At 39.7% G+C, this 132,648-nt stretch overlaps 7 protein-coding genes, 1 long non-coding RNA gene and 1 other non-coding gene across 23 annotated transcripts; 6 read left to right on the forward strand and 3 right to left on the reverse strand.

Annotated features, from left to right (window-relative positions):
* The first annotated feature begins 4,556 nt into the window (after positions 1–4,556).
* Positions 4,557–18,387, forward strand: LOC117268710 (interferon-induced very large GTPase 1-like). Of its 2 annotated transcripts, XM_078161245.1 has the most exons (14): positions 4,557–4,685; positions 5,875–5,909; positions 6,334–6,442; positions 6,687–7,283; positions 8,108–8,142; positions 8,249–8,357; positions 8,492–8,623; positions 8,869–8,909; positions 9,242–9,350; positions 9,483–9,614; positions 9,856–9,896; positions 10,182–10,293; positions 12,044–12,081; positions 12,191–18,387. In XM_078161245.1, the coding sequence occupies exons 1-14, from the start codon at positions 4,601–4,603 to the stop codon at positions 17,024–17,026; spliced, it is 6,411 nt and encodes a 2,136-aa protein (XP_078017371.1). In that variant the 5' UTR covers positions 4,557–4,600; the 3' UTR covers positions 17,027–18,387. The 2 variants fall into 2 exon arrangements, with proteins under 2 accessions (XP_078017371.1, XP_078017372.1); XM_078161246.1 differs by lacking the exon at positions 6,687–7,283.
* On the forward strand, positions 4,578–36,918 carry LOC117268493 (interferon-induced very large GTPase 1-like). Of its 12 annotated transcripts, none has more exons than XM_078161250.1 (5): positions 4,582–4,599; positions 28,706–28,788; positions 28,993–29,589; positions 30,715–30,752; positions 30,858–36,918. In XM_078161250.1, exons 2-5 carry the CDS (start codon positions 28,707–28,709, stop codon positions 35,655–35,657), a joined length of 5,517 nt encoding a protein of 1,838 aa, XP_078017376.1. In that variant the 5' UTR covers positions 4,582–4,599; position 28,706; the 3' UTR covers positions 35,658–36,918. The 12 variants fall into 12 exon arrangements, with proteins under 12 accessions (XP_078017380.1, XP_078017383.1, XP_078017376.1 ...); XM_078161247.1 differs by lacking the exon at positions 4,582–4,599 and adding an exon at positions 24,216–24,351 and having other exon boundaries at positions 28,681–28,788; XM_078161249.1 differs by lacking the exon at positions 4,582–4,599 and adding an exon at positions 24,216–24,351 and having other exon boundaries at positions 28,681–28,788; positions 30,861–36,918.
* A 7,069-nt stretch (positions 36,919–43,987) lies between these two features.
* Positions 43,988–49,927, reverse strand: LOC117268760 (galectin-2-like). 2 transcript variants are annotated; one of them, XM_033645428.2, is made up of 5 exons: positions 49,787–49,927; positions 44,963–45,050; positions 44,725–44,804; positions 44,408–44,579; positions 43,988–44,311 (listed from the first exon to the last, which is right to left on the reverse strand). In XM_033645428.2, the coding sequence occupies exons 2-5, from the start codon at positions 44,969–44,971 to the stop codon at positions 44,165–44,167; spliced, it is 408 nt and encodes a 135-aa protein (XP_033501319.1). In that variant the 5' UTR covers positions 44,972–45,050; positions 49,787–49,927; the 3' UTR covers positions 43,988–44,164. The 2 variants fall into 2 exon arrangements, with proteins under 2 accessions (XP_033501319.1, XP_033501320.1); XM_033645429.2 differs by lacking the exon at positions 49,787–49,927 and adding an exon at positions 47,689–47,826.
* pick1 (protein interacting with prkca 1) lies at positions 47,273–58,697 on the forward strand. The gene is made up of 13 exons (XM_033645427.2): positions 47,273–47,432; positions 47,974–48,047; positions 49,574–49,685; positions 49,817–49,945; positions 50,801–50,867; positions 51,020–51,109; positions 53,620–53,673; positions 53,984–54,046; positions 54,212–54,345; positions 55,405–55,497; positions 55,611–55,661; positions 55,786–55,930; positions 56,392–58,697. The coding sequence occupies exons 2-13, from the start codon at positions 48,007–48,009 to the stop codon at positions 56,652–56,654; spliced, it is 1,242 nt and encodes a 413-aa protein (XP_033501318.1). The 5' UTR covers positions 47,273–47,432; positions 47,974–48,006; the 3' UTR covers positions 56,655–58,697.
* Positions 56,327–61,638, reverse strand: LOC144458586 (uncharacterized). The gene is made up of 3 exons (XR_013487971.1): positions 61,470–61,638; positions 59,489–60,930; positions 56,327–56,547 (listed from the first exon to the last, which is right to left on the reverse strand). It is a non-coding gene; the product is annotated as an uncharacterized LOC144458586 (long non-coding RNA).
* A 416-nt stretch (positions 61,639–62,054) lies between these two features.
* On the forward strand, positions 62,055–62,127 carry trnar-ccu (transfer RNA arginine (anticodon CCU)). The gene has a single exon. It is a non-coding gene; the product is annotated as a tRNA-Arg (tRNA).
* A 177-nt stretch (positions 62,128–62,304) lies between these two features.
* On the forward strand, positions 62,305–74,536 carry plbd1a (phospholipase B domain containing 1a). Of its 2 annotated transcripts, none has more exons than XM_033643825.2 (11): positions 62,305–62,492; positions 64,268–64,490; positions 64,831–64,914; positions 65,334–65,475; positions 66,114–66,254; positions 68,898–69,042; positions 69,444–69,644; positions 70,253–70,393; positions 70,479–70,664; positions 73,459–73,565; positions 73,686–74,536. In XM_033643825.2, exons 1-11 carry the CDS (start codon positions 62,423–62,425, stop codon positions 73,860–73,862), a joined length of 1,617 nt encoding a protein of 538 aa, XP_033499716.1. In that variant the 5' UTR covers positions 62,305–62,422; the 3' UTR covers positions 73,863–74,536. The 2 variants fall into 2 exon arrangements, with proteins under 2 accessions (XP_033499716.1, XP_078017384.1); XM_078161258.1 differs by lacking the exon at positions 62,305–62,492 and adding an exon at positions 63,857–64,155.
* A 4,299-nt stretch (positions 74,537–78,835) lies between these two features.
* Positions 78,836–84,064, forward strand: LOC117268870 (uncharacterized). The gene is made up of 3 exons (XM_033645606.2): positions 78,836–79,153; positions 79,633–79,836; positions 83,495–84,064. The coding sequence occupies exons 1-3, from the start codon at positions 79,054–79,056 to the stop codon at positions 83,815–83,817; spliced, it is 627 nt and encodes a 208-aa protein (XP_033501497.1). The 5' UTR covers positions 78,836–79,053; the 3' UTR covers positions 83,818–84,064.
* Positions 83,667–113,231, reverse strand: gucy2ca (guanylate cyclase 2Ca). Its single transcript, XM_033644173.2, has 27 exons — positions 112,587–113,231; positions 109,007–109,122; positions 105,483–105,550; positions 105,167–105,388; positions 104,947–105,065; positions 101,765–101,864; positions 101,505–101,616; positions 101,264–101,408; positions 99,564–99,649; positions 99,367–99,484; positions 99,152–99,233; positions 97,274–97,367; positions 97,084–97,146; positions 96,894–96,965; positions 96,337–96,441; positions 93,753–93,839; positions 92,802–92,934; positions 92,541–92,678; positions 92,062–92,150; positions 90,831–90,922; positions 90,141–90,299; positions 89,709–89,901; positions 89,312–89,486; positions 86,972–87,070; positions 86,776–86,870; positions 86,571–86,647; positions 83,667–86,378 (listed from the first exon to the last, which is right to left on the reverse strand). Exons 1-27 carry the CDS (start codon positions 112,795–112,797, stop codon positions 86,171–86,173), a joined length of 3,258 nt encoding a protein of 1,085 aa, XP_033500064.1. The 5' UTR covers positions 112,798–113,231; the 3' UTR covers positions 83,667–86,170.
* Between the last annotated feature and the right edge of the window lie 19,417 nt (positions 113,232–132,648).

The raw sequence follows: 132,648 nt of genomic DNA on the forward strand, positions 1-132,648 counted from the left end.
TTTTTTCCTCTCTCCTCCTCTATTTCTTCTTTCCTTACCCGTTTTTTTTTCTTCTCTATTATGTGATTTCATTGATGTTTTGACAGGGGAATTTCTTTGATAAGCTTTTAGTGGCTTCTAACCTCTCCGGCACTTTTCTTTTTTTTAATCTTGTAAATCTTATTTTTAACATTATGTGCAAATAAACTAATCTAAACTAAAACTACACATTATTCATCCCGTTATGCGTTGCCACGCATGTTTCCTCCTCCTGCAGCTGCCACGGTGTTGGCCTTTTCTCTAATGTTGCTTTCCTCCTCCTCATATTTTAGTAGAATTAATCTCTGATCCTCACGAGAAATACTTTTTTTTCCCCTCACATACGGCGCTCTGTGAGGACGCTCAGTGAGGACGCTCAGTGATGCTGCGCTTCTCTCATGATTGTGATTGGTCCGCTGCGTGCGCGTTCACGGCTTTTGATAAAGCAACCCTGGGTTGATTTACCGAGTTGATATCCAGCGTCATGATACCGATTATCCTGATTGCCATTGTTAGGGTTAGTCAACCCAGGATAGGTCTGGGTAACCCAGGAAAGGTTGATCTCGTGTCGTGATACAGGCCCCTGCTCCGGAGCAGGGTAAGTTCAGGGTTGAATCTGATCCTATAAAAAGCACCACCCACTGGCCAATCAGATGTTCGGAAAAAAATGACTCCGCTGACAGAAATGCAGCCCAGTCATGACGGGAAGTTTAATTAATTTGATTGATTTTGATTTGAAAGTTTATTTTGAACATTAAAAAAGAAAAGAAAGCAACAACAACAGACAATGAAAAGATTGTTCAAAAAGGAGTGGAAAGAAGTCAAAATTTCATCCCACCCCTTCATAAGAAAGAAACTGATACTTTGCAGACACTTAATAGCACCATTAATTAGTGACAACATTTTGTTTTGTTGGAGGAAATGATCCCTGTTAAAGATAATGGGCCTAATTGACAGCTTTGCTGCTGGAAATGTGGAAAGTAGCCTATCATGTCTACACTTCATGGTGTTTGAGGGATTTTCCTTTTTGTTTTTTAAAGAGGGAGACTAGGTATATTTTTGCGCAGCTGTTAATTTTTAACACAGCTCAATATCAGGATGATTTTATTCAGACTATCAATTTGGTGTTGATATGATTTAACTGTGGCGTCAGGTTTAAGCTTTATTGTAGCATATATAACGTTATGCAAATGAAGACCAATTTATCAGACGCAATGATGTTAGACGATAATTGTAATACACGCAATTCATCTGCGCAGCATTGATTTCATGGGATTCAAGGGTGTGATCAGTGTTAGATGTACAGGTACAGGTACTGTAGCTACTTGAACCACTGATGAGTAATTTAACCTACACATAATTTTATTTGCTATCTTGTTTTGTCTTGATTTTTCCCTCTCTCTCCTCCTCTATTTCTTCTTTCCTGATCCGTTTTTTTTCTTCTCTATTATGTGATTTCATTGATGTTTTGACAGGGGAATTTCTTTGATAAGCTTTTAGTGGCTTCTAACCTCTCTGGCACTTTTTTTTAATCTTGTAAATTTTATACTGTCTGTTTTTAACATTATGTGAAAATAAACTAATCTAAACTAAAACTAAACATTATTCATCCCGTTATGCGTTGCCACGCATGTTTCCTCCTCCAGGAAAGGTTGATCTCGCCTCGTGATACAGGCCCCAGGAAAGGGAAGATTGAGAAAGAATGTAAATAAATAGAGGAAGCATGAAATTAGGACTTCCGCTGCTAAGCTTTCTTTCAGTACTGCAGGATTTTCTCATTCATGTCTTTGCTGCTCTGACTTGAGCTCACTCTCATACACAGACACATTTGTCTTTCTGTACTTGCCAGGGTCAGTGTTGGGCAATTACTTTCAAAATGTAATGCATTACATATTACAAGTTGCCTTCATTTGAAAGTAATAAGTTAGTGACTTGATATCATGAAGGCCTATCTCCTTTTCTTGGACTAACCTCTTCTTAGATGTGTTAAATATTAGTGGATCTCCTTGTAGATACTTAATGCTTTGTAAATAAACATAAACTCTTGTAGCTGCTGTTGCTTTGCAAGTAACAAATGTTCAGTGTTGACAGCAGTATGTACTTGGCAGTGTTTGAGTATCATGACCTTTTAGCCTCATCATTATTTTCCTCTAAATCATGAGATTTCTGGGAAAAAGAGCTCTCTTCCTTTCACTTTTAGCTCTCTTATTACTGATTTAGCTGTCTTCCTTTAACTTTCCCTTTTGTCATCACTGATTTACAAGTAATGTGCCTGCAGAGCTTCTCAGCTCCTTAAACCTATCACATCACATCAGATTTGTTAAGAGCAGGTGGGAGGGGTTTGTGAGGGGCAGACCTAAAAAGCTCCAGGCTTCTGATCTCTCTATGTAGGGTGGGGACAAAAAGGATTTCTGACAAGACAGCCGTATGTACTCAGACCAGGCAGAGCTAAGGCGATGCAGGACAAGGGGTGAGTTTTAATTTTACACCATTTTTTTCACCACACACAGGCCCAATCCCAATTCCTATCTTAACCCTCAAAAATCCGCGCTCCCGAGAAGTGCTACTGCTGGCCCGATTCTCAGAGTGTTGAGTTGAGGGTCAGGAATAAATCCCTCACTTCTTGGTAGTGAGTGCTATCCCAGAATCCTTTGCACATCATCCGCCGAGCCCAGCCGAGCCCGGCCGAGTACAGACGATTCAGTCAATGCAAGATGGCGGCGACAAGCGTAAGGAAGCGGAGTTATCAATGTGAGTATTTTCCTCGTTAACAGTTGTTTTAAAATTATGATAACCATTGCATTATCTTAGTTTAACGTCATTTTATGGACTATAGACCTAGCTGTAGCATAACACACATATATTTTTGGCTAGCTAACGAAGCCGGCGCGGGCGCTTGCCCCTGCACATAACCCCGGTTCTCTGATAACCGAGTATGCTGTCATTCAGTTACAAAAAGTCATTTTTCAGTGATAATGTAGTTGTTAAGTTGTTCTAATATACGTGAAATGTTTGCATTGACATTTTTGTAAGATGACCGGACGGTGTCATCTCCTGTAGTCGTAGAGTCTGCAGCTGGTAACGTTACAGCTGCAGGTTAACGTTAGTGATCGTATTATCTGGTGACTTTGCGCTGAATAAGTTATGTCGGTTGTTGTGGTACAGGTTATTTGGCTGAATATCAACTTATAACCCAAAGAGTGAAACGTTAACGTGGATGAAAGTCACCAGATAACACTTGTGTGACCGTGTAAACAGCCTCACCAGTTCTGCTGGATGTTGACTACAGTATTCATTGTGATAATACTTGCAATACTGCATGAAACTAAACTAATAACTTAACGAATGTCTGACAGGTAGCCCAAAAAAAAAATAATAAAAGAAAGTAATGTTGTTATCTCTGTTCTATTTCAGGGCCACAAGACAAAACACAAGCCCTGATTCATTTCAGGGCCACCAATGAAGACAAGTTTACAAAAAGCAAGCAGGCTCCAAAAAAACTATGGGAGTGAGTAATTTGTAACTTGTGAACTGTTCATATTCATAACATAAATCTCGGTCACAACGGCAACTGTTCCCCTAGTGATCAAGCATTCTGTTTCAATATGAAATCAGCACAGCTGCAGACGGCATTGTAGAAGATTATTGTTTGGTAACTGCACATTTGTTTTGCTGCCCCTATACTGTCACTTTTTGGAAAGATTTTGTCGAGTATATTCATTGTAACATTTATGTTCTATTTTCACTACTGTACAAAGATGTGTTCATTAATCTATTTATTATCTATAGCGAAATTCTATATTCATAAGAGTACATTTTGTAAAATTCAGCACTCCACAAACTCCAAAGCTATAAAGTAGTATGTAGTTTATGTAAACAATTTAATGGTTTGAGCTGCTGAACTTTTTTATTTATTTATTTGTTTATTTTATTTCTCTTTCTTTTCTCTTAACCCTGGCATATTTTTTTCTCTTCATGTCTGTCACTGCTTGTTTTGTACAAGAATTGAAATAAAGTGTTGGAGGAAAAAAATTGTCGCATCTTTTTATTGACGACTACTGATGATGTATATTTCTTCTTCTCTGAACTGACAGACTGGACAGAGTTTTGGCCCCCCACAGTCTTAAGACGTATTTGCCTTTGAGGGGTGTCCCATTTTAAAGTCACAAGATAGCCCTTAACACTTGGTTTTGAGGGCTAGTGAGATTGAGGGTTGAGCTTGAGAATTAAGATTGAGGGTTAAAATAGGAATTGGAATTGGGCCACACACACACACACACACTATAACACACACACTATATCACTCACTCACAGAGTTTTCTTTGCATGCTTATGAGGACCCTCATTGACCTAGTGCATTCTCTAGCACCTAACCCTAACCAACATTTCACCAGCGGTAAAATCATGAGGATGTTCCCTAAATTGTTTCATGTGTAAGATGTAGTGCTTTTGTTTATCTTATCAAATAATTTGCTTTATCAGCTTGAGAGGTAATGTGTTTTTGCAGTGATCATTCATTGCTGTATTTGTGCGAATAGCTTTGTCATACAGCTTGACCCTGAGAAGATGAAGAGCAGATAAGATGGAGGAAGACAACGATGATAACACAACAGCTGGAGGAGGAGAGCTTGAAACCAAGTCTGTACCATCTGCAGCCAATGAGAAAGGTAATATATTTACACAAGAACTGATTATATTGTAACATTAAATTTATATGTCAGTTGAGGTTCAAACACTTAAGAATTTTTAAAGGGACAGGTCCCCCCTGTTCTTACCCGTAGTGCTATAAATCAAAATAATTGTGGTGTGAGTTGCAGAGATATCAGCTGTATCAGCTTCTCTCCAACATAATGGAACTCGATGGCAAACTCAACAGCAATGTCTCTTTCCAGCAGCCAGGACCTGGTCTGCAAACTGAATCACTGTGCGGAGGGAAGCGTGCATCTACTGCTAGCTCACTCAGCTCCACTGAGCTAGCTAATGTAACAGCTCAGCTGCCATTAATGTTAACATCTCGCACTGTCATCAACGCGAGCATCTTTCACATCCATCTGTGCAGTGATATTGTTGGCGGGTGGAGTTTGGGCCAAAGAAAATAGTTCCCACATGAAAATGCTCACAAGAACGTCTATGACTTATCTTGACTACCTGGGTCGTGATTTCTGGAAAATACATTGCTGTTTTTCTTTTTTTTTCACTCAAGCTGAGTGCCATCTTGTTCCATTGTATTGGAGAGAGAGTAGACACCTCGACAGCCAATATCACCAACACTCAGTAACTCACACCGAAACAATCTAGATTGATAAATAGCACTATAGGCAGTGTTGGGATGGATACTTTTGAAATGTATTAGGTGTCAAATTTCTCGTTACCCTGTTTAAAATGTAATAAGTAATGTAGCTATTTTAATTGCTTCATTAAAGTAATGTAACTTATAACATTTGCTAACTTTTTGATTACTTTTCTAAGAAATGTTTTAAAGTTAGTACAAGTCTGAAATTTGTCCCGACATCTTTGCTGACCGGTGTTGCCCAGACATAGGCCAAAAGAAGGCATTCCCGCACAGCAAAAAGATGAAAAGCAACAGAATTAATATTTTCTACATATTAGCTTTCTACTAATAATATATAAAGATATAACCCCTTTGTAGTCACCAACATTTTGATAGAAACTGTAATTATTTTTTTCTCAGTAACTGCAACTGATTACAATTACCTTTATTCTGTAATCTAATTATGTAACACTATTAGATGTAAGTAGTTACTGTACTCTGCAACAATAATTATAGGTCCAAAACCAAACGCAAATTTTTATGCTAATTCCATGCATTCTGCTTTTTCTTTCATGCCCCTGCAGTCTATGAGACGGATGAGGGTGCAGCCAAAGCCCAGGTACATTTACAGCTGCATTTATTTTTTTTAACATTACCCTGTTTTCTGAAGTTGTATCACAGTTTTGGCATTAAGTTGTGAATTTCTTTATACAGTTGGAAATCTATGGTAAAACGCACATTCACATTCATGACCCTCCAGGTTTGATATTAAATGACTAAGCTGAGAACCCTTTTAGAGTGTTTTTTCCCTTTTCACTTTAACACAATCTGACTTGCATTTGCTAGTGTATATTGTTTTGATTCACTCTTAATTTATATGTTATAGTACTATTGTAACACTGTATTTTATTCATATTAGACTTTCATATTTATCTTGATTCTGTTTTCTTGATTTTGGGTTCCCAGTTAAAAAGAAAACATCATAATCTCAGTGATTCTAACTTGGAGAAGTAATTGTTGAATAAAATCACATATTTTCTCAGTGTGATCCAGTGAATGAACCTGGTGAAGCTCAACACTCAGAGAAGAATGATGAAAGCACAGGAAGACAGTCTGAAATCGAGTCTGTTCAATTTGCAACCGATGAGAAAGGTAATATTTTAAACAGGCATTGATTGTGCTGTTCATTCATTAATGTTGTAGATTTTATTTCAGGTAAGTTCAGAACACAATGACAAATTGTTAAAATCCAACTAATCGTGTGAATGTAAAAATTAGTTTATAACCTTGATTCCTCATCGCATCTCTGTCAACACTGTAAAACTTTGACAATGCTGGTTCAGTGATAACTGCATTGTTGTATAATGATGTTATTCTCTGTTTATCTTTGTTTCAGTGATACCTGAACTCACACTGGTGTTAATTGGTGATACAAATACCATTGAGATTGGATCAAAAAACATCTTACTTGACCATGACGAGCAAACAAATGTGGAAGAGTTTTCAACCAAACTGTATGATCTGTGTGGTCGGCACATTTCTGTCATTAACATGCTTGGCCAACAAAACATTGACAAATTCCCATTAAATCAGGGAATTCACGCCTTTCTCTTACTGTTACCAAATGGTCTGCATACAAGCCATTACAGTTCAGGAGTGCTATGCTTAGAAAAGGCTTTCGGGAAACGATCACTTGCTTATTTAATCACAGTTGTGACTCACAAGTCAGACGAAAAATGCGAACGTGCATTGAAAGACCTGAAAGCCAACAGCAGTTTTGTTGAAAAAAGATACCACACATGTACAAGAAGTATGATGGATGAAAATGAGATAATAGCTCTGCTGGAAAAAATAGACATCATGGTCTCTGAAAATAAGTACCACTGCTACAGTGGTCTGTGTGATGAAGATAAAGAGCAGAACGAACCCATGGACCACAAATCCCAAACAAAAGGAAGGATCAACACCTCCGTGTTTCAGCAAAATCAAATAGGTGAGATTTTAATGTTGGCGTTCAGTGCTTCATAAAGTGGACAAAAGTTGAAGCACTTAGAATCAATATTTTGCAATAACAATGTAACGTCAACATAAAAACAATTTTGCAGTGTAAACAGGGGTTTCTCTTAGTGGTGAACCTACAAAGATTGATTATGTTTAGAGGAATTATTTACAGAGCTTTATGGTGAGTTTCAGGTCATAGTTTAGCTGTCTGGTCTGTAAATTTAGTTTTGTTCTGGTTTCCCTGGTTGTTCAGCAAAAGAGTTCTAAGAACCCACTGTATACCACCTATTCATCACCAAACAGCAGACAGACATATTTAGTGACTAGCTGGTACACTTCATGGAGCATTTAGTAGTTGTAGAGCCAAATATTTGCCCCTGGAGCTGGCAGAGACCAAAATATAGCTATAGAAGTCAGTATTGTATTCACAACTTGTTTCCACTGCCCCCAAGTGGCCAAATAAATCAATTATTGCAGGTCTAAATAACTGATAAGTCAAAGCTGTAGCTGTAGCCTTTAACTTAGTCAAAATGTATCCTTAAAACCTTACAATCAGCCAATAAGCGGTGGAAAGTTTATTTGCTCAAGTACTGTTCTTGAGTAAAATTTTGAGGTACTTGTACTCTACTTGAGTATTTCAATCTGATGAAGTTAGAGAAATAAACAATGAAAGCAGCAGTAACATGAGTGAGCAGTCCACGGAGAAGAGTGAAAATGAACTTTTGTCTGGAACAGTTATCTGGAATGGTAAACTCACCAAAACTCTTTCCTTTATGTTTGAATGTGCAATCTGCTTGTCACATTATGCTGCTACAGATGAGGAGGAGACTGCAGCTAACACAGAGATAAAGGTGAGATCTGGGGGGTACCACTATGTGTTATTTATCTTCACATTATTCATCTCAATGGTTATGACCAGATAAGCTAAAGGTTTTCTAAAATCACCTGCTTTCTTAGTGTGATCCAGTGAGTGGTGCTAAACACTTGGACAAGGATGATGACAGCACAACAGTGGGAGGAGAATCTGAGATCACTTCTGTAATACCATCTACAACTGACAAGAAAGGTGCATTTTAAAGAAAACTTTAATTGTAAAGTAATAGAGATGTAAACAGTGAAATGATATTTCAATTGTAATGGTGTATATAAAGCCTGGAACTAACTAATGTGTAATATTTGTTGGCTTTGACCCTTCAACAGGAGAGACTGATGAAGTTAAAGAGGTCAACAATGAAAGCAGCAGTAACATGACTGAGCATTCTCTGGAGGAGAGTGATGCAGTGGAGGACACAAGTCCATCATCTCAGACTGTTTCAACAGTGACTAGAGAAGGTAAGAATCACCCAGTTTTCTTTTGATTCTTGTATTTTTTGCAACGTGTGGATAATTCAAAATCAGTTAAAACACGTTATGCATATTTAGCGTTGAGGAGATACAGTCATTCTAAACAATGCATTTTTTGAAAAACAGAAATAACTTTTGCAAATAAATCTTACTCACCTAGAGTGGTCAAATGACCAAAACAGTTTCTTTTATGTTTGATCATGCAATCTGCTTGTTGTCACATTACTCTGCAGTATACGAGAGGGAAGAGAAGGCAGCTAAATCAGAGGTAAAGGTGAGATTTCTTTTGGTCCTCAATAGAAATTGCCTTACACCAGTATTTCTGTTTTTTATGCTATCTATATTCCGGATCCAGTTTTAGCTGAAGACCTTTTTAGTTCAGACGTTCCTCCTGGTTGGACACATGGATGATTTAAAAACAGTTTTGCAGAAGAGTTCACTATCTCCTCACTAAAATACAAAGTTATGCATGTTCCCTAGCCTTGCTTTTATTTTTTGGTTTTGGTGTACTCTGATACCACTGTCTTTTGTTGATCTTCACATCTTTCATCTTGAGGTCATAACCAGATAAGCTAAAGGTTCTCTAAAATCACCAATTTCTTTTAGTGTGATTCAGTAAGTGGTGCTAAACACTCAGACAAGGACGATGACAGCACAAGAGTGGGAGGAGAATCTGAAATCACTTGTGTAATACCATCTGCAACCGACAAAAAAGGTGCATTTGAATGAAAACTTTTATTGTATAGTAACAGATTTAAATAGTAAAATGATATTTTAGTTTTTATAGTGTGTATACAGTTGGGAACTGACTAATCTGTAGTACTTGTTGGCTCTGACCCTTCAACAGGAGAGACTGATGAAGGTAAAGAGGTCAACAATGAAAGCAGCAGTAACATGACTGAGCGGTCTATGGAGGAGAGTGATGCAGTGAAGGACACAAGTCCATCATCTCAGACTGTTGCAGAAGGGACCAAAAAGTGTAAGAACTACTTCATTTTCATTTATTGTTGTATTTTTGGAAAATCTGGTTAATTCTAATTCAGATGAAACATATTATGTATATTTGGTGTAGAGGCGATACTTCATGTCAAACTATGCACTTTTAAAATATTCAAACAACCTTTGCAAGTACATCTTATTCACCTGGAATGGTCAAATGACCAAAACAATTTCTTTTATACTTGATCATGCAATCTGCTTGTTGTCACATTACCCTGCAGTAGACGAGCGGGAGGAGAGTGCAGCTAAATCAGAGGTAAAGGTGAGATGTTTTTCAGTCCTCAGTAGTAATTGCCATATACCAGTCTCTTTTTTTAGTGTTAACCTTTTCCGGGTTAAGTTTTTAGCTGGAGACCTTTTACGTTTCGATAAGAGTTTGAATCCATGAACCTCCTGTTTGGACACATAGATGAGTTGAAATGCTTGCAGAAAAGTTTACTTTCTACTCACTAAAATATAAACCTGCTTGAATTTAGCTATGCTTGTTCTTAATCTCAATGTTTTGTTTTGGTCAACTGATGGAAAGAAAAATAACTTATTTTCTTAGTGTGATCCAGGGAATGAACCTGATGATGATGATAAGCACTCAAAAAATAATGACCATGCATCAGTAGGAGAATGTGAAATCAAGCCTGTACGATCGGCAACCACTGAGAAAGGTAACATTTTCATGAATTCTATAATGACATGCAAAGGTCAGAAATTGAGCTCATTAAGTTTTAATATTCAGTACAGATATATATATATGTGTGTGTGTGTGTGTGTGTATATATATATATATATATATATATATATATATATATATATGTGTGTGTGTGTGTACAGTACAGGCCAAAAGTTTGGACACACCTTCTCATTCAATGCGTTTTCTTTATTTTCATGACTATTTACATTGTAGATTCTCACTGAAGGCATCAAAACTATGAATGAACACATGTGGAGTTATGTACTTAACAAAAAAAGGTGAAATAACTGAAAACATGTTTTATATTCTAGTTTCTTCAAAATAGCCACCCTTTGCTCTGATTACTGCTTTGCACGCTCTTGGCATTCTCTCCATGAGCTTCAAGAGGTAGTCACCTGAAATGGTTTCCACTTCACAGGTGTGCCTTATCAGGGTTAATTAGTGGAATTTCTTGCTTTATCAATGGGGTTGGGACCATCAGTTGTGTTGTGCAGAAGTCAAGTTAATACACAGCTGACAGCCCTGTTGGACAACTGTTAAAATTCATATTATGGCAAGAACCAATCAGCTAACTAAAGAAAAACGAGTGGCCATCATTACTTTAAGAAATGAAGGTCAGTCAGTCCGGAAAATTGCAAAAACTTTAAATGTGTCCCCAAGTGGAGTCGCAAAAACCATCAAGCGCTACAACGTAACTGGCACACATGAGGACCGACCCAGGAAAGGAAGACCAAGAGTCACCTCTGCTACTGAGGATAAGTTCATCCGAGTCACCAGCCTCAGAAATCGCAAGTTAACAGCAGCTCAGATCAGAGACCAGATGAATGCCACACAGAGTTCTAGCAGCAGACCCATCTCTAGAACAACTGTTAAGAGGAGACTGCGTGAATCAGGCCTTCATGGTCAAAAAGCTGATAGGAAACCACTGCTAAGGAGAGGCAACAAGCAGAAGAGATTTGTTTGGGCCAAGAAACACAAGGAATGGACATTTGACCAGTGGAAATCTGTGCTTTGGTCTGATGAGTCCAAATTTGAGATCTTTGGTTCCAACCGCCGTGTCTTTGTGAGACACAGAAAAGGTGAACGGATGGATTCCACATGCCTGGTTCCCACTGTGAAGCATGGAGGAGGAGGAGGTGTGATGGTGTGGGGGTGTTCCGGACTGACTGACCTTCATTTCTTAAAGTAATGATGGCCACTCGTTTTTCTTTAGTTAGCTGATTGGTTCTTGCCATAATATGAATTTTAACAGTTGTCCAATAGGGCTGTCAGCTGTGTATTAACTTGACTTCTGCACAACACAACTGATGGTCCCAACCCCATTGATAAAGCAAGAAATTCCACTAATTAACCCTGATAAGGCACACCTGTGAAGTGGAAATAATTTCAGGTGACTACCTCTTGAAGCTCATGGAGAGAATGCCAAGAGTGTGCAAAGCAGTAATCAGAGCAAAGGGTGGCTATTTTGAAGAAACTAGAATATAAAACATGTTTTCAGTTATTTCACCTTTTTTTGTTAAGTACATAACTCCACATGTGTTCATTCATAGTTTTGATGCCTTCAGTGAGAATCTACAATGTAAATAGACATGAAAATAAAGAAAACGCATTGAATGAGAAGGTGTGTCCAAACTTTTGGCCTGTACTGTATGTGTGCGTGTGTGTATCGTTATCAAAGTATATTGCTCTGACCTTCATGTAATATGTTCATTATTCTTCTGCAGGTACTTTAGATACGGATATGAGTGGAAACAAGAATAAGGTAAAAAAGTCCATATTTAATTCATTAGATGTTCAGGAAAATCTAATTTATATCTCATATGGCATTACAATTTTCTAAATACAGGACATATTTATTTACTTATTTACAGCAGTCAGCGAATAGCTTTGAAGAGATCAACAAGAAGAAACAACATCAAAGAGAAACTGAAACACTGCTTGGCAGACTTCACCTTCAAGATAAACATCAACAGAAATTGTCACCAGCAGATTTTCTTAAAGTACGTTCACCTGTAAAACAGGACCATGAAACATCTGAGAAAGAACTTGCTCAAACTTTTCTTCAGAGGTTGATGATGTTAGACTACAGAGCCAGATATATTCCTGTAAGACAGGATAGTGATGAGGAGACCCATTCAAAGCCAATTCTAAAGTTGGACAGTGTTACAGATGACAACATTTTAAAAGCTCTTTTTAGCACCAGCGTAGACTTTGATCAATCAAAACAGACTGACGTGCATCCAATGGATGTTCAAATGTCAGTATATCACTGCTCAGACAGCTTTTTGAAGCAGAACATGATTACAAAGCTATCACAATGTCAGTATGCCTTACCTTTGCTTGTTCCTGACCCAGTCACAATGGATATTGAATGTCCTCTCTGGACGTTCAGACAAATAAGAAAAACATGGAAGGTAAATGAAATCAAATATAATTCAAACATTGTCACCATGAAGAGTATGCCCATCTGCAAAGCTGAGACACCCATGGTGTCATTTCTCCGCCTGGGTTCACTATCTCTGTCTAAGTCACAGCTGATTAACACTTTGATCAACGACCGTCACAGCACCTTCTTCCACAGAAACTGCCCAGGTAGCACCAAGTCTCGCCATCTGATGGATGGTGTGGCAGAGATTGCCTGGTACTGCCCTGCTGGAAAACCCAATGATACCTTCACTGACTGCATTGCGTTCTGTAATCTTCATGGTGATGCTCTGACAAATGAAAAACAGTGTGACATACTGACTGAGAAATCTTCAATCAATGTGGTTCTTGTACCAACTTTGGGAAAAGGTGACAAAAGTACCACAGTTATCTCAGCCCTTTGCAAGTCTCCAAAGGCTCTCATTATTATCATTGCTGATAAAGATGGTGGTGCAGTTGAGTTGGTTGAGGGAAAATACAAAATGGGTCTTCAAGACAGAAGTCAGTCAGATGTGTCTGAAGAACTGAAAAAAATCATTGGAAGAATTTTGTCTGGACCACATGCATCTTTCCAGCTAGAAACCATGGCTGAAGTCTCTGGAATCAGAGTGGATGAAGATGATGAAGTTTGCCAAAAAGGAAAATCTGCTGCAATGAAAATTGTGAACTTGCTTCAGGGGTTGGATGTGTCAAAGATCAAAGATACATTTCTCCCTTGTCAAGGCCAACTGTGGCACAAGTGGTGCAGAATAAACAAAGAACTGTATCACCTCAAAGGACACATTGAGAAGGAGAAGGGTAAAAAGCAACAGGAACTGATGCAAATACGACAAGATCAATGCACTGCTTCCTGTAGTAAACCGATGAAGTTGTTCATTGAAACCCTCTCATCGTCGCCATCAACAGAAAGAGAGTATTTCCTGACATGGACTCAGATCTTGATTGATGCCCTCTCCACAGATGATCTCTGTTTAATTCTACAAAGCTATGATGAAAAGTGGTCTGAGGTCTTGGCTTTGAAAAAGAAGCATGACAGATCTGATCAGTTAAAAAGAAAGCAAACTGAGCTTGAACAAATATCAACAAAACTACAGTCTGCCACTTTTGGCTTGGAGCACATCCTAAGAGAAATGGGACAGATCTATGAAGCCCATGCATCTCTGCAGAAACAAACAACGAGGGGACAAACTGACTGGTCTAAATACCCTGAGCTGGCTGCAGAGCTGATGATATCAGGACACCCAATGGAGCTGATGGATGGTGATGCAGGTCATGTGCCTTTAATGTGGATCTCTAGTCTTTTAGATGAGGTCATCAAGAAACTGGGCGACAAGAGAGTTTTTGTTTTGTCAGTGCTGGGTGTACAAAGCAGTGGAAAATCAACAATGCTGAATGCCATGTTTGGGTTACAGTTTGCAGTGAGTGCTGGCAGGTGCACCAAGGGTGCCTTCATGCAGCTGGTCAAAGTTTCAGATGAGATCAAGAAAGACTTTGAGTTTGAATACATTCTAGTGGTGGACACTGAAGGACTGCGTGCTCTTGATTTAGAGGGTAACACCAGTCTTCACCACGACAATGAACTGGCAACGTTTGTTGTTGGTCTGGGAAACATGACACTGATCAACATTTTTGGAGAGAATCCAGCTGAGATGCAAGATGTTCTGCAGATTGTTGTTCAGGCTTTCATGAGGATGAAGAAAGTTCAACTTTCTCCAAGTTGTGTGTTTGTTCACCAGAATGTTACAGATATTACAGCTGCAGAGAGAAACTTGCATGGAAAAAGACAGCTGCAAGAAAAACTGGACAAGATGGCCCAACTAGCAGCCAAAGAGGAGGTTTGTTATGTTGAGTGCTTCAGTGACATCATTGCATTTGATGTACAGAAAGACGTGAAATACTTTGCCCAACTATGGGAGGGAAGTCCACCTATGGCTCCTCCAAATACAGGTTATAGTGAGAGCGTCCAAGAGCTGATGAAGTTCATCCTCTCCAAAGCTTCACAGTCAGCTGGAATTACTTTCTCACAGTTCAAAAGCAAAACTCAGGACCTGTGGAATGCTCTAATGAATGAACAGTTTGTTTTTAGTTTCAAAAACACACTTGAAATCGCAGTGTACAGAAAACTTGAGGTTCAGTATGGGAACTGGACCTGGGCCCTGAGGAGCAACATGTTGACTATTGAGAATGGGCTTTACACCAGAATTGAAAATGGAAAACTTGACAAGGTTGAGCCCAGTTATCTACATGAGGAAATGAAGATAACCTATGAAAAAATCAAAAAAGCAATGACAACATACTTTGATGATGACAGAGACAAAGAAATATTGGTTCAGTGGCGAGGACGATTTGAAAGCAAAATCAAGGAGTTTCATGACGACCAAGTGAGAGGAGTCAAAAGAAAACTGGATGAAGTGATTGAGCAGAAAAATGCTTGTAAAAAGCTCAATGATAAGAAGACAGAGTTTGAAAACAAGCTGCTACAAAAGAGCAAAGAACTTGCTCATCAGTTAAAGGACAAGGCAAAAGATGAAGAGGAACTTAAAAAACAGTTCAACTCTGTTTGGAGTGGTTGGGTTAGTGAACTAACTGCAGGCACAAGACCTATTGAGGACATCAACTATAACGACAATGTGGAAACTATACTCAATGAGCTTGGGTTTGAAAGGCCTCTTATAGCTAAATGTGAAAACAGTTTCAGGTACAAACAAATATCAGAGGTTGGTGATTACATTCATTATGTAGCTCTCAGCAAGGACCAAGATCTGTGTAACACAGGCCAACAATTTCATGAAAATGAGAGGAAAAGTGACACAAGTAGAAAAGGAAATCGTGTAGTTAAATTTTTTAAAGAGAAAATTACAAAATCAGAATATTACCTGAAAGGGTATTTTGACTTTGAAGAACAGGAACTGATCAGATCCTTCATTGACAACATTGAACAACAGTCCCTTGATGTAATCAAGAGCAAACCTGTCGCCTTAAGAGGATACAGATCAACTTACTTGCACGAAGTGGCCAACAGTGTCAAGGAAAAAGTGGCAGAATTTGAATCAAACAGGAAATATACACTGAAGAAGGAGTTTACAGTTGATCTTTTACTGTATGTGTTTGACAAAGCAGAGAGATGGCTTTCAGAGTCCCACAAGGAATTCAAAAGTAACAACGATGCACTCACTTATGTAGAAAGCAAGAAAATGCAATATTACAACATTTTCAGAAGCTTCTGCAGAGGAAGCTCATCTGCTGTTGTGTTTGGAGAACTGATCTGTGAAAAACTGAAGAGTTCCACTGTTGAGGCCGTCTGTAACAAGACTGCTATTGATCTTGCTGGAGAGATGAAGTGCAGTTTCCCAGCATTCAGTGGGAACAGGTTGAACTTGGAGAAACACTTGCTGAAGTCACTGGCTGAGAAAGAGGACTTTGGTGGTTTTATCACCTACATCCGCCACCCAAGGAACCAAGCAGAGACGTTTATAAAAGAGCAAGTACAGAAATACATCCTCACAGACAACAAAGACAAAGCACAAAATATACTCAAGAAAAATGTTGCAGACATCAATAAGATTGTGAGTCAAGCTTTATTTACTGCAACAGATAAAGTCAAAACTCAGAGAGGAGACTCAGACATGTGGGTAAAGGAATTTTCCAATTTGCTAAAAGATGAGCTGACATTCGACACCATTTGTTGTCAAAACTTCAGTGACATTAACAATTTTGACTTCCTTAAAGAAGAGATAGAGAAAGGCCTTGTATCACTCATGAAGGATGTGAGCAGCCTCTCACTGGATAAGATGGAGGAATTCAGGATGAAGCCTGATCAAATCCTCATCGATCAGCTGTGTAACTGTTGCTGGGTGAAGTGTCCATTCTGTGCAGCTGTTTGTACCAACACACTAGAAAATCACAGTCCTGACAAACATAGTGTGCCTTTTCATCGGCCCTCTGGGATTAAAGGATGGCATACTCGAGACACAGTGGAACTGGTCATTAACTTCTGCACAACATTAGTTGCAAGTAATCAACGTTTCTACCCCCATCCTGATTCAAATGACATTTTCCTCTATAAACAGTATCAAAAGGCTGGGGAGAAGTATGCAACATGGCAAATTACTCCTGATGGGTCTAAGATGACATACTGGAAGTGGTTTGTTTTTCGATTTCAACAGCAACTGGAAGACCACTATAACTTAAAATTCCAGGGCAGAGGAGAAATTCCTCCTGAGTGGCAAGACCACAGTAAAGAAGAAGCTATTGAAAGTCTGGATGAAATGTATAATCTGTGACTGAGCCAGAAACAACCAAACTCTACTCAGAGTAACAGAAGGCCACAGTGTCTTTAACTGTTCAACAGAAATATGAACTTTTAATTTGATTAAAGGAGTGCAACAATAGCAATAATGACAATGGAGTCTTTTCCAAAATGACTGAAACAGCACATGTTCATAATCTGATCAATATGTATCTTAATGCTTTTGGTGTATAACAGTTGAAAGGATGCCTATCTTGAAGCAAATGAGAACACAATATATGTTAAATTACAATTAAATGATGATTGTAAAAAGTATGAGACAGATCAGAATTAGTCATAGGTTTTTTTTTTTTCATCAAAAATGTTTTTTCTTATTATTTTTCATGATGATTAAGATGCATTTAACATGTATGTACTTATTTTAAGGAAATATTATGTATAAAATATAATACTCAAATAAATGAAAGAGTTTTTTAGTTGTCATATTGTGGATATAATGTCATTACCTTAAAAACAGAAATGTAAGTTATGATTTGACTTTTGTTTTTACTATTTTTTTTACTTTTACATGAAAATCTCATCAAACAGTCATGACAAACTGATCTAATTGTATGTTTCTAAAAAAGAAAAAAAATGATCAGGGTGTAAATGTGCTGTTCATTCATTGATGTGTATGTTTCTATCATTACAAGATGCATGAAATTTTCTTCTGACAGTTGTTCAATGTTTAAAGAGCAAACAAAGGTGTAGGCTGTTGAGCTGAGACATTTATAATTCCAATCTCATTAAAAGGCATCATAGCAGGTGACAAGGTTTTTTAGTTTTGATAAAAATTGTAAATAAAAATCTCTGTGATTGTACTTTTTTAAACATTTTTTGAGGGATCTAAAAGAATTGTGAGAACTGTAACAACTGATATGTAGGATGAGTCATAAGATGGATATTCTGCTTGAACTAATGAAGTGCTGTTGATTATGGAAAAAGGCATGAAACTTGTATTTAAGACTTGTTGAAACGGAAAAAAGGGAAACAGTTTGTTGACATATTGTGCAAAAAAAAAAAACTTTTTACATTATTTTGTTTACATTTATCTATCTGTTGCCCATCTGAAAATAATTTTTACACAAATATTTTCCTCTTCATATATTTTTAATTTTATACTTTTCCTTAAAGTCATATGTGTGTTTGTTTTTTAAAGAATCTGATAAATGATGCTTTGTACTTTTTCAAGTATTCGGAGTATACAATTCTACACTTTTGATTTTTCTTTCTTTTTTTGTTGTTATTTTTGTTTATTTTTTATATTTACTTTTGTTGTTTGCTTAATAGCTCCTGTCATCGATATATTGATATCCATAATTACAAACAGAAATAACAGCCTTTGTGAAAACAAAATTGGAATGTTTTTTTTAGACCATTCACGCAAATATTTGAGTTCAAGCCTCTTTTGGTAATATCTGGTCTGTTAAACCTGGTCTTTTCAAAAAGCTAATTAATAATTTGCTTTATAAGAAGATCAGATTTTTTTTGACAGTTTTTTAATATGTCTAAGGCCATACACACACGAAGATGGAACCAATTTTGATTTTTAAAATTTTTCCATAAACACGGAATCGTCTCAAGATATGTGTATGTATACATGAAGCCACTGAAAACGCTGTAGTATATATGCAAGGCCTGTAAATGGTGCTACAACGCTGCCACAAAGTACACCAGAAACACAGAATAAGAAACGGAGCGTGCGCATAAAACTCGTGCGATGTAAACAAATACAAAGAAGAAGAAAATACAAATGCCAGAGGAGCCCACTTTGTATGGACTGACGATGAGGTAGAGTTGCTACTTAGGGTCACACTTGATTACCAAACTACAAAACTGCAGGAGGATGTTGACTAGCACATGCGGGTTAAGGGAGAGGTGGGGTTATGGCGTCATTGTTTCAGAAAAGAGGTGTACTGTGTTGTAAATACAGAGACGCGAAGGTGGCGTCCTCAGATTTTTTCTACTCTGGGACCCGGTTTCAAAAGTTGGCGTATTTGGGCTCCTAAAATGCTGGTTTCATGTTTACGAAAGGTCTATACAATAAAAAACCTTTGCAGATACACCTAATTTGTCTCCGTGTGGACATGACCTTAGACCTGCCACATATCAATCCAAGTACACGACACCTGATTATTTCAGCTGTTAAAGGCGGAAGAAAAGGTGGTGAGAAGCTGTCTGGGTTAGAGGAGAAGTAGAGACACTTGCTATCAAAGTGGAACAGACAGAGTGAGTGAAGCTCGTTTTTTCTTTATTTCCTTTTTGCATGTCGTGCACGTTTTCGGGTGAAGGTAAAAAAAAAAAATTCCTTTAAAAGTGATAAGTTTGTGCATTTTTTGATATTGATTTTTGCCTCCACAAATTTGATTTACTTCTAATACTGCTAAGAAAAACTGAGAGTTTGATTACAATGGGATTTGGACAGAGCAAAACCTCAAAGGGGAAAATTGAGCCTGATTATGGTGCTCCAAACGTGAAGTTTATGGAGATTAATTATGGGAAGGAGAGCGTGGCTCAGTTAGATCTGTAGGTCAATGAGTGCTGTTTCCCGAGAACAGGCAGCCTGAGTGTTAAAAAGCTTGAGGCTTTAGAGGTGAGGTTAACAGACTTAGAAAGGAGGGGATTAGAAGGGAAGTTTGGAGGTAAGATCAAGTTCCAGGCAGATTGGTCAGCTTTTCGTAATTGGATGAGGGAAGCCAAGCACAGGCAGGGCCCCAAAGGTTTCCCAGCGCAGTGTTCGAAGCTGGATTCAGACCTCGATTCGGCTCCACCTGTATGGCCCCCACCGCATGTTGAACACCACGAACCGGAGGGAGCAGCTGGCCATTTAGCTGTTCTGTTATCCACCTTATCTGAAAATTATTTTATCCATCATTGTATTTTGTTTTTATTCTTGTATGTTTATCTATTTTGAATACTATTTGTAGGCTTTTTTCTAAATTAATTTGATGAAGGACACTAACTTTCTCAAGTACTTGAAGCATACAACAAGTTTTTACTTATCTGATTTTTATTTTTTTTTTCATCTTATTACTGCTACTTACTACTACTGCCTATACTGGAATTTATTCTGTTTGCTTAATCAGATTTCTGTCATTGCCACAGTATATTTATATACATACATACTAACAGAAATATTATTCTTTGTGAGAAAAAATAAAGAAGTTTTCTTTCACTTTAATAAACCATTGACATTCAGTCATTGGAGTTTAAGCCTCTTCTGGTAACAATGAGTGTAATGAGAAGGCAAGATTTTCCCTTGACACACTCTCAAAATACTTTCTGCGCATACTAATTTAAGTACATTTTATTCATATCACCCAGTTCACAAATAGTGTTGATGTTGTCAGTTACTTTTACATGCATTCTTCTTAGTCCCAAGATCAAAAGTCCATGTTGGTTTTAATCATATTTAGTCAACCTCAATACCCCTGGATTTTCCCTGAAAGATGAGTGACGTTTTAAGTGGGTCACCTGGAGATAAACAGTATGTGCTTGACTGGCTGATTTAAACCGCTGCAGTCTCCATTTACAAATTCAGTCCCCCCTCCCAGACTGACAAACCTGGCTAGGTATAGCAATATATACACATACACAGATTTGAGAGAATGTAAGGGTGATGAATGAATAGCCATAAAAAAAAACTTAATGTAGGGTGACCCAGTTACTACTAAATCGTATTACAACAAGGAATGTGTAACCAGCTCCACCCACCCTTGCATAAGTTTCTCCCCAAACAAGACTCACATTGTCTATATGAACTCTGTTAATATAAAACACACCAAAGTGACATAACACTGTAAGTTATTTGTGATGATCAAGTATAATACTCATAAAAATATGGCAAATCAGAAATACATATTACTTTTAATAGTTAACTGTAACATAAGAGGCTTGCATCACACTGTAATATCCTAAAGGGGCCTAAATAAAAATAAAATGGCGAAAAAAAAATGCTGCCCTTTAGCCCACAGCAGTGTGAATGACTGACTTTTTATTATTTGCAGTGACAAAGTCCATGGCTGAGTCAGGATCTTTGAAAGTGTAAGTCTATCTGCTTGGCAGGGTTATCTTCTTTACAGCCAGGAGCCTTTAATGAGGGCAGAGCATCAATTCACGCTGCTTCCAGTGGGGAAGGTTTGTATTGTTATCATCAGGTCCATAGGGAACCTGCGCCTGCAGATCTCCACAGATTTTCAGAATATAAATGCTTCTTGTAAAACTCACTATTTGCTAAACCCCTTTTTGTTAGGAAAGGTGGACAGACTCTCACACACGATTTTCTTTGTTTTCTTTATTTGATTTATGGTTTCAACATTAATTAAGAAACACGAACAATCGCAGCTAAACATTAGAATGAAGATGCAAGTTTTTCTTATGAATGAATTAAATATATGCAATAATCTAAGCCATAAGATGTCGGAGTTTGGGTCCTTTGTGGAGGGCCCGCCTACTCCTCAGGTTTGATTGGTCAAAGGATGTGTGATCACAATGACAGTTAATTAAGATATATATTGACTGATGTACAAATGATTTGCATACCTTGCATGTATAGCATTTATAATTACATACTGAAGAATGACATGAGGCTTTGTTGGTATGAGCAAACTAAGAAACACACTATATATTTGTTGTTAACCTTGTCAATCATTCTACAGTGCTGACCTGATAGGCCAGTTTGAACTGGCAAGGCGGGCTCTCATGCTATATATGTGCATGCAATGAGGGAAAAAATGGACTGGTTAAGGAGGACTGGCCCCAGCACTGTTTGAACTGTGTAATGAGCAAGAAGTGTTCTTGCTTTGTCTTTCTTTTGTTTCATTTTGTTATGGAGACTGAAAATAAAAGTCTGCCTAATTTTCTCAGCATAACTCCCTGCCAGTGTGATGTTTTTTTGTCCTCAAGTCTCATCATGCTTCCCTGCACCTCACCTATATACACATATATGTGTTTGCACATCACATATGAAAGTGCCTGATATAAAAACATTTACCTTTTTACAGTATGTGATGTTAGGAATGTTTCTGTTTTACATATATATATATGTATATATGTATATATATATCTCTCTATCTATCTTATCACTTTAAAGCTACTGGTATCTGTAATGGTATCATAATTTTTTTAACGATACCCAGTCCTTCAGTATTAACAAACTCATAATAACGAAACAGTCACAGGGGCTATTTTTCTGCAGCGCAAGTACTTTTACTTTTAATATTTAAAGTACATTTTGCTAAAAATATTTCAGTACTTTTACTAAGGGAGGATTTAGAATGAACGACTTGTAATGGAGCATTTTTACTGTGTTGTACTGGTCCTTTTTTGAGATCTTTCAGGGTTTTTTTGTCAATGCTCGAGGGCAGATCGAATATATGAGGACATTCTACTTCCCTATGCAAGTCATCACCCCCTGCACACATCTATGATACTGAACCAGCGACATAAATATAAACAGTAGAGGCAGGGCAGTTGCAGTGGGGCCCATAGGGTGAGGGAGCCCCACAGAAAACGTGGGCCCTCCAACAATATGTTGGGCAGAAAATGGCCCTTTGCAAATAATTCAGATGGCAACCTTAGGAATACGCCTATGTTTCATTTTTAATGTAGATGTTCTAAATTATATGCTTATTCTACATAAACTATAACAACTATTTACTCACATGAATAATTTTAATTTTCCTTGGTATTTTTGTCATATATATGCAGTGATGATTAATATGTATATTGGTGTGCAGTAATCCAATGTCAAGTCTTGCTTTGAACATGTCACAAGATGATAAGATTATATGGTATCTAGTTTAGGCATGAAACTAAAAACTAGCTTGCACTGGGGTCCGCTGTAACTACCTTTAACCACTGTACTGAACATTAAGTATTCTTACATAAGCATTCACATATAATACCAGTGTCTGTCCATGGCATTAAAGAGGCCGTCAACTGCCAGAGCTCCTCTTTACCCCTCTACTCTTTTAAATCTCCCCTCCCAGACAGCTATGACAGCACAGCAGCAGGAGAAGAGTCTGAAATCCAATCTTCTTTTGCAATGAAAATAAAAGAAATATTTGAGGAAAGGCTGAAAACCCCTGAATCATCAGCCTAACAACACCACTTAGTGCTTCTACTGCAATGTACTGGCACTTGTTTATTTAAGAGTGAGGGCACTCACCCAGAAAAGGACAAAGTAATTGATCAAGTCTCAGGCTTTTGGTTTTAATCAAAAACTATCACCAGGAGCAGTTTTAATTAAAACTAAAAGCTTGAGACTGAATCAGTGCCTTGTGCCTCTTTTTATATGTGTCTTGGATCAGTGTCTACTTAATGCTTTCTAAACATGAACTATTGTAGTGGCTGTAGCTACCAGAGTTACATGACAGCAGTATGTGCTTGGCAGTGTTTGAGTAGTGTGACCTTTTAGCCTCATCCTTGTTTTCCTCTAAGTCACAAGGTTTCTGGGAAGTAGAGCTCTCTTACTTTCACTTTCAGTTGCTATTACTGATTTAGCTGTCTTACTTTCCCTTTCCCGTTTGTCATCACTGATTTATGAGTACACATGCAGAGATGCCTCTGTCCTGTTTTGGACTAACCTCTTCTAATGTGTTGCAGATCAGTGGATCTTCGAGTTTGTACTTAAAGTCTTTCTAAACATGAACTATTGTAGCAACTGTAGCTACCAGAGTTACAGTGCAATGTTGACAATATGTGCTTGGGAGTGTTTCATTAGTGTGACCTTTTAGCCTCATCAGTTTTCCTCTAGATCATGAGATTTCTGGGAAGTAGAGCTCTCCCCCTCACTTTTAGTGCTGTTATTACTGATTTTGCTTTCTTAGTTTTTTGTCATTACTGATTTACAAGTAATGTGCCTGCAGAGCCTCTCAGCTCCTTATACCTATCACACCACATGAGATTAATAGCAGATGGGAGGGGTCTGTGAGGGGCAGAGGTGGAACTAAACAGGCCTCTGATCCTATCTCTCTCTGCAGGGTGGGAACCGGAAAGAAAGTAACAAGTGTTGAGTGTTGACAGCAGTATGTGCTTGCCAGTGTTTGAGTACTGTGACCTGTGATCTATTAACCTCACTGTTCTCCACCACAAGTCACTAGAGATTTCCAAGAAATAGAGCTCTCTTACTTTCACTTCTGGTTTTGTTAATACTGCACCACATCAGACTTGCCAAGAGCAGGAGGGGTTTCTGAGGGGCGGACCCAAAACTGCACAGGCTTCAGATCTCTCCATATATAGGGTGGGACTGGAAGGATATCTGAAAAAGTAGCCACATTTTCACAGACCAGGCAGAGCTAAGGAGATGCAAAACAAACGGTGAGTTTAAATTTTACATTGTTTTTGTGTCCACTTAAAATTTGAGCATGTCCAGTTTTATAACAGACATTGAACTTTTCTGGCAGCTTAAGTTTCATATTGAGATATTTCTTGATAAGTCTTTGCTGCTCTTGTATAGTTTTGAGCGCTTGTGCTCGCGCACACACACACACACACAGACGCACACACACGTCTTTCTATACTTGTGAGGACCTTCACTGACATAATGCATTCCCTGTCCCAGGGGCGATTCTAGGATCAGAGGTTTAGGGGTGCTGAGCACCCAGAGATCTGCCCGGCCAAGCAACATAAATTTCACTGTTTTGTACATTTTAACGCAATTTCATTCCCACATTTGTGAAAGAAAAGCACAACACTTTTTTTGGGAAAGTCTGTGACTAAACCATCAAATCTGATAAAGGTTATTTAAATGCTGAGCCACAGCAAAAGAGGAATGGATTGGAATCATCAAAGAAACATATCGTAACCCTAATTTCTGGGGGAAGACAACTCATTTTGATACAGCAGCTCCTCAACATACACATGAACAGTATGTATGTTTCTGGAGTAAACCAGCCCCCGAGAGTGAGTACCAAAAATACCAAAAATGGACCTTGGACTTATTTTTTGGACTTTTATTTGAAATGCAATGCACAACATGTAACATTAACATATTAACAGTAATTGACTTTTTCAATGTTTATCTCTGTGTTTTTCCTTCTTGTCTGTAATATATATATACACATGATGAGGCTGTCTGTCTGTCTGTACACACACACACACACACACACACACACACACACACACACACAGAGTTATAATGTTAATGGGCATCCAGTCAGTTAGCTAGTCAGTAGCACCTTGGCTTTAATATTAACACATGTACATGACACAACAGCTAGCTTCTCTCATTTCAGTTCAGAGGACAGTGGTACTGACCACCTGTAACGTTTCCTAGCTAGAAAAAACGTCAGCTAACTCCTACCTAACAACATAAACAGTGACCTACGATTAAATGCAGCAAAAATGAGGACTGGTGATGATAATAATGTGTTGGTATTGAGTGGTAGAAGTTAAGAAATGTGCCACTTGTCACCCACTCAGGAAGGCAGCGCATTGCTCTGTGCAGATAGAGCGCTCAGAGCCCGAGTCGGGGAAAGGTGGGAGGGATGGGGTGGATCAAACCATTTTTGAGGTGGGGGGGGGGGCTGTATATTATGTTGCAACCAAGTACTGTATGGTTTTGACACTTTTCTAGCTTGTTAAAAAAGGATATACAGTAAAATAAATAAATAAATAAATCTCTCACCCAGCCCAAAAATGGGCTAGAAACGCCTATGCCCTGTCCCCTAACTCTTACCATCCCAGCAAACTGTATATCCCCAATCCGAACCAGAACCTTATCCATAACCTAATTCTAAACTTAACATTAACACCAAGCCTTTCAAAATATTTCTCTGATGTATTAAAGATCTGCCAAAATGTCTTCACAATTTAGTTAACAAGGAAAAGACAATGAAATTTGACACTGTGTATCTTTCAAAATATTTCTCTGATGTATTAAAGATCTGCCAAAATGTCTTCACAATTTAGTTAACAAGGAAAAGACAATGAAATTTGACACTGTGTATCTTGCAGGCAAGCTTCTCATTAAACATAAAAATCTAACCAACAGGAGTCAGTTTTTGATGTCAGACTTTTATTTAGTTTAAATAAACTTTCACTTTCCAATTGACTGCAGTCTAACCCAAACCTAAAACCTTTCTACATACATACCTTATTAAACCTACTCTACTCTCACTCACTAAAGGATAAAAGACATTTTTTAAGCTCTGATTGTCTAAATGGCATGTTGCAATGCCAGAGAGGCTCACCATATTACTTCTGTTGTCAGATCACTACACTGGCTACCAGCCTATTACAGAATCAACTGTAAATTCTATTGCTTGTCCATAAATCACTGAACTGTTTAGGTCCAAGATATTTGCCAGATCTCATGACCCAGCATGACCCACACAGACCTCTGAGGTCATCTAGTTCTGGATTACTGGTTATTCCCAGAATAAAAACTAAGCATGGTGAAGCTTCCTTTAGTTTCTGTGCTGCCCAAATGTGGAACAGATTGCCAGAAGAGGAAAGACTTAAAACAAAATTGAGCACTTTCAAATCCAAGCTAAAGACCTATCTCTTTGTCATTGCTTTTAATCAATACAATCCTAAAATGCCACTCTCCTGAATATTTAAAAAAAAAACAAAAAAAAAACAAAAAGGTGGTCAGGACTTCCACTTATCTAGCACATCTACCAGTGATGCTCTTTCTCCCCTCTCTTCCCTCATAAAAATGAGGGAGTGGGGGGAGGTAGAATGTACAACCCGGTCTGGCGGGGGAGTGTTCAGTCTGCATAGATGTCACTCCTTGGCTCTGCCTTCCCCATGCTCTCTGACTTTTCTATCCATCTAATTTCAATCTAATCCCTAAATACTAAACACACTTATGCCACTTATACTCAGTCTATGTGATCATAAATAGGTATATGTACTGAATGTTACACGTGTCTGTGTTCTCCATATGTATTATGTCACTCTAGCATATTTTGCTAATGTTGCTTATTATTGTTTTACTTTTGTATGTGTCTAATTTTTCGTTTGTAATTCTTTGAATGTAGTTTAACTCACCTGTATATTTTTGTTGTTTCTGCTGATGTTGCTCTCTGCTGTTTCTCGGCATGACCTTCACCCCACCATTATTATTCCCCCCGTGTCTGCGTGGGTTTTCCCAGGGCACTAGGTTTTCCCAGGGCACTGTCTCTATGTGTTAGTCCTATGATAGTCTTGCGACCTGTCCAGGGCTGCACCCCGCCTCTCGCCCAATGTCAGCTGGGATAGGCTCCAGCCCCCCAACCCCTAACAGCATAAGCGGTTACCTAAAATGAATGAATGAATGAATGAATGAATGATCTGATTAGTTCATGACATCTATTGCATGTCTGTCCATCCTTAAAGAGGTTCTTTTAGGAGGAATTTTTCCTTATCTGCTGTGATGGTCCAAAGACAGGATGTCATATGCTGCCCTTTTAAAGCTAACTGTCTTTGCTGCTCTGATTTGTGCTAAAGACATCTTTTTATTCCCTGTTCCCCAGCCCTTACTCTAACCATCTGCTTTAACTGTCTAAGCTCAACCCTAACCAGAACCATATCCTAAACCTGACACCCTGTTCACAAAGACAGCATTGTGACTAATTGCTCCTGCTAATACAACTACTGTATTTCCACAATTAAAAGCCAGTACTCAACTAATTTATGGAGCCTTGCAAACCACTGCATTGTCAACAACATGGTCATACAAATATTTGACTATGAAAAGCCTTGTGATAACAAACGAAGGGACTCTGTCCACAGAAACATTGTCAGAGGGATTTTATTTTAAAGAGGTACAAGAAATTTGAGTTTAAAAATAAATATTTATATTTTTCATGTCTGTGACAGATGTAGACATTGAAACTGTAATGAAAGGTGGCATGACATCAATATATTTATCAAACGACTATTTTCACTGTCTCTTTTTGCTGGAAACCAGTCCTACCAAATCCTATTCTCTAGATGTTCTGCAGCTGAGCATCAGTCAAGCCGCTGAGAAAAAAAATGCTATGTAGACACAGAGGTTCCACAACGCAATCCAAACCTTTACACTACTTTTTTGAAACAGGGAGGATCGGCCAAAATGTCCTCACAATATGACTTGAAAGGAAAGTGCAATGAAATTTGAAACTGTGTATCTTGCAAACAAGCTTCTCGCAAAACATTAAAATCTAACCAACAGGGGTCCATTGTTGAGCTCTGACTCTTGTTTTGTTCAAATGACCTTTCCCCTCCAGTTGACTGGAGTTTAACCCAAAACTAAAGTCTTTTTACATGTCGACATACAGTAAGTAACCTAGATTGATTGAAAAAGAAAAGGCTGAAGCACAGCTCAGCGGAGTACAGCTCATTTCTGTATAACCTACTCTACTCTTCCAACCTAAGAGATAGAAGTTATACTTCTAATTGTCTAAATGGGATGTTGCAATGCTGTTTGGCTTCTGTGATTTCCCTCTATTAGCCATTTTCAAAAATATTTCCCATGTCCGCTGTCTGAATAAGACAGAAAAATTGCAATGTCTACAGCATTTAATCAGCAGTACACAAAAGGATGATCATGCCACCCAAAATCTGTAATATGTAGTGCTTTTATTCATCTTATTTAATAATTTGCTTTGCCAGCTTGAATGGTAATGTGCATTTGAAATGACAGTTTATTGTTATATTTGTCTGAATGGCTTTGTCATACAGTATGACAACATGAGGAGCAGATGTTGATGGAGGAAGACAATGACAACACAGGAGCTGGCGGAGGATGGGGATCTAAAATAAAACCTGTGCCTCCAGCCAACAAGAAAGGTAATATTTTAAACAAGAATTGATTGAACAGTAACATTTGGTAGATTATATTTCAGTTTCAAACACTATAAATAATAATTAAAATGGATCAAATTAATGATATGAATGTAAAAATTAGTTTAGCATTTCTGCTAACTCTGGAAAACTTTCATGATTACTGCAGTGTGACATAGTGATGTTATTCTCTGTTTATCTTTGTTTCAGTGATACCTGAACTCACACTGGTGTTAATTGGTGATACAAATTCCATTGAGATTGGATCAAAAAACATCTTACTTGACCATGACGAGCAAACAAATGTGGAAGAGTTTTCAACCAAACTGTATGATCTGTGTGGTCGGCACATTTCTGTCATTAACATGCTTGGCCAACAAAACATTGACAAATTCCCATTAAATCAGGAAATTCATGTGTTTCTCTTACTATTACCAAATGGTCTGCATACAAGCCATTACAGTTCAGGAGTGCAGTGGTTAGAAAAGGCTTTTGGGAAAGGAATACTTTCTTATGTAATGACAGTTGTGACTCATGACTCAGATGAAAAATGTAAAAGTGCACTGACTGATCTGAAAGCCCACAGCAGTTTCGTTGAAAAAAGATACCACACATGTACAAGAAGTATGATGGATGAAAATGAGGTAATAGCTCTCCTTGAAAAAATAGACGCCATGGTCTTTGAAAATGATCACCAGTGCTACAGTGGACTGTGTGATGAGAAAAAAGAGCAGAAAAAACACCTAGACCACAAAGCCCACAAAGGAGAAAGGATCGATTCCTCAGTGTTTCAGCAAAATCAAATAGGTGAGATTTTAATGTTGACATTCCCAGATTACACCTACACTGCGTCTTAAAGACAATGGGTAAAAAACAAAGATTTGATTTTGAACATCTTAAAGGAGTAGGTGTGCCTAATGGCTAATTATAGCCTTTGGGTTTTCTATATAAACATCCTTAAAAACATGCACAGGTACCTGTTAAGTCAATAAAAAATAAAAAAATAAAATAATAATAATAAAAATAAAATTATTAATTTCTAGACCTGCAAAGTATTTTAATATTTGAGCACAAGAGTTTGGTAGTACTAATTGTTCTGAAACATACACTTGCTTTTTCAAAGGAAGTGTATCAGTTACTACAAACCTTCTTAATTTATATATAATTTATATAATGTGGCTCATAGAGGTCAAATTCAAGGTCATAAAATATAGACACTAATAAGTTTTCATGCACAATTTTTGAATCTCCACTTGAGAAAATAAAAATAAAAATCCATAATTTCAAGAATTAATGCCTATTAATGCTGAACAGTGTGATTTCAAGGGTTGTGCACAGGGTGTGAAAGGTTAATTAAAACATCTATGATCTGTTATGAAAAAATAATCATGACAGTGATCTCTCTTGAATTTCTCCAAAATACTCTTGGGTGTCCTCATACTACTGACCATGCCAGATTAATTCACTTGTGTATGAGGACTCCTGTACAAAGGTATCCTGCAACTGTTGAGTCTCCAATTGCACAGCGCAACCTAAACCACTTTACATAAGTTACACAACCAACCAATACATGTCCAACACTGAGAAACTGTCTAACATTAAAGTATATATGTCAAATAGCTAAAGGTGCAAAGTAAAAATAATGACAATAATAATAATAACAATAATGACAATAATAATAACAATAATGATGATAATAATAATAATAATAAAATTCTACATATTTTCAATATTTTCTTTGAGGTATTAAAACATGACGTTTGTTTGTGATATGATATTGTGTCAGCGCAACCACGATAAAATCATCTGCAGAAGTAAATGGAATTCAACACAGAAAATCTGCAAATATATTGAATAAAGGATGGTTTGCTAATCCAATGTTATTCTCTAAACCCTGACCTTGTGCAATCTGCTTTTTTCTTTGTGATACAGTAGAAGAGATGGAGAATGTAGCTGAAATCAAGGTGAAGGTAAGATCATTAGTGATCGTCATTAAAGACCAGAATTTTTACTTTATATCTTGTATGACATTATAATTTTCTACATACAGTACATGTATATATTTTGTTTTACAGCAGTCAGTGAAGAGCTCTGAAGAGATCAACAGAAAGAAACAATATCAAAGAGAAACTGAAACACTGCTTGGCAGACTTCACCTTCACGACACACATCAAAAGAAATTGTCACCAGCAGATTTTCTTAAAGTAGGTCCACTTGTGAAACAGGACCATGGCACATCAGAAAAAGAACTCGCTCATACTTTTCTTCAGAGGTTGATGATGTTAGACTACAGAGCCAGATATATTCCTGTAAGACAAGATAGAGATGAGGTGACCCATTCAAAGCCTGTTCTAGAGTGGAACACTGGTGACACAGACGACGATGATTTAGATGCTCTTTTTAGCACCACTGTAGACTTTGACCAATCAAGACAGACTCACGTGCATCCAATGGATGTTCAAATGGCCGTATATCACTGCTCAGACAGCTTTTTCAAGCAGAACATGATTACAAAGCTATCACAATGTCAGTATGCCTTACCTTTGCTTGTTCCTGACCCAGTCACAATGGAAATTGAATGTCCTCTGTGGACTTTCAGGCAAATAAGAAAAACATGGAGGGTAACTGAAATCAAAGATAATTCAAACACCGTCACCATGAAGAGCATGCCCATCTGCAAAGCTGAGACACCCATGGTGTCATTTCTCCGCCTGGGTTCACTATCTCTGTCTAAGTCACAGCTGATTAACACTTTGATCAATGAACGTCACAGCACCTTCTTCCACAGAAACTGCCCAGGTAGCACCAAGTCTCGCCATTTGATGGATGGTGTGGCAGAGATTGCCTGGTACTGCCCTGCTGGAAAACCCAATGATGCCTTCATTGACTGCATTGCCTTCTGTAATCTTCATGGTGATGCTCAGTTAATTGCAAAACAGCGTGACATACTGACTGGCAAATCTTCAGTCAATGTCATTCTTGTACCAACTTTGGGAAAAGGTGACAAAAGTACCACAGTTATCTCAGCCCTTTACAAGTCTCCAAAGCCTCTCATAATTCTCATTGCTGATAATGATGGTGGTGCAGTTCAGATGAAAGAGGGAAAATACAAAATGGGTCTTCGAGACAGAAGTCAGTCAGATGTGTCTGAAGAACTGACAAAAATCATTGGAAGAATTTTGTCAGGACCACATGCATCCTTCCGGCTTGAAACCATGGCTGAAGTCTCTGGAATCAGTGTGGATGAAGATGACAAAGTCTGCCAAAAAGGAAAGTCTGCTGCGATGAAAACTGTCAACTTGCTTCAGGGGATGGATGTTTCAAAGATCAAAGATACATTTCTCCCTTGTCAAGGCCAACTGTGGCACAAGTGGTGCAGAATAAACAAAGAACTGTATCACCTCAAAGGACACATTGAGAAGGAGAAATGTAAAAAGCAAAAGGAACTGATGCGAATACGACAAGATCAATGCACTGCTTCCTGTAGTAAACCAATGAAGTTGTTCACTGAAACCCTCTCGTCGTTGCCATCAACAGAAAGAGAGTATTTCCTGAGGTGGACTCAAATTTTGATTGATGCCCTCTCCACAGATGATCTGTCTTTAATTTTACAGAGCTATGATGAAAAGTGGTCTGAGGTCTTGGCTTTGAAAAAGAAGCATGACAAATCTGATCTGTTAAAAAGAAAGCAAACTGAGCTTGAACAAATATCAACAAAACTACAGTCTGCCACTTTTGGCTTAGAGCACATCTTTAGAGAAATGGGACAGATCTATGAAGCCCATGCATCTCTGCAGAAACAAACAACGAGGGGACAAACTGACTGGTCTAAATACCCTGAGCTGGCTGCAGAGCTGATGATATCAGGACACCCAATGGAGCTGATGGATGGTGATGCAGGTCATGTACCTTTAATGTGGATCTCTAGTCTTTTAGATGAGGTCATCAAGAAACTGGGCGACAAGAGAGTTTTTGTTTTGTCAGTGCTGGGTGTACAAAGCAGTGGAAAATCAACAATGCTGAATGCCATGTTTGGGTTACAGTTTGCAGTGAGTGCTGGCAGGTGCACCAAGGGTGCCTTCATGCAGCTGGTCAAAGTTTCAGATGAGATCAAGAAAGACTTTCACTTTGACTACATTTTAGTGGTGGACACTGAAGGACTGCGCGCTCTTGAGTTGGAGGGTAACACCAGTCTTCACCACGACAATGAATTGGCAACATTTGTTGTTGGTCTGGGAAACATGACACTAATCAACATCTTTGGAGAAAATCCATCTGAAATGCAAGATGTTCTGCAGATTGTTGTTCAGGCTTTCATGAGGATGAAGAAAGTTCAACTTACTCCAAGTTGTGTGTTTGTTCACCAGAATGTTACAGATATTACAGCTGCAGAGAAGAACATGCATGGAAAAAGGCAGCTGCAAGAAAAACTGGACAAGATGGCCCAACTAGCAGCCAAAGAGGAGGTTTGTGATGCTGAGTGCTTCAGTGACATCATTGCATTTGATGTACAGAAAGACGTGAAATACTTTGCCCAACTATGGGAGGGAAGTCCACCTATGGCTCCTCCAAATCCAGGTTACAGTGAGAGCGTCCAAGAGCTGAAGACCATCATCCTCTCTAAAGCTTCACAGTCAGCTGGAATTACTCTCTCACAGTTCAAAAGCAAAATTCAGGACCTGTGGAATGCCCTGATGAATGAACAGTTTGTTTTCAGTTTCAAAAACACACTTGAAATTGCTGTGTACAGAAAACTTGAGGTTCAGTATGGGAACTGGACCTGGGCCCTGAGGAGCAACATGTTGACTATTGAGAATGGGCTTTACACCAGAATTGAAAATGGAAAACTTGACAAGGTTGAGCTCAGTTATCTTCATAAGGAAATGAACGCAACGTACGGAGAAATAAAAAAAGCAATGACAGCATACTTTGATGATGAAAGAGACAAAGAAATACTGGTTCAGTGGCGAGGACGATTCGAAAGCAAAATCAAGGAGTTTCATGATGAACAAGTGAGAGGAGTCAAAAGAAAACTGGATGAAGTAATTGAGCAGAAAAATGCTTGTAAAAAGCTTGATGATAAGAAGACAGAGTTTGAGAACAAACTGCTACAAAAGAGCAAAAAGCTTGCTCATCAGTTAAAGGACAAGGCAAAAGATGAAGAGGAACTTAAAAAACAGTTCAACTCTGTTTGGAGTGGTTGGGTTCGTGAGGTAACTGCAGGTACAAAACCTATTGAGGACATCAGCTATGAAGGAGATCTGACAATTATCCTTCAGGAGCTTGGTTTTGAATGGTCTCTTATCGCTGAATCTGAAAGCAGTGGCAGGTACAAACAAATAGCAGAGGTGGGTGATTACATTCATTATGTGGCTCTCAGCAAGGACAGGGATAAAGAAAATTGTTCTAGTCCTGCAAACAGATTCTTTGAATTTGTTTCGGAAACAACTACAAAAGCAGAATATTACCTTAAGGGGTATTTTCAGTATGAAGAACAGAAACTGATCAGATCCCTCATTGACAGCATTGAAAAACAGTCCCTTGATGCAATCAAGAACAAACCTGTCGCTACAAGAGGCTACAGTCCAATTTACTTGCAAGAAGTGGCCAACAATGTCAAAGAAAATGTGACAAAATTTGAATCAAAGAGGAAATATGCTCTAAAGAAGGAGTTTACAGTTGATCTTTTACTGTTTGTGTTTGACAAGGCAGGAAGATGGCTTTCAGAGTCCCATAAGAAATTCAAAATGGACAATGATGCAGTCACTTATGTAGAAAGCAAGAAAATGCAATATTACAACATTTTCAGAAGCTTCTGCAGAGGAAGCTCATCTGCTGTTGTGTTTGGAGAACTGATCTGTGAGAAACTGAGTAGTTCCACTGTTGAGGCCGTCTGTAACAAGACTGCTATTGATCTTGCTGGAGAGATGAAGTGCAGTTTCCCAGCATTCAGTGGGAACAGGTTGAACTTGGAGAAACACGTGCTGAAATCACTGGCTGAGAAAGAGGACTTTGGTGGTTTTATCACCTACATCCGACACCCAAGGAGCCAAGCAGAGACTTTCATAAGAGAGGAAGTACAAAAATACATCTTCACAGACAACAAAATTAAAGCACAGAAAATACTAAAAAAAAATGCTGAAGACATCAGTAAGCTTGTGAGTCGAGCTTTATTCACTGCAACAGAGAAAGTCAAAATCAAGAGAGGAGGCTCAGAGATGTGGATAAAGGAGTTTTCCAGTTTGCTAAAAGATGAGCTAACATTTGACACCATTTGCTCTCAGAACTTCAGTGACATAAACAATTTTGACTTCCTTAAAGAAGAGACAGAGAAAGGCCTTGTATCTGTCATAAAGGAAGTGAGCAACCTCTCGCTGGACAAGATGGAGGAATTCAGGCTGAAACCCGATCAAATTCTCATCGATCAACTGTGCAACTGCTGCTGGGTAACATGTCCTTTCTGTGCAGCTGTTTGTACCAACACGCTGGGAAATCACAGTCCCGATGACCACAGCGTGCCTTTTCATCGATCTCCTGCAGTCAATGGTATGCACGTAAGAAACTCAGTGGAAATGGTTGTTGAGTTCTGCACAACAAATGTTGCAAGTGATTTAAGCTTTTACCCTGATCAAGTTTCAGAAGAGCTTATTCCCTACAAGAAGTACCGTACTGCTGGCCTCTATTATGCAAACTGGAGAATCACCCCTGATGAGTCCAAGCTGAAATATTGGACATGGTTTGTGTGCAAATTTCAGAATCAACTGGAGGACTACTATAAATTAAAATTCCAAGGCATTGGTGAAATTCCCAGCGAGTGGAGAACACACTCCAAGGAAGATGCCATTAAAAGTCTGGATGAAATGTTCAATCTGTGAGCCAACACCACCACAACCCTGCTGAAAGTCATGATAATGGACATCAACAGTCATAAATCAAATGCTTAGTTGCTTAGTTAGTGTTTCTGAAAATGAAAACTGCTTCTGTGAAGGTTAAGCAGAACACCATATATGTTTTTTTAAAGAGAGAGAGCAAGGACTGATGAAATTCTAAAACTGTTGCATTTCAAAATACACAAAATTTGAAGTTCTCAAGTGTTCTCAAATGAACACTGAAAGATTTGTGAAAGAGTGGGTGAAAGACAACTATTATGTTGTAACTAATAGAAGGAATATTTCTTTGCTAAACTGTATTATTATCTACTTGTAAACTGCATCTGAAAATTACGTCAAACAAGTGTTGTCAGTATTTACACACGTCTTTTTATAGGAATTATTGTGTTAAAATGCTCATGGTGCTCGTAGCTGCCAAAATATAATGAAGGATATGCATAATGAAGTATAACCTAACAGTGACTGATGTGAAACTGTATTATCATGTAATGATGAAAGCCTGGAGAGGTAGTAGGCTTCTGTTTATAAGCATGTGCCTGTGTGTGACAAAGAATGATATACAAGTATAATGTGCAATGTAACCAGTTCTTCCATCTCAAAAGCGTCTTCTCCAGACACACATGGAAGCTTTTGTTTGCAAGCAATAAGTAATCCTTATGAATAAGCTGCCTGTCATTGAAATTAATTAAATTAATTGCCAGCTTTTATTGTCATCGAGGACCACAATGGAAATAAGCCTTTGGACTTTATTGTGTATTTTAATCCTCAACAATTTTTAATTAATGTATATGAAACTGATCTGCAGTTACTCATGTATGTTTTTTTAAATGTTGTCAAATATACCTACCTATACCTACCTACCTACCTAATAAGGGTTAAAGACAGATGTTTCAGTATTGATTGCTCTTCATTTCACCCTAAGTAGATGCAACATGTTTTCTGTTTGCCAGTCTGTTTGACAGTCTCTACATTTCAGATTTAGTCATGTTGAAGAATATTTCAAAAATAGCTGATAAGGATTCTTTGTGTTTCTGAAGCATTTGAAGTGTTAAGATGTGTTATGTTCATTTTATTTCAACCAATCTGTATTACATCCACACCTGTATGAGTTGTTTTTTTTATTATATTCTTGCTTTGTTCTTAATATCCTGATATCCAGAAGTGATGTAAACAATGTTAAGTTGTTGAAAAGACATCTGCTGAGTTTCACATCTCATGTACTAAATAAATAACTACTTCATATCTACTGAAAGGCTTCTTTGTGTTTTTTAATTGACAATCTAATTTTCCACCTTCATATTAATGTTTTTTCATAGTATCATTAGATCCTGGAGTATCACCTGTAGCTGTATGAATATTATATTTCTTAATGAGTACTGCTATGTTGTTCAATACAGGACATTTGACAGAAACATTTTTCAAACCTAAATATTTATGCTGTGAATAGATTAAAAACTTGTTTTTAGAGAATTTACCTCTTAACATCAGATTATTCCTCAATTCAAGTTCCTAAGAAAAACAATATTGCAGCAGTTTCAGTGGGAACATGTTACAGCACACTGTGCAATACACACATACATCATGAGAACAATTTCCATCCTGGTGCAAGATGATTTTAATGAACTGCAAACACAGTTAAAGAATATCCTAGATGAGTACCAGCCTTCTTGTTTGCTGCTATCATGACTGTTTTATTATCAGGTGCCTCCTAAAACCAGGACTAAAGCCAAAAGTAATTCAGCAAGTTACACTGTACAAGTGAAACTGTTGTAAAATAACATGAATTTCCCAGACAGAATGTGAAATGTGCAGCCTACTGCTATTACAAAAGACTGCTTGTATCAGAAAACAAAATCTGTCTGTAACATTACAACATTTTACATGAGACTACAATAAAAATGTCAGTTCACCAGCATAAAGTCATATGGCTAACATGAACATGCACAACATGCCTAGAGTGAACCCTAGCTATTTAAGACTGCATTAGTTAGCTGTCTTTTTTCTGACATAAATGACTCCCTAAATATAAAAACATGCCACCACAAATAAGAATAAACTGAAACTAAATGTATACTGTGCCTGCGCACTTTATGTAACATAAAAACGCAATGGTCTTCAATGAATGTGAGCTTTTTTGTTTGCTGCTATCCTGACTGACATATGATCAGACTGGGCTAACTCACAATCAAAAGAAATTAAGTTACACAATACAACTAAAACTGTCAGTAAATCAAATTAATCATCAAGACATAATATAAAATGTGCAGCCTGCAGCATGGTTTGGGGCTGCATGAGTGCTGCCGGCTCTGGGGAGCTCGGTTCATTTAGGGAAACATGAATTCCAAGCAGAGTATGATCGCCCCTCTTCAGAAACTGAGCTACAATGCAGTTTTCCAACATGATAATGACCCAAAACACACCTAAAAGATGACAATTGCCTTGCTGAGGAAGCTGAAGGCAAAGGTGAGGGAATGGCCAAGTATGTATCCAGCCCTAAACTCACCTGTGCACCTGTGGGGCATCCTCAAGCTGAAGGTGGAGGAGCGCAAGGTGTCTTCACATCCATCTGTTCCATGATGTCATCATGGAGGAGTGGGAGAGGATTCCTGAAGCAACCTGTGAGCTCTGGTGAATTCCATGCCCAAAAGGGTGAAGGCAGTGCTAGATAATAATGGTTAGCACACAAAATATTGACACTTTAGGCACAATTTGGACATGTTCACTGTGGGTTGTACTCACTTATGTTGCCAGCTGTTTAGATGTTGATGGCTGTGTTTTGAGTAATTTTCAGAGGAAGGTAAATCTATACTACTATACAAGCTGTACACTGACTACTTTAAGTTATATCAAAGTGTCATTATAGTGCTGTCCCATGAAAAGATATAATAAAATAATTCCAAAAATGGGAGGGGTGTAGTCACTTATGTGAGATACTGTATATGGTGCAGTTGTGCACTTTTCTTACATGTAAATACCATTGTCTTGGATGAATATGTGCTTTCTTGTTTGCTGTTATCCTGGTCGGGTAACGCTCAGACTGGTTAACTTCCTTCGAAAACTAGGATTACAGACAAAAGTAATTCACTGAGATTAACAATATCACTAAAATTTTCATAAAATGAAATAAACTACCAGGACACAATATGAAATGTGCAGCCTACTACTACTACTACTACTACAAAAGACTGCCTACATCAGCCAGTGAATAATGTATTTGTCCGTAACATTACATCTTACATGAAAAATAAGACCAAGATCAGTTTACTTGGGTAAAGCCATACAGCTAACATTAGAGTGCACAGCATGCTTAGAGTCGGCCCTAGCTAGTTAAGATAGCATTAGTTAGCTGTCTTATGTTCGAACATAAATGATTCCACGAACATTAAAACAAGGTAATACAAATGAGAATGAACTTTGAATGTATATGGTGCAATTTTGCACTAACCTGTAAAAACTGTGGTTTTGAATGAATATGGGCTTTCTTGTTTGATGCTATCCTGACTATCATATGCTCAGGCTGGGCTAACTTCCAACGAAAACCAGGATTACAGCCAAAAGAAATTCAGCAAGTCACACAATACAACTCACTCAACTGTCATGAAATTAAATGCCGTACCAAGGCACACACAAAAGACTGCTTATATCAGCCACTGAATATAACGTTAGCATGTTTCTGTAACATTACAACATCTTACACAATAATAAATTCAGTTCACCACTTTAAAGCTATACAGCTAACGTTAACATGCACAACATGGCTACAGTAGCTAATTAAGCTAGCGTTAGTTAGTGGCTTTATTTTCTAATATGCTACTACAAAAGTCTGCTTACATCGCAAAGTGAACACTGCATTTGTTTTTGAAACTTCATCTTCTCACATTGGAATACAGTTATAACATCAGTTTACTAGAGTAAAGCCATACAGCTAATATTAGCGTGTACAACATGCCTAGTGTCAGCCTTAATTAGTTAAGATAGCATTAGTAAGCTTATTTTCAAACATAAATAGCTCCCTAAACATAAAAACATGGCACAACATATGAGAATAAACTTTGAATGTATATGGTGCACTTTTCTCACCTGTAAACACCGTAGTCTTCGATAAATATGGGCTTTCTTGTTTGCTGTTGTCTTGTCTTATGCTCAGACTGGGTTTATGGTAACTTCTTCAGAAAACAGGATTATGACCAAATGTAATGCAGGAAGTTACCCAATATGACTAAAACATAGAATTAAATTACTTACCAAGACACACATAGAAGACTGCTTTTATTATTTTCACAATAATAAATTCAATTCACCACTTTAAAGCTTTTCAGCTAACGTTAGCGTGCACAACATGGCTAGAGTAGCTAATTAAGCTAGCATTGGGTAGCTACTTTATTTTCTAACATAAATGACTCCCTGAACATAAAAACATGGCACAACATATGAGAATAAACTTAACCCAAATGTATAAAGTGCAATTATGCACTTTTTACACCTGCAAACACAGTAGTCCTGGATGAATGTCATTTTTTTGTTCGCTGCCATCCTAACTGTCGTATGCTTAGACTGGGCTAACGTCTGTTGAAAACCACGATTACAGCCAAAAGTAATTCAGCAAATTACACAATATCACTAAAACTGTCATAAAATTAAATGACTTACCAAGACACACCCAACAGACTGCTTATATCTGCCACTCAACACAGCATTCATCTGCAACATATAAACACAATTATGAAATCACCTCACTACCATAAAGCTATACAGCTAACGTTAGCATGCGCAGCCTAGCTAGAGTAGCTACTTCAGATAGCATTAGTTAGCTGCCTTATTTTCTAACATAAATGACTCGAAACATAAAAATATGGCAGCACAAATGTGAATAAACTTGTACATGAATGTATATGGCACTTTTCTCACCTGCAAACACAGAAAGAAGACAGTCTTCGACGAATATCAGCCTCTTTGTTTGCTGCTGCTGAAGAATAACAGCGGTCACCTACATAGTAAAGCCACTACTGCCATCTATGGGCGAAAAAGAAAAACGCCCTTGATCGACTTAACTTGAGAGCAGGTGAGTTTTCTTTTACAGTTTTACCAGCAACACAAAAGGTTTTAAGTGATAACAACCGAAAAAATAAAATAATAATAATAAATAAAAATAATAACAATAAATAATACATCTCTTTATCTGGATAGGGACAGTGCAAATTAATGAACATCGATCATACATCTCTGTAAGCTGCTAATTTGCATTCGTAGTCCCTAATAAATAAATAAATAAATAGATAAAATACAAATGGAGGAGACAGTGGATAAATAAATAAAATACAAATAGAGGAGACAACAAACACAAGACAATTCATTATACAAACAGAAGGATACCAGACCCAGACAGGATAAAACAAATAATAGAAAACAATGTTCAAGTAGACTCCAATTAGTGGTCGCACTTTTGATTTGATCTGAGCCATTGTTTAAAATGTCCTCTAAAATAAGAGTATGTGGGGCATTCCCTTATTGTGGAAGGAAGACTGTTCCAGATGTTCCCCCCCATAACAGACAACACATTTCTCCCAAACCTAATGCACCTGTGGGGAATCTCACAGTCTCCTCTAACACAAGTCCTGGTGCTCATACCTCCCACAGTCCTTTTCCTAATAAATCAGTTCAGCGGCGGTGGAGCAAGACCATGGAGACTTTTATACACAAAGCAGGCAAATCTAAAGGTTTTAAAATTATGGAAACTTAAAAAATTGTGATTTTTGCGGGTCTTGCAGATATGGAAGGAGAAGGGGTTTTTATACAGAGTCTTTAGGGCTTTCTTTTAGAGAGATTCTTTTGGTTTAAGTGCTGTTGTACATGCCAGAGACCAGTTCGTTAAGCAGTAGTCTATATGTGAGAGGATCATACAATGTAAAATCATCAAAACTGCACTGGTAGTTAGAGGATTCCTGATCTGTCTGAAATTAGCCAGGTTGTATTTGACAGAGTTAGACACTTTTTTGATGTGTTTCTTGAATGAGAGTGTCGAGTCCAGGATGACCCCCAGGTACCTGAACTCGTTCACCAAAGCGAGCTCCTCCCCTCCCAGAAACACACCAGAATGATCAATCTTTGTCGGCTTTTTAGCAAAAATCACACAGACACTTTTTGACACAATAACAGTCAGAGGACCAAGATAATAACACAGACTGATACAACAGTAATTCTGGGCATAGTCTGAATCACAAAAATGTCCAGAGTGCCACATGTGCATCTCCTAATTACACCACAGAGCGCACACTTCATTCAGAATCAGTAAAAGTTGGGAGTTGGAAGACATTTTCTTTAATTGTTAAAATTTACAACACTTTGATTGCCACCTAGAATTTTAGTATTTACACTGAATCTAAACAAACCAATATTCAATATTCAATATCATTAAGATTAACCATTGTTGGGCAGAGGTCTTTTGTTTGTTCCAGAGTCCAGGTTAAGGACTAAAGGGGGCCTGATTAAGTTTGAATGGCACCAGAGGCTTGTACTACGAAGCCAGATCAACATACCCAGGATATATTTTCATTATGTGGTTTGACCAGTTTCATTTCTAATAAAATAATATATTTTTTCCCCAGTTCTCATGTCACAGGTGTCTCATGTTATTTTGAGCTGCAGTGATGGAATCAGAGTGTAAAAATAGCAACACTGTCACTGCAAATAAACTTTGCATAAGTTCCTGCTAAAATCATGTAAGTGTTGTAAACGCTATCTCTGTGTTAGAAGCTCTGTTTTAAAACCTGTGAAAATAGAGCCCTGAAACAATGAATCCTTGATTCAGATCCAAGCTTCAACTTCCACATTAACAAGGTGACCAAAACATCATCCTGCCACCTCAGAAACAGCTATGGTACGACCATTTCTAAATAAAAAAGACACAGAGAAATTGATTCATGCCTTTATGTCAAGCCGACTCGACTACAGTGACACACTTTTCACTGGCCTTCCACAAAACACCACTGAGAAACTTCAGCTCGTTCAAAACTCTGCAGCTCGGCTATTAACCAGAACCAAGAGGAGAGAGCACATCAGGCTAGTCTGAGCTGCTCTGCACTGACTTCCTGTTACATTAACAATTGATTTTAAGCTCCTTCTCCTTATATATAAAATATACAAAGCCGTACAAGGACTGGGACTGAGCTACATCGCTAACTCCCTTATTAACTATTTGCCTCCAAGAACACTGTGATCATCTGCTGCTGGTTTATTGGAGGTTCCCAGAAACAGCAGGAACAGATATCAGGGCAGCTAGCTTGCTAAATATTTTTAAAAGAAAGCTAAAAATGTATCTGTTCCCTTTAATCTTTAACTCACTCTGACTTTTTTGATACAGGTTTGAACCTCTTTCTTTTTACGCTTCAGTCTGCTGCATCTCTTTTAAAATCATACTTTATTTTATGATTTATAGTTTTACAAGTGGATGATTTTATGACTCAGTTAATCCATGTTTCAAACTGTTTTAAATGTCCTTTTATATTGAATTGCCTTGCCTGTCTAGGTAGATTGTTCCACAAGGTTGGCGCATGAAATGAAAAAGCACCCTCAACGACGGTCTTCATGCGGACCTTGGGGACACTCAGAAGATGGGTCCCCTGGGAGGGCAGGTCACGTGTGGGCGTGTATGCCATTCACAATTTTATATGTAAGCAACAGTCTGCTCTAACCTCTGCCGGAAGCCAGTGGAGAGAGGCCAACATGAGAGTAATATGCCCCTGTCAGAACACAAGCTGCTGCGTTCTGTACCATCTGAAGACCCCGAAAACTCCTCTTTGGCAAACCTGACAGAAGGGCATTGCAGTAATCTAGCCATGATGTAACAGAAGCATGAATAAGGATCTCAGTATCCTTAAATGAAAGGATAGGTCCCATATAGTTATGTCTCTTTGGTGAAAAAAGGCAACTCTGGTCCATTCTTATTGTAAAGCACGTTATGCTGCATTTCTTGTATAAAAGGTGCAATATAAATAAAGTTTATTACTATTATTAGCATTATTATTACTTTCTACTTTGCCACACCATGTCTCACTTTTGTTCCCAACCTTTTCTTTCTTCCTAGTCATTCACAATCACAGATAATATCTAATCAAGGTGTCATAATACCCGTTTACACATTATGGCTACAATACATTTGCCTATGTAACTCTGCAGTGGAATCTCAGCAGGCTGTTGGTATTTTTGCATGTAATATGTTGTCTGAATTGGACTGTTGCTCTCTCATAACTACACTGATACTGTGTGTAAGTTAATGTTACTGTTTGTGGGGAATAAAGACGACAAAACCAGATCACTCACTTGAATTCAAACATTTTATATTCTCATGCACAACAGGACATTTTTAAATGAAGATACATTTCCAACTGACTGCAAATCTACATCTCTCAGTGATTCATATTTCTTACAATTACTGACCAAGTCTCAAAGTCTTGTCTTTAACCGAACTGATAAACGTGGCATGTTTGTGTCTCTTAGCAGATCTTAAAGGAAGTCAGTTGGAGGTCCCCTGTGATTCTGATGTAGCTGATCACGTCCATGTTTTCACGGTTGGGAAACTGGATTTCCTGTCCGTCAGGAAGCTCCACTTCAAACACGTCTCCAGCCAGCTTCAGCACAATCTAAAACAGGAAAGACATTTAGAAATGTTCTGTTTGAGACAGAGATCTTAAAACCTCCAACAAATCCCACACCACAAACACAATTCACTTCCTCACCTTGACGTCCTCGCCCCTTTTTAAGGGGTTGTGTATTTCCCGTTTCTCATCGCCCCAGCAACCAGCAGCCTTTGAGTTGCAAACTACAACCGCTCCATCAGTGTCATCATGGAAACGAGGGTTAAAATGCAGTGCCAGGTCGTCTGCATCACAGCCGAGGTCAATCTGGAATCTGAGTGGATCAGAGATTATAAAATAGTCTTCAGAACGCCACACAGGATCAATATCAAACATATAATCACCAGGCCATTTACTAAAGAGTCACATTTTCACATGAATATTACCATTGATTCAGTTACTGTGTTTGTTTCACTCACCTATCAGCATCATGCAGAATTATGCCCTTAATTTTCAGCTGATCTCCAGTTCTCAGATGCACATTCTTCAATTCAAGTTGCTGAGATCCAGAGTTGTGCCGTTCAGGGTTTCAAGCAATACAATTAGAAAATGAAAGGTTATTGTTAGTCACTGATTTTTTTAATTAACAAATTAAAGGGTGCAAATTGATAATCTGTTCACATACAGTGAAATAAAAGCCGAAGCAGTTGAACTTACCATGCTCATTTTGGGTGCTGGAGTTGGCAAACAGTCCTGGAGCTAATGCAAGATTGAGGATGATGGCACAGAGGAACAATCTTCTGCCCTGGAAGAGAACAAGTAAGCATGACTGTGAAGTTTCACCTGATTTATAACATGTAGCACAAAGGATTCAGTGAAAGGATTTTTAACTGTTACAATGGGGCCCATTCATCATTATGACAATCAAGAGGCCAATTCAATGCAAAGGGACTGTGTCATTTAATCATTGCTGGATTGGTTGTAGTCGGATTAATTGCCTCCTTAATCAAAGATCATGTTGTGAGTAACAGCTGCCACAGTGCCATGTTGAGTGTTTAAAGAAACTACTCAAGAGCTATGTAAAGATTTGTTTCCTCTCATGCCACGTCTTTTTTTTTTTCACAGAAAAACCTTTCAACAAATTTTAAAACATATCACACTAAGAAAAACAAACATAGGCTCATTACTCGTTTTTAAAAATCCCAGTATCTTGGTTTAAGAAAATAATTAACTTGATTATTATTTCTAGCAAAATATTATATCTATAAAATGATTTGGCTTAAAACACGACCGTCCTTTTTTATTTTAAATGTTTTTAAATGTACTTGACTACTATTAAAAAATGTAACACCCAAAAATTATAATAAATTGGCAAAAGCTATTAGATTATTTAGACATTTCAGGTTTACTCCATTTGTTTCGCAGGGTTTTTGTTATATTTCTTTATTTCTTTTCACTACATTTTATTTATTTGTTGTGCAACTGAATTTATTTTTTTACATTTTTATATTGTGAAATATATTTTCTACAACTTTTATATTGAAAATCTGGAACATGCATACTTGTAAATAAAGTTAAATTTGTGTTAAGAAATGGCTTCTTTCTCACACTGTCAATTCATTTAATACTTTGGAAGGTGGTTTTTCAACAGAGCATCAGAATAATAACAGAACAATTAGAGCCTTATTCCAAAAACACACTGTCACAATTCACACATAATCCCATTTCGGAAAGGTATACTAGAGACTGTGCCTTGGAGAAAAGTGTGGGCCTTGCCACTCAAGTATTTTCTTATTTTTATTTATTTATTTTTACATGTTGTACTCGGCAAAATCTTTCCTTAAAAGATATAAACATGACATTGAGTCTGGCTGCTCATTTTGTAAAATATCAGTTGGAACTGGTTCACATTTGTTTTTGGAATTATCCTCATACAGAGAACTTTTTGTCAGACATCCAAAGACGCCTTTCATTGCAGAATTTTCTTTTTGCTTTAAGGATGTTTTCTTTGTTGTGTTTAATTTTAAGATGTAAGATGAACGAAAATGCTTTATAATATTTTTGACTTGCTAAATACCACATCCACAAATGCATATTCAGTGGTTCTAAACTGGTCTGTCTATATTCAAAAATGAACTAAAAAATATATGGATGCAATTAAATATTCAAAGAACTCTAAAGCTTAGAGGGCTGTGCTGTTTTATGAAACCTTTGTCGGAGCATCTGTGACTGAATGTGGTGCTTTACTTTTGTCCAGGGGTGTCACATACAGCCCAGTTTTATCTCCAGTCAGCCGGACCAGTAAAACCATTACATAATAACCTATAAATAACAACCTCTATAAATGTTTCCCTTTTTCAGTGTAAAGATTCTGAAAACGTCAATCCATTTACAAAACACATGATGAAGTTTTTCCACATTCAGTCAGTCTACAACTCACTTTTATTACATATGCATCTCTTTCATAATTTCCCACTACAGCGGAAGCTATTGAAGAAGCAGGTTAAGTCATCCCCTGCCTTACAAACCATTTACAGTCTATAGTTTTGTCAGTGCCTCAGCAGCAGGGTTCTACCCCTATTGTTTTAAGATAGAAGTCTGATACAGATTCTTTTGTACTGAAGCTGCTGGATGACAATATTTTGCACAATATTTAATCTCTTTAAATATGACCGTATTCATTGTTATTTCAGGGAGCTGTATTGTGGTATTACTGTTTAAACCTAGCTGTAGATGTCTGTGTAGATAGATAGATAGATAGATAGATAGATAGATAGAATACGTTTAAAATGTTGCAGTTTCTTCCTTTGGCCACTGGAGGGCAGTAAAAGTATTCAAAAACCCTTTGAAGACTTTCTGCGAAAACATTAAATGGAATTTATATAAATTGATAGTGAAGTGTACATTAATACAAACAGTCGGCATAAACATACGGTTTTCAAAACCACTGAGAAATGTGGAAATCTTACGTTTAAAGTGTTCACCAGAAAACGTTTAAAATTGTATTTCCCTACATCAACTTCCGCTGTTTTCCGGATGTGACGTAGAAAAGTAAACAGAGGAGCTGTCAGTGGATCCAGAAATTAAGATAATTGCGACTAAACGGAGCGATTTTTTAAACACATTTTGCTTTTTATGCACACTAAGGAATATTTTTTATGAGGAGCTGTTTCAAAGTCTAATAAAGGTAAATGGTTTACGGCCTGATGATGTTTCTGAAAAGCTAAACATGCTATTCCACCTGCTAATAGCCTAACGTACAGTAGCTAGCAGCTAATAAGCGTTAGCAAGCAATTTTTGTTGCTGTTGGCTTCCGTCACTACAATGAAATATTAAAACAGTTGGTTAAATCGCATAGCTCGATGTATTTATTTTAGCTGGTACACGTATTTGGAAAAATTAACCTAGCAAACATCGGGTCGTTAGCATGCACTGAAAGTTACCATCTGTTTGTCCATCTGCTGCAGTAGCTAGCGTCTTCTGTTCTGACTGACTGACTGAGCGAGGCTGCAGAGCTTGTCACTGTCCTGCTTTATTTTGGGCACGATTCCATCCAATAGATTCAGTATTTCCCACCAGAATGAGCTCACTTTAAATCCCTTTTCCTTCACTGGTAGCTCATACTGAAAGAGCTGCTTGATGTTGACATTTCTGTCTTGATCTTTAACAGTCTCCAGGTGGACTCGAACAATATTTAACCTCATGGGTTTTGTTATAATCTCTCACAGGTCTCACGGGGACAGGAGTGACACTGTCCTACAATGTTCACAGACATGGACTACGAATTGGAGGAGGACAAGCTGTGAGCCATAACTATGTTTTCCCTTGTTATGATCTGTGCCATTCAGTTTTGTGTTTCAGTGATTATACTGGATTGTTAAATCTTATGTTAATACACAGGACCACATATACAGACAGATCAAACCACGTTGAGACTATGATATCACGACACCCTTAAAACAGTTGCTAATACAGGGTGTCAGCAGGTCCTTAAGAAGTCTCACAATGTCTTAAATTTAGCTGTATAAATATTAGACCGTAAAAGTCAATAAATTGTCTTAAACCTGAATTTGTGAGGTCTTAATTGCCACAAACATTTGATCTAGTTTCACGTATCCATCTTTTAACTAGAGATGTATGGATACCACTTTTTCCTTCCCGATACCGATTCCGATCCCTGAACCTTAGGTATCTGCCAATACAAGTACCGATCCGATACCAGCGCATAAAATAAAAATGGATGGGATATGAATTGTTGTATGTCTCAACTCCTAAAACTCTATGTAAAATATTAAGAAAGAAATACATAATAGTAGAATGAATGCCGTAAGTGTTGACACAGATCAAGACACAGGTTAAAGTGCAGCCACACAATTTCGTAAAAAAGACATTTTAAAGGCTATAGTAGAATGCTTTTTAAACTCTGCTCCGTTTCCGTTTTGTTTGCCTGTGGCGTGCGTATGCGTAATGACATGAGGCATTACATGGTATCAGATTGGTCATAGGCTGTACTCGCCGATACCCGATACCACACTTTAGACAGTATCGGAGGCATTTCCAATACTGGTATCGGTATCATTACAACTCTACTTTTAACTTCTTTCCGGTGAAATGAGTCTACATGAAAGTCCACATTTCTGATGTCATCTTGAAACCTATCACTGAACCTAATACAAGCACTTCATACTTGCATTTACCTGTTTGCAAAATGTAAATTAACTTAAATGACTCAAATAACCGGCGGCACAGTGGTACGTGGGTTTCTCTAGGTACTCTGGCTTCTTCCCACAGTCCAAAGACATGCAGGTTAATTGGTGACTCTAAATTGTCTGTAGGTGTGAATGTGAGTGTGAATGGTTGTCTGTCTCTATGTGTCAGCCCTGTGATAGTCTGGTGACCTGTCCAGGGTATACCCTACCTCTCACCCAATGTCAGCTGGGATAGGCTCCAGCCCCCCCACGACCTCTAACGGGATAAGCAGCTTCAGAAAATAAATGAACTCAAATAACTATAATCCCATATAAAATCTGCCTCTGCATAGGAACACATATTATTTAACCAGCAATCCTTGAATGAAAAAAATCTTATTTGTCAAAACATCAGTTTTAAATTGTCTTGAAAGGTGCTTAAAAAGCATTAAATTGAAGTGTCTGATACCTGTTGACACCCTGTAATAGTGTAAGTACTTACATGAACTCAGTATTCATAACATTATTGACGTAATCATTTATAACCTTGAATATATACTTAACTTCTTAGATTTGTCCAAAAACAGGGTCGACAAATTGCTGCAGATCTCAATACATCATGTTTTCTCCCCATAAACAGAGGGATACCAACTGTTCCTGGTACTGTGTGTCTGAAGAAAGACGCTAATAACCTTATTGGGATCAGCATCGGCGGTGGGGCACAGTACTGTCCTTGTCTCTACATTGTCCAGGTTGGTACAGAACAATTGATTATAACTGTGTTTATGAATCTATCTCAGAACATTTCTATCAAGTATAAAAGTGTAAGAACAGATATCTGAGTCACTGGTACCTTTTTAATGTGGTTTCCGTTGTCTCGCAGGTCTTTGATAACACCCCAGCAGCTCTGGATGGGACACTGGCGGCAGGTGATGAGATCACAGGCGTGAATGGGAAACCAGTGAAGGGAAAGACCAAAGTAGAGGTGGCCAAGATGATTCAAGCTGTACAGGTACACAAATACTGGGAATGGAATCACAGTCTAGAGCCATTTACAGTCCTGAACAACACAAGGATATACTCAGATAGCTAATTATTTACTTCTCCCACAGTTCTGTGGACACACTCTAGATTTGGACAAATTCCATGCACTCCTCTGTGTTAGTGATTAAAGTACATGATGACTAAGCTAGAAAATTAAACCTAACTGTCTGCCAGATGCAGATAATGTTGTTTGTCCTCTTGGTCTGACAACTGAAAGTTACACCAACCAGACTCCACACCACTAATGACCAGTGTCTTTTACTAAATCCAAAAACAAAACTGACCACATATAACACGAATAGAAACATTCAAAAGGAAACACTACTCACATTTTTGTGTCCGGCTGTGGCAGATTTATCACCGAATAGTCCAACAGTTCACTAATTGTATAATGTGTTCAAACCGACCATCAGACTGTGGAGAAAAGAGACTTCACTGGTGTTCAGCTGTGCTGAAAAGATCAGGACAATAGCCCCAAAGCATTTGGCATAACGTCACCAGTGCAGAGTGGCTGTGTTGTTTTTGGCTTCCATTGTTTGCACCCAAAAAATTCCCTGACTTCCTGCGTGATGGATTAAAGACGGGGTGCAATGTGGGATTTAAAGGATTAGATTGTTTTGCTGGTGGCCATTCAGTGCACATGAATGTGTATGTGAATTGTACCGTCGGCAACATGAAGCTGGAAAAGTTTGCACATTATCAGTTTTATAACATATTGTATTTTTATTTTATAAAATTAAATGAATGGAAGATAGGTTTAAATATATAGCGTTTATTTTTTGTTGTTGATTCAACAGTGTATCTCTTGATGATGTTTTCACAGGGAGAAGCAGTAATCCACTACAACAAACTGCAGGCAGACCCCAAACAGGGGAAGTCTCTGGATATAGGTATCTCCTTGACTTGAGTCATTGTTTGGTTATACTACTGCATTATGGATTATGTATTGTGGTGTTATGAGTTGCATTCTTTCCTCATCACTGTACATTTTATCCACGGCTGTGTGTGTGTGCGCATTTAACACGTATTTTGTGTGTTTCAGTGCTGAAAAAAGTCAAACATCGGCTTGTGGAGAATATGAGCTCAGGCACAGCAGATGCTCTTGGACTCAGCAGAGCTATTCTATGTAACGGTGAGATTATTATTATTATTATTATTATTATTATGAGCTTCCTGATTTTATTAGTGAATTTATCTAGATAATGTGAAGGTTCATCACGCTGTTTGAGATGCTGGTGCCATCTTTGAGGTGCGTGCTCTGTTACTTAAAATAATAGGCAGTAGTAGTAGTAGTGCATTGCGGTCTGTAATCCAGCCTTGGGCCACGTTAGGGCTTGGCGATATAACGACTACGTATAATACATTGATATATCTTCAAGCAAGAAATTTAGACATTGTTTATATCGATACAGGGTCAAGTTGTGCTACATAACAGGTACCAGTGTGCATCTCTCCTCTCTTGCACTCTCTGCACAGCTCCGCCCCACTCAATCACTCACAAGTTCTCCATCAACACACAGAGACACAGAGCTGCTCCTCTGTTTAATGAGTCTGCTACTCAGTCTACAGTGAGACATCGGTCTGTATGTTGCACGTGCTACGCTTAATCGAGATGAATGAAGTTACCGCAGCACACGTGCAATCCAGTGCTGCGCTGCTAGTTTGTGTGTGAGGTGGATCAGAGCGCGTTGCCGTTCTTCTTGGGTAGTTGTAGTCTATTTTGCTACATTGAGACAACGCCTGGATGCAGGTGACAACACAGACATTTCATATACAAGACGTATATAACGCGGACAAAGAGTCTCCTTTCCTCCCTCGGCCTCTCTGTTGGTGGTCTGTGCATAAATAAGATTAATAGAATAAATAAATAAAAAGATTGAAATCATTTTCCAGCACTAGATTCATCTGAAAGGCCATGATAAATGACTTTTAAAATCCGCCCACAAAGATTTTTAATTGTTCCAAACTACAATAGCTGTAGGCCTACTTGATAGTTTTATACTCATGTTATAGTTTTGTGTCCTGTGCTGCAAACCTTTAAACCTCTGTACAGGGTATGAAATTAACAAAATATTTTGGGGGCAATTTTGGCCCCCACGGTCTAAAAAATGGGGGCATTTTCAAAATGTTTGGGGGCCATCAAAAAATTGTAATTATGTTCTAACAATAAGCACATGAAAAGCAAAACCAACTAAGATAGTGTCTTCACTCTTCAGTGGAAACCACTATAAATGAAATAAATAATGGGTTACATAAAGTTATGGTTGCAAAATATCACTCAGATTTCCTATAATTCAACCAGTTCAAATGTGATGATTTAACCATTAATCTACTGATAGCAGTACTAATGTTTCACCACATTACAGTTACTTTTACTGTTAAAAAGGCCAAATTACTATAAATTCCTTAGATGCAATCCTGGAAGTAAGTTAATTTAAAATTGAACATTCATTCTACCTTAATTTTTTATTAATTTGTCATTGTGTCGACACAGATCACCCAAGAAATGGTTAATTTAAATTTATGGTACATCAAAGCCCCCTCCCCTTCTCTGTCAGATTACTCTCACGTAATCAGTGCAATCTCGTTGATTATGTCTGGAAAATGAGTTGTAGACGTGACGGTAAATTAATTTAATGAAAATAAAATTATACTTTAATGTCAGATTGTAATACTGATAAAAATATAAATACATATAGTTGTTTTGAAAACTTGGTGGCAATTTTGGCCCCCGGAACATGGCTTTTTGGGGGCATTCTTGGATAAATTGCGGGCCAAATGGCCCGTGGCCCTTGCTAATTTCTGACACTGCCTCTGTAGCTCCAGTGCCATGTGCAAAACAGTTAACATACAGGGAAAAAAATCCCTGTCTTTGCATTTTATTTTGATCACAGTCTGTTTCTATAAAAGTGCTCGTGACATCTCAAATGTGGCTTTGACTTGCGACTGAAAACATGTCGCCCATTTCGTAGAAACTACCAGGATATATATCGTGTATCTCCAGTCAGCCTGTAAATACCGAGGTATGAATTTTTGTCCATATCATCCAGCCCAAGGCCACGTCATAAGGATCTGTGTTGTTTGTCGTGATTATTCTGCCCAAATACTTTTGGCTAGCCAGCTAACAGGCACAATAACCCAGCGCTGTGAACACAAGATGGCGCCCTCGTCCGAAACATTTAACATATAACTTTGCCTTCTCTATGGGTAGCATGTACCCCCAGCTACTAAAAACAGATACAAATTTTCCTTTATGCCTCTCTCCATCCGGGCTCTAAACGCTGCGGAGAGGAGGAGGTAACTGCACTGTGGTTTAAAACTTCCATTGCTACTATTTTGTACCCGTTTGTTTATTTATTTATTTATTTATTTATCTGCTACACACTTTACTGTGTAGGCTACTGTATATAAGCTGACCAGTGGTCTATATTCTTTCTTTCTTTGCATTGTAAACTGTGCACTTGGTGTATTTGATGTAATTCACTGCTCACATCCTGTAGGTTTTATGTCTAACTGTGACTGTTGAATGAATGTATGTGTTGAATTTGTCTGCTGAAAACCAAATCACCCTTCAAGGGACAAATTAATAAAGTGAAGTGAAGATTTAAAGCTCTGCTCATGAGGATTCCTTTAACTTTACAGATGGGCTGGTAAAAAGACTGGAAGAGCTGGAGAAGACAGCAGAGCTCTACAAAGGTAAGGAATAATTGAATTTCTGATCATAGACTCTGGCAGAAGCAATAAAATCATTTTTAAATGAATATTTCATGTCACATTATTGACTTCTTTAGTAAGTGGCCACATAGTAAATCACACTGAACAGGTCTTGAATCATCTTGCAGGCCCGCTGGCTGCACATTATCTCTGATGTAGTTAAATGTGTTGAATGAGATACCTGTTAATCTGCTGTTTTAATCAGATACTCTATGTTAAAGATGAGTTACTGTAAAGTTTCTCCTGTTATTGTTTGTTCAAACCAATGTGTCATTATTCTGTTTGCTTGCAGGGCTGATGGAGCACACTAAGAGACTGCTCAGAGCTTTCTTTGAGCTTTCTCAGACTCACAGAGGTGAGTTACTGTGATCAGAATCAGAAATCATAAACAAACTCAACAGCATTTTTTACCTGTCACATTGACTAGCAAAACACACACACGCACACAAGAAAGATCATCTTAACGGGTCTTATCTCAACTCTATGTATCTGATTGGTTTTTGAAAATCTTCCCCTCCAGCGTTTGGCGATGTTTTTTCTGTAATCGGGGTGAGAGAGCCGCAGGCTGCTGCCAGCGAAGCCTTTGTGAAGTTTGCTGATGCTCACCGCAGCATTGAGAAATACGGTATTCAGCTGTTAAAGACCATCAAACCTGTAAGTACAGATTAAAGTTTGGATTTGAAGCACTGACTGTACTCGACAACACTCAGACCTCTTAAAGAGAATCTTTTTAAAATGTTTTTTATCAAACATGAATGGAAGTACAAAACACACAGTTTTTTGTTTGAGGGGTAAGTTCGGTATTTTTTAACCTGGATGCTATTTTCCCATGTTTTTGTGTTTAAGTGACTAATAGGAACTTCTGTCGTCGTCACCGTCAATATACGTCTGCTAAAAGTGTTTGTTTTTGCCACTGACAGGCTCAGATTATTATTCTACGCATCTGACAGCATCATGGAAATGATCCCTACACAAATGGGCTTTTGTGTTAAAGAGTAAGATCAGTTTTGTTCAACCAGAAACTATCATTGCAAGTTCTGCCAGACTCCATTTAAATAATGACTGATTTTAGCATATATAGAGGCAGCATATTTTCACATCTAACTGGGTGAATTAAGGTTTTTTAATCATCCAAACCAGAGTTGCTGATTGTTGGAAACCAAGATGGTTTTTGTGAGTTTTATTTTGTTTCTGAAAGTGTGTTTTACAAGGATAAAATTCCTGTTTATTTAAATGGAGTCTGGTGGGTTTGGTGAAAGGGATTTCAGGGCAATTTCGGGTTAAACAAAAAGGATCTTACTCTTTAACAAAAAAGGTCCGTCTCTGTAGGGATCCTTAACACAATGTTGTCACACACTTAAAATAATAATGTGAACATGTCAGTGGCAAAAACACTTTTAGTGGCCGTACATTGATGCTGTGAATATGAGTGGTTACCTGGCAGCCTGTTTCGCCTCTGACAACTGCAGCGCTTTCGCTCTATACTGGACCAGTTTCACAAACTGTTGTTCCCATCAGTCACGTCGATGCAAACACATGTGAAAATAGGGTCCAGGTTAAAAAATACCGACCTCACCTTTAAGATGTCAGGAGTAAATCTGAAACTGCTCTGTGCTGTTGTACGTCTGTTGTGTGGATCTCATCACATGACTGTATGGACTGTCTGACTTCATATCAAACTTCTCACCAATCAACAATCACTGTTCTATGCAGATGCTCCACGATCTGAACACGTACCTTCACAAGGCCATACCAGACACAAAGCTCACCATCCGCAAGTACCTTGATGTCAAGTTTGAATATTTGGTAAGGCAGCAGCACTCAGTGCCTTTTGGTTTTTCGTGCAGCTCAGTGGCATCACTTGTAAATCTTGTAAATCAGTCATCAGAGAAACAGCACGAATCCCTTGTGTCTTTCAGTCGTACTGCCTGAAGGTGAAGGAGATGGATGATGAAGAGTACAGCAGTATTGTGAGTTGATATTTTCACAAGTTTTTCAGGTTGCCAGCCGCAAAGGTGCATTGCTTTTACATCTCTCAGGGGATTCTGGTGCTCATGTTGTCAGAAGCTGTGATTAATTCTCCTCTTCCTACAGGCCATGGGAGAACCCCTGTACCGTGTCAGCACTGGTAACTATGAGTACCGTTTGGTGCTGCGGTGTCGGCAGGAGGCTCGCGCCCGTTTCGCCAAAATGAGGAAGGACGTTCTGGAGAAGATAGAGCTGCTGGATCAGAAACATGGTCAGTTGTTGTTGTAGTTGAGCGATTTTTATCCAGGTACTCACTCTGTTAGGTGTAATCTGGCTCTAATAAGACACTGTCATCACATCCATCACATGCGTCTGTTCACGTCTGTCCATCCATCTGTCCGTCTGTTCCATTCTTGTTAACAAGATATCACGGGAACGTCTTGAGGGAACTTTCCTCAAACGGCACAACAGCACAAATGTCCACTTGAAGAAGACTTAACTAGCCTGTGTAACAACCGCAGGTATCAGCTCTGTGAATTAGCATGACTGGACAGGTAAAATAATGTGAAACCACACCCCTGTGCCAGTTACATCTACCGGAAGTGAAAGTGACTAAAAGAGTGTGTGCAGCCTAAACAAATAAACAACAGAGGTTAAATACACATTCTTGTTCTACAAAGTTTATTAACATAGATACCCCACTATTTTCTCTTCCCTCCTCTTCACCTTCAGTCCAAGACATCGTGTTCCAGCTGCAGCGCTTCGTCTCAGGCATGTCACATTACTACGACGAGTGCTATGCCGTCCTGAAGGAGGCGGATGTCTTCCCCATCGAAGTGGACCTCTCCCGCACCATGATCAACTACGGCAGCCAGTCCTTCTCCTACACTGGAGATGAGGAGGAAGAAGAAGAGGGAGGAGGCGGAGAGGAAGGAGGGAGCAGCGCAGGGAGACAAGCAGAGAATGGCGCTGAGAAACTAATCGACGACGAATGAGAGTGAATGAATGTGTGTGTGTGTGTGTGTGTGTGTGTGTGTGTGTGTGTGTGTGTGTGTTTGGTGTTCTCGAGGAGATGAAGTCCACCCCTCTGACATAACTGTTCTTCACTTGCATCTAATGTCAATGCACTCACCAAGCAGCGATCCTTGCAGTGGAGTATAGCAGTTTAAATGGATAACACTATCGTCACAAAGGTGAATACTACTGAAAATTGCTGCTATGATATAACGCTGTACGTAGGTCTGTTGGTGGTGTTTTCTTTGTGGGATCTTCTCAATTCAACAGCTCTGTGATTACTTTACAATAACAACTGTCAGCCTAAAAGACTTCCTGCTTCTTGATGTGACCGTCCTCCACACGTAAGCTCATTGCTTAATGACTGTGAGAGAGACACGACTAACAGAAGGTAATTTTATTTAAATCTAAATGCTATGGAGGAGTTTTAATGTGACAGAGTAGGATTTATATGCATATGAGGTGTGCTTTCTTAGTTCCTTATGAAGTGAAATGGGTCAGGGCTGCGTGTCAGTGTGCATATTGTGGATTGTTGAACTTATATCTTTATACTTACATTTTTATTTTGTAATTTTCTTTGCTAAAAACGTAATATTTTGGATTCATTTGGCTACCCTAAAATGATATTCTGTGGTTGATATTTAAAGGTCCAGTGTGTAGGATTTAGGGGGGATGTATTGGCACAGATGGAATTCAATATAATAAGCATGTTTTCAGTAGTGTATGATCACTTAAAATAAGAATTGCTTTGCTTTCGTTACCTGAATGAGCCGTTTATATCTACACTGGAAGCACGTCCTCGTCTACAGAGATCGCTTTGTTGCTACAGTAGCCCAGGACGGACAAACCAAACACTGGCATCAGATAGACGTTATGCGTGTTTTTATATCGGCCACCATAGTAAGCAGCTCCTTCATGACAAGAGCAGAAACACACTTATTTCTTTTAACCTGAAACTCCTTTATTAAGTGGTTTTGCCGGTTTAAATCGCCTAGTTTGGGTTTTTTTTTTGGGAGAGGAAGAGACCTCTGTGGATAATTCAACTCCTGGTAAAAAACCTCCTGAACATCTAGATCTTAAGTTATCAGAGAAAAAAGTTGTGTACACATTAGCAGGTGCTGGTCTGCGTTGTGACCAGCAGCATAGAGAAACAATGATTTGTAATATGAAGGTGCTTTTATCAGTGTTTTCACTGGTTTAAATCAACAGGTCCATTTGTTTTGTTGAACATGAGACCTCTGTGGATAATTCGGTTCCCGGTAAAAACCTCCAGAACAATTAACACTGAAGGAATTCTAACCGGGAGAAGTTTCAGCTGGTTGTAATCTGTACTCCTCCCTGCTAGATCCCTCTAAATCCTACACACTGTTCCTTTTAAAATGACTTTTCTTCTTAGCTTAACAAACAAATGGCAGATGCCACTAAAGATGAAGATGAGGACTGACGCAGAAATAATTCTGCTCCTACATGAAGAGTTTGTTACGTGCAGCTGTTACATTCCTTTGTTTTTTTCCTCCTCCTTCTGAGCACATTTTGAGTTGATTGACAAAGGAGAGACTGCATCTGTCACAGTCTGAAAAGCTTCACAACCAAAGTCTTTTTTTTTTTTTTTAATGTCATACAGTCTGTTTCAGCTACTCATACATGCCCACAGTGACATGTTTTTACATTCCAGCAGCACCCTGCAGTGAACACTGAGCTTTACTACTGTGGAAATTGAATTTTAAAAAATGCAAACATACAGTTCATATAAATAAATATATACAAAGGGAAAGGGTGTAATAACTTTCTTGTCATTTCCACTTTATTCTATTTGTGAAGGTATATTCAGAAGATTTGATGAGAGAAATTGATTCTATATTTTAGTGGATATAATTCTACACCTCTGTTTTTTTTTTGTTTGTTTTTTTTTTTTTTAAGATTTACCGCTGTCAAACACTTGGGGGCAACATCACACCAGATAACCCTGTCCAGCAGCCAGCAATGAGTGCACGGTGTTGAATTAAAAAAACATTTTATTTGTGTATTGTTGTTTTTTTTCTGAATAACCATAGGATCTACTGTGTGTTGTCTTTCACTGCTCAGTTCCCAAACACCTGGTGGGAAATAGATTCATTTGGACTTAAATGTATCATATGAACCTTAAAGGGGAACTACGGCAGTTCCCAAAAGTCATACGTTATTTCTGTGGACCACGACAGTCTAAAAATAAAAACTCAACTTTGTGATGTCATAGTGTATAAGGTCTGGAGCTGCTCCATAGACAATGAAATGGGAAAGATGCTCTAGATCAGCGGCTCCCAACTGGTGGGTCAGTGGGTCACAGCTCCATTCTGAATGGACCACAAGTGACTTGCAAACATGTCAAGTTTGTCGAAAACATTTTATTTGTGAGTATGAGTGACTAAAGGTGTGTTCCACATCACATACTTTTTGCTTTTAGAAAGTACTTTAAAAAAAGTTTGCATGCAGTGTGCACACAATCAGGACATACTACTTGTAGTGGCTATCCTATACTTTTAGCTGTTACTGGTTGCTAATTGGCTGAATTTTTTGGTTGTGTACTCAGAGAATTACTCCCAATCTTTACGAATGCTGTCAATCATCATTCGTTTAGTTGCTCACAAGTGTCCATAATGTTCGTAGAACTTCCAATAACTTAAACACAAACTTCAAATAAATAACAGCCATGTACTCTTTACTCAGCACAGTCGAAAAATGTTTGCCTCCTTACATCAGCAACACCTGTGCTTACTGGGAGGAACTTAAAGGGATAGTGCACCCAAAAATGAAAATTCAGCCATTATCTACTCACCCATATGCCAAAGGAAGCTCAGGTGAAGTTTTAGAGTCCTCACATCCCTTCTGGAGATCCAAGGGGAGAGTAGGTAGCAACAAAACTCCACCTAATGCAGGCTGACGGCACCCCAGATTAAAACGTCCAAAAACACATGAATTGAAACCACAAAATATCTCCATACTGCTCGTCCGTAGTGATCCAAGTGTCCTGAAGCCCGACATAAAAAGTTGTTTGGAAGAACGTCATTTGAACTCTGTTTTTAGCCTCACTGTAGCCTGTAGCTCTGACTGCCTCTCTGTGCACCGCGCTCACGTGTGCAGCTTGCGCGCGAGACCAGCGAAAGCACGTGAACACACACGAAGGCGGTGCACAGAGAGGCATAACAAACAAAACACAAATAACTCATGCAGGAATTCTTATTCCTGAATTTATCATCAACACATTTTGATATCAATCCTTATGTCACACAAAAGTCATATTTTAGTCACAGGTCTTTTTATTATATTGGTGTTTGTTTGAAGACGAACTGAATGTACCAGACCCTTCTTATCAATAGTATTTTTCCAAGAATCCATGATCCACGTGGTGCTGTAGAATCCACAACTATGACGACGTCTCCAGGCATGGAGTTTCTCCTTGCCTTCGTCCATCTTTGACGTTCTTGCAATAATGGTAAGTACTCATGAACCCATCTTTTCCAGAAGAGATTGGAATTATATTGAACTTGTTTCCACCTTGTCTTTGCATATAGACCCCTTTTTTCAAATAGTCTTGGTGGCATAGCTGGGCTTCCTTTCATAAGAAGCAAGTGATTTGGGGTCAATGCTTCGAGGTTGTTTGGATCTTCAGACAGTCTGGTTATAGGGCGATCTTTCAGTATGGCTTCAACTTCACAGAGTAATGTTTGAAACCCTTCATCGTCCACACTTTGCTGACAGAGGACAGAACTTAAAACCTTCCTGGTCATCCGTATGATGCGCTCCCAAATGCCACCGTGATGTGATCCACTTGATTCCTTTTTGTGACAGTACTCTTTCAATGTGGTTCTGATTTAAAGAGGCTAAGGCTTGTCTTAGCTCTCTTTCAGCCCCCCACAAAGTTGGTACTGTTGTCTGATCTCATGTGGCTAACTTGTCCTCTCTGACAGATGAAACGCTGCAAAGGGTTAATGCATGAGTTTGTGTCAAGAGAGTAAGCCACTTCCAGGTGAACTACCCAACTTGCCATGCAAGTGAATATTACTCCATATCGTTTGACAATGTTGCGTCCTCTTTTGACATCAACTGGACCAAAATAATCTACCCCAACTTTGGTGAATGGAGGGAGATCGGGAACAACCCTCTCTGCCAAGGGATCTGGTTCGCAGCTGCCTTCATATGGCTCCAGAGGGAGGTTGCACTGTTGCCAAACAGTTGCTCGAGGAACATTTTGGAAATGGATTAAAGGTTACCAACTGCCTGTATGGAAGAATAATAGGATGGCCCGTTATCAAGTCTGAGGACATTAAAGGACTCCAAGCCTATGTATTCCTCCTATGTGAAGTTTCCAATGCTATGGAGGATCTACGATACTTGGAAGAGCTAAACATGCCATACAAACCTCCTCTGTATCATTGTCACCATTAGCAGCAGCAGGGCAACTTTGAGTTTTAGACAACCACTTACTCACCACAGCAGTAAAATCACTGACATTTAACATTTTTGCTTTGTACCACACTTGTTTTTTCTGCTCCATCTGCAGGTAATAACCCCAGTAGTGTCAAGTGCATTTGTTTTGCTTCACCACACAAAACCTGATATTTGTCAAATGTACATTTCACCTCATTCACATAGTCACCATCACTCAAGTCAACAATAGTTTATCTTAACTTAGACAATTTGGGTAGTTTAGTGTTTCTTTCCTTTAGTAAATTGACTATCTTTTCCATCAATGCTTTGTGTGTTGATTTAATAGGGCATTACAATGGCCACTTCCGTTGTGTCAGCGCTGAACATACCCAAACGTTGGCCGGCATAGGTGGTCTGGCGTCCCGATCTCTGATGCTTGGTCTCCCAGCAGAAGATCCACAGTCAGATGTATCCACACTTTACTCCGAGCACAGTCGAAAGCTGTTTGTCTCCTTACATCAGCGACACCTGTGCTTACTGGGAGGAACCTAAATACCATGGCCTGCCTCAGCCTGTGATGTACGCCACCTAGTGGCAGGGTGGGATATTACATTTCACACAAATCAAACATATGGCTCCAACACTACTTTTCTCATAACATCACATCCTGACCTTTGACCCTCTTGCTTTTATAGCCATTATCTTGGATATAAAACAAACACAACTCACTGAGTTCGCCAGAGACAGGAGATCAACCCGGAGAGCTCTGCTGTTGTTTCTGTGCAATGTGCGTAAAGTTATAACTGCACAGATTATGGATTCTAATATATATTCGTGACAGTGAAATTGCATCTGCATTATAGTTAGGTCCTTTTGTCGTTTGTGATATTTATTACTGAAACAATCAATACTCGTTACTACTCGACTGATATGAATATATAAATAGTTCATTGATACCATCAAAACGCCGCAGAGCCCCAGTGGCCTAATGGATAAGGCACTGGCCTCCTAAGCCAGGGATTGTGGGTTCGAGTCCCATCTGGGGTGAAATATTTTGCTTCCCATTGTGAGTCTAAAATGGAAAAATCTAACAAGATCTCCAGTGTGGGGTTAATGATATGACACTTTTAGCAGTGAAGTTAAGTTCCCTCTGAAAGTACACACAGATACGTTGTTCCTTTTTCCTCTGGTATGCAGCCAATCAGGAAACGCTCCACTCCGTTGACACACAGGTTTGCCTCGGACTTTCCCTTCGCCTCATAACTGATTTCCTCCTCGCCTGAGCCACATCAGACCGACCCGCTCTGCAGTTAGTTTAGATTTTAACTCCATTTACACCGCCATGCATTTAGTAAACAGGCTCTATGTCTTTCTTCTGTGTAGTGTGGCTGCGACTTTCGCCTCTGCTGACAGTAAGTAGGCCGAGTTCATGTGAAATCACGGCTGGTTGTTGAAGGATATAATGGCTTTATTTCTCTGGGTTTAACATATACTAGTCGGCTGTGAGCGTGCATGCACTATGTATTCATTTTACTGACAGTGTCTGTCAGCTGCTGTGATTTAAGATGTGTCAGATAATTTGATAAGCTTGAGTTGTGTTCTGTACTGATTCAGGAAAGGCTGCAGGGTAATCCCCAAACTCACAAGACCTGCCACTGACATGTTGTCGTTTTAACTTTCACTTTAGTTGATATCCTCAAATCTATCTAAGCATAAAGTAATACAGAAGAGAGAAGGAAAGACATGCAGGCGAGGGATATATTTAGTGAATGGAAAATCTGGTCTCGTGACCCCTTAGATGTCATCTTTCACTAAAGCTAATAAAAACTACTTTAAATATAAGAATGCACAGTATAGATGCACCAGTATAGGCTACTATCATATCAGGCTAGCATCAGCTTAAGACATAAATGTCAATATTAGTGGACTGGTAGATTTACTTCACATAGAACTGCACTTGTAGGGGAGACCGGGGTTGGTTGGCACACAGCTTAATGTAAGCTTAATGAAATGTAACATAAGAATGTCTGCCTCATGGATCTGATCTCATCTACTTGTTTAAAAGTCACTAACTTTTTGCTGAGGGCAACTTTCAGTTTTATAGTATCAAAAGAAAGAAGAGGTCTGTCGATGAAAAATTGTTAGAGATATTGGAAGTGTGTTACTTCTAATTGAAAGACAAAGAAATAGACTACATTTTGATTTAAGATTTGAAAGTGGGAGTTTTAAAACAGCACTGGGAAACTGGAGAGATGTCCTCTCGCAAAACCAGCGCCGTTTGGCTGTACTGTACTTTGATCTAGAAAATGAAAACAAGGTAGCATGTAGGCTGTGTCAGAAAAAAAGGCATATGATCACTCGACTGGAGCAATTCGCAACCACATTCAGCTCAAGCATTTGGATGTTAACCTGCACAAAATGACGGCTGCTGCTGCTCGCGGTGCTAGCCACACACAGACCAATTTGACATCATTCACCCGGAGACTGTGATCTGTCTGAGAAGGTAACGCAGCTCATCACGACAATGACCTCACAAGATATGCTTCCACTTAACTTTGTTGTAGGTAAAAGCTTCAGGAAGTCTATGCAGTATGTTGAGCCTGAATACAAAGTGCCAAGATTTTTGTAACTATGGCATTCTAACATTGTGCCAACCAAATCCAAAATGTGTGCCACATTCACATGTATGTAGTTTTTTGTCGAGCCGCGAGTGTCACCTAGTTTTACATTAGCAAAGATTTATGATGAAAAATCACAGGACATGCACTTCTGTGTGCGCATGGTGAGAGAGGAGAGGGAGAGACGCTGTGCTGCTGCCAGAGGAGTCCCCTCTGAGTCCCCTCTGAGTCCGGGGCTGTTCATAAAGCATTCAGGACGCCACAGTTTATCCCACACGACTGAAGCTGCCCCTCTTTTTGGAACCACCACGGAGTCTGTAATAATTGTGTTTTCAGCCATGTTTATTGTTGCCATGGGTAACAGAATGATGTCATTATGTCAACAAGATCATGAATCAAACCCACAGCTGCTGCAGCCAGGACTAGGCCTTTGTACATGGGGCGTCCGCTCTACTGGGTGAGCTACTGGGTGCCCCCCCACCTTTATTGACTGTTGTGTAGCAAGCCTTGCATAGCCATTTTGTTTTGTTTACATCCTCTTACTGCAATGACGTTTGATGTCTTCTCAGAGATGACAGCAGCCACGGCGTACTGGGACTCTCAACACAAGATGGTCCGCCTGAAGGAGGGGGTGCTGGAGACAAATGGGGATGCATATGGCTATCTGAATGACACCCTGTCCACCACGGGCTGGAGCATCCTAGAGATCCGCGCCGGGTACGGAAAGACCCCTGAAACTGATGATGTGACTTTCTTCCTGGCTGGCTACCTCGAGGGCTTCCTCACTGCCCAGTAAGTGTCACCAGTGTGCTGTTGTGCTCAAAGTTCCAGTTCATCTGTGTTAGCCAAGCATTTGATAACCAAAGCAAATATCAGAAATCAGATTGGTGATTGGCTGGTCAGTGTATCGATCGATGGGAAGCTGATGAGAAACTCAATAAAGATAATGAGCTTTGCCCTTTGGCACCTTCTGTAACAATTAAGAAATGATTGACGGCTCCCACCAGCCTCTCTCATGATGCAATACGAAATCACAAGGATCATTAAAAAACTTGTTTTTAGACTTTGAAGTCTTAACTTTCATTATTCAGATTACATTCTTCTAGTATGCATATGTCTTCTTCCTCCCCAGGCAGATGATGGACCACTATGCCAACATGTATCCGCAGCTGATCGAAGACCCCAAGGTCGATGTCTTGGTTCAGAGTTTCATGGCGTGAGTCTGTTCTCTTTTCCTTTTTAAAGAGTAAAAACACAGAAGCAGCCCTGTATTCAAATACAATACACACACTGAGTCACACAGTACCGTCATCATCTTTCATATCCTCTTCTCAGAGCTGTTCAGTTGAACTCACACTACGCCCCCACCTCAGGGTGTGATGTCGCCAGACATTTAAGCTCTGCCTGTAATGGCAATCGACTGCTCTCGACCAGACTACAGTTTAAAATTGATAACTCTGGAAGGTTTTGAGTGACCCGAGGCGATCAAACTTCTTTCAAAGTATTAAGTCACTGTGTTAACATGTACTGTATGTGTTGGACTACATGTCTGCAGAGCTTCTTAGTGTTTTACAGTATATGATTATGATGAATAATGGGAACTGTAAATTGCACATGTCGCCCCTGGGCTTGTAGGAAGCAGGACGCGTGGACCAGAGAGCAGGTGAAACTGAACAAGAGCTCCGATCCCCTGTGGACACATGCAGGCTTTATCGTGGCTCAGATGGATGGACTGCAGGCCGGAGTCGCAGACTGGGCCAAGAAACAAGGGAAAAAGGTACGAAGGGCACATAACACTATCGTATCATTGCATTTTAAAGGGTAACTTTTTCAACCTGGACCCTTTTTCACATGTTGTTGTGTCCAAGTAACTAATGTAGACCATTGTTTAAAGTGGTCTAGTATTAAGTGAGGGGGCTGCGGTCAGCAACCGTCAATTTACGTCCACTAAAAGTGCTTGTTTTTGCCACTGACTGGTTCTGATTGTTGTTATAAGTGTCCGACAACTTATGGAAACGACACATACGGAGATAGATAGATAGTTTTTGATCCACTCTGAGTACACGACACCACTTATGGTGCCAGTATTTCTAATGATAAAACTGCCAATGTTAGACTCTCAATTGTTTATCTTGTAAATTGCATCTATACCACACATAGCATAGATTTATTTGTGTTTAGCACCAGTTTAAGGTCACTAATAGATTGTTGTTGGAACATTGAGTTAAACAGCAGCTTGGATAGTGTAGATTTGGTATGAAAAGTCTCTAAATAGCTCATGATTTCAGTGACTTTAAGCTCGGTTTTTCTGTATGAGATCCATTTTTGGATTGGTGTCTGTCTCACTATGTAGGGAAAACCACTGCTACTCAGTTTCATTTGCTAACAGCTGTTTATCTGCTGTCCTTCCCGTAGCCGCTGTCCCTGTATGCCATCCAGTTCCTGAATGCAGTGGGAGACCTGCTGGATCTGATCCCAGCCCTGACACATCCCTCCAACCCTCGCCTCAGAGACTTCAAACTTCCAGGGATGGGACACTGCTCTGCTCTGATCAAGGTCAGACATCAAAACATGTTCCAGAAAGGCTCATTACATACTTCACAGAAGGAATGCACATGCTCTTCAAAGCTCCTGTGTACTAAATGTGTTTAGTTAAGCGTTATAAGTTGAGATCAGATGATTTATGTAAGTGTGCAACATGAGAAACAAATCTACTGGTGCACTGGAGGCATGAGAAAATATTCTTCATCCTACATACTTATTTATGGGATGCACAGCTTCCCGTCCTATTTTTAAAGCTCTCTCTTTACACTATAGAAGAACTCAGTCTATAAAAGTACCTGTTCCTCCTCTGTGGCCATTTTTAACACCCACACCAAGAATACAGGAATACACGGCTTAGTGTTCCTAGAGATGCATACAGTACATGTAGTTTCATTTGCTACGTAAACGAAAAACTCCCACACACTTGTGTCAGTGAAAATGTGTACAGTGTGTATAGAAACAGGTCTTAGTATGGAAGAAAGTGTCAGCAACTCTCTGTGTGTCTTATCCAAGATAAAAAAAGATATATCTTACTATATAATGACGAAAACTCTGTCTGTGTGTCTGTTCCACGTTTTTCTCCTCACTGACTTGGTCAATCCATGTGAAATTTGGCACAGTGGTAGAGGGTCATGGGAGGATGTGAATGAAGCAATATTACATCAATTGGCCAAAGGGGGGCGCTATAGCAACCGATTGAAATTGCAAACTTTGAATGGGCATATCTCATGCCCCGTATGTCGTAGAGACATGAAACTTTGCACAGAGATGCCTCTCCTCATGAAGAACAAATTTGCCTCAAGAACCCATAACTTCCGCTTATATAGATTTTCCACCATTTTGAATTTTTTGAAAAACACTTCAAATCGATCTCTTCCTAGGAAGTTTGAGCGATCTGTATGAAACTGGGTGAAGATAATCTAGGGACCAATATCTAAAGTTCCCTCTTGGCAAAAGTTGGAAAACTTACTAAAACTGAGCTTCTATAAGGCAATGAATATTGTGGAGGGCGTGGCTCATCACATAAAGGTGTATAACATCTCAAGGGTTTCACCCATCACCACGCAACTTTGTAGGCATCTGACCACACATAATCTGAGGGGACCCCTCCATTATTGACCCCATCAAACAAAATGGGGGCACTAGAGAGCTCATTTCTTATCTAGGCCTAACCGCCATATGGATTTTTACTAAACTTGGTAGATATGTAGAACAGGACGCCTCAAGGTGACTGGAGAAATGTAACTCTAATTGGCAACTGGGTGGCGCTATAACAACAGAAAAATGCTTACAAATGGCTAAAATGCGACCGATCGCTGTGGCTCCCCCTGTGGACCAATGTTGGTTTTTTTCTAATTTTTGGTATGACTAAGTCATGGTATGGTATGCTGTACATAATCATGGAAACTGTCAGTGTGTCATTCTGTCTGTCAGTCATTCTGTCTGTCCCACGTTTTTCTACTCACTGATGTGGTCAATCTATGTGAAACTGCACATAGGCATTGAGGACTGGCATAGGTAGAAGGTGACAAAGCTACCAATGGGTATGGACTAGTATTAAGTAACACTGAGAAAGCAGAAAGACCCATAGCCGCTTATCCTGTTGGGGATAGTGGGGGGGCGGGAGCCTATCCCAGCTGACATTGTGCGAGAGACGGGGATGGATCTGGGGCGGGTCAGGACAGCCCTGTCAGAATTTATGTATTTATTTAATCTTTTTATTGATCAATTAATCCATCCCATTCTCAAGAACACAACATCTTAAGAACACCATGAGGGAATTTCCATAAATTTGGCACAAACGTCCACTTGGAATCAAGGATGAACTGATTAGGATAATTTTGATGGTCAAATGTCACTGTGACCTGAGGAATACTGTAATTATGACAAAAACATACACAAATGACTGAGTGATGGCATTATATATCCAAAAAGTCAAAGGTCAACTTCACTGTGACATCATGATGTTCTGCTACAACAGTTTCCCGGTCGTTACTCAACATATCTCACAAACAGAAGGGGAGACATTTGGTCAGAGACTGAAACGGTGACACAAATTTTGGGTGTCCACCTTGTAACTGTGCAGATTGTTTAAATCTGTGCTGCCAGGGTGAAGATGTGTGTGAAGCTGCTATAGCTACTTTGCAGTAACATTCATATTGTCAGCTGTCATGGCTACATGTGACTCTGGACAGACATGGTTGTAAACTGTAACTGCAGCTTGTCTGGTTCAGAGAGGCATACAAGCACAAGGCTGTAATTCTAGTTTTTCATTTGGAGCCTTTTATTACATCAAACATATTTGCTACATTATTGAGCACTGCTGTGTTTACATTCTGGACCAGCTTTTGTAAGATGACACCGAATTCGGTTGGATGACGTTTTTTTTTTTTTATGGTGTACGCCAAATACAAAAATCCACATCTTCTCTGTCGTGTTTTTCACATATACTTGTAATACAGTAACAGTCCATAGGGCAAAGGAGCTTGAAGATGACGCCCTGCCTCTTTACCTCTGGCATTAAACTGTGTCACTGCATGAAAAATGGTGTTGAGGCTGTGTGAAAATCTGATTCACACTGACACAAATTCCAGTCATTTCTGCCGACACAGGAAAACCCTATCTTAGTCTGTCTCGTTCTGTCCTCCCCTTCAGATGCTGCCTGGCTATGAGAACCTCCTCTTTGCCCACTCCAGCTGGTACACATACGCTGCCACAATGCGGATCTACAAACACTGGGATTTCCGCATCACTGAGCCCAACACGGCCACTGGGAAACTGTCCTTCAGCAGCTACCCTGGTATGTACAACAGTCCTCAGGAATTCTCCATAACAAGATTTACAGTCAGGGTTTATCCAAACAGCAAGAGCCCATGACGTCCAACAGGACAATACAACAGTAGCGTATGAAAGTTAAACACTTTCCATCATAATTATTTCCTCTTTCAAAATTCTGACATTACACCAGCATTCTCAATTAAACACTGCTTCTCTCCTGGACACATACAGTAATACACATACATGCTTTTCTGTGCAATGGCTTGCAGGTTTAATAATATTTGTTCATCACTTCTCATCTCCCACAACATCCACCAGCACACACACACACATCTATATCAATGAATCTACATTTGAAATGTGGTTAAATGTAGCTTGTTTGCAAAGATTGTCCAAAATGGTCTCAGCTCATCTTTCTCTCAGGCTTCCTGGTGTCTCTGGACGACTTCTACCTCTTGGGCAGCGGCCTGATGATGACCCAGACCACCAATAATGTCTTCAACTCCTCCCTTTTTGGCTCGCTCACTCCCAACAGCCTGCTGGCGTGGCAGAGGGTGCGGCTGGCTCACAGTTTGGCACATACCGGAGAAGAGTGGGCCAAAACCTTCGCCAAGTACAACTCTGGTGAGTGATTGCGTAGTGATTGTGCAGCAAATTATTTTAAAAGACGACAGTAACATGAAGAGACACACAAGTATGACATGAATCAATAACAGTTAATTAAAGACCATCCACCAGGAGCAGGATGGGAGATAATCTTAAAAGGAATCTGGTTGTAGTCTTGCAAACAGTCACCCTGCACGATGTCCAGTCTTTGCAAAATCTTAGCGTGACTAAAAAGCCACATCGTCTTAAGATGTGAGAGGGTGTCACACTTTAGTCTTTCAAGTCTTTTATTAAGTCTTCTAAGTCAGTGGTTCCCAACTGGTGGGTCACGGTCCATAAGTGGGTTGTGGGTTCACTCTGAATGGACCACAAGTGACTTGCAAACACGTCAAGTTTGTAAAAAACACACTTTATATTGACGTACAGTGAATTTCCGTCAGAGAGCTCGACGCTGAAGTTTGACGCTGAATGTACTGAACTGTGTGGACCTTGAACTAATGACTAAGGAGAAATCTGGACCCATATCTGGACTAGTTGGGAACCATTGCTCTAATGTGTTGTAGGCATTAGCTGCTATTACCATGCCTGGGATAAAAAAGGCAATAACTCTGGCTCTGCTTGTGTAGGTACCTACAACAACCAGTACATGGTGTTGGACAGGAGCAAGGTGAAGCTGGGCCACAGTGTTGATGATGGTGCTCTGACCGTGGTGGAGCAAATCCCCGGACTGGTGGAGTACTCTGACCAGACGCAGGCTCTGCGCAGAGGTAACACACATCTTTATTCTGTTTTCTGCTGTATTTGTTTAATTCATGTAAAGCTTACCTTTCCCACTGCCTCTGTTTACCACAGGTTACTGGCCGTCCTACAACGTTCCCTTCCACCCAAGGATCTACACGATGAGTGGTTACGGAGAAATGTGGAAGGAGTATGGAGAGGACTTCTCCTACGATCTCTGTCCCAGAGCCAAGATCTTCCGTCGTGACCAGGCTGGTGTCAAGGACCTGGACTCCCTGAAGCACATCATGAGGTTTAATGGTGTGTGGCTCTGTCTCATTGTGTCACTTTATGACTGGTTCTCTGTCAACAGGAATCTGCATACCTTATGTTAAAAAAAGACGCTGGGCGCAGCACTTTTTCTCTGGGCTGCCGCATACACTCTCTCCTAATTGGGAACAACTGAAAGAAGACGCCAGCACATGGCTTTCCATGTATGCACAGAGAAGGACAGGGAGGTTTGCACTCTGCCTCAGGTCTTCCATGTAGGCACATGGAATGGAGAACAAAGCCATACCACGAAATAGCATACTGCAAATAGAAAATAAAATTTTGTTTGACTGAGGTGGTCCTGACTGAAAAACATGTTTTTCCTCTTACCTGTAGTGCTATTATCCTTCTCCATCGTTTTAGTGTGAGTTGCCAAATGTTGGCAGTATCGGCCCTAGAGACATCTGCATTCTCTTGAATATTATGGAACTAGAAGACACAAACCACACCTGCCAACCGTATCACTCAGTACGTTTACTGTACATGGACAGTTTAATTCCACTTTTAATTGGAATGAAAGGCCATTCCGATTGAAAATTAAATCCGATTAAAGGGGGTGGTTTATTCCGTTTGTCATTCCGAATGAAAGAATTTTGTGTGCATGTACACACTCATTCCTCTTTAATTTCATTCCGGTCTTTCTGCACATGCTCGTTTTCTTGCCCTTCTGGCACGATGACGTATATAGCGCGCATAGCAACGGGCTGCATAGCAACAGGCTAAGATAGAGCAGTCGGACTCGTTGCACTCACCGGTTTCTATTCACCACAGCACGGTCTTCTACCTCTCTTCTCCTCCTCAACAGATGAAGCATTAGCAGAACAAGGTTGTTGTCGTACTGCTGCTTCAAGAATATAAGCAAAAAGCCCAAAAAAGGCACTAACAACGGCGTCGTCAAGCATCTTGTTATCCGGAGCGAGGACTACAGTGTTATCTTCCGGTAAACGTAAACACGTAACATCCGTCCAATCAGAAACCTTCCCTGCCCCAAACCTTGCGCAGACCTGAATAAAGGCGATTAAACTGATCTCCCGTGTAAACCCTCATTCGGAATGAATTTTTCTCATGTAAACTACCTGGAAACACTTTAATTCCGAATGATTTCATTCAGATTTATTTCATTCCGAATGAGAAGCCATCATGTAACCGTAGCCACTGTGCAGAAAGAAGCATGCTTCTACTGCTAGCTCATCTGGCACCAGGAAGCAAGCTAACGTTACAGCTCAGCCGAGGAGGACACCATTAATGTTTACATCTCCCACTGTCACAAGCCTCTTGTTCATGAGTAGATGCATGCTTTCGTCTGTGCAGTGATACGATTGGTGGGTGTAAATCATTAGAAAGAAAATAGTTCCTACATGAAACTGCTCACAACAAGGTCTGTGGATTAACTTGAGTAACCGGGTCATGATTTCTGGCGCTTTGAGCACCACAAGCTGAGTGCTATCTAGTTCTATTATACTGGAGAGAAGGGAGACATCTGTACGGCTGATATCTCCAACACTCGGCAACTCACACCAAAACAATCTAGATGACAAATAGCACTACAGGTAAGAGGAAAAAAAATTTTTTTTAATTTGGGGTGAACTGTCCCTTTAAATAATTTATCAGGCCACATAGGCGTTTCTAGCCCATTTTTGGGGGTGCTGAAGCACCCCTAAATTGAATCCCAGCACCCCTAATATTTGAGAGATTTGTATTTATTTATTTATTTATTTATTTATTTTACTGTATGTCCTAGAAAAGTGAGCTAGAAAAGTGTCAAAACCATACAGTACTTGGTTGAAACGTAATATTTTAACAACAAAAATACAGCACCCCCGCCCCGCCTCAAAAATGGTTTGATCCACCCCATCCCTCCCGCCTTTGCCCGACCCGGTCTCTGAGCGCTCTACCTGCACAGAGCAATGCGCTGCCTTCTAGAGTGGGGGATATGCAGTACCTGGCTGAAACCAGGATATGTGGCACATTTCTTAACTTCTACCACTCAATACCAACACATTATTATCATTACCACTCCTCATTTTTGCTGCATTTAATCGTAGGTCACTGTTTATGTTGTTAGGTAGGAGTTAGCTGACGTTTTTTCTAGCTAGGAAACGTTACAGGTGGTCAGTACTATTGTCCTCTGTTTGAATTGGAATGAGAGAAGCTAGCTGTTGTGTCATGTACATGTGTTAATATTAAAGCCAAGGTGCTACTGACTAGCTAACTGACTGGATGCCCATTAACATTATAACTCCGTGTGTGTGTGTGCGTGTGCGTGTGTGTACAGACAGACAGACAGCCTCATCATGTGTATATATATATTACAGACAAGAAGGAAAAAGGCAGAGATAAACATTGAAAAAGTCAATTACTGTTAATGTGTTAATGTTACATGTTGTGCATTGCATTTCAAATAAAAGTCCAAAAAATAAGTCCAAGGTCCATTTTTGGTATTTTTGGTACTCACTCTCGGGGGCTGGTTTACTCCCTGAAATTAGGGTTACGATATGTTTCTTTGATGATTCCAATCCATTCCTCTTTTGCTGTGGCTCAGCATTTAAATAACCTTTATCAGATTTGATGGTTTAGTCACAGACTTTCCCAAAAAGTGTTGTGCTTTTCTTTCACAAATGTGGGAATGAAATTGCGTTAAAATGTACAAAACAGTGAAATTTATCTTGCTTGGCCGGGCAGCTCTCTGGGTGCTCAGCACCCCTAAACCTCTGATCCTAGAATCGCCCCTGTCAGCCCAGAACCTCCTTGATGTTAACAGTTTTGTTTGTTTGCCTGTTTTCAGACTACAAAAACGATCCATACTCCAAGGGGGATCCCTGCAAGACCATCTGTTGCCGTGGCGACCTGAGGGACGTGAAGCCTACACCGGGAGGTTGCTATGACACAAAGGTAGTGCCCTTTCACCACGGCAGTCTTGCATTACAGCAATAGAGGTGGCTTAGGTTGTGAAAAAAATCAAATGCCTTTTAGCTCAGATAGCCTCTGGTGCCTGTGTTGTCCTGCGTCCAGGTAACAGACTTCAACATGGCTGGGGACTTCCGTGCGGAGGCGGTGAACGGACCAACGACACAGGATGGACTCCCGCCGTTCTTTTGGGATAAATTCAGCAGCATCACCCACCAGGGTCTGCCGCAGTACTACAACTTCACCTTCGTCAGGATGCAGCCTCTTCTCTTCGAGCCTTGAGGTGTGTGTGTGTTTGTAAGTGAGACAGAGAGAGATGTGTCTGTGTGATGCTTTGTGATGAATGATGGGAGTCAAAGGTACAATCTGATGTTTCTTTTGTGGTTCACACATCTGTTTACACACTGATGATTTTTATTTTGATTACTGGGAAAAGTTCAGAATTGCGTCCCACACACAAATGCCTATGTTTTTAAATTTTGGGAGTAATAGTACGTCCTTCCATCTGATTAAATGCACAATGTCAAACTGCCGATCAGATTTTAACTCAGTATTTTAACATATCTTGTGCAGATCATTTGTTTTTTTACCTGCTGCCATTTGTGCCTAGAACACTGAGAGTAGCTTTATGATTTTATAAAATGCAGAATCAATGCACTAAATCAGTGCTCATACCGTCTTCAATCCTTTTTTTTAGAAGCTTGAATGTCTTAATGCAAACACTATAATTGCGGTAGTAAATGAAATCAGTGCAATGTTATACTCAGGGCTGTTGATCCTCTCTTGTGCTGGATTTGTGTGCATCTTTCTCTTATACTGTGCAAAATGAAAATGTCTCAGGTTTGTATTTTTGTATAAGCCTGTTTATTATGTGAAATGATGTGTAACACTGCACATCTGCACCATGCCAACATTTAATGTGATGATTGTTTATTAAAGTTATACAGTTGTGCCAGCACAGTCCTGTTTTTAATCTTTCCTTGTGTGATGGTGACTCTTGTTGCAGCTGATGTGCGCTCTGTGTTGGAGGTTCAAGTCTCTACGCATGACCCAGCTCATTGTATATTAAAGCAATAATATTCCCACTTTAAAAATGTCATAATGCATGGAGGATAGAGCTAGCTCAACCCTTTCAGGCATAGTGGTCACTGCAGTGGACAGCTATTTAAAAGCAATTTTCTTGTATATGCATGGGTTTTGATGTTGTAGTTGGATTTAAGTCACTATAGTGGACCCTTGTGTACACTGCCACACACTGGCCAGGTGTTGTCAGTGCAACACAAATCTCTCAAAACCAAAATGGCCGACGGAAAGCAAGAAATGTTGTGCAGCTCAAGAATATCTTGCCAATCCTTCTATAATAGGAGACCCTGGTAAATAAAAAAAAATCTGGCGATATCAAGTAACATCTAAGGAGTAATACTGTTGCTAAATTTTCCAAGTATTAATTTTATGCTGTGAGAAAACTGCAATTAATCATCTGTCCACTACAATTAATAAATAAATTACTGCAACCTTGTTCTTGAAAATACCTTATGTGCAGTGATGTTCTAAGCTCTAAATCAATTGATTTAAGTTATTAAAATGCCATTTACAGTTTTTGTAACAGAAACAATATTTTGGAAAGAGGGAGGGGGTAGGTACAGGAGGGAGGAGTTTGTTTGTTCGTTTGTCATTTTTATTTCAAATATGTAACAAAAATATCAACAAGCCCTCCCAAATCATGCAAAACAAGTCAAGTGAGCCATGATATTAGAAAACAGAAAATAGAAGAGAGAAAAGAAAGAAAAAAAGGCCTGTAAACATATTGAAAAGGAGTGACAGGAAGTAAAACTCATTAATCCCCACCCCTTTTCCAAAAATAAAAATATTTATAAATGCATACATACTAATTAGCTTCTTCACATACAAACATATACCGATGCACACTTGCATAAATAAGATACAATGTGATTACCGCACAATTACTATGTGCATTTGTGCAACGCATGCAATATGCGTTGCCTTACACTGAGCAAAGATCTTATATATCTCATCAAAATTTATTAATAATAAAATAACTATAATTCATCATTAATCCTGAATAAATAGTTATTCCACAACTTTGAATATATAATTTCAACAACACAATATATGTATATATGACACTATACTGTATATACATAACAACGAAATATATGTACATATAACACCATACACACAACCAACATTATACAATGCATCATACAAAACAATTATCTAAACCAGTATATTTTCTATATTATCTATTATCTATACCAATATGGCAAGATACGACAATATTTTTACTATTAGTAGTTTTATAATAACATTATTAATAATACAATACTACGCCTCTCTGTTCACCCCATCGCTGTACCTTGTGAAAACCATATTTTTGTACATTAATATAAACTGATTTTTGCTTGGACATTGCTTCATTTCCTCACTCACACTGTTCCATACTTTCACACCAGTAATCAATACACAGAAAGTTTTCATAGTTCCCAGCAAGCATTTTTTGGTTTAAAAAACGTCTAATAGCCGTCTACATGAAGACCTGATGTCTAGGGTAAATCACAGCTGAATTTGGGCTGTCAGTGAAAATTTGGTAGACGTCTAACCATAGCCAAAGTGTAGACGTCATCAATTATACGGCTATGTAGAGACCATGTCCAAAAAATGGAGATAAACATATTTTAATTACTATTGACTCTCCATACGTGATTGAATATCATACCGCATGCCATCTGCAATGGCGAAAATTACATTTAATCAATTTCAAAATTAAATCGGCTAGATTTGGGTTACATGTAGCTAGACTAAATCGGAGCTAAATATAGCCAATACATGTAAATCACAACTATTGCTTGCTGGGAATTGTGCATATGCTTAGTATTTTAAAGTTGTATTCACCCCTCAGATTATGACCCCCCCCCCCATACCATTCCCAAACAGATTTTGAATGTTTCCTGGTAGTTCATTGTTTCTTGCCTTGTACATTAATGTTGCTGTCTGACAAGAAACGATGTCAATGAATTTTAATAATTTTGACTGTAGAAATAATTGATTAGTGTTGTGGTGACTATCCAAAACAAATTAGTCACACGCAGCATGATTAGGGGAGTTCTTTAACGCATGTCTACTGGAATCACAATGTCCAAACAATCCTTTTGCATTTGGGTGAGACGTTCCCATTTATTGTAAAAATACTGAAATGCGGCAGGTTACAGAGGAAATTTACCTTATTGAAATAGATGCGTCTGGAATAGTTGAATCAGGAGAAACGTCACATACCTCACGGTAAGAACCGCGTATCCCTTCACCTCATGTGTGTCTATACAAACAATTCACTAACCTCTGACCTGTAGCCCTTCACCTGTCCTGAGACTTCCTGTGCAGGTAGGGACATGTTGCCCTCTAGGGACCAACACCACAAATACACATACACATCAACAATTTCCATTTAAACAGTGCAACCATATTATTTATATTTACTTCAAAGATATTAAGCAAACTACACATGAGATTAAGTGGCTCCTTCAAGTGTGTTCCAAATAGCCGACCTTATGAATGGTCCTTATTGCTCTCTTTTGGAGTGATTAGTTTCAAGTTTCAGGTTTATTTCATTTATATAGCACCTTAAAAAGCAAAGAGCATTTGCACCAAAGTGCTTCACAGGCAACATGTCGTATACACATAGGCATAAAGACATGTAAAATACAGACCAACATCAATTTATCAAAGAATAGAAATAAAAGTTATTAAAACCCAGGGTGATCAGATGAAAATAAAAACAGATTAAACGCTATTAAAAGCCAAAGAGTAAAAATGGGTCTTAAGGTGCTTCTTAAAAGCCTCAACAGAATCAGACCTTCTAATGGCTTCTGGCAGGCTGTTCCAGAGCCGGGGGGCTGCAACAGAAAAGGCCCGGTCACCCGCCTTTGTTTTCTGTGAACATGGCACAGCCAACACACCACAGTCTGAGGATCTGAGGGTTCTGCTGGTGGTGTAAGGGGTGAGAAGTTCTGAGATATATGAAGGGGCGAGACCATGGAGGGATTTATAAACAATCAGAAGAATTTTGAAGTGTATCCTGAAATGAACGGGGAGCCAGTGTGATGATGCAAGAATGGGAGTGATGTGGTCTTGCTTCTTTGTTCTTCTTCATAACCAGGCAGCAGCGTTTTGGACTAGTTGGAGACGGGAGACAGTGGTCTGAGTAATACCTGAGTAGAGGGAGTTGCAGTAATCCAGCCTGGATGATATGAATGCATGAACTCTTTCTTGGTCAGAGGGTGATAGGAAGTGCCTGATTTTTGAAATGGTTCTGAGCTGAAAGAAACTGGACCTGACAACTGAATTTACATGCCTGTTAAAACTTAAGTTACTGTCAAATAAAACACCCAGGTTCTTTGAATGCGGTGTGATATAGGTGGAGAAGGGGTTGAGGTTCTGGGCGTTAACAGTAGTATGATGTGGGGGGCCAAAGAGTAAGACTTCTGTCCTGTCCTCATTCAGCTGGCTAAACTTGCGCTTAGTGACTGTAGTGAAGTTTTATAGCAGTTTCCCCACACCTCAGCACAATAGTGTAAATATGGCAAGACTAGACAACAGTAGAGAGTGTGAAGGGACTTGCAATCCATGCTTTGCTTTGTTTATGACTGCACATGTTTAATGTGTGGCTTCCAGCTAAGCCTTTCATCCATTAGTAGAAAGCGAGAGGGGAGATGCTGAGGAGTCAGGAGCAGAGTTCAACGCCTTTGCATGGCATTGAACAGTATATGAACATGTTAGAATATGTGAACACACTAATTTAACATTAGCAGCATTAAAAACACTTTTTTTTATAGTTTCACGTGATTATTTATCATTTTTTAAACTGGTTTGTATTTCTTAAGTTGAAAACTTAAACAGTGGACATGTAAAAATGAACTTCATAATTTAATTTTTCATGCCTAAAGAGGAATAAAACACTCAAGAAAAAAAATCTTGACTGAGGTCGTAGTAATTCATGCATGAAAGGGTTAAGTGACTCAAAATTCACTTCGTCTTTCGTGGGTTCTGGAACCATTTTGTCTCTAAAACCATCCCCCATGATAGAAAGGAGGTTTAACCGTTCACAGTGACTGGTTGCTGAATTACAAGTATGAGGAAGATGGATTAAAGTTGGCGAGCCATCTTATCTGCAGGTCACATGACCTCCCAGGACCCCTTTGTTTTTGAAACAGAAACGCATTAAGTTCTCTCTGCCTTTCTGCCCCAGGGGACACATGTAGTGATTCACCCTTTCCTATGAAATGAAGGAAGTGAAACGTCTGTTAGACACTCTGCATTCATCTCATAAATTCTCCCGTCACGTCCCTCCTCTGTGCCTCACAGATCTGTTTTCAGCTACACTGTTTTTTCGGTTCGTGTCACAAACACAAGTTTAGCCGAGGGTAACACAGCAGCAGGTCTCCACATTGCTTCAGCCATGGGCAGGGACTGTGGTCCTCGCCAAAAGTGGGACAGCCTGCTCAGTATATGTTTCCCAAGCGTGAGGAAAACCAGACCTGAACCTGATCCACCATCAGGTGAGTCTCACCGAACTTACTTATCTTTTTTCTTCTAAAAAATCCTCCTCCTGCCTTCCTCCTGAGCGCAGATGTTCTCTATAGTCTGAAAACCTCTCTGAGGCAGTCTTGGATTTGGACCAAGTTTGACTTTCTGATGTTGACTTGAACCCTTGTGGCCATCTAAAACTTCACAGATAAGTTGCTTTTTCTCCTCTGTAATGTAAAGCGTTCAGGTGACTACATCTGTGCACAGTTAAAAAACTACATTATCTATCAGTTGAAGATGGAGGCACAGTGCTCCTGCTTTAAGATAAGATCTGCTGGTCTTAAATAAACATTTTAGGTATTATTTTTATTGCCAAGTGAGGAACTAATAAACAATTAATGCTAATAAACCCCAGTTTGTGCTCATGTTCTTTACAATGTGGTGTTTACAGCTGTTGAGAATGTGAACTGTTTTTCTGTTGAGGTACTTCATCCATCTGTTTTCCCCTTAGAGCCGCCCCTGGCTGATTTGGTCCAATTTACAGCCAAGACCCCACCCCCAGCATCACTGAGTCGGTCACCTGAGGCCGATTCAGTGATGCTGCTAAATCCGGCTCTGTGGATCTTTGTGGTGCTGGCCACAGTGGGGTCCATCGTGGCTCTGGTTCTGTGGTTTCTCATATACAAGCGACAGACCCGCAACATCAGCATCTCAGGTAAGGACACTGAGGGTTTAAATGATTTATTTGATTTGATCAAGGTTCACATAAAGGCCTACATATCCCAGGATGCTTAGCAGCTGACTGTTAAGCTTCAGCATTCTGTTAGTCTTGACTTTTCTGGAGAGGTTGAATAATTGTTGAAATCATGGGTCTTCAACAGGAGGTCTGCAAGCCTTAGAAGGTCCTCAGAGTCACTGCATTTTTTTCAACAATTAAATACATTAACATGACTCTAACACATTATGAGCAAATATAATTTATAGCAAGCCTATTTGTAAGACAAAATAACAATAAATTAATATACAGTACACAACACTGATGTTAGGCTATCTGTTACCCATGAATCCTTGTCAAATATTGCTTAGTATTGTACGCACCATATGAAGCAGTGGGTCAGTTATAATATATTCAACATCATACCTGCATTTGAACATGTCGTCAAGCTAGTTTGCGTTTTTATTCACTCTGAATTTTGTCTGGATTCTGGTTCCGGTCTAGAGAGCGGATGCAGAATTCACCAAATTCACCAAAGTAAAAGTGTTCACCAAAGTAAAACTTTAAATTCTGACGCACCATCGATTTGGGGTGATGAGGGGTGTAAGAAAATCGATTAACTTAATGGCTTGGGGCTTTTCTTGTAAGTTATATTCTTTAAATTAAAAGTTTCACCGCATTTTTATTAGCTTGGTGCTTTTATTTTGACGGAAAAGCACATCCATCAAATTCCGGATCCTGTCTCACTCGCCCTGGTTCCGGTACCTTACCAAAACTGCCACTAACGGCCCCAGACTAGTCAGTTAGCCACTCAATCTACAGCAGGAAACAGCATTTGAAAATAAACCATGACCCACCAGTTGGGAACCACTGATTTAATCTAGCAAAACGCTGAATGAAGCAGTTCCACATTGGGACTGAGCTCGAAATGCAACAATGCCGGTGTGTATTTCCAAAGCGCTGTCAATCACAAAGGGGTTCAGCCTTTTAGACAATTCCCCCAATCATCATGCATACACCATGTCCTCTCCCGCCTACCGCTCCATTAGGTCCCAGGGAAGCTGAGCCTCCCAGGAAGTGACAATGTTGTCGCATTCATCCAATGACCGTCTCGCTTTGCTGCATGAAAAAAACCTGCTCAGCGCTGTCTCATAGGAATGCTTGGAGGCTCTGCGTCCACCACACTGACATGAGAATGTATGACAGGGAGGTCGCGTTTGAAAAATGGTGATAAACAGCTGATGTTTGAACATCATAGTCGTGGTGTGAAATGCATCTTAGCGCACGTTTAATGCAATGTAAATTCTTATTTTAATGTAAATTCAGTAGTGCATATTTGACCATTTCTTCTATGAAATTTTAGGGCAAGTTCAGCCTCCCTCTCAGAGCAATCGTCCCTGGTGGACACTGTGTTTGGTTTGTCCGCCCTTGGCTACAGTAGAAACATGGCAGTACACCATAGGGGACACGCTCCCTATGTAGATATAAACGCTCATTGTAAGGTAATGAAAACAGACTTATTTCCAGGTGATTGTACCCCCTATATAGCCTCCTAAACCCTACACACTGGACCTTTAAATGCTCTTTCAGAAGCTTCAGAGTGAGGTTTCTGGGAAAACGCTGAAGAAATTGAAGCATTTTTGCATTGAATAGATACATTTTGAAATATTGCGTGTAAAAATCAACTATCTGTGGCTTTATTTTGAAAATATCAGTGTCATTATAGAAGTTTAAACACCTAAACAGATTAAACTCTCCTTATAGAAGCAGCTGCTGAAATATAATACATAGTCTCGTCAGAGTGTATTGCTAAAGAGCCAGAGATATTAACTGCAGAGATAACAGCTGATCCTTCAGGTTTTGGGTTAAATCTTATTTCCGTGACTTCTTTTACATCACGACACCATGTCGTTTTTTAAAGTCTTCAACCAGTGGCGGCCATTTCTCTTACTGCAAGGCGAGGATCTGACATGTAGAGCAGGCGTCTGAGAGTGGTGCGGAGGAAGTAGGGCTGCAGGCAGGCAGGTGATGAAGTGTGACGTTCATCACAGTAGAAACTCCACAGTTTCTGTTCTCTTCTTCTCAGACGTCCCATGGGTCAGCCCCGCTTTCTTACCAGCTATTCTGGTTTCAACACACATCCTTTGGTTAGGCAGGACAAATGAGGTCTCACACAACCTTACAAACACTTAAACTGACAGAAAGATACATAGAGAGGCACCAGCAGCAGGATTGCGTGCACTCTGTCGTATAACGGCTCTATGTAAAAGTGTGCTGATTAAATCTTGAATTTAAAAATAACCCTGACAGTCATGTGATCAGCATGCCTTTATGCACAGCGGCTTCTCTGAGTGACCCTTGTGCAGATGAAAGCCTTTATCTGCCCGAGCTTTTCTGCTTTATGTTATGGTCATGATTATACCAATGTAATCATGACCATAACTTTAATCTCCTGGAATGGAAGTCTTAACCCCGTTAAATAAAACTAAATCTCAGGACTGAGGAGGAACAAGATTCACTTTATCAACAGCATGGTTTTGTCCTCACTGAGTAAATTGTCTGTCAATAGACCTTTATCCATGGGACAGCCAGGAATGTCAAAAACTAGATTAGCAGAGTGGGGACATTCAGCTTTGCCCACTTAGCTGCTGTGAAACACATCATTGTGTCACACATGATGTAACGCAGGAGTCTGATGCTCATCCTAAAATGGTGAAAAGGTGTTTTAGACAGAAGTCGACTAAGAGGAGGAATTAGTGTTCTATAAATGTATGAATAAATACACACTGTGATGCCACACAGCTGGTTCAATATCAGCAAAGTTTCCCTTTATATTCATTGTCTTGTGTGGCAATCAGCAGTGATGTGGTGGTTCACTTTTACACTGTGATCTGTAGCCATATTTCAATGTTGAAGGTCGGTCTGGGCCAGCTGGGAAGAGAATAGTCATAGATTTGTTAGATTAAAATCTAATCTATGAACTATATTAGATTTAAAAGTTGAACTATGAAGGCTTTTGTGCGAAAAAGATGATCGTGACCATGATAATTTCATGAACATCGAAAATGTTTATGGACCCCCCTGAACCCTTGCAGGGTCCCTGGACTCCACAAGTTTCAAGACTTTCAGACTTTTCAAGACAATTTAAAAGTACTTGTGAAGCATAGCATAGGTATGGAAACTTTGGGATTCATGACCCTACATTATAAATCACACTGTCACGACATTATTTTTCTCTTGAACTGAATGAATTTCAGCCAGCTGGCGTACATGTAGGGAGATGTGACGTGGGGAGAAAATGAAGAAACATACGAGATGGTCAACAAAATGTCTCACATCGCCGCATATTAGAGCTACATACAGAAAATACATTTGCAGTTGTGTTACATCACATGGAAGATTACTATAACAATTAGTTTTGGTACACACAACAAAATTCCCTAACTCCTCCAAAACTTTCAAGGATTTTACTGATTCTTCCAGGTTTTCCATGACCGATGACTCCCTGCCACGGCATACTGAGTGGCTCTCTTGATATGTAAAGAGAGCTCCAGTTCAGTCATACAAACGTTTGTTCAAGGAGCTCCTGTCACACAATATATTGAACTCAAACTAGATATTCAGTGACACACTCATGTTTCGCTTGTTTGTGTTGCAGAGGACGCAGAACGGCGTCAGGAGCCTCTTCAGAAAACAGAGCCACCTGCCAAAATCCACCTGCCGCCTCCAGAGAGAAACGGTCAGGCTGAGATGTTGCTGGGAGCAGCATGGGCCCTTTCACCCTGCCCTCACCTGCACCTGGGGGCCCAGACAGGCTCAAAGTGGGAGGAGGGCTTCACTGCATGCAGAGACCCCGCAAAACATGCTGGGACAGAGGGGGGCAGAGGGCCGCCTGCGTGCAGCACAATGAGGGAACACCGCATCCCACTTCCTGCCACAGAGCTGGGTGGCACCGCGTTAGTTACAACTAAAACTGTGTAGGGCTGTGTGTGTGTGTGTGTGGATAATCTTCTAACATGTTTTTTAAAACAATTTTCTACTGCTGTTGTTTTATCTCACTGCCTTGCTTGATGAATACAAGTGTCATGATGTAGATTGGTGTCCAATAATACCATGTAAGACTGTTTATGGTGTCGTGTACTTTGCTGCAAAGTGTTGTTAAAAGACAAAACAAACAAACTGCTCTGAATCTTATGCTATATTTTAATAAAACACAAAACCAAAATCATCACAGAAACATTTCTGATGTTCTGAAAACAAAGGTAGCATTGTTGTGTTGTGAAAGAGAAATATTCTCAGATCTCCGCTATATTACGACAAGAACTGCTTGGATATAGTGTCATTGTCTCTGCAGCAGAAAAGGCTATTTACACGGTAAATAATTATGTCAATCTTTCTCAATCAGTGAGCTTCCTGCAGGCAACATCTAAACCTAAACGGAGACCTGTTCAAAGTACAGTCAAGAAGAGTACACTCAGTATCAGCATTAGGATTGTGTTGTTTTTAAATAGATCTCAAAGGAGGAGTCACACTAAGACCCATGTAGGTGTGATGATAGCTATTTGTGACTTATCACTGTCCACAGGGCAGGAAGGTTATGTGTTACAAAACAGAAATAAGAAAAGTCCTCCTAACACATTTCCAGGTACAATTTATAGCCATTATTTTATGGGAAAATGTCACTTTGGTGCCCCCTAGTGACAGTATCAAAACATACACTGGCAGATTTACTCATCTTTAGGCCACTTTTACTATTTGTTACTGAAACAAACATCTTAAATGATATTCAATCAGTACCTGAGGGTGGATTTTTCATTTTAAATCAGTGGTTCCCAACTGGTGGGTCGCAGGTTCATTCTGAATGGACTGCAAGTGAGCTCTTAAAGTGTCAAGTTTGTAAAACCACACTTTATTTTTAAGTGCAGTGAATTTACAGCACAGAGCTTTTATTTTGAAGTGCCGTTTCCTGCTGTAGAGTGAGTGAATAACGGACATCTCCTTGACAGAGACAGCAAACTAGCTCCACAACATGGCCAAACACAAGTGTGACGTCAAATATATTAAACTGTGTGGACCTCGAATGAATGACTAAAGAGAAATCTGGACCCTGTGGTTGGACCAGTTGGGAACCACTGGTTTAAAGTAATGCTTCACTCCCAAATGAGCATTCATATGTCAATTCATCACCCTGTGTTACGCTGAACTCAGGAAAAAAGCTTTGCTTTTCTCGGTGAACGAAGAATCCAAAGATGAATTGAAGTCATAGGGGTACACATTTATCAACAGCAAAACATTGGTTAGAAACTCTTCCACAACTCAAACAGTATAATCCAAGTCTCATTTATCCAGTCGTATGCTTGCTACGTCACAAACACATGTACTTTTGCAGAAACATTAGTATTTCAGTCAGACAACTTACAGGTTGAAATGTTTGCACTAACATATTCCCATTACCTTAAATGCTAGATCGGAGGCAACTGGACTTGCTTGAGTTCCTTGAAGACGCTTCACCTCTCAACCAAGAGGCTTCTTCAGCTCTAATGGACTCTGTGTGGGGGGGAACACTTACAGAGTCGTTAAGGTCACGTGTGAGTCGCTGACCCACCTGACCATCATGTGTGTCGTTAGCGTCAGATGGGTCCAGGTGTGAAAGGGTGAAAAGTCGTCTGGGGAAGGATCCCAAGACTGCATTGAAGGTGGATGATAAGTGGTGTCGTAGGCCACCTCCTCTGTTTAACGATGGTCGTTCCAATTTAACGTAGATGTCTTCTTTCACGCCTCTTTCAAACCATCTGTCTTCTCTGGCCAAGACGTGCACATGCTGTCCTCGAAGGAGTGTCCCTTCTACTCTAGATTTAATGGACAGCTACATACATCAGATAAATGAGACTTGGTTTATACTGCACAAGTTGTGTAAGAGTTTGTGAACGGATGCTGTTGCTGTTGATTTTTCCAAGTCAGCGAGAATATCCTCAGTTTTTGGAGTCTTCGTTCACCGTGGAAGCATTTTTCCCAGATTCAACCTAACATGGGGTGAGTGAGTGGCATCTCAGTGATCATTTGGGGGTGAAGTATTCCTTTATCAAAAAATAGAGTGATAAACTGTTCATCTAATGCGGTGTTGAAGTGAAAAAGTGTCGAAGAGCAAAGAGAGAACTGAGACCCTATGGCAGGCACATTTATAATTACATTAACAAATAAAGTCTCACTTTAAACACGCCTGCTTGTTCCACCGCTGCTCCACTGTCACTTACAGAAACCCAGCAGTGTTGATTCAGGCAGGTAAAATCTGACACTTCTCTACAATGTCCTCTTGGTGGTAAAGCTCCTCTCATCACAGGTAGGTGCTTGGGTTGTCAGTGACAGCTAGGTGGAAGTACTCTGGCTGGTTCTCCCCCTGCAGGCTGCTGTTGGTCTCCCTCCGGCGCACTTTGGTGGACAGGGTCTTCCTCATTTTAAAGCTCTCGCTTCCAACTCCACGGCTCTCCAGACTGGATACGATCATCTCGGCCAGGTCCTGCTGGAGCCGCTGGAAGTTCTCCCTGAGTCAGTGATGAGAGGATTATTTTAGATTATGGATGCAAATGTGGGAATAGGCTTCTACAATTTCTCAACTCATACATTAGGGTGGGTAATAATCATCATCACATTATACATTAATATATGCATACATATTAATAAACTGTGTTTTTTAGTGTTTGGAGAAAATGTAGCTGACATTGTGTTTCACTCACGCTGTTGGAGGTGTCGGCAGGTTGTAGTTCCCCCCAGTCACTCCTGTTAACCAGTATGTCATCTCTTTGCCTTTACCCTGTCAGTCAGGTACACATGGACACACACACAGGAAATAAGAGTAGTAAAGACAGTTTGTATGGCTCACATTTGATGTAAATCCCAGGATAGATGAGAACATAAAAAGCCAAAGCAAACCCGGCTAACCTTCAGGTACGTCTCTCCTCTTTGTTCATACTCAAACTTGCAGTCTGTCCTCTGTAGGATGTTGATGGTGGACCGGCTGACGTGGATTCTCAGAGCTGAACAGATGACATGAGAAAGAATCACGAGAGTCTCTTAAGATCAGAATCAATCATGTAACTTGGTTAAAATACTGTATGGTGTGTGTGTCATCTCTTACGCAGGCCCGTGGACTCCATGCGTGACGCAGTGTTGACTGTATCTCCAAAAAGGCAGTAGCGAGGCATCTTGTTCCCCACCACTCCTGCTGCACACGGTCCTACACACAAATACACATATATGATATGAAGAGGCCCAGATATCTTTGGAGGCAAGCAAGACAGCAAGAATGTAAAAACAAAATCCTCCATCAGTTAAGACCACATAACTCGAGCCTCTCACAGCAAAAGGGGAGAGGCACAATGGGAGACATCCCTTTAAAGGTGAGGTACCCCCAAGGGTGAACATAGGGGTACAGAAACTGGACATCAAACATCCAACTGAAACATATTACTGCTGTATAATTGACCCTGTTACTTATATATGCATACTAAATGGAGAGATGTCAGAGCGAGGGGGCTGTCCATGGACAGGCATCCCAAGCAGTTGGAGGTTTGGTGCCTTCCCCAAAGGCACCTCAGCAGTGCCCAAGAGGTGAGCTGGCACCTCCCCAGCTATCAGTCAACGCTCCATATTTAGTCCGGAGAGACTTGAGCTGCAACTCTCCGGTTCCCAACTCAAGTCTCTATGGACTGAGCCACTGCCGCACCAGTTACAACTGGTGCACAGCATGTATCCTCGGTATAAATAAAGTCTGCCTTATCTTAAACATTTCTGATCATTTTTAACATCTATGATGATGACATGAATGAGAAAGGTGTGTCTGCTGGTGTCTGGCTTATCTGTAGCCGATCATTTCTATTATTCAGCCACTAGATGTCAGTAACATCATTGCACACAAGAAGGAAAACTGAGTTATGATCATTCTTCTTGTAGTTTAATCACTAACATTGTTACGGTGTGTTATTGCCACCTTGTGTGTTTTTTAAATTATTTCACACATATAGCCATCACTATTGACTCACTCCTCTCCAACAGACATGTGAAGACACATCTTATTACTATATAATGACGAAAACTCTGTGTGTGTGTCTGTTCCAGGTTTTTCTCCTCACTGTCTTGGTCAATCCATGTGAAATTTGGCACAGTGGTAGAGGGTCATGGGAGGATGTGAATGAAGCAATATTACATCAATTGGCCAAAGGGGGGCGCTATAGCAACCGACTGCAAACTTTGAATGGGCATATCTCATGCCCCTTATGTCGCAGAGACATGAAACTTTGCACAGAGATGCCTCTCCTCATGAGGAACACATTTGCCTCAAGAACCCATAACTTCCGCTTATATAGATTTTCTGCCATTTTGAATTTTTCGAAAACACTTCAAATTGATCTCTTCCTAGGAAGTTTGAGCGATCTGCATGAAACTGGGTGAACATAATCTAGGGACCAATATCTAAAGTTCCCTCTTGGCAAAAGTTGGAAAACTTACTAAAACTGAGCTTCTATAAGGCAATGAATATTGTGGAGGGCGTGGCTCATCACATAAAGGTGTATAACATCTCAAGGGTTTCACCCATCACCACGCAACTTTGTAGGCATATGACCACACATAATCTGAGGGGACCCCTCCAATATTGACCCCATCAAACAAAATGGGGGCGCTAGAGAGCTCATTTCTTATCTAGGCCTAACCGCCATATGGATTTTTACTAAACTTGGTAGATATGTAGAACAGGACGCCTCAAGGTGACTGGAGAAATGTAACTCTAATTGGCAACTGGGTGGCGCTATAACAACAGAAAAATGCTTACAAATGGCTAAAATGCGACCGATCGCTGTGGCTCCCCCTGTGGACCAATGTTGTTTTTTTTCTAATTTTTGGTATGACTAAGTCATGGTATGGTATGCTGTACATAATCATGGAAACTGTCAGTCAGTCATTCTGTCCCAATTTTTTCTACTCACTGACGTGGTCAATCTATGTGAAACTGCACATAGGCATTGAGGATTGGCATAGGTAGAAGGTGACAAAGCTACCAATGGGTATGGACTAGTTCACATTAAGTATAAAATGAGGGAAAATAGAAAATGTTGTATGTGGGGGAATTGGATGTAGATAAATGTGCTTTGATAAAGACAACTGGAAAAGTAAAATGTTACACAAAATAAAAGTAGTGATAACATTTCTAGGCTACTTTTAAAATATTTTATTAACTGTGTGAAGGAAAATGTAATTTTATTCATAATTCTACAGGCTATTTAAAAAATCTGCTCTATTTGGATATTTGTTTGTGTGGCTGACTCATCTTTGTAAATGTGCCAGTGTTATGTTGCTTTGTGAATCATGTGAACGCTTCTTTTGAAATTTTATTGTCACTTCTATGTGACAATAAAAGCATTTCTATTGCTATAATATATACTGATGCAACGTTTATGAGCAAAAATTATGGCTTTGTTACCTGAATGCACGCCAATACGGATCCACAGAGGGATGCCAGGCAGGTGCTCCAACTGAAAAGTCCCTACGAATGCCAGGATGTCCAGGGCCATGTGGGCGATGTCCACTGCGTGCCTGTCACCGTTCCGTTTGGGCAAACCTGATGCAACCATGTACGCATCTCCTATTGTCTCAACCTGAGGGATGGAAAGTAGATAAAAGCATTGTACCGTGTTCAGTAAACATGAAAAAAGTAAAAACATAATTTACCATATATAACAATCTAAGTCTTATAAAAGAGTATTAGGGCCATAGGGGACATAGGGACACAATCAAAATGTCTAAAGTGTGCTAATGCTAGTGGTTTGATTTATTCTCAGAAGTTCCTCAGCAGATGATCAGGACTCATTCTGAAGTACCTTGTAGACATCATGGTGGTCGAGGATGCTGTCAAAGTTCTTGTAGATGTCGTTGAGCATGTTGACCACCTCCATGGGGGTGCTGTAGTGGCAGAGGGTGGTGAATCCCACTATGTCGCTGAAATAGATGGTCACCTCCTCAAACAGCTCTGGTTCCACTTTGCCCGTCTCCTTCAGTGAACGCACCACTGGGCTGAGAAGACACAGGGAGAGCGGACAATACTGTCGTTAACTGATGGATTCTAGTAACATTAAAATATCTGTCAGTTACATTTACGTTAAAGCGCTTTGAGTGGTCATAGGACGAGAAAGGCGCGATACAAGTGCAAGTGTATTTACTGTCCTTTGTAAAAATCCTTTGTAAAATAAAAATCAGTGTCGCTTTGAACATGTTTCCTCTGACACACATCAGCAGATACAGTACAAACTTACCCAGGAAGTAGCATGAAGTTGAGGCGATCGGCTCTGTCCCTCTCAGCTTTGTACAGAGAGGTTCTCTCCTCCACCAGATGCTCCAGAGTCCTGGAGTACATCTGCAGACGACGAATCAGGTTGTCCATGTACGTCTCACTGGCCTGGTTGTGCAGGTTACTATGTCAAAGATAAATTATATTACATTCATATCACTGTTGATGTCATTTAATGAATAAATCATGCTGTAAGAGAGCATGATGTCATGGCAATGACCAGGATTACATACATATACGGCCAAAAGTGTGTGGACACCCCTATTTTTCGTAGTTTTGATGCACAGTTTACAGCATACAGTGATATTTTACTCCAGTAAAGTGAGTGCATTTAATTTATATTGCCCAAGATTTCAGACAATATTGTGCTTTTCCCAGGTTGGCGTTGAAGAACTTGACTCTAGAGTTGAAACGGTATCAAAACTTCATATCACTTCTTGCAGCCCTTCTGTAAAGTGACCAAAATGATCAATTATAAGTATTATCACCGTATTGTTGAAAATAAAAGTCCTGATACACATACTAATTTTACCATGCTTATCATGAAACCGGTAAATGTTTCATGATCCCTACACGTATGGGCGTAATGTTCTGCGGTCCACATAGATTTACACAGATCATAGATAGTCAGCCTAAATGAACGGTGTTGACGTACCTGAAAATCTTACCCAGAGACGATTCTATTTTCTTAAAATCTGGCCTTCGTTCTGGGTCTTCATCCCAGCAGGTTTTTATCAGCATGAACAGCTGTATACACACACAAAGAAAATAATAATAGACGAGATGAACAGAGTCAGCTGGTCTGATGCTCAGTGAGAGGCTGTTCCAAAGACGAGGAGCAAGAACTGAAAAGGCTCGATCACCCTTTGTCTTCAACCTGGACTCTGGAACAGTTAGAGTTACAGGACCCAGATGAGCAGACCTGAGGGGCCTGTTTGGACGGTACGGTGTGAGAAGCTCAGTTATATACTCAGGTGCCAGATAACTGAGAGCCTTGTACGTGAATAAAAGCACTTTAAAATGGATTCTTCTCTTTTGAACTATATAGAGCTGATGTATCACTTGATTGTTTAGGCAGGTGAACAAAGTGTTACAGCAATCGAGGCAGGAGAACATACTGTAAGAGCGTTTATGATTTTTGTCTGTTATTCTGTGACAGAGGTGATCTACATTTGGAGATATTCCTCAGCTGGTAAAAACAAGACAGGGCTACATTTTAAAAATTACTGTCCAGATTTTATTACACCTGATTTTATGTTAGGAGTGAGTGGGCTGAATTTGTTTTGAGATATGTTCAGGGCCAATGATGAGAGCTTCTGTCTCTTCAGATTTAAATTTTAAGACGTTTTGAGACATCCAGCTTTTTATGTCATATATATACAACTATAAAAAGAAGCTAATTTACTGGTGTCAGAGCGTTTAAAAGACAGGTAGAGCGGTGCATCATCTGCGTATCTGTGGAAGGTAAAGGTAAAAGGTAAAGTTCCACTGATTGTCACACACCTGAGTGTGTGAAATTTGTTCTCCGCATTTGACCCATCCCCTGAGGGAGCGGTGAGCAGCAGCGGTGCCGCGCTCAGGAATCATGTGGTGATCTAACCCCCCAATTCCAACCCCTGATGCTGAGTGCCAAGCAGGGAGGCAATGGGTCCCATTTTTATAGTCTTTGGTATGACCCGGCCGGGGATCAAACCCACGACCTCCCAGTCTCAGGGCGGCAACTCTACCACAAGGCCACTGAGCTGGAAAGAGATGTTGCGATGATGTATTATCTAAAAAAGAGGAAGGGGAGCATATGGCTTCCTTTACTAAACTTTGATGAGCAGCTTTAGTTTATAAACCGAGTGTGTTACTATAACAGCAAAATGTTTGGTGGCTTTTCTTACCTCGATCTCCCTCTCTGATGCGTAGTCAAAGTTCAGGTCAGGCCTGAAGAAGTTCGTCCCGCTGGGATACTGCACTCTGTGGATTTTTTCTGAGGAATTGGATGGCATTAAGATAGTTAATGTGAGCAGGGCTAAGAGCTGAGGATGATCACTGAGTCTGTGTGGTCAAAGCTTTCTGCATCAACATCCCATCTTACTGTAAGGTAGGGCTGAATATTGGCAAGAATCTGGCATATATTATGTATCATGAAACAGAGGTCATGATTTAATATACTGCAATACTGTAACAAGGTGAAACTTAAAGAAGCTAGCCATGTTCATTATGTTTACACTAGCAATATATATTTGAAATAAAGTGGAAGAGTCAATATTGCAATACTCTTTCTTGCAGCCCTTCTGTAAAGTGTCTCGTACTGACAGGGAAAGTTTATTTTATTGTTCATCTCTGTTTAATGGTGTGTAAAATGATCTTGGCCTACCAAGACGGTCAGAGCAGCGCTGTGTGAAGAACGGGGTCCATCGCATAACGATCTCGTGAGCAATGATGGCATAGCTGTAGACATCGCCTTTTTGAGACACGCCATCTTTACGAAGATGCTCCGGGGCCGTCCACACGTCTGAGGGGAGAGGAGAGGAGAGGAGAAGAGAGGAGAGGAGAGGAGAGGAGAGGAGAGGCTGACTCTATTCCCAGTTTTGACATTAATAATCGACCTCAGTGATGATGAAACGCTCAGTCTTACCTCTGCCTGGGCTCAGGATGGTGTGACAGCCAAAGTCAGTGATCTTGACCACCATGCGGTTGTCGACCACACAGTTGGTGGACTTGAGGCGACCATGGACCTCAATGTTACTGGAGTGGAGATATGACATGCCCTGTAGAAGATAATAAGCAAGACGACAGTGTTTTTAAAATGGGTTTCATGTGTTGTTTGACCTTTCTCTCCTTGAAATGCACTGAGTGGTGCTTTAGCATCTTTAAAGCCCAGTTCAGACTGAAGATTCACAACAAGAGGAAGTGATAACTTGCCAAGGCTTGTCAGTCTTATTTTGTAGCTGAATATAATCTGTATCTCGTTAATCTCTTGTTAATGACATACTGGCTGTAGTTGCATTTCTACTATGATGAAATAAAAATAAAACGACATTAGCTTCAGATGGAATGTATTCAAAGTAAATATGCCACAATAATTTAAATAACCAGTGCACTGATAAATCAGTGACAGCTGTGGGGATGTGAATGAGACGGAATCAGGCTCAGCAGGGACGCAGGGCTGTTGTCTGCCAAAGCAAGCAAACACATCATCTTCTGACTTCGTTTGTTGAAACAGATGACATGCCCTATGTTTTAAAACCAGCCACTGGGAACTTGAAATGCTGAGTCGCCGGACACACGATCAGTTGGTTTGAGTCGAGCTGAGACCGGCCAGTTCACGCTGCTGCAACCTTTTCTCTGCAACGTTTTAAAACGATTTTGTGTCATCTTGAATCTTTGGTCTGAACTGGGCTTAAAACACTTTAAAACAAATCATGGCCATATCAAGTATCACAGAAGGAGTGACAAAAAAATCAAGTGGCAGCCGTACTGTTTTCTTATTTGTTTTCTCCATAGAAAACAGCTGAATGAACAAACACTCAAGTGAATGAATACATGATACACCCATACATACTTTGGAAACATAAACAAACAATACCTTTGCTATGTCATACATGACTGATATCTTAAACTCCATGTCCATGAAGGTTTCATCTGGGTAGGAGACACGGTCATTCAGAATGTACTGGAAAAAAAGGCAGATAAAGAAGTTCATGTTTTATCACTTTTACTACCATTATTACATGCTGTACTCAGTTAATGGAACTCTGTCACAAGTATGTGTGTGTGTGATAACGTGCATTTATACGTGCGCTATTAGTGCTCTTTAAACTGTGTGTCAAGCACTTATCAAATGAGCAGTAAAGTAATTGTTAGCTGAGAAGAAAGGAGGCCACTGAGCTGTCATAAACAGCATGTTTGTGTGACATGAAGACACCACAGGACACAATAGAGTTAAATGCAGTGCAGCACGAGCCACAATGGAAATTAAAGAAGAACAATAGAATTAGTATAAGAACAAAATAACAATTATGACAGTAATCAAGGTCTCTATAGATGCATTATAGTCGGCCAGGCTGTAAAAAGTTACAAGACAAAACAAATATATAACTGGAAATCGTTTATACTTTAAATAAAGCTGCAAAGTTCACTCATTTTGTTATTTTAATGAAATAAAAGTAACTGTTTTTAGCTGTGGGGTTCTTTTGTATGTGGATCCAGATCTGTTTTAAAATATACACAGTGATCAGACTATCTTGGGATACATGCTCCAGGTGTTTAATTCAAGCCAACCCAAACTACAGAATAAATGTTGGCAATGTTCTTTTCTGCAAACCACAGACATGTTACATTTGTACGCTTTATATGCAGTGGATATGTTGGAACTTTACGTTTCTTTATATTAAATTTTCAATTGTATGTTGTGACACTGCAGTGGTTAAAGTGTAGTTAAGTTTAGGCACAAAGAACACTTGGTAAGAGTTAGGGAAGCATCATGTTTTGGCTTAAAATATTTGCTTTTGTCACCAAAATGATGGCTGGAAATGTCCTGACTTTCTCAATAAAAAATACCCACTTTTATCTCCACGAACAAGGCTGGAAACGTCCCAAACTGTCATTAAATATACCCACTTTTATCTCCACGAACAAGGCTGGAAACATCCCGAACTGTCATTAAATATACCCACATTCATCACCACGAACAAGGCTGGAAACATCCCGAACTGTCATTAAATATACCCACTTATATCTCCACAATCAAGGCTGGAAACATCCCGAACTGTCATTAAATATACCCACTTATATCTCCACAATCAAGGCTGGAAACATCCCGACCTGTCATTAAATATACCCACTTATATCTCCACAATCAAGGCTGGAAACATCCCGACCTGTCATTAAATATACCCACTTATATCTCCACAATCAAGGCTGGAAACATCCCGAACTGTCATTAAATATACCCACATTCATCACCACGAACAAGGCTGGAAACATCCCGACCTGTCATTAAATATACCCACTTATATCTCCACAATCAAGGCTGGAAACATCCCGACCTGTCATTAAATATACCCACTTATATCTCCACAATCAAGGCTGGAAACATCCCGAACTGTCATAAATATACCCACTTCTATCACCACGAACAAGGCTGGAAACATCCCGAACTGTCATTAAATATACCCACTTCTATCTCCACAATCAAGGCTGGAAACATCCCGAACTGTCATTAAATATACCCACTTCTATCTCCACGATCAAGGCTGGAAACATCCCGAACTGTCATTAAATATACCCACTTCTATCTCCACAAACAAGGCTGGAAACATCCCGAACTGTCATTAAATATACCCACTTTTATCACCACGAACAAGGCTGGAAACATCCCGAACTGTCATTAAATATACCCACTTTTATCACCACAATCAAGGCTGGAAACATCCCGAACTGTCATTAAATATATCCACTTCTATCTCCACAATCAAGGCTGGAAACATCCCGAACTGTCATTAAATATACCCACTTCTATCTCCACAATCAAGGCTGGAAACATCCCAAACTGTCATTAAATATACCCACTTTTATCTCCACAAACAAGGCTGGAAACATCCCAAACTGTCATTAAATATACCCACTTTTATCACCACAATCAAGGCTGGAAACATCCCAAACTGTCATTAAATATACCCACTTTTATCTCCACAAACAAGGCTGGAAACATCCCAAACTGTCATTAAATATACCCACTTTTATCTCCACAATCAAGGCTGGAAACATCCCAAACTGTCATTAAATATACCCACTTTTATCTCCACAATCAAGGCTGGAAACATCCCACTTTTATCGCCACAACAACAGTTGAAAATGTCCCAAACTCTTGTTAAAAATAACTGCACTTGTCACCACAACCATGCCTGGAAATGTCCCCAGCTTTTGTTAAAAAATACCCCTGTTGGTCTTCTTGGCAGCTGTTTGGCCCAGGTATCAAGCCATTTACCATCCCTACCTTGACTTGATTAAAAACCCAGCTCAGCAAAATTGATGTATGTATGAAAAGTATAAATGTTAATGTATCAGTGGTTTGCAGAAAAAACAAATCTCTTATTCCAGCAGGATCTGATATTCAGGTAAAGTGTAAGTTAGACAGTGGGACGGTGTGAGTGATGGTCTGCTCTTACCCTGAGGGAGCCTCTCTGACAGAGCTCAAACACCCCAAACACACCGTACTCAAACTTCACCGTGCCGTAGAACTTGGTCAGGTTGTAGTAATCTATTCGTAGCAGCTAAGATGTAAAGACATGGAGTCAAGGAGGAAGCGACAGGAAGGGTTGGGAGGGACAGAGTTGGAGAGAAAGGGTTAAAAAAGCATTGGAAAACATGCTTGTCCTGCTGTAACATCCCAAATCACAAACAGAAGTAATGTAAACCCAGAAACACTGATGCCTTAAAAGTGACTCATACTTCGTATAATGTTAGAGAGGAAAATGCTCATTCATTTACATTATTTTAATTTTATCATGAAGACAAACATAAAAATAAAATGTATTAGCAGGAAGATTAATTTCGTCATGTACTAACAAAGCCAGAAATAATTATCATGGCTGGGAAAATCCTAAATTGGCTCCAAGTTTGGCTTTAAAATCTAATGTGGAGCCAAAAGACTAGGAAAACACAGAGGTAGGTTGACCAGAAGTGCTTCCTTTAAAAAATGAGGCGTAACACAGCGGTGTCTTACAGTGTTGAGCTCTATCTTCTGGTCCTCGCTGAAGTCTCCGTCTGTGTGCTTCAGCTCCTTCAAGATCACAGGCTGAAGAATACAGAGAAATAAGATGCATTTAAACGCTGAGTGAAAACACACAATCATCTCTTTCTTTTGGTTCTTGTTATGACTAAATGTTGGTTTTTGGGTGTTGGAGTGGTGGTACCTTCTTGTCATAGCGGCCTCTGTGATTGAAGAATGTGCTGTCCTTCCTCTTATCTTCATCAATCTGTGACACACACGCACACACTTATCTGGATGTGATAACATTTCAAGTAGACAATATCTAATAGTACACATTGTAGTTAATTACTGTAAATGAGGTGTGAATGTAGGTGACTGTTGAGGCTGTTTACCTTCAGAGAGACCTCCTTCTCATCCAGCGGACCAATCAGATGCGGGTTGATGTGAGCCCACCTCTTCTGCATGAGACGCTCCTTCCTGTTCTGCCTAACGTTACACACATGCACACACACTAAGTAAATACATGCATACTGAGCACAGGAAATATAAGTGGGAGGAGCTGATTCTTCTAGTGTTTCCGTTTCCAGAGCTTTCATCAAAATTATCTGCTGTTGCTCCACCATCAGTGAACATTTTGTCACTGACAACAACATGATCTTATATTTGGAAGCTATCTAGCAGAATTTCAGGAGCAGGACCACACCTGAGCCGTGTCACTTCCTGAACAAATACCTGCCTCACCCACTCCTCTGTTCCACTCTCGTATTCTTTGATTCATGCCCCGGTGCTATGGCTGATTCACTGACAAAGCTTCCCCACAGCACATTCGACAAAGTGGATAGAAATGAGTAATATTTTTCTTTAATAAAACGAATCATATTGATGGTGTGGTCTTCGACAGTTGGGCAGAAGTCACTGGCATTATTAACCTTTTAAGATGTATCTTGAGGCAGGGGTTCGACGGTTAGGTTTACGCAACAGAACTACTTGGCTAAGAAAAGATATGGTTGATGTTAGTAATGTCAGTCAACTCATGTGACTAAAGCCTTTTTTAGATAGGAATTGTGCAAATTTGCAGGAAAGCCCAATCAGTCTTTTTTCAGCATTGGCAGTATAAAAACAAAATCAGGGAGTGCAGCAAAATGCCGCCTACCTACTTTTGTTTATACAGAATGCGCCTTTTTCAGGGCAATGGGGGGCGTGAGCAAGTAACAAAACGTGTAGCTCAGCATGTGACGTAAACAGTGACGTGGGAGGGAAGCCGCAGCTGGTCAGTCCTTCGGCAATTCTCTTAAGTCGGCCCGTTCTTCACCGTTTCCGTCACTTGACGGTTAATGGCCTCTTCATTTGCGACAGCAAGGAGGGCGCGCAATTCCTTGTCTCCCCAGTTGCTCATCTTTACTGTGTCTGTCAGGTTTGCGTTTCCCTCTTGCTACTAGCTGCTCATTCCTGCTATCAGCTGTTTCCTGTTTATCCACCACCAGTGGGTCGCATGTGCGGCGTCATCAACAGCCCCTCCCATTGCAGAAGGCCGCCTCGGTCTGTTTAAACTAAAAGGGTTCCACCAATATGACTACCCTACGAGGCGGAAAATTGGGCACCTCAGATCAACTCGCCAATCCGGCTCTGTGTGTCTAAACGCTCGCAGCTTGCCGGCAAAATGGCTCAACATTCACGGAAAATCTGGCAGTGTAAAAGGGGCTTAAGAAAGGGTCAGCAGTGAGGTTTAGGGTACAAAACTTCTTGGTCAGGGTTGCTGCTGCTGCTGCTGCTGCTGGTTGGTGCATGCTCTGCTGCGACAACACAGTCTGTTGCGTACAGACTCTGAAAGCAAATTTCCTCTATAGAGTGTTAGGAAAACGTGGTTGACATTAGTAACATTAGTCGACTGATTTGGCAAAGTACCACAACATTTACTTTTAGTTTCACATGGAACACAAACATTGGTCTCCTGGGTCAAAGTCCTGTGCTTGTTGGACCCAGGGTTGACACTGGAGTTGGCTGAGAGCCCAGTGTGTCTTATACAAATGCTCGAGTGCATTGTATGTATATATCTGAGGCCGAGGGCCACTGACCAAGTGGCATCTTGTAAACGCCCCGGGAGTGAGACCAGGTTGCTGACAATTTACGCTTTAGGCAGAACTGATGTATCTTCCTGTTCTCTGGATGCAGCAACTGATGCTTCGTCTTGTTAAAATCAGCTTTACTGATGCTAAAATTCTACATGTAGCACGTGTGATACAGCGGTGAAACGTGTGTCTGCTGTTTACCTGTAGAAGATGAGAGCGATGACTGTCACCACGACAACGCTGAGACTGAGAACAATCACAATCACATCCTGCATATTTAAGCCTGGAAGCACACACACACAAACACACAGTGGTAATGACAAAAAATCTTTTACTTTACTTGTCGTATGGAGTTAAGAGTCAAGCACCATATCACTGTCCACACTACCTCTACACCATCTGTGTGTGTGTGTTACCTTCTGACGGCACAATAGGTATGTCACTAGGCAGGTGACCATTCCAGTACAGGGCGGGGTTTGGGTCCATCTTTATGGTTTTATTTCGCTTTGTGTCAAACACTGACAGGGTTTCGTACTGAAGACACACAGAGGCAAAGTATAAAAACAAGTCTTCACACTGAGTGTACTAACTGCTCAATGGACAGTTGTCTCACCTTGCCAGTGATAGTTGATGTGTAAATCAGAGAGAAGTTAGCGTCTCTGTCTCCGTACTCATCGAGCATATAGTGTCCTCCCATACCTGCATGAAGCAAACACACATAAACACATAAACACACAAAACAAAGATTTTTGCATTTTAATTTCCTCAAAATTGAATAATTACAAAGTAATTGTATTTTAGCTGGATCCACTACAAAATATTAGTTGTGGAAGGCGTCCAAAAATCTGCATAAGGAGGGGTCTTTATGACGATGCTTTGGATTTGAAAATTAAGAAAAAGTTAAACTTAAATCAAGATTACTTTGTTAGAATTTTTTTACCCCAAACTTTTACACCATACCTATTAAAATAATTACCCGGAATTCATAATCCACGTAATCAGGAGCCAGTAATTTGGGTAAAACTCACGTATAGTCGCCTTGGGCAGATGTGCTAGGGTCGGCACTGAGGAGACCCATGAAGCATTTTAACTTTCCAAAACCTAACCTATGTAACTTAAGGTAAAGCATGTAACCCAAGAGAACAAATAATATACGATCCTGGACACTGTGTAAAAGGCTGGATCAATTTGGTTGTCTCTTTTTTATCTAATATCACCTTGTCACACTCATGAAAGCAGATAAGGCAATTTCAGTGGTTGCAGCAACCTCATACACAGATATAGAGTTTTCAAATTGCTGCATGACTGCTTTATCAGACAACAATAAACCCCGTCATAAAAGTCTTCACTGTGATGTGACATTCTCTGAAAGCAATTGATAGTGATCTACAGTATTTGCAATTTGTATTTGTTTGGTGCAAAACCACCTCGAGCCTATTGAGTTTTACCAACACATAACTGCATAATTCAATAAACATCCGAACAACTGAATGATGATTATTCTCTTTTCATGACCTGTGGCTTTTTCCAGTGCACTAACATATAGCTACATTAATGATGTAGCCACTGTTGCATCACCCATCGGTTTGTAGACTCGCATTTTAACACCTCAAGTTTGGCATTTTGGCAGACGCCATCTTGGGTTTTTTGGAGCCAGAAGTGACCATATTTGGATGAGAGGGTGGAGCTGTGGAGGAGGAGGGGTGGCTCTGACTAGGAAGCCAAGGTGCCTTGTTGACAGCCTGTCAGTCAAAGTGACCACACCCTTATTTATACACAATTTTCAGCCTCGATCACATATAAATGGGTGCTTTTTGGACAACGCTATTTCTGCTGTAAAGTTGGGCATTTTAACATAGGGATCTGTGGGGACTGACTTGCTCATGGAGCCAGCCTCAAGTGGGCATATTAGCATGGATGAATTAATGGACAGGCCTTCCAATCACAGGCCCATGGGCCCAAAGTATCAGAGGCCTCCCTGGCCCTCACCTGCAAAACGTCACTCAAATGAACACGCAACAACCACAGGAAGAGACACAAAACGCCTACAAAGAGACAGACAGAGACTCACGACTATGAAAAGGAGCAAAACAGCCATGAAGAGACATAAAATGACTGCAAAGAGATTCAAATTACCACAAAGAGACACAACGCCACAGAGAGATGTGTAACGATCACAGACAGATGCAGAACAACAACAAAAAGAGGCTAGATGACTATAAAGTCTGCGTGTCTTGCTCCTGTGTAGAAGAGGTTTGTTTCTTCTGCCTCCCATTGTGTTGCCAACCTTGAATTCTCACAGATTATACACACCTTCAAAAGAGGCATTTCCAAAAGGATTGTCACTCAGCGGCACATCACTGGATCCCCTGTTGCGTCGCTGATTGAGAATCGTCTCTCTGAGCACTTTGCCAAACAGCAGAGCCCCGTCATGGTACCCAGCCACATAGTCATTGATCTGCTCATTAGATAGAACGACAAACAGAAAAAGTCAAAATTATGCAAAACATATTTCCCTAAGCAGTCTTGTTTGGGTGTTTGAGTTGCTTCTCACCGTGTCATTGTATGTTGGGTCTGATCCATTGTTATACTTCCTCTGTGGCAAAGTAACCACCACTACATCCTGCATACTCTCACTGGATGTTGTGTTGGCATAATACCCAGGGCTGGGGGAAGGTAAAGGGTGTCTGCTGTTACTTCTGTACATTCAAAATGTCAAATCTCTAAAAGTTTTACAGTATATTCTAATTTCTTGCTTTGAAGCTTCATGGTCACTGTGTTTGTGCAAAATGGTAAAATCACAGAGAGGCTTACTTGTAGATATCGAGAAGAATGAACACCATGTCCCGAGGAATGTCGCCCACAATCTCCTTCACTAAGACAACATCTTTAGGGCCCCCACACATGATGACAACTGAAATAAAGAAATCAGTTTCACTGTAACAAGAAGGTAAATGTTTGAGGTGTACTGTTTTTAAGCACTGGTTACAATCTGTCAATGTCACTGTCTACGTCATAAGTCTGGCAGAGCTAGCTAGCATGTACTGTATAATAAAAACACCAGGGAGGAGATAATTTTAAAGTGGCTCCAGGCATAGGTCCCAATAAAAGTGGGCAGGTGATAAGCGATTTGTGTGGCAGTGTATTTCTCTTCTCTGCAGAGACCCTGCCCTTCTTACTGTCAAAATTGGTGAGGCTACATCTTCTCCTGCTCCCCTATCCTGTGGAGTCCCCCAGGGCTCTATTTTGGGGCCCATTTTGTTTTCGCTGTATCTTCTGCCCCTTGGTCTTATCTTAAAGAAACATGGCGTCACTTACCACCTATATGCAGACGACTCCCAAATTTACTTGCCCGTCAAAAGGCTCAACAATGGCTCCCTGACACCCCTGTTTGAGTGTCTCAAGGACATTAAGGCATGGATGGCGCTAAACTTCCTTAATATAAATGAAAGTAAAACGGAAGTTGTTGTCTTTGAATCAAATGGTGCTAGTCTAGTTTCTTCCAGTGACTTGGGTTTCCTGCAGCCCTATGTTCAACCTGTGGTCACTAACCTTGGCGTTAAAATAGACAGTGCTCTTAAACTTGAAAAGCAGATAAATGCTGTAGTGAAGTCCAGTTTTTATTATTTGAGGCTTGTATCCAAAATCAAACCTGTGCTTTCATACGTTGAGGGGGTTAACCATGCTTTTGTTTCTAGCCGTTTGGATTACTGCAACGCACTGTATGTGGGGTTAAACCAGGCCTCCCTAGCGCATTTGCAGCTTGTTCAAAATGCGGCAGCACTCCACCTAAGAGGTACCTGCAAGGGTGAGCACATTACACCCATCCTGGCCTCCCTCCATTGGCTTCCGATCAAGTTTAGAATTGATTTTAAGATTTTATTGTTCATTTTTAAAGCGCTGAATGGGCAAGCTCCCCAATATATAGTCAACCTCCTAAAAGTGTACACCCCCTCAAGGCCACTGAGGTCAGCCGATCAGCTGCGGCTTGTGGTCCCAAAAGCTGTTTGAAAACGAGAGGTGACCACGCCTTCTTGGTAGCCCTAGGCTATGGAATGACCTGCCTGCCCATGTCAAAATGGCCCCCACTGTAGAATCTTTTAAATCACGCTTCAAGACCCACTTGTTTTCCTTGGCTTTTGATTCTGGTTGACAAGTAGACCAACCTGTCTCTGTGTCTTTTTATCCCTTGAGCTTGCTGTACTGTCTGTATCGCTTCGGTATCTATGACCTGTATATTTCTTATGTGTATTTCTGTATATTTCTGTATATGCTTATATGTATTTTTGTGCAGCACTTTGGTAACTTCGTGTTTTTGAAATGTGCTACATAAATAAAATGGACTGGACTGGACTGTGCCTGGATTTTCTGAGGCCTATTTATTTTCCTATGTTCAGAACATTCCTGTGCACAGCGCACAAGTGATGTCAGGACTTTAGTTAGAGCAAGCAATGAGGTGCCAGACTGTAAGCAGCACACATCCAAGAGGAAGCTACAGAAAACAGGGAAACAATGCCAAAAGAATAGTAACACAGCGAGTCTACAGCGAGGCGAAACGTCAAGAGGACACACAAATCTGAGGTTGGCTTTCACTTTTACTTTCGCTGGCGATACTGTTTACACACAGCAGCCGACAATTACTGCATTGTATCCTTTTGAATTAATTTAGTGCTCAGTTATTTGATTCAAACATAGCTTAACCATGTCATGTGATATGCTACCTCATTAAACTTAAAGAACAATTATTACTGTGACTGTAAATGACCTTCGGCATGCTCTATTATAGTCATATAATTCGCTTTTATTGTGTAAATAAAATTGTAAAGGTGGATGCTCTTACTCTAAAAGAGTTGGTTGCTGTTACTTAGAGAAACCAAACAAATGTGTACAGCGTTAATACCGGTCCTGCCGCTTTCCCCCTGACACTGCCAGGCTCTGTTAAACTATAATGGCGACCGGCTGTGCATCATGCCGACGCTAAAGGACGCCTTTTTTTTTGTTGGTTTCTGATGCTGCAAGTCACTGCCCAAGTGCTGGCTTTCCACAACTTTGGAGTAAGACCAGGCTTGTTCATAATATGTTTGGAGATGAAAATAAAGCTTTGTGAACCATCAGTTAGAGAGCCAGACCATTAATCGTCTGTGGATGCTACAGTGACCACTACAGATAATGGCAGATAAACATTTAATATCAAGGAACTCTACATTATAGACACACTGGACTGTACCTATAACAGCGTGGCCACAATTCAGTATACTGACTAAACACAGTCCAGCCATACATTAAGGTCTAACCTAGTTTTGTTTCTTGGTCACTCCATGAATGCTAATGTTGTGACTGTTCTGATTAGATAACTGCAGATATGACATGGTGTTTTTCAGGTCAACATAGTCGTTTGGTTTTCAAGCTTTGTCGGAGAAATGACAGCTCAGGAAGAAATACTTAATGCACTGAAGAGCCTGGTCTCACTCCGCGGTGGCTTGCAGTGTCAGGAACTAACAAAAAAAGGCATCCTTTAACGTTGGCATGATGCACAGCTGGTTGCCATTATAGTTTAATGGAGCTCGGCGGCGTCAGGGGGAAACGCGACAGGACAGGACTAAAGTTAAGGTGGTGAAAGCCCGAGAAGAGTGAGTGGGAGGGGTGGTGGATGGGTCCAACAAATGATGACTTTCACACGAGAGAGCGGTGTTCATGTCCCGTAACATTCTAAAGCCAAACCCTGTTCTTTTTTCCTAAACCTAGCCACGTGTTTTTGTTGTTGAAGGAAACAAAAACATCAAGAGACTGTATGTCAAAGTTAAATTTTCTGTGAAAACACAAGTGTATTTTGACAGACAATGCATGCAACAGGCAGAACTTGACACGGCGTCCCAGAACGTCAACAAGCAACGCACCCAGGGTACCTTCTATGACCAAACGTCAATATGTGACGAGGCTGGAGTGAGAATGTGTTGCACTGAGATGGAACTCAAACAAAATAACAGAATACCCACTGTTGCTGTGTCTTTTCTTAGCGGTGAGTGCAGTCTTCAGGTCGACTTCCCCACGCAGCATCTTTCTGTTTATCTTTGTGGCAAAGCTCTCAGAGGGTGCTTCCAGTGCGTTGATGTACCTGTTGCAAAAGCAAGGAGATCAAACAAAAACCTTACACATGTTGTAGCACTGAAGGAAGCTGCAGGTCAATCAGGTGAATCGCAAGTTGTGTTGTCTCACCAGAAGCAGTCCTCAGTGACGTTAACGGGCTTCTTGTAGACGTACACCTGCTTCCAAATGTCACTCTTAAATGGCAAAATTTCCCCCATAAAGTTGACGAAAAAGTCTGTGATCTTGCGTCCTGGAGGCAGAATGCGGGTCAGTTTGGGCTTATAGTCACATGAGAGGCCGAAGCTCCCAGCAGAGATGACGGGAATGCTCAGGGACAGGCCAATTTCATCACTGAAGTAGATAACATGGAGGGGAGGGTTAAAAAGTCAGACATTAGTCAGATATTTGGTGATAGATAACTAAAAAGAAACAGAGGCATACTCACTCCACTAACTGGAAGGTGGCGTACGTGCAAGAAGGGCCCAGCATGACGCACCCTAGTTTACCTGTATCCTGCAGAAAGGCATAGAACATGTATTCTGTCATCACAGAGACACCTACCAGAGGTTCAGCATACAGCATTGAATTTGTACTACTCAGGCAGCTGCCTCGCCCTCTACTACTATGATGGTAAACCCTGTAATGAAAATATTATTAGTGCAAAATGGTGAGTCTGCAGAGAAGTGGTTGATCAGTGACTGTGAGGTGCTGACAGCTGAAATTGACCTTTTATGCCTTTTACACCTGTGGCTGTAGGTAATATGTTTTCGGATGTCCATCCACCATCCATATATACGCACATATGTACGCACATCTGCATGGAGAAAATTTCTGCAAGGTCAAGATCATTGTGATCTCACGTTGTAACCTACGCCATAGCCTGACGTGCACCTCCACAGAATTGTAGCTTAACTATGTATGGCAGTGACGCAGACCTCCTGTCTATCTTTCTACGCTGAAACCATTTTCCTCAGTGGAAACGAAGCTTTTATTTACTTTAATTTCTAGCAAAATAAACAATAAATTGTGAAGACAATAAAGCTTCCACAAAAATAGCATTTCAAGTCTTGTGTGTGATTTATCCTGGCTTCATATGAGCAGAGGAAATCTCCACTCATCGCTAGGCTAATTTATACAATGTGAAATGCGATAGGCTTGTGCTAATAATGTTAGCATGTTGTATTTGTTTGGAAAACGTGTTTAGTATAAGACAGTTGTTGACAGCTGTAATCAAACCAAATTATGTATCGTTACCTTTGTTAAATGTCTCTGTTGTCCCTGGCTTTATATGAGAAGAGGAAAAGGTCACCTGCCTCTAGGCTAATTTATACAATGTAAAATGCCATAGGCTTGTGCTAATAATGTTAGCATGTTGTAATTGTTTGGAACACATGTTTAGGAAAGGACAGTTGTTTTGTCAGTGAACCAGTGAGTTGTAATGGAGCCAAATTGTGTAGCGTTACCTTTGTTAAATGTTGCTGTTGTTCCTGGTTTTACTCGAGAAGAGGAAAAAATCGCTAGCTGCTAGGCTAATTTATACAATGTAAAATGCCATAGACTTGTGCTAATAACGTTAGCATGTTGTATTTGTGGGGAAAATGTGTCCAGATAAAGACAAGTGTTTGTCTGTGAATGCTGCGAGTTATAGTGAAGCTGATTTGTGTACTTGTGTTTGTAACTGTCTCTATTAAGCCATGTTTAATGTGTGTTTAATCTGTGTTTTGAATCAACGAAACTTTACAGCACTTCACAGAAACCTCCACCGCTGATCAGTGTTTTGGAGGTGTAACTGCAGACTGACACAGACACACCACTCCACAAGTATAAATGCTTACAACGGCATAGGCGACGTACGTAGGTATAAATCCCGCTATAGAGATTAATCTCTTCAAATTTGGCACAAACATCTACTTTGAGTCAAGGATGAACTGATTTGAATTTAGTGGTCAAAGTTCAAGGTCACTGAATCCTTGTCCACTGCATTCTCATCAATACATAGCTGAAGAACGCCTGGAGAGAATTTCTTCAAATTTGGGACAAACATCCACTTGTTCCAACAATGAAGAGATAAGACTTTGTTGGTCAAAGGTCAAAGGTCACTCGTGTCAGTCTCCATCACATTTCAGAATTTCATGATATCTCATGAGGGCCTTCAGGGAATTTCCTCAAATTTGCCAAAAAAGTTCACTTGGACTTAACAACAAACTGATTATATTTTGGTGGTCAAAGGTCAAGGTCACTGTGACCTCGCAAAACATGTTTTTGGCCTTAATTCTGGAATTCATATGCTAGTTATGACAAAATTTCACAAAAATGTCTAATAGGATAAAATGATAAAGTAGTGACATTATATATCCAAAAGGTCAACTTCACTGTGACATCATAATGTTCTGCAAAAACACTTTTCTGGCCATTATTCAACATCGTATCTCAGGAACAGAAAGGGAGACATTTGATCATTTGATACTGGATTGATCAGCTCAGATGTGTGTGAAGCATTCGTGTTTTCACAGACATAGAGGTAAACTGTAAGTGTAATTTGATGGGTTTGTGGAGGCATATGACCGCAAAGTGGCAATTCTAGTTTACTGACTTTCACATACCGTCCTGGAACTAATTTGACTAAATAACTCATATATAATTTTAAATTTATGTCAGCCATGATAACCACACTGTCATTGAGCCATAGACATGTAACTGTGCCAACGAAATGATAATCAAAGGATAATAAACTATCAAACCACAAAAAGAGGAACTTGTTATTACTGTACACTAAACCACAGTGAGTGAATACAGCAGCCTGGTTACACTCCCAGGGCGTCCAAATACACTGCTTGGGCGGTGTTTAGCATCTTTGTCAGACGCACCAGGCTTTCTATCAGCTCTAATGTAAACCTATCTGTGTCATTATTAGATGCTTAAAGCAACAGACAGAGTTTCAAGGGCATGGTCAGCGCAGGGTGGGTAGAGATGGAGGTGGACTTTGACCCAGTGTTCAAGACCATCAACCATCGACAATATCGTTTGCAGCATTTGTGTCATTCTAAGTTGGCTGTTTGTAGCGACACACCACAGCCTTTTCAGCAGTGTTTATGCAAATCAAAGCCAGGGGGATTTTTGATCTCTACCTAATCATTTCCATATAGTTCTGTTGCCTGAACATAACCAGTGACCCCTTCTTACTGCTGACCCTTTCTGTGTCAAGACACAGCGCAGAAGGCTACCCTCTGCGCCATTTTAATAACGCAAAAAAACACCAAGTGGCGGCGAAGTGCAGCTCGCCACAGTTAAATTTTTCTGCAGCCAGGCAGCAAGAAATTCTTTGTAACATAGGTCAATGTGTCACAGGAGTCATAGGACTCTGTTCACTGATTGGCTGCAGGTATTCTCTGGCTGCAGTTCGCCGCTAAAAGTTAGACTTGAGCAGCCGCTGCAGCTTTTCATTTCCATAGCATGCACTGCAGGCTGCACTTAGCTGCTGCTTGTTGTGTTGTCAGCGTAACACTGGAGCTTCTGCTCAAACGGCAAGATATGATGAACAGGGAGGAGATCAAACTGCAGGGCACACCAAGGGTGCTTTCAGACCTAGAGTCATCTCCTTTGGTCTGAATCAGGGACTAATTTTGTCACAAAGTTGTATAATTGCCTAGAGTTGGTTCGTGTTCTCACGGCAGCATTTACAAGCGGACCAGATCAAATGCCTTGTCTGAGAAAGCTGCTCTTGATTAGTCAGAATTTCCATGTGGGAAAAATCCAAGATCTTGTCTCTATTTATGGTAGTTTACTTTTCTACAGTAAGATTCCATATTCTGTCAGGAAGTTCAGGTGCGTAAATGGTTTTAGCAGCATCTCATGCTCTCAGTGCCTCTTCACCTAAAGCATTTTCACCCTTAATAACACCCTTAACTGATTTGAACTTAATGTATGCACTAAAAAACCTTTTAAACATCTTCAGACATCCACACTCACATAGAGTATCTTGAGGATCGCCACTCCCTCACAGGTGCTGCTCCCACAGCCTTGCCGGTTGTACATGGTAGTGTTGAACCCGTTGAAGGTAGCTTTCAACGTGAAGTTTAAAATACCTTGGGGCATGGAAAGAAGATAAGAGTGATTAACATCAAAAAATGAACTCATTAATCTCTTTGGGCTGTTAAGATTAGATTATATTGACTTTATCACTCACTTAATTTAGCCTCTGATTTCTCCCATGGGGAATGTCAAGAATTACAGCATGCAATAATACAGAACATTACTAGAGTTTCAAATTGATAATAAGATGACTAACCTCTGACAAAATAAGCTGATCATGGGTTATTTTTGTAAATAATAAGTCATCTTAACAGGTTTTTACATTGTAAAATCATAGGTATGTTTGGTTGACAGGGAACTTTAATATATTACATGTAATTTCTAAAAATGGATTTAAAGCATTTGAGAAAAAGCAGTTTACACAAGTGGTCCCCAACAAAAGGTCAGGACCCCGCAGGCCCTCTCAGCATATATAGACCTAGTATAAAGGAGGCTTGATGATAGTACATGGTGATGGTACACATTTACACAAGTCAATACCTTGGTCTTATTTCAACCCACTCAGAAAAAAATGTTGGCATTGTACGTTTCTGCACCCACAGGTACGTTACATTTGCACCTAATTACGTAGAGGACACACTGAAACTTTACATTTCAGCAACACTTTGGTTTACACGTGGTTAGGTTTAGGCACAAAAATTCTTGGTTATGGTTAGTTAAAGATCATGTTTTGGGTCAAAACACCTGATTTGACAACACATTCTCACTCCGACCTCGTCACATATTGATATTTGGGTCATGGACTTTCCACGTCCACATGCCGACATTAAAGGACGCCTTTTTTCATTGGTTTCTGATGCCACAAGTCACTGCCTAAGCACCGGATTTTGACGACTTCAGAGTGAGACCAACTCGATTTTTAGGGGCACTAGCTGTAACAATAGAATTGTTCCTAGTTCACGTTGTTCTGGGGACCGTTTTGAGTGTGACACAGTGTAAGAGCAGTGAGATCTAGTGACAGCTAAATGTGTTGACTTCTGGAATTAAATAAAGTCCCACGTTGCTGGGATGAGTTAAAACGTCGCCCATTTTGTATAGTTTATAAAGAACAGAACAGAGTGAAACACTATCCCTGCTGGAAATGCAGGGATGTCTCATATCATATCACTTATATGCAGACAATACCCAAGTATATCTCCCTGTAAAAAGAGTCTCAGGGACATCAAAGCCTGGATGGCCCAGAGCTTTTTAAATTTTAATGAAACAAAAACTGAAATAATTTTTGACCCCAAGGGAGCCTATGATGGCCCTCTCAAGGACCTGGACCCCCTTTTACCTTATTTTAAACCCACAGTTTTTAATCTTGGAGTAAAGTTTGACAGTGATTTTAAATTGGACCAACAGATTAACTCTGTTGTAAAAAAACAGTTTTTATTATCTAAGGCTTCTATCCAAGATTAAATCTGTTCTATCTTTTAGTGATTTCGAGCGAGTGATTCATACTTTTATTTCCACATGTTTGGACTACTGCAATGCACTTTATCGTGGCGTAAACCAGACTTCCCTGGCACGCTTGCAGCTGGTCCAAAATGCTGCTGCTCGCCTTTTAACATGCAGCAGAAAACATGAACACATCACCCCCATCCTCGCTTCTCTTCACTGGCTTCCAGTCCATTTTAGAATAAATTTTAAAATTTTATTGTTTGTTTTTAAAGCACTAAACGGATCAGCTCCACAATATATTTCAGACCTCTTAATTGCTTACACTCCCTCACGATCTTTGAGGTCAGCTGATCAGCTCCTCCTCGTTGTCCCTAAGAGTAGATTAAAAACACGAGGTGATGGAGCTTTTTCTGTGGCGGCCCCTAAACTATGGAACGAGCTACCACTAGAAATAAAGGTGTCCCCCACCCTTCTTACTTTTAAATCAGGTCTTAAAACTTACTTTTACTCTTTGGCTTTTAATTCAGCGTGAGAGTTGTGTGATGTCTGATCTCTGTTCTGTTTGTCTTTCTTCTCTTAATTATTTTTAAATTATTTTTATCATTATTATCTGTATCTTTATTTTAATCCTCATTACGCTTTTCTGTATTGTAAATCACTGTGCAGCACTTTGATAAACTTTTATGTTTTTAAAATGTGCTATATAAATAAAGTGGATTGGATTGGATTGGATTTGATACATATGAAAATGTTACATATTTATGGTTTGCAGAAACGTACAATGCCAACATTTTCTCCTCACTACTAGCCTGTCCGGTACCAACCACAATGTGTTCATGGTACTGAGCAGCAAAAACCATCAAGGACAGAAGACAATGGTAATGATAAAAAAAAATAAAAAAATTCAAAACAAGATGTTTGCAGTTTTAGACTATTTTATTTAGTTGTACATTAAAGGCAGTGTTGTAGTGGAGGGTATACTCAGGTATACAGGGTATACCCATTTCTTTTTCTATCCAGTGACAGTATACCCACCTATCAGCTAAACAGCCATTGTAATATATAGGAGAGTATGCCCACTTCCTCATCGGTAACCTACCTATCTACCTAGTAGTGCACCCACCTCATCAACTACCACTACACCACTGGTTAAAGGTATTTCTTGGCCTCAGAAACAACAGCATCTATTGTTTGGGAAAAGTTCCTCTAATGTGTTAAGGCATTTGAAGTTTACATTTCTCGAAGTTTCGTATTAAAAAAGGCACCAAATGACGTCTCTTATCAGAACCAGGACTGAAATATTTCAAAGGACACTCACGCTTACGTCCCAGCCTGGCCCTGATATTCAAAATCTAGAAACTAGTGCCACAAAATTAAATGAGATATTATCGAAATTGCAACATGGCTGTGTGCAATAACCAGGATATGCAGGAAGTGCAACTTTTTGATGGTGGTAAAACGTGTCTCAATATACCATGAGTGACGCATTGTGGTGCTACAGAGATGCCTTGGCCTACAAATCATATTTATTAATTAATTTATTTATTGCATATCGTGCATGAAAACAAAAAATTAACTGTAAAGTAAATTTTAAAAGCCTAATCAATTTGTGAATCTATTTTTTAAAGGTTATTTATCTATAAAAAGCTTCATCTGGCAAAAGAGAAAAAGAAGCCTGAAATAACCCCTCAAATCCAATGATCAAGCTGGGCTACTTTAATTTAACATTTTAATCCTTTATCATCATTTTTGAAATAATTCACACAACAATGGTGAGGTCCTCTTACTCAGCAGCAGAGAAAGTAGTTCATACATTCATAACCAGCCATCTTGACTTAATAGTTTTCACTCTGAGCTGTTATTACTTAACTTACAGTTATTTAAAACTGATGTTCATCCATATCACTTGCCTCATATCATTTACCTTCTGACAGCCAGGGTTGATTTTTCAGTTTTATTTTGTTAGTTTTTAATTTTCTAAACCATTTTTACTGGCTGCCGTAAAGCAATTCGTTTGCAGCTTGTATTAAATTATTACTATCTGTAGCGTCCATTCAGCCTTAATAGTCCATACCATGCTTAATGTTCTCCTCCGTGTCCTCTGCAATGGCTTGTTCCACTGCATCCCGCACAAACGGCATACTCCACTCATAAGTGTTGTCCTCCACCAGCACCACATTCATGTTGTATTCACGGTTCGATTTCAGACAGTCCTCCAGCATCTTGTTGGCGACCACCGCCATTATCAACACTCCCAGGTAAAGTAAACTGTGCCAGCTGTTCATCTTGCTCCTTGAGATTTCCTTCTGTTTCCCTCAGAATTTTGAGTCTTTTCCACAGTTTCTACATGTCAGGAAAAAAATATAACCCTGTTCAGATAAACAGGACGTCTGAAAGCAGGTTAGTACAACAAATCCTCTCCACTGACAACATAAGTCCAAAAACAGAAGTGAGCACAGCCCTTTGGTGACTAAGTCCCACTGTGTCTTGATTCACTGTCCAGCATCCAGATAAGAGAAGAAAATTGGATCTGAAACCACTTGTGGAAATGTGGATTGAAGACGAGAAACTTCTCAGTCTTCACACCAGTTGTTTCCTCTAGTGAAAGCCTGAGATCAATAATCCTCCAGCTTGGTATGGGCTGGTCTACCTGTCCTCCAGACGTTAATGAACAACAGTCAAGTGACAGTCAGTGCACCAGTCAGAGGGTGGGCAGGACAGGAAAGACTCCCACACTCCACCTGGACTGACACCTCGCTGAGAAACTTATTGCGCCCATATTTCATCCTGTTTGTAAACATGAAGTTAAGACCTGCCTCCACATTACAGCTCCTGTCTGAATAACATCAAAGATTACTCCCAAATCTCTTCTTCTGTGGTGACTAGTCTTTCCTGTCATAGCCTAACATGTAAGAATACAACAGCAGTATCATCTGACACTAGCAGATTAATTGTAGTCATGACTTATAGACTGGCAACAATCACTTCATTTAATATTTCTCCCATTTGACACAATCTGGTTTGTTCTGAAGACTCTTTGTTCGAGGCAGAGGCGGGGGAAAGCTTTTGTGTGAGGGGCAAAGGTCACAGGAGGCCATAAAAGTGAAGGCTTGTGTGGAGCTGATAAATATTGTCTGCTATAAAAGCAGGGTGGATTAAGCCTATAAAAGTCTTTGCCAAACTGCTCGTAAACCAGTGTCACCTCATTTGGAGAAAACCAGCTTTTATCCTTACGATACAACACAAAACCAAATAAAGAAAGTGTACGAAACACAGCAGCTTATTTGTGTTCATTTGGTTACAAGACAGCCACTGAGGCTGCAGCTGAATGAACATTTTACCCACTCGATGATTTGTGTTACACTGAGTTTGTGACAAAAGTTTAGTTTTCCTCACGCTTCCATCATGAACGAAGAATCCAAAAAGGTAGAAAATTCTTGATGACTTAAGGGGGGCAGCGTTTAACAACAGCTAAACTATTTCAAAATATCCATTTGCACACTCTTACACAACTTGTACAGTATACCATAAAACTTCACTTAAAAGCCCAGTCCCAGTTAAACACCCAGTCCCTTTTACCAGGCGGTGTAGTTTTTTTTTTTTTTATTATTTCTTTGGTATTGTTTTTAAATTCATATTTTGGGTATTATAATGGTTTTACATGCCCCTTTTAATCCTGCACTTTGAACTGACGCACTGATGACACTTTACCTTTTTATTGTTACTATGTTATAGTGTCCTGACCTGTTTGTCTGTTTAGTGTGGGCTTGTGTGGATGAAGCCAACTCATCACTTAAACTGTGAACCAAATCTACCTTCCGGTACAAATAAAGTTACCTTACCTTACCTTACTTACACATTTTGACAAATAAATGCCTGTCTCAATTAAAGGCCTGGTCTGGTTGCCAAACAGTTCTTTTCTTTTTATAGTAGTTCTTTGGATGTACAAAAACAGGTTGTTGGCTACCTCAAATTACATGTTCATTCATTGATTACGCTGTAAGTTATTCATATTCCTTTAGTTCATAAGGGTCCTCAGATCAAAAGAATCAAAAGGGTTTTTCATAAAAATTAATACAAGTTGTGAGGATTGTTTTAACAGGATAAAGTGGTCTGTCTGAGCTAGATCAAATTAATGATTTATAATTTATATGTTATCTGAAGCCTAATTTTTACACAACTAATATACATACTGGTTTAAATAAACATTTTGATCATATTTGCCATCTTTGTGCAAATGGGATTTAACGCCTGTCCCATGTAGATGCCTGTCCCAAATATAAGCTTGTAGATTTCAGTGATTTAAGCTAATAATAGCCAGGGCTACAAGTGAAGTTTTACGGTAATCCAAATCTCATTTACGTAGTCGTATGCCCAGTACTTCCCAAACACATACATTTTTGCTAAAAAGGTTCAGTCTGTAGGATTTAGCAGCATCTAGCAACGAGATTGCAAAGTTGCCATGAAATGAAACTTCTCGCGTGCACCAAGCTAGTGTTTGGTTTGTCCACTCTGGGCTACTGTAGAAACAACATGGCAGACTCCATGACTGAGGACCTACTACTGTATATAGCTACATAGTAGATATATACGGTTCATTCTGAAGGCCCATTTATGCTCAACGTTAAATACAGATCCGGATATGGACAGAGCCTTCTGTCCGTGCTCTGCGTTCATTTCGTCCGTATTTCTTCACGTTTCCATAAAGCTTACGGATACGGGCCAAATGGAGCAGTACCACTGGGAACCGTGGGGTCAGTGTTGCTGTCGCTACCCGATACGTAGCTCTAGTGAGACACGAAGAACAAAGTACTAGTACTGGAGAGAAGAATTCTCCGTCCTCCAGTCGCGATGTATTTAACGGCCTCACCGACCACCGCCTCCTACAACGCTGCCTCTGTTTTTGTCTTTTATGCAAGAGGTACATTATCAATATCTCCTCCACAGTCGTCATGTTTGTTTTTGAGTTTGTTGTTGTCATAAACTTTTGACTCTGGGCTGCCTCCTGGTGGATATATTGGTTAACATCTATGCCAGCGTAAAGGACGCATGGAAGTATGTGGGCAGTGACGGTAACATCGTTTGAAACAGACGTATACATTTTCATACGTAAAGGGAGCATAAATGAGCCTTAAGGCAACAAAAAGACAGTGGGTCTCATTCATGAGACGTAAGCAGAACGAATTTGTGTATAAACTGTTCGCAGAGGGAAATTTATGTGTATTTCAGCATTCATCAAGATGTTAGTAGCTCCAATGTTGTTGTAGGTACTAACAAAACACCTGCTTCTGACTGCTCGTAGAGCTTGTGTGAATAAGAAATGATGATACAGAGTTAACGGCACTCATTACGTCCTTCCAAGCCTTTGATTTACCTGTCTCTGTCACATTCTTAACAAAAGAAAATGAAATGTATTTCTCAACCCCACTTCACCTAAAATAACTTCAGTCTCAACGTCGGAGGCGTTTTTCTTTCTCTCTCTTTCTCTTTTTTTGTTTGCTCCATGTCTGCAGGTCGACAGGATGCACCTATCCATAGTAATTATCACCTCCATATATGGTGGTCACTGGCTATTCATGGGCAGGGATGTATGCTCATTGCTGACAAGCAGGAGCGCTGTCAATTTACAGTTGATTGGCATTCATGAAAATACACACATGCCTACAATCAAATCCCGCGGCGCTCATGAGTCCAGTGTAGGTTTTAAGTATCAGGGTTTTTTTATGTGCAAATCTACTCACAGATTTACTAACATTTCATGAATGAGACCCAATGATTCTTATTCTCATAATATTATACAATGATGAAAACATAGTAATGAATATCATTTTGCATTTCTGCCAATATAAACCCCTAAATCCAACACACTGGACCTTTAAAACTCCTTTGCATAAACAGTCTCATGCACAGACATGTAGTGCACCTGGGTAACTTAATGGAATGCAAGAGCAGAGTTATAAGGCACACACTTTTCCAGCATTACGTGCTTGCCAAAGTGCTTTAGATAATAAGGTTTCAGTGACTTTATACGACTGAATAAATGAGATGTGGATTTTACTGCACAAGTTGTAAGAGAGTTTATTAACAGATGTTTTGAAATAGGCTAGTTGTTTAAAGCAACCCCTTTTTATTCCAATTCATAAAGAATTTTGTCAGTTTTTTGATTCTTCGTTCACTGTGGAGGCATACAAGAATAAGTTTACTCCCGAATTCAGTGTTACACAGTGTAAGCAGTTGTTAGGCTCTAAAAATGCTCATTTTGTGGGTGAAGTGTTCCTGTAAATGAATTAAAATATTTTTGACATCTTCAAAATTTCATCTCCCGGTGAAAACACCCTGATTTTAACACATCATGCTAATAACATCATTACAGCCTGATAAAGTCAGGATTCTGATTATCACAACTGTCACACCCAGTTCATCATAGCAGCATTAAAGTCACAGTTAAAGTGAGTATATTCTGGTTAACACTCTCTTAAATAATAAGGTGATCTTCTATAATTTTATTGTCAACAAATCTCTTTGAAAGACCAAAACTGACCATGAATGTATCACACTAACAAACACTTTCTGTTCAGCTAGAAATATCTTATTCTTATGGGTCATAGAGCTTATTGTCATCCAAGAACTATTAAAAACTAATTTGTGAGTCACACCAGTGCACTGGGTGACGTATTCCTTACAAAGTGATGAAACTGTAGTTTATTTTTAGTCAATCAAACACACACCGTCCTGCTGCCATAATTACATATTAACTCATCAAATCAGTGTCTGAAAATTATCCCCAACAAATTCCTCTATTTACCTCTGTTTGAGAAATGTCTAAAAAGGATGGCAGGAGAAATACCTGCACACCAATGCAACTGAGCTGGACGGCCACAGAAAAGGTTCACAGGCTGAGATCAATGCCAGCAAATGTCAGTTTATTCAGAACAACTGTGCACAAAAAGAAGGGTGCTCAAAATGCAAAAAGTAATAACAAATGATTAAAAATAGCAGCAAACGTTTCAGTCCTTGACTGTCATCAGTGCTGCTGACATGAGTGCTTCACAGAACATAGAGAGATTCCTACCAGGTGTGATAAATCAGTCAGCTGCTGCCACTAATTAGATGAGATCAACTCTGAGGAGCAGAGGCCTGCCAAATCACAATCACCTGTCCTATGAGTACTGTATTAATCACAACACCCTCAAACACCCATGTATGATAGCAGAACATATACAAATGTACAAAAAACACAACTATACACAGAAAAAAGTAAATAAATAAAAGGGAAAAAAGTATGTACACATGCGCATATATATATAAAAATAAGTAAAGGAAAAAATGAATTAAAAATGAATAAATAAGTGAATAAATAAAATGTTGCTGTGTCTTATTTCTATGACTGGGAACTTGGAAATTCCAACTTCACAGTCCAAATTGAACGCACCATAAGTCTGTCACATAGCTATTATGGCATCATAATTAGTGGCACCAACTACATGTTACCTGCTCTAAAACTATCACATAATCTGTTTTTAATCATAACTTATTAAATTAGCTTGCTGTATCATTTACATTTTATACAGTAATTTCATATTTTGATCCGTCATCTCATCATCAATCTACTCCGTCACACATTATCTACAAACACTGTCGTCCTACTGCCAGTCCTAAATCCTGCTGGTGTCAGGGGCGTCTTTTATCACTGCATGATTGGATTGTCTTCTCACACTGTTTTATGCACTTTGTGATAAGAAGAGTTTGAAGAATTATCATTCAGATAAAAGCAGTATGTACATGATATTTAAGTGATTTTAAATGAGCTTGTTTTCTGTAGGATGTCACACATCATCTCCTCTAAACAGCTTTTATACACATCTGGAAAAACATTTCCAACCCAAACTTGTGTCTTTCCAGTACAGTGCATCATCACTCAGCTTCCTGTCTGGCTTCCACCTTACAGGGTCATAAACGTCCTAAACAAACACACACATATGACGTCTTAATAGCACGGTTGGCTTAGGGCACACAGCCATTTAGTCCCATTACAGCTTCAGGTGGAGAGGCTTTCCGTCCCAACGCACCCTGGCATTTTATCAGATGGAGGAAATGGTAACGTGTTAAGAGGAACAGGACTCTTTGTTTTATTGTCTCATCACGGCCGTTTAATAGCAACTCAGCGCTGTTAACAGTGGCTGTTATTGTTGGTCTGAGAAAATGGGTCCGACTGAGCACTTTCCATTCCGCATGGAGATAGATAAGACGGCTGCTTTAATGGAGGCTGTCAGCTCAACTCACAGAGCATGTACAGTCAGGTCCATAATTATTTGGACAATGATACAGTTGTCGTCATTTTGGCTCTGTACACCACCACAATGGGTTTTAAATGAAACAATGAATACCTGCTTAAAGTGCAGACTCTCAGCTTTCATTTAAGGCTTTTTTCAAAAATGTAGTATGAACCGTGTAGGAATTACAACCATTTCTTCACACAGTCCCCCGACTTTAAGGGCTCATAAGTATTTGGACAAACTAACATAATCATCAATTAAACAGTCAGTTTTAATACTTGGTTGCAAATCCTTTACAGTCAATGACTGCCTGAAGTGTTGGACACATAGGCATCATCAGATACTGGGTTTCTTCCCTGGTGATGCTCTGCCAGCCCTTTACTGCAGCCATCTGCACTTCCTGCTTGTGTTTTGGGTGTTTTGCCCTCAGTTTTGGCTTCAGCAAGAGAAACGCATGCTCAGTTGGATTCAGGTCAGATGATATGACTTGGCCATTGCAGAACATTCCACTTCTTTGCCTTAAAAATGTCTTTGGTTGCTTTTGCAGTATGCTTCAGGTCATTGTCCAACTGCACTGTGAAGCATCGTCCAATGAGTTTTGAAGCATTTGGTTGAATCTGAGCAGATAATGGTGCCCCAAACACTTCAGCTTTCATCCTGCTGCTCTTGTCAGCAGTCACATCATCAATAAATACAAGAGAACCAGTTCCACTGGCAGCCATACATGGCCATGACATAACAGTACCTCCACCATGCTTCACTGATGAGATGGTGTGCTTTGGATCATGAGCAGTTCCTTCCCTTCTTCCTTCTCTTGTCTTCCCATCATTCTGGTAATTGATCTTTGTTTTATCTGGCCATAGTATGCTGTTCCACATCTGTACAGGCTTTTTAGATGGTTTTTGACAAACTCTAATCTGGCCTTCCATTTTTAAGGGTAACCAACGGTTTGCATCTTGTGATAAACCCTCTGTATTTATTCTAGTGAAGTCTTGTCTTGCTTACAAGAGCAGCAGGATGAAAGCTGAAGTGTTTAGGGCACCATTATCTGCTCAGATTCAATTAAATGCTTCAAAACTCATTGGACGATGCTTCACAGTGCAGTTGGACAATGACCTGAAGCATACTGCAAAAGCAACCAAAGACATTTTTAAGGCAAAGAAGTTGAATGTTCTGCAATGGCCAAGTCATATCATCTGACCTGAATCCAACTGAGCATGCGTTTCTCTTGCTGAAGCCAAAACTGAGGGCAAAACACCCAAAACACAAGCAGGAAGTGCAGATGGCTGCAGTAAAGGGCTGGCAGAGCATCACCAGGGAAGAAACCCAGCATCTGATGATGTCTATGTGTCCAACACTTCAGGCAGTCATTGACTGTAAAGGATTTGCAACCAAGTATTAAAACTGACTGTTTAATTGATGATTATGTTAGTTTGTCCAAATACTTATGAGCCCTTAAAGTCGGGGGACTGTGTGAAGAAATGGTTGTAATTCCTACACGGTTCATACTACATTTTTGAAAAAAGCCTTAAATGAAAGCTGAGAGTCTGCACTTTAAGCAGGTATTCATTGTTTCATTTAAAACCCATTGTGGTGGTGTACAGAGCCAAAATGATGACAACTGTATCATTGTCCAAATAATTATGGACCTGACTATACATGTAGGCCACACACATCAATGCACGTACAGACACATCAACACATATAAAAGAAGAGGGTTCAGGTAAGATTTTGTTTTCAGGTAAGGTAAGGTTTTACTTCAGTCTTAGGCTACTGAGCGTCTCACCTCGTCGACACCAGTACAAACTCAGACCATGGGCGGATTATGACACAATAGGCCCCTGGGCACAGATATGCAAAAGGCCCCACCACTTCTCCTACACAGGAGCACAACACACAGACTTTGTGGTGGTTTAACCTCTTTTATTGTTATTGTTTACATCTTTTTGTGTTTTTTGGGGTCTATTTGTGGCCATTTTGTGTCTCTCTGTGGTTGTTCTGCCTGTTTTTGTAGTTATTTTGTGTCTCCTTTAAGTTCCTTTCCATCTCTTTGTGTTGAACTGGACCCGAAAGCATGAATCAGACAGCTGTTCAGTTTAAAGTGGATTTGTTTTCAATTAAAGTAAATGTCCACTTTAGAATGAAAATACAGACAGTACTTACTGACCCTCACACCGACAAGAAGTCCAGTGTACTTTTTTAATCCACAAAACTCGTTTGGGGTATCGGAAGATAACAGCTAGCTGGAATAACAGCTACACTTGAAGTGCATGGAACCCACATTTTGAAAATGTAATAAAACTCCGCTAATGCATTTCAAAAACGTCAGAACGGCTCATCATCCTCGTAATCCAAGTGCCCTGAAGCCGCGGTGTGCAAAATTGACTTGAAAAGACGTAATTTACTCCACTTTTATAGCATCATTTCTCACCGTGGTCAGTTAGCCTGACCTGCAGGCGTGCTGTGTCGCACGAGACTCGAGAACTAGCACCACCACTAGCCATCAGCTAGTCTCGTGCAAGTTGCCATGTAAACACAGCACTCTTGCAGGGCAGGCTAACTGGCCAGTGAGAAATGATGCTATACAAGTGGAGTAAAATACGTCTTTTCAAATCAATTCAAGGCAAGTGCTTCAAGGCATTTGTATTTCGACGGACGAGCCGTTCTGACATTTTTGAAATGCATTAGAGGAGTTTTATTACATTTTCAAAATGATTTTGGATGTGGGTTCCATGCACTTCAAGTGTATGGAAATATCCGGCTGGCTGTTATCCTCCGATACCCCGAACGAATTTGTGGATTAAAAAACTACACTGGACTTCTTGTCTGTAAGTACTGTCTGTATTTTCATTCGAGAGTGGCCATTTCCTTTAAGCAAAAAGGGGTGTCTTGAGTTGATCCAGGGTACTTGGGAGACACAGGTTGGCAGGCTGGAGTGGTAGGTAGACGTGTGACCGATGAGTGTGGATCTGAGGCACAGAGACGAGGCAAAAAGCAATAAGCAACAAGAAGGTCATAGTTGGTACCACAAGGTAGACTGAATGATCTGGCAGAGACTGGACTGCAGAGCCGGGTATTTGTACTGCTGGGGTTGATTAGTGGATGGCTTTCAGGTGAGCAGGCTGATGGGCAGCAGGACTGATGAGAGCCATGCCCAGACACACAGAGACAAATAAGGAACCACAAGAAACAAAGGGGAGGAGGGGAAACACTTGACACATGTGGAATTAAAAAACAGCACCGACTGTGACACTTTGTGGTCTTTTGAGTCTCTTTGTGGTCATTCTTACCTCTCTGCCTCGTCAATGCATGTTAATCTGAGTGACATTTTGCCGGTAAAGGCCAGGAAGGCCCTTGACACTTTGGGCCCCTGGGTCTGTGCCAAATAGGCACATACAGTAATTCATCTATGACTCAGACAGCTATTGTTCAAACCCTATAGAACTGCATTACAAAGGTCATCAAGTTTCTAAGGAAAGACAATATATGCCAGGCTGAATTACAGAGCTGTATCGAGTATATGACACATGGAATTTAGTACTTACTGCCGCCATAAAACAATGCTCTTTTGAAATTGAGTGAATCGTTCAATGTACATGAGATACATCAGGAACAAGCCGGTACAGAATATACAGTGCATGCTATGTTGTCAGACTGGAAAAAGATCACCTCCTTTTTTGTGTGTCTGTACTGATAAATTTTGATCATTTTTGTTGCTACGCTTTGGAGCTTTCAGTATGTTGATGATGCTTAAAGCGACAGTTCACCCCCAAAATCAAAGTACATATTTTTCCTCTTACCTGTAGTGCTACTTATCAGTCTTAATTGTTTTGGTGTGAGTTGCCAAGTGTTGGAGATATCAGCCGTAGAGATGTCTGCCTTCTCTCCAATACTGTGGTGCTCAAAGTGCCCAAAAATACATTTTAAAAATTCAACAGTTATGTATTTTTCCACAGACCTTGTTGTGAGCAGTTTCATGTATGAAGTATTTTCTTTAAACGACACCCACTACCCGTATCACCCCAGAGAAGGAAGTGTGCATCTTCTGCTAGCTCGCCTGGCACCACTGAGCTAGCTAATGTTAAAGCTCAGCTGAGGAGGACGCCATAAATGTTTACATCTGGCACTGTCACGAGCACGAGCCTCTTGTCCATGAGTAGATGCACGCTTCCTTCTACTCAGTGATATGATTAGTGGGTATGGTTCGGTAGGAAGAAAATAGCTCCTACATGAAACTGCTCACAACAAGGTCTGTGGATTATCTTGAGTAACCAGGTCATGATTTCTGGAAAGAGACATTGCTGTTGACTTTTTCAAATATATATTTTTTGGCACTTTGAGCACCACAAGCCGAGTGCCATGTAGTTCCATTATACTGGAGAGAAGGCAGACATCTGTACAGCTGATATCTCCAACACTCTGCATCTCACACCAAAACAATTTAGACTGATAAACAGCACTACAGGTAAGAGGGAAAATATGTATTTTTGATTTTGGGGTGAACTGTCCCTTTAAACTCACAGTCAATAAAAACACACAAAGCAAAAACAGGTTTGGTGATAGTATCTGGACTGTGAGCTCATTGATGAGGACACATTTCTCCAAAAAACTGCATCTGACTGGGCGCTCAGTTTCAGTTGAAAACCCAAAAAGACACAAAATCCTAAAGAAAGACACAAGCCACTAATCCACATCCAAAAAGTCCAAACAATGCTTGTACTAAGGAACTTTTGCTATAAATTCCAGTGCCCAGGCGTTTCAGGACATTACTGAAGCCTCTTCTAAAAATGAAACTATTTATGACCTGTTTTTAAAGATTGACTTGGAGCAAACGAGCTTAGGGCAAAGTGACAGTTTAGTGAAGTAAAGAACTGATTGATGGATTAACACCTGTTGGTTTTGGTCTTCTCACAGAATTAGATAACAACAACATTTTTTTTTTTAAAGCCAGCCTTATCCTTTGAATGAAGGTTAAAGCTATAAGACCCCGTCTGCTGGGACGGGAGGAAACATGGGAACTGAGGTCAAAGTCAAATAAAGAGGCATGTTCATTATTTCAGAGGCTAATGATTAATCTGTTTATGATTAGACAGTAATTGCCCTCTGCTGCCTCCTTCCTCGTACCATTCGACATTATCGATTGGCACCTTACTAATAAATCAGGCGCATAAATAGCTGACTGACCTTGATGACACCAAATTCTTTGCCTTTCACCTCACTGAAGAACACCAAAACTCAGACGTTAATACCAAAAGGTCTGTCAGTGTGGTCAAAACACACACAGACATACCAAGATACATGATAGATATGTATGTACTAAAGCAGAAGGAGTCAGATCGGTTTGTGTTCTGACACTATTAGGTCCATGCAGTGGTGATTTATGATTGTTGTGAAATGCGGAAAAGATAAAATATCCGAGTGATTTATGGTGCCAGTATTAAGCCTGCCATCTATTGCAAAACAGCCCTCGTCGAGAACTTATACAAACTGTTTCATCTTGTGTTGTTACTGAATGATCTACTTTGGTTTTGTTGAGTTAAGTTTTAACATATGCGAAGGAGGACATTTAATCACATACATCTACAATAACACGATTAAGTCTCAGGCTTATGTCTATGAACTGCAAATATGCAAGTGTCCAGGTTACTGAAGGACAAACAAACCCTGCCACAATAACTTCTAGGAGCCGATCCCCCAGGACACCATCCGACGACTCATCAGGAGCATGCCCACAGGTTGTCGGGAGTGCATACAGACACACACTACTGAGTCACATTATGAGTTGCTGTGATAACATCCCTGCAACTTGTATCAGCCTGTGATTGCAATTCTTTACTTTGATTTCTGGTGTGCTTTGGAACTGCTGGGTTACAAACGAGTCTTGTTCGTAGCAGGAAGCGCAGCAGCCGTGATCCCACATTGTTTGACCTTTGACATTAAAACTCTGACCATGTAGTCACAAGTACACGTACCATTCCAGATACAGAATTACAGCTCCATAACTGACGCTACAGAATTAGGAACAGTAAAATCTAAAATACTATCAAAGACGCCTCTTCAGTATTGTTGCACTGGCCGCTATGATAAAAAAAACAGCAACCTTATACTTGTGAAATTCTTCAGTATCCTCTAAAAAGAAAATCTCAGCATGATGGTCATGATCCAAATTCTGTCCCAAAGCAATAAATCTTTATGTTTATTGAGCAACATTGTCATAGACAAACACATGTTCCAGATGTTACATTTTCTTTTTTCTTTCAAATTCTACTAAAAAAGGAAATGATAGTCGTAATAATAACAACAAAATATAATTAGAAGTGATTTTTATTCCGAACATGCAAATGATATATAACGTATATATGAACAAGTAAAACAGAAGTAATAATACAAAAATGGACAATCAAGACAATTTTAGAAAAAGAAAACAGCACAATAATTTCACTTGCATGTCTGAAAAGGGGTGGGAAGAAGTACAATTTATTTAATCCCGCCCCTTCTCCATAAAATATTAATAATAGTTATTTATCTCCCTCTTCCTTTTACATTACTCTTTTCTTATTTATATATGCATACACACACACACACACACACACACACACACACATACGGATATGTATACACATACATACTGTATGTACATATATACATATACACACAAACATACAAGTACACATACAAACATACACACACACATACTCTTTTTCCGTTACATTTCTTAATTGTGCTGACAAAATATAAATAAATAAATAAATAATAATTAACAAAAGAAAAAAATATACATATATATAAACAACAATGGACACATGGTGACAATCAATAACCCTCATCCCTGTATCTTGTGAAAAACACTTTTCTATAAGTGTAAAATAAACCATACATTTCCTTAAACAGCCAGTTTGTGTACCGCTTTCCACACAGTTTTTCTCTACACACTCATTCAAACACACATCTGAGTGCAAGCACATTTTCCTCTCACAGTTGCTGGCCCTCTCATCAACTCAACCCTTTTATGGCACAATATTAAGACCACTGGTTACCCAATACAAAATAGGACTGAAAAAAACAATCAAACAAACAAGCCTAACAGGCTATAAAAAGGTGACATCCAGACCAAAATTAACATTGCAGCCGTGAATTCCCATCCTATCTCCAGTAAGCCACCGGATGTGTAAATTGGAAAAATGTAAGTTTTCCCCACTTGCCTAGCTCCATTCCTCCCCCACCACTTCAAACCAAGGTGCCCATCAGTCTGTGAATTGTGCATTTTGCAGTCTCAAATGAAAAAAAAAATAAAAATAAAAATATAACTACTGACTGCCATGTATCTAATGTTGGAGAGTCTTTTTTTAAGCCAGCTCAGGGTTGTTGCTTTCTTGGCTGCTGCAAATAGTATATGCAGCAGGTATATAATTTTCCTGCTCATCCCCGCTTCAGGGATGGCCCCAAGGATGGCCAGCAGTGGGTCCCTGGGTAGAGGAAAAACAAATATTTTGTCCAGTAAGTCAAATATCTCCCTCCAAAAGTTGTCCAGCAGTGGGCACTTCCAAAATATATGTGTGTGGTTTGCAGACCCCTCTCCACACTCCCTCCAGCATGCACTTGTTTGACTGGGGTCTATTCTGGAAAGGATTAGAGGCGTTCTAAAGAATCTATGAGCTTTTTTCCACTGGAACTCTCTCCATAGATTTGCATTAGTAACTTTGTGCCGGACAGCTGAGTTTTGTTCACACAACCGGCAAGGGTTGTTGAGAAGAAAATAAATAGCAGGCAACCGTCCTAATTCAAGTGTTAGAGTTTTTCTTTTGATGGAACAGCAAATCATTTTGCTCCCGTAATAAAATCTATACAAACACAACATCACTGTGTTCTCAACAAATTATACAATGTACATCAGTAAAGATTTTTCAACTTGAATAATTCCTTCATCAAGATCTGATGTGCGATGTAAGTGTTCCCTTAATTTTTTTTAGCAGTGCATAAAAAATAATAATAACAAACATTCAAAAACAACAAATATAAGTTCAAGATTTCTGCTTCTCTGTATAAAAATATCCAGTAAAAATAACTGTATGACATCATGGCAGATAAAAAGTACTGGTATGTTCCAAATAGTATTTTAGGTGCTGGTTCTGTTTTAAACAATAATTTTCTGCAGGACACACCTTGTGACCTAAACACTGACAGGTTTACGAGTATTTATAGTGTTAGCATTATTTAATAAATGTTATTATTTAGCTGCCTTTAATTATTAACAGTAGGGATGTCCCGATATGACCTCAAAGATCAGTGATTGGTCGATTAAGGCATTTTTTAACCGATCAGGATCAGGTATATTGAGCTATACTGAGGATCTGATCACAACACAGGTGTTTTTACACACAGAGCTTTCATGCAGAGACATGTGGAGTGCAGCCATTTTTATATAAAGATTAATGTTTAGGCGTGCTTGCAGTGCTGACAAATTCTGAGGAGTTTTTTCAGTTTTGGTTTGTTTGTGAATCTAAATGGAAAACAAATGTTTGCTGCAACATTCAGACAACTTGCAAAGCCTGCTTGTGTACAAATTTCTTATTTACATGTTAAAATAAATATTGTTCTGTATTGTTAAGGGCCCAGGGGCTGTTTGAATGCCCTCTCTCCCTCTGGCAAACACAACAAGTTCATCACTTCAGTCAACAACACAGTGTGACTGATGCTGGGCTTCATGTAGACAGATAGAGAGGAATGTCAGTATTTAACTGGGAGTTGTGGAGCGGGGTAACTGCCTGACAGACAGTTACTCAATGTGTCAGTCTGGGGGTTTTTTAAAAGTTAAAAGTTAAAAGTTACATCACTACCTGTCTCTTTTTTATATTTCTACAGAATTTTTTCACACACTAACTTGAGGAAATCAATCAACAAGCGAGAACAGTATCACTCTGGAGTGGCACCATCTCGTCTCTCTGCCATCCTGCCCTCTTGTGGCTGTGACCGCTCAGTGGAGATGAGATGCTGCAGAGAATTATACTCCTGATAACAGTGGATGTTGCTGAAGGCGTTTTAAAATCAAAAAATGACATTCACGTCCCTGTGTTGTGAATTACTCAGTTAATTGATGTGCCATATGCCAAAAAGGTGCCACATAAGACACTACCATTAGTCCATAGGAGCAGAAAATAAATGAAGCATCACTGACTCAAAGTTTCTCCCCTACATGAGATACTGCATGCCATGCTGGACCCAAGCTAACCAGACCACTCTAAATTCAATCAGATCTCTCTACGGGCAAGCACTGAAGGTTCTGGACAGAAAACCAAGACAGCACCACCACTGCAACATTCTCTCCAAATACAATTTACTAAGCTTCGACAATGTAAGTACATTATCAAACATTTGCTTAGTACATAAAATAATCAATAATGTGGCCCCCCCACCATTAAAAAAATTCATACTCCCCTGCTCTGAACAGAGAACAAGAGCTTTAAGATCTACGACAAGAGGAGACTGTAAAATCCCACAAAGAAAGTCATCCTTTGGTCAATCTGCTTTCTCCATCAAGGCCATCGGAGAATGGAATAGACTCCCTAGTGATTTGAAAATCAACAGGAATTATCACAGTTTCTGCCTTGCCACAAAGAAATGGCTCCTGAGTAAACAATGTTGCCAACACTAGGTGCTGCTGTCAGATTTCCTGTCTGATTTTCTGTCATTATGTCTCGTTTTGCGTTTCTCTCTTCTGCTGTTTATCTGAGCTCTGTTACAGATATTTCTGTCATATTACCATTGTTGGTATTTAATCATCCCTGTAATCCCGAATTACCATCGTTGGTATTTAGGTTTCTTATTTTTGTACTCTAAACTATAATCAACTCTGTAACTTTTTTTGCTGCTATGAGCACTTTGTCGACAACCAGCAACAACACCAGCACTTTATCTATGCACATTCCTGCCTTGCACTTTATATCAGGAGCTGCTACTTGGACTGCCTTTTAGTGTTTTGTAAGTTGTTCCTCCCTGCACTGTAACAACTTGGTTATTTTAAATGTGGAAATTGTATGTCTGTATTGTCTCTGTGCTGTCCTCTGTTCATCTGTATCCATCTCCTCATCTCTTGTAAATGATTAATGCTATTGCACACTGTCCCTTGATAAATTAAATAAACTAAACTAAAACTAAACTCTTAGAAATTTCATGACAACGTGGGGTTGATGTGATGATTATTTTGAGGGAGTCGTTCCTATAAATGCCGACTCATCAAATTCAAAATTCCGGATAATGTTTTGTTGAGAGAGTCTGTCATCTGACCTGTCTCAAAGTTGTCTCACCTCACAGACTCCCAGTAAATGACTCCAGAAATTTAAACACATACTGGGGCTCTGCACCGCAGCGTTTCTCTGTGTTGGTTAACAGTTTTGTTGTGCTGTTTCCGAGAGTACTGACATGTTTGTTGTCTTTTATGTGAAACAGAGTATGCTTTTACAGAACTCTGCACATTACAGTGCAGTCTAATAAAATGTAATCTCATGTAACACATACTATATATCTATAATCATTCATTTTCATTATCCTGTTGGGGCTGGAGCCTATCCCAGCTGACATTGGGCAACAGGCGAGGTATATCCCGGACAGGTCGCCAGACTGTCACAGGGCTGACACATAGAGAGAGACAACCATTCACACTCACATTCACACCTATAGGTATTTGAGAGTCACTAATAAACCTGCATGTCTTTGGACTGTGGGAGGAAGCTGGAGTATCCAGACAAAACCCACACTGAAAACATGCAAACTCCACACAGAAGGGCCCCAGCCAGCTGGTGGATTCAAACCCTGAACCTTCTTCCTGTGAGGTAATAGTGCTAATAATTGATGATAGTTGTGGTTATAAGATGATGTCTGCTCTGAGAGCCTTTATTCAGGGATATTTTTGTACTGATTTGTGTGTCAGTTTCACAGTCAACTCACCTCTCCCAGTAAACTCAAACACAACGCACCCTCCTCAGTCTTTCTGGGCATATTTGATTAGGAGGTTGAAAAGTTGTCTGTTCTCACTTTAATCTAGTTCCATGAATTTCCCCTTTGACGTAGGCTTCATGCAGTAATTTAATCAAGATGGAAGTAACTGATGCTGTTGTATACCCCATAAGAACCCGGACCAATTTCTCCTTAAAGGAAAATTATGGGGGGCATAAAACAGACTAAATAGACCACATAGAACATATTTCTGACATTTTTTTCAAAATAACACTCATTAGTGTCAAAGATCTGTCAATGGGTGTTAATGGTAAATTCATTCCTCTTTTGAAACTTAATCAGCCTTAGTCTTTTTTGGTTTGATAACAAAACTTTGTCTTTTTATTTGCGTTTCCACAATATCATAACTTTACCTCTTAGGTTTAACAACAAAATCTTTAACAACAAAATTTTGATTTATTTCACAATACAAAAATTTGTAAATTGAATTAAAAAAAAGACTGCCTCATCATATTGGAGGTCTTCTCAACAAGCCATTGTAGCTGTAAAAAAACTGAGCTACAGTCTTTTTCTGGTCATGTTTTTCTGTTTGGTAACAAAGATTCTAACTTTACCTCTTAGGTTTAACAACAACATTTTCTTTTCGTATTTGTTTTACAACACACAAATGAATACATTTGCAAAAATTTGCAAATTGAATAAAAATACAAACTACTACTGGGTAGTTGTATTTTGCTGTCCAGGGTTCATCTTTGGTTGAGGTACTTCATCTAAATCACCTGATTCACTGCAGTCTGAATCACTAGACTCACTTGACTTGTCATTCTCCATGTCTTTGTTGCTGGGAGTGTAATCAGGGTCTTCAAGGTCGTCATCTGAGCTACTTTCACATCCCTCAAAGTCACTGTCGTCTCCCTGGATGACTGTCAGTGCATCCTGAACACTGTATCGCTTCTTATCCATAATGCAGATAAAAATAAATTACAATTTTCAATTATTCTTTTCAATTTTTATTATTTATTTATTTTCATTAAATTTTAAAATGATATAGGGTAGAACAAAGTGATATAGGGTCTGTTTTTTTATTCACTGATGGGTAAAAATGGTTTCCTTATATATTTTGTTAATAATTGGATTCATATAATGTGATTTTTTGTTTACATTTGTTTTAATATGCTTTGAATTGAACAATATAAAATGTATTAACTAAATATCATTGAAAAAGTTAAGTTAACTGAGCAGATCATAAAAAAATTTCTTATTGTGACATATATGTCACAATAGGTTTTCCATGACAATTTTAAGGTTAAAGGTCCGATGTGACATATATGTCACAACGATATTTACCTGACTTGTTTTATATCAATTTGTTCATGAAATGTGTTCACAACAGGTTAAATGTAATAAAGGACTTGTTATGTAAGCATTACAATTCTTAAATGGTTTGAATCGTACCTTTGGCAACCAAAAACAAGCTTTTTAAATTTAGCTAGCTCTGCCCCTAGTGGTAACCTGGCACACAGACATCTTGGAAATGTTGTTGTGGGAAGACCAAATCACATGACCTGTCACATGATCCACCAGGATGTTAAGTATGTGTCACTCTGGGACTTCATGAGTTAAAGTCAAGGAGAAAGCTGTCCATGGAATTTTCCAGAACATTTAAAGGATGTGTGGCACCTGTGTCACAGTGGGTTCTTATGGGATACAGCAGGATGCAGCAGTGTGTTGTTGGAGCTTTTTTAAGAACATTAAATATTAACTCATTGGTGTCTTCCCCCTCTCAGCACAGCTGTGTGCACTTCACACGTGTCACTTACTGCAGCTCTGACTTTATAGATAAACTCTACATGTAAGTTTACAGTTTATTAATATAGGCACAACCATTACAGAGAAGCAGTCGCCGGCAGGAAAATGTTCTCAGGCTTCCTCCCATAATAAATCATCTCTCAGTGAATGGTGTTCCTGTTGGTCATCCTGTTAACCCTTTAGGTCTGCATCAGTACTGATATCAGCCCCAAAAGCATCACCCTACATCGTTTGACACCAGAAATACAATTTGAAGAATTCTGTCTGTCAGCTGAGAGCCGGCCACTGAAGCAAAGCAGCTGATGTAAGCATGAGCAGAAGATAGTAATCACAGGTTGATGTGATCTGAGCCTGAAAAGGTCTCAACTGACACCTTTCAAAAGGACACCATAAAAACTAATTAGAGGTCTGTTGAATGAAAAATAACTAGCCCTGCCTATGTTGCATCGCACAGCCTTTAAAGCAACATACTTAAAGCAGAACATGTTATGAAACCTCATCATGAAATCAGGGATAAAATGTGTGTCTCTTACCATTTTTAAACATCTTAGACACGGTGCCACACAGGGTGTGTTTAGTGAAGCAACATAATGTGACAGAGAAAATCTCTGCAAGATAAGATAAGTTAAAATGAGATAAGATGAGATAAGATAAGTTATAATGAGATAAGATGAGATAAGATAAGATAAACCTTTATTGATCCACAAAGGGCAAATTCGGTTGTTATGACAGCAGAAAAAAAATGTATAAAAAAGTAAAATAATAGAATAAATGTAAAGATTTTGGAGAGGAGGAGACAGGCAGGCCTATCCTACATTTCCCTGCACTTCTCCCTCGCATCTTTGGTGTAAGGAGATAGAAGAAGAAGAGATGCAAGTGAGGGAAGCAAGGTGACACGTTAACAAGCAGGAAAGCACCGAAAGAGTCATAAGTGTGACTACTCTGATCACAGGTTTCACTTCCTCCTCAGTTGTCTCCTCAACTGTCGTTAAAAACTGATGCGTTATGGTCTTACTCATATGTAACGACCAAACTCTTTTCAGTTGGAGGTCCCTGAGGGAAAATCTTATCAAATGGGGTCTGTGACCTAATCAGTTT

This window comes from Epinephelus lanceolatus, chromosome 18, assembly GCF_041903045.1.
Source record: "Epinephelus lanceolatus isolate andai-2023 chromosome 18, ASM4190304v1, whole genome shotgun sequence".
NCBI classification, from domain to species: domain Eukaryota; kingdom Metazoa; phylum Chordata; class Actinopteri; order Perciformes; family Serranidae; genus Epinephelus; species Epinephelus lanceolatus.

Coding starts and splice junctions, on each gene's coding strand:
- LOC117268760 (XM_033645428.2), bottom strand. Junction 44,580..44,724: donor ATTCTGCATGATGCTGATAG/GTGAGTGAAACA, acceptor TGATCCACTCAG/ATTCCAGATTGACCTCGGCT. Junction 44,312..44,407: donor AAAGGGGCGAGGACGTCAAG/GTGAGGAAGTGA, acceptor TTCCTGTTTTAG/ATTGTGCTGAAGCTGGCTGG.
- LOC117268870 (XM_033645606.2), top strand. CDS start 79,054: ATGGGCAGGGACTGTGGTCCTCGCCAAAAGTGGGACAGCCTGCTCAGT. Junction 79,154..79,632: donor TGAACCTGATCCACCATCAG/GTGAGTCTCACC, acceptor TTTTCCCCTTAG/AGCCGCCCCTGGCTGATTTG. Junction 79,837..83,494: donor CCGCAACATCAGCATCTCAG/GTAAGGACACTG, acceptor TTTGTGTTGCAG/AGGACGCAGAACGGCGTCAG.
- gucy2ca (XM_033644173.2), bottom strand. CDS start 112,797: ATGAACAGCTGGCACAGTTTACTTTACCTGGGAGTGTTGATAATGGCG. Junction 90,923..92,061: donor CATCAGAGAGGGAGATCGAG/GTAAGAAAAGCC, acceptor GTGTGTATACAG/CTGTTCATGCTGATAAAAAC. Junction 86,648..86,775: donor GAGGAGAGACGTACCTGAAG/GTTAGCCGGGTT, acceptor CCTGACTGACAG/GGTAAAGGCAAAGAGATGAC.
- plbd1a (XM_033643825.2), top strand. CDS start 62,423: ATGCATTTAGTAAACAGGCTCTATGTCTTTCTTCTGTGTAGTGTGGCT. Junction 64,491..64,830: donor GAGGGCTTCCTCACTGCCCA/GTAAGTGTCACC, acceptor CTTCCTCCCCAG/GCAGATGATGGACCACTATG. Junction 73,566..73,685: donor GAGGTTGCTATGACACAAAG/GTAGTGCCCTTT, acceptor TCCTGCGTCCAG/GTAACAGACTTCAACATGGC.
- LOC117268493 (XM_078161247.1), top strand. CDS start 28,701: ATGTTGATGGAGGAAGACAATGACAACACAGGAGCTGGCGGAGGATGG. Junction 28,789..28,992: donor GCCTCCAGCCAACAAGAAAG/GTAATATTTTAA, acceptor TCTTTGTTTCAG/TGATACCTGAACTCACACTG. Junction 29,590..30,714: donor GTTTCAGCAAAATCAAATAG/GTGAGATTTTAA, acceptor TTTGTGATACAG/TAGAAGAGATGGAGAATGTA.
- LOC117268710 (XM_078161245.1), top strand. CDS start 4,601: ATGGAGGAAGACAACGATGATAACACAACAGCTGGAGGAGGAGAGCTT. Junction 6,443..6,686: donor ATTTGCAACCGATGAGAAAG/GTAATATTTTAA, acceptor TCTTTGTTTCAG/TGATACCTGAACTCACACTG. Junction 8,358..8,491: donor ATCTACAACTGACAAGAAAG/GTGCATTTTAAA, acceptor ACCCTTCAACAG/GAGAGACTGATGAAGTTAAA.
- pick1 (XM_033645427.2), top strand. CDS start 48,007: ATGTTCACAGACATGGACTACGAATTGGAGGAGGACAAGCT. Junction 49,946..50,800: donor AGATGATTCAAGCTGTACAG/GTACACAAATAC, acceptor ATGTTTTCACAG/GGAGAAGCAGTAATCCACTA. Junction 51,110..53,619: donor CAGAGCTATTCTATGTAACG/GTGAGATTATTA, acceptor TTAACTTTACAG/ATGGGCTGGTAAAAAGACTG.